The sequence below is a fragment of the Tachypleus tridentatus genome, chromosome 13 (assembly GCF_004210375.1).
Source record: "Tachypleus tridentatus isolate NWPU-2018 chromosome 13, ASM421037v1, whole genome shotgun sequence".
NCBI classification, from domain to species: Eukaryota; Metazoa; Arthropoda; class Merostomata; order Xiphosura; family Limulidae; genus Tachypleus; species Tachypleus tridentatus.
This window is the reverse complement of record NC_134837.1, coordinates 60,314,299-60,458,477: the sequence shown is the minus strand read 5'-3', so window position 1 is coordinate 60,458,477 and position 144,179 is coordinate 60,314,299. Positions and strand designations below refer to the sequence as shown.

The 144,179-nt window shown below is 33.5% G+C and overlaps 4 protein-coding genes and 1 long non-coding RNA gene across 8 annotated transcripts; 4 read left to right on the top strand and 1 right to left on the bottom strand.

Annotated features, from left to right (window-relative positions):
* The first annotated feature begins 8,258 nt into the window (after positions 1-8,258).
* On the top strand, positions 8,259-25,635 carry LOC143236221 (ras-like GTP-binding protein Rho1). Its single transcript, XM_076474500.1, is given in 3 exon segments — positions 8,259-8,560; positions 8,563-8,684; positions 24,836-25,635. Coding segments are annotated over 3 exon segments (576 nt in total). The 5' UTR covers positions 8,259-8,529; the 3' UTR covers positions 25,259-25,635.
* An 8,291-nt stretch (positions 25,636-33,926) lies between these two features.
* Positions 33,927-51,534, top strand: LOC143236981 (F-box only protein 44-like). Of its 3 annotated transcripts, none has more exons than XM_076475731.1 (5): positions 33,927-34,480; positions 41,503-41,595; positions 42,349-42,475; positions 47,169-47,304; positions 48,726-51,534. In XM_076475731.1, the coding sequence occupies exons 1-5, from the start codon at positions 34,144-34,146 to the stop codon at positions 48,864-48,866; spliced, it is 834 nt and encodes a 277-aa protein (XP_076331846.1). In that variant the 5' UTR covers positions 33,927-34,143; the 3' UTR covers positions 48,867-51,534. The 3 variants fall into 3 exon arrangements, with proteins under 3 accessions (XP_076331846.1, XP_076331847.1, XP_076331848.1); XM_076475733.1 differs by having other exon boundaries at positions 34,022-34,354; XM_076475732.1 differs by lacking the exon at positions 41,503-41,595 and having other exon boundaries at positions 34,019-34,480.
* A 1,766-nt stretch (positions 51,535-53,300) lies between these two features.
* LOC143236982 (transmembrane protein 272-like) lies at positions 53,301-82,555 on the top strand. 2 transcript variants are annotated; one of them, XM_076475735.1, is made up of 7 exons: positions 53,301-53,599; positions 59,238-59,331; positions 61,462-61,558; positions 65,917-66,027; positions 74,836-74,895; positions 80,450-80,659; positions 81,039-82,555. In XM_076475735.1, the coding sequence occupies exons 2-7, from the start codon at positions 59,290-59,292 to the stop codon at positions 81,212-81,214; spliced, it is 696 nt and encodes a 231-aa protein (XP_076331850.1). In that variant the 5' UTR covers positions 53,301-53,599; positions 59,238-59,289; the 3' UTR covers positions 81,215-82,555. The 2 variants fall into 2 exon arrangements, with proteins under 2 accessions (XP_076331850.1, XP_076331849.1); XM_076475734.1 differs by lacking the exon at positions 53,301-53,599 and adding an exon at positions 54,426-54,741.
* On the bottom strand, positions 78,904-141,169 carry LOC143236980 (cytohesin-1-like). Its single transcript, XM_076475730.1, has 14 exons — positions 140,607-141,169; positions 137,832-137,887; positions 131,417-131,483; positions 127,471-127,517; positions 123,306-123,372; positions 122,145-122,263; positions 120,196-120,276; positions 101,531-101,643; positions 101,134-101,282; positions 93,298-93,409; positions 91,042-91,118; positions 89,132-89,352; positions 85,910-85,978; positions 78,904-81,239 (listed from the first exon to the last, which is right to left on the bottom strand). Exons 1-14 carry the CDS (start codon positions 140,673-140,675, stop codon positions 81,236-81,238), a joined length of 1,251 nt encoding a protein of 416 aa, XP_076331845.1. The 5' UTR covers positions 140,676-141,169; the 3' UTR covers positions 78,904-81,235.
* On the top strand, positions 83,433-87,742 carry LOC143236984 (uncharacterized). The gene is made up of 2 exons (XR_013019829.1): positions 83,433-86,287; positions 86,336-87,742. It is a non-coding gene; the product is annotated as an uncharacterized LOC143236984 (long non-coding RNA).
* Positions 141,170-144,179: the final 3,010 nt, after the last annotated feature.

Below are 144,179 nucleotides of genomic sequence, written 5' to 3'. Positions count from 1 at the left end.
CCATAAAACACCAAACCAACCAATCCGTATATCGCTTCTGAATCGAATAATGCGGTGAAATTGTTTTATTATAACCGTGATGAACGGAACTATTTAATTTTAACTTAAATAAAATGTTGGAAAGTGAATGTTATGGTTCTGACTGTTTTGTATTGTTCATAACATTTCAAATTTACTTTCTCATTTTCTAAGAAGAAAAATTGTTCATGTTATTTATTACTCATACAAGTGAATTAAACGATGAGGTAAAAGATGACCTATTCGAAAGCCCCATCTGTTGACTATAAATTGAAGTGCAATATAATCCTTCAGACGTTGTTCCTTCACTGGGATGTTTAAATTCAACAAAAGAAGCAGGTGAAAATGTGAGTAGATGTATAGAATATTCCAGGGTAGTTAAGACACAGCATACTCCATTAGTCATTGAAGTGTAGCAAGTGTATTACGTAATATAAATCGTAACACAAAACTTTATTACAATGTATTAGCTTCTTTCTTTTTCGACTTGCCCTCTCCATGTCCACTCTTCAGATTACTGATCCAGGTAAAGTATCCAAAGAATATTTAATCCCTCACAGAAGGGAGACATCAGTCTTTGTGATTTCATTTACCTTGTTGGCCCATCCTCCTCATTGTTACTTCTTGGCTTCTATCTCCTTAGAAGTCCCAGCATCTGTTCTACAAGTAGGAATCAGCTGGCTAACTGACCTACTTGGAAGCTATCATATGAAATATTCACTTTTTTCAGTTTAAGTGATAAAAGTAAGAATTTTAATCTATGAGATTAATTAACTGCTAAATCTCCACAACTCTGGTCACACAGCTCCTGTAAGTGAAATTATAAAATGTTTTATATGACGATTTAACATCAGACTTTCTTCATCTTTCCTCAAAAGCAACTGCCCCTGATGATTTTCATTTATTACCTATAAGCTTCACATTTTCCAAACTTCAAACCTCAACAACTCTTCCAACCATTAATATCTCACAAAATTTTGATGCATGTGGTTTCATTAAGCCTCAGTAAATGGAAGTAAACTTATTCCTAATAGGTCCTGATATACATACTTGAAATATTAGTGGAACAATAATTTCTCACCTAGTTGTCACTAAAAGTTCCACCTCTTGTATAAAAAATTATTATATAGTGTACATCCATTCCTGTTTATAGACGGTGAAACTAGCCTAACCTTACATCCATTCCTGCTTATAGACAGTGAAACTCGTCTAGCCTTACAACCACTCCTGCTTATAGACAGTGAAACTAGTCTAGCCTTACAACCATTCCTGCTTATAGACGGTGAAACTAGTCTAACCTTACACCCATTCCTGCTTATTGACTGTAAAACTAGTCTAACCTTACATCCATTTCTGTTTATAGATGGTCAAACTAGTCTAACCTTACACATCATAAGATATAGAATAGCTCAGAAAGTGATGGTTACTCCAACTCTTATTTTGTTGAAACTTAATGTCCCTCTGTTGTTAACATCAGCTCATTTTCTTTATTCGTCTCCAGAGCCAATTTCCTCCATTTTTTACTGCGCTAATACAAATAATATTAGCTGAGGAACCAATGTCGATGAACACACTGCAAGATCTCCTATCAATAAATCCTTAAACTTGGACTGATTTTAAATAATATATTTTATCTCATGTGCTGCCAGTGGGACAGTAGCAGCTGCACTTTGCTCCATACGTCCACCGAATTCCTTTGTTTAACATTTAGTTAGTTCCTTGTTTCCCTCTGATTGGTGGATAAAACAGTTATCAGTGTTTTAGAATTGTTATGGCTCTGAACTAAAACATTCTTAGTGACATTAACGCCAGTCCTCTCAAATGGACAACTGGATAAACAGTTTGTTGTTAATTATTCCAACAGCTCACTTTGGAAACTATTTTGAGTTGAACCTATTATGTCTCCCATAGTGCCTGGGCATCACAGTCTATTGGTTTCTCGATTGGTCAATGTTGTTGAACCGGCCAGCTAAATACTGGAAATAAATTTGGTAGTGTCATTAGTAGAGTAGTCAAAGAAAGTTCTACAATTACAGATAGCACAGAAGTAATGATAACATGGGGAGCCAAATAAATTATCCCATTCCACAATTTATAATAAATGATATTTTATATTGGAGAAAGAGGTGTTAATAGTGTAATCTTTACACTTATCAATTCACTATCCATATGCTTTATCACTTTTCTACCTCACTAACAGTTACTATTAGTACTATTAGTTAACTAATAGTTAAGACATACAAGTCTTGAAATTTGCTAATAAAGTTTTTCTACACTTTATAGACGCCCTTTTGTATCGTTGGTGTCCTTTTGTACTTATACACTCTTAGTGTTTGATCCCTTTGCATATATTCAGTATCTTCATCGATCTTTTCTTCAATCAGATTTACTTTTCTTCATAATTCCTCTTTAAAATCTTTTGTTAAGTTCTCATTTCTTGATCTTTTATTATTCTATGTTATTTTTGTTATTCTTTTTTCTACTGTTTCATAATATCTAGCAAATGTTCGATTTCACTTATTATGTTGTCATCCTGAAATTTATTCTGAGTTGTTTTCTATTTCCTCACTCCTACTTTTGTTTGTTTGTTTTTTGAATTTTCGCGCAAAGCTACTCGAGGGTTATCTGTGCTAGCCGTCCTTAATTTAGCAGTGTAAGACTAGAGGGAAGACAGCTAGTCATCACCACCCACCGCCAACTCTTGGGCTACTCTTTACCAACGAATAGTGGGATTGACTGAACATTATAGCGCCCCCACGGCTGAAAGGGCGAGCATGTTTGGTGCGACCGGGATTCGAACCCGCAATCCTCGGATTACGAGTCGAACGCCTTAACACACTTGTCCATGTCGGGCCACCCCTCCTCATTCCTACGTAAGTAGCGTAGCATTTCCTACTATTAGACGGATTCTTTAAATTACTGGGTAAAATTTATCTGAAACCCAGTCAAATTAAATATAACGATTTCTTTTACATTTCTTTAACAATATTTGTTACAGACTACATTTACTAGTAAGCGTAATGTACTTACAAACGTGCTTGAAGAATTTACACATCGATTTATTGATAACACATACACTGACTAATTTACTGACTTGATCTCGGAGAAATAGATGTACTGACTTTCACTCTCACCTCAACAACTAACAAAAATTGTTAACTCACTAATATAATTAATTCGCCCAATCTTAAATTTTCAACGTGTACTCATTTTTACTTACTACAGATATTAAACCATCATTACATCAGGGTGGACTTTATTTAATAAATAAACATATAAATTAAAATGTCAAAATATAGATTTCAACAACGGCAGCACACATTTCAGTAGTGGTTATATAAGTTTCATAAATTACGTGAATTCATTATCCTGACCATTAATGCTTTACTTTATGCATGACAAAAGCCCCCATTGGCACAATGGTAAGTCTGCAGACTTATAACGCTATAAATTGAATTCTAATACCCGTTGTAGGCAGAGAACAGATAGTTCGTTGTGTAGCTTTATGCTTAACTACAAACAAACAGAACGCGGCAAGGAGAGCCCATGTTAGAATTTCTCTTGCTGCAGCTTTCAAATTAATCATGGCATTCCTTCCTAGTGTAAAGCTTATTTTTTTTACAGAACTAATACCAACCCGAAATAACGTGGAGGATACAGAAATTCATTGAATGGATAGTCTTCCTATTTGGTACGATACTCCATCCATATTTCCTTGCTGTAAACGTGAACAGTAATATACTATTTTGTCATACTCCTGCAATTCCATTATTTATTATATTATTAACCCTTTGCAATTTTTAAGTTTATTAACTACTTTAGTGACACTCAAACAGTGAACTTTCAACCATACAAATATTACTGAAAGTGTTTTAAGAAGACAACAACTGTACATAATTCTTTCTTCAATATACAATATTTGCATTCGAGAGCTAAGAGTGTATGATTACCATACGTGATTACATTTATACTCTGTTTCCAACTGTGATAACACTGCTTTAATTCAACTATCAGTTCATCATTTTTCTAGCAGAAAGCCACAGTCCAGTCGTTGATATGCCCACAGTGTATTTTCTAATAAATCACAATCCAAAGACTAAAATGCTGACTCATATTCCTTGCTCCACCTTCTCTACCTTAGTAAGGAAAAATAATGGTGAAGCAGTGTGATGTAAAACCAACGAAACTGTGATTTTTTTCACTTGGTCACAGGTTGAGTCCAATTTACAATTATATTATTATAGAAGGAGCCACGAAAGTTCCATCTCTACCAAAAATATGACTCAGAAATTTCACTTTAGTGCTAATGAATGCGCATGTTCTGTGTTTAAGTTTTAAACCTGGCATTTTTATCTTCTGGAATACCACTTTCCGGTTTTAGTCACATAATGAAATGTGTGACCATACTTCAGGATATATTTGACATAGATCACAACTTCTCTCAATGCAACTACCTTTTTTATGCAAGTGAGGTTTCCTATACATAATCAAAACATGGCCTTTCCATTCACATTTAATTTACTTTCACTTTACAGAAAAATGTTCATGTTAAATGAAACGATTAGTAGCTTTCCTTGGAATACCTGATATACTATGACTTTTACCAGTGTTCTGGCCATTTCTGTGTCAATCAACTTTGACAGGCACATACCAACACATGCCCAGCCTATAAAGAATTGGGGTTAAAGCCACACAATGTGATGCAAAGTGATTTTAACACTCCTGGTCTATCTTATGCCCTTCTTATTTCCTAGAAATAGAGTAGCAGTTGATGTTCTCCACTTGATGTTGACTCTACTGCACCTGTTGTACAATCAGTTAAAATCAATAATTTTATTTGCATAGCTGTTCAATAAAATAATAGTTTAATAAAAAATTACCCAATATCCCACATGCAAAGCAAGGTGATGTCTTGATAGATAAGCATAGGGTGTGAAATACAAATAATGTAGTGATAAAGTTATATCTGCATAGTTGCTTATCACTTTAAAAAAAATTCACTTAAAGTGACCTAATGTTCCAAATGCAAACTAGATGCTTTTTTTTTTACCTATCAGAACAATGTACCGATACATGCACCAATAGCATATTATGAAATGTTCACTGAACACCAATGCAATTGTACTGCAATGCCTAGAGTTGTGAGCAGTTGAGTAACCCTTATCTTTTATACGTTTCTTCTTCTCTTACAATCGCTCAGCAGATTGCCCGATGTGGCTTTGCTATAAGAAAACACACACATACTCTTACAACTAACTTATATGTTTACTTCATACTACATCATGACAGAAACTGTCTCAGTAAGAGTAAGGACATTTCTCGCACTCAAGTATTGCTATTTTCTCCTTTCTACGAACTTGTTAATTAACAAGAAAATAATCACAATATGTATCTCAGAACGGCTGTTGCGGGTATTAACACTATTATTAATAAGGAGAGAACAACGTTTCGACCTTCCTACGTCATCTTCTTTAAAAAAAGAGAATTTGAATGTAACCGTTGACGGACACATGTCTTATGTTCGAGAGTATAAACAGGTACGGGATTGTAGGGGGTGTTGCAGGTGGATGTTAGGTTATTAATTAGTATAGGTATAATGGTGTTTCTTTATCTTGATTTAATTTTGATTTTAGTTGTTGTATAAGTATGGCTTCTTTGATTTTGCATTTGTTTATATTTGTTTTCCTACAGGAACTAAAACTATACTAATTAATAATCTAACATACACCTGCAATGCCCCTACAATCCCGTACCCGTTTATACTCGTCCCTAAGACGTGTCCGTCAACGGTCACATTCCAATTCTCTTTCTTAACCTGAAGATGACCTAGGAAGGTCAAAACGTTGTTCTCTCCTTATCAATAACAGTGTTAATATTCATAACAGCCGTTATGAGATACATTTTATTACAAGTGGGTTTCTCGTCATCAATAATTCTCACAATCTGTTGACACCATTACAGGATAATTCCTGTAATTGAAATAGGAAAAATTACTCGTGTGAAATGTCAAGCTTTCCAAAACAGCCCACTTTTGTGTCTTGAATAACTGTGACAGGTTTCTTTGTTTTTCATCAAGATAAAATCTGCAACTCAATTTAGGAATGAATGTCTTCCAACCCCAGGGTTGCTTTTCATATAAGTGCACGATGGAGTCTAGATCCAAACTGTTTAGATTCAGAACCAGGTATTGTACAGCTTATTCCATAGTCCAGTAGTCATTCCAGGTGAAATCCTTCAAAAACGATCCAATTTCTCCCTCACTGTACCTTTAAGTCTCAGCAGGAACAAAAATCTGTTAAGCATGCTTACGAAAAACCATGGTTTTTGGTCAGACAATTTCCTTCTTAACTTCCCCACCTTCTTCTGACCAATATATTTTCAATATTGTGGGCACAGTATGGCAGGGAACTCTGATACTCTGGCAAGTGCTAAGCCACTTCTCTAAGGAAACAGAACAAGAAGGTGCTCTTAGTGGGTCATTCAGTGGCTCTGCTCAAACCCCAAGATCCTGCATAGTTCATGATTACATAACGCATAAAAAACAGTACATCTCCAGCTCGTGGAGTTCACAACTGTCCGTGATCCACTTATTTTGTCATTTAGCACTTAATGTCCAACCTACTTTTAAGGTAGCTCTGTTTGACAAATATTGTTCACCAACAATGCCTCCAGTCTCTCTGTAATGTTCCTGTTTCTGTCATAAATAGGGGTTGAATGGCTCTGATTGGTATAAATCTTGCAATCCTTTACAGACCGTCTCATCTGGTCGTATACTCACCAAATGACATATCACCACAAAAGTTTTAGATGTTTATGCTTTCCTTCAACCAAGTTCAGTCCCCCTACGAAGAACACGGTTAGCCATTCTTGGTGCACCAGAAGTCATCAGCGCTTTTCCCTTTATCGATAGTTCTAACTAGATAGAACTCGTGTACTTTTACAGCATTTACTAAATTTCTGTATCTAGGAGGGGACTTCTTTTAGAGTCAAAAAGGTACTCATGAAGGTTGGTGTTCAACTGTCCCTCTTCACGATGGTGTATTTGTTTCAGATCGTGACAGATTGACACTTTTACTGAAAACTCTCACTGACTTACTCTTCAAGGTTTTATTTAAGGATGTATAACTGCAACAGGAAACCTTGCATTTATCAAGTGGCTAGTCAATTTCATTAGAACTTAACCGAGGCCATAACCTTTAGACATCACCTGTACTAAAATGAACAAAGTTGCTGCCGACCTACTCACACAACGTGCAGTATTGAGCAATATTGCCTCACACCCAGTCTGAGAAAAGCAGTTATTAATCCTGGAATATGGAATGAAATCAATGTTTGTTTCGTGGTGACGAAAAGTCACCTGAAGCAAAATGTATCTCAAGACAGCTTGTATGGGCATTAAAACTTTTACTAAAATAAAGTAGAGTACAACGTTTTGGACCTTCCTAGGTCATCTTCAGATTGACAAAAAAAATACTTGAAGATGACCTAGGAAGGTCGAAATGTTGTACTATATTTAATAAAAGTTTTAATATCCATACCGGCCATATTGAAATACATTAATGTTTGTTTGCTGGAAGAAGCATGTTATGATAATCTAAGATCTAGAAATTTCATGAATGTTAAGGGCTATTTAATTATCCATAAATTTCTAGTTAAATATAAAAATGACTTCGTGAGTTAAATAAGTTAAATGAATATTTAGTGAATGATTTGAGTCAGTGACAGTTAGTAAGGTAAACAGCGATTCAATTAAACAATGAGTTATATAGTGTGATTGTTATTGGTTAATTAGTGGGAAATTCATACACCTAAGCGTATTTGTAAGTTATTTTCGAAATTTATGTTGAAAAAACGAGAATTATACTAGGCCTACTGGAAAACTTAAGATGTAGAAGAGTTACTGAAGTAATTAATCAATTCGTTATCACTATGTGGTCTCTACTTGATATTATTTTCACCAAATATTCCAAAAGAATTTGACCAACTATATAAAACTCTTCAAGAAAATTTATCGGGAAGAAGTATGTGTATTAATTGCAAGAAAGCAAGAAGATTAGACCATTCGTTAGCATTTAGCTCGTCACATACAAAGAGAAACGAAACCAAGTATTTTTAGCAGAATATAATATTTGAAAAAATTCCTGAACAAGCTATTTTGGCGTCCTTTAAATATAAAAATAATAAAATAAAAGTTAAATTCATTAAAGCTAAGGAGTGTCCACTACTAGATGGCAGTGTCATTGCATGATTCACCCAAAAAGAGTGAATTCGTAGTTTATGGTACTAAAATTTTAAAATTTCTGGGACTGACGTGATAGGTATTAAATATTTTGCAGATTATCCGATGACAACCACGTTTATTACTTTAGTTTCAGTATACATTTAGCCGAGAAAGTTTAATCAGTGATTTCACGTTTTGTGATTATAAGTCCCTTTATTAAGGCTTTAACTTAAGAGTTGTTTGTTTTTTCAAGACTTCGGCTCCAATACCAAAAAAGTAAGCTAAGTACTATGGCTGCCATTAGGAAGAAATTAGTTATCGTAGGGATGGTGCTTGTGGTAAAACGTGCTTGCTAATTGTCTTCAGTAAAGATCAGTTTCCAGAAGTCTATGTACCAACTGTTTTCGAAAACTACGTAGCTGACATCGAAGTCGATGGGAAACAGGTCGGTCTTCTCTAAAATAACGTAAAAATACAAGTTTAATTATTATGCATCAGACTTTCATTTACATCAATAATAATTGTTAGTGTGTTATCGTAAGCTTAAGATTACAAATAATATAGCTTCTTAAGGACAAGAAGGAACCATTTGGTCTTTTGAAGTTTATGGCTAACCCATTATTGAAAAAAGTAAAAATGAAAGTGGTAAATTTTCAAGAAACTGTAGTATAACTATTATATGTTTAGTAGTTTGTCTTCTGCTATGAGTAATCTGTTGTCAGAATATCATTTGGCAAATTGATGTTTAATTAATGATTCTCAGCATGGCTTTTGGAAGCAGTTAAAACTTTGAATTTATATCAGAATTTCTATTTCTACCACTTTGAACAAGGTCACCTTAATTAATGTTTCTTAACATTACAAATAATAAGAGACCATTTGATCTCTGTACACCTACAACTGAGAAAAACTCAAAATTTAAGTAGAGCCTTATTTGTCTATTTCAATGTAAAACTATTGTAAGTTCTGCATTTCAGTTCACAGCCAAGAGCAGCTTCCCTAGTTAATAAAGTTGCATCAGCTGGAGCCTACATTATATTTTTAATCCTAAAGTTGTGTCTTAGTATCTGTAGAATACAACACAAGGAAATCAAAGGCCTTTCCTCAGATAAACTTGTGAATTCAATGAGATCATCACTTATCCTTCTATTCTCAAGAGAAACAAGTTAAGGCTTCCTAATCTGATTTCATAAGACAGCCTTTCCATCTCTAGTATAATTCTGATATCCTTACTCCAAACACATTGAACAAAGCAATGCAACTTCTCAGCAAAGGTAACCAAAAATTGCAAATATTTCTAGTTAGGCCTAAGTAGTGATTCATATAAAGGAAATATTGTTTCTGTTGAATTATAATCAATATGTATTTAAATAAACCATTACATTCTCTTAGCTCTACTCCGACAAACAGAGCACAAACTGTAAAGATTGTCTAGGTGACATATTCATGATGAAACTTAGTTGCACAGGCAGCAACTATCTGTTGTAGAGGATGATGTTTTGAAAATCTTTGGTCTGAAATCTGAATACTGTACTGAGGTTTTTTTCTTTATGGCATGAGGTTGGTATTACTCTGCCAAGTGAAGATTGTCTATTAAACTTGAATAAAACAGTAAGACAGTAATATTGCAAGTTAATGTTTAAAGACAAGTACTCATCATTTTCTATAAACTATTTGTATGCACATGATGAATGTATCAAAACTATAGCAAGAGTTTTGTAAGTTTTACATAGTGAAAGTGAAATTTCATTGTGTTTATCAATATATGTGTCAAATTAAAGTTTCTGTTCACATTTCTCCTTATTTTCTAATAGTATGTTTCTGATGTCAATTCCTTAACATTCTTGTAGTCTGCGTCTTCTCGTTCCCTTTCAACATATTACTTCCTGTTTTAACTACAAACATTCATGTGCTATATTCACTGTTGTGATATATACTGTTTTATGTTGGTTAATTTAATAATTTTGTTTATACAGATGTTTTCAGAGTTTTCGTGTTAGGCTTTCATAGGTTCTTTGAAAGAAATGTTATAGAAAGCTACTTAATTGTATCTTACTTTTTTTGTTTTGCACAATCCTTATTTATAGTTCACATGTAGTCAACTGGTTCTACTTCATCTTTAACCCTTTCCATACAGGTCAAAGACCATATCAGATTTGTTCACTTGCTTCAAAGTTTCATTGAACTGCTATTTTATAAATTTATGTCAATAAGTTTGTATCAAACTATGTAATATAATTCAAATCTTTGTATTATAAATTATTTAATTTGTTTTAATGAGTCGTGTGGTATGTTTATACTAGATGTTTGTGATATCAGTCTATTGTTTTATAAAAATTAGGAACTTCAGCTAGATATCAACGAGCTAGAATCTGAAACAAGAAAATCCTATTTTTTCTATCGGCTCATATATTGATAATGTACTCAGTAAAACATGGTGACCCCACTCACTTGTTTTTTTCCAAACAGTTCCTTATATATACACTTGTATATATGACATGAATAACCAATCACAAGCTCAGAATGTCCTTAATGGTCTTATCAACCACTTTAAATATAACATCATCATTTTTTCTTTCAAGACAAATGCTTATGTAATTCTATAGTATTAGTACAATAATTTATGATTTTTGGTTATACAGATGTGTGTGTGTGTATATTTATGTATATAAAACCTAAAAAAAAAAATTAACACCCTCCATTTGTGAAATGTCTTAAGGCTTACTATCCTCCAACAAGCTGCAATTGAATACAGGTCATAACTAGAAGAGATAATTGTTTAATTCTGTTTTTCATTTACTGTTCTATGTTTTTAGAAAACAAGTTTCAAACTTCTTTGTAAATAGTAATAATGTATACCATATATTATGTATCATAACTAAATCATAACTGTCTTTTACAAAACACTAGTCTACTAAAACACGACTAAAGGCGGATTCCACTGGACCTGTAATGAAGGGGTTAAGTAATCATGGTTTGGTGGATTCCATTGGGCTCATAATGAAGGGGTTAAGTAATCATGGTTTGGTGGATTCCACTCAACTTGTAATGAATAGGCTAAGTAACCATGGTTTGGTGGATTCCACTCAACTTGTAATGAAGGGGTTAAGTAACCATGGTATGGTGGATTCCACTGGACCCATAATGAAGAGGCTAAGTAATCATGGTTTGGTGGATTCCACCCAACTTGTAATGAAGGGGTTAAGTAACCATGGTTTGGTGGATTCCACTCAACTTGTAATGAAGGGGTTAAGTAAGCATGGTTTGGTGGATTCCACTTGACCTGTAATGAAGGGGCTAACTCATCATGGTTTATTGGATTTTACTCAACCCATAATGAAGGAGCTAAGTAATCATGGTTTATAAATTCATGGCCCTTTATATCATATAAAAATATCAAAATAGTTCCTAAACATACTTGCCATTTGCTGACACTTATAGCTATTCCTCTACCATCAGGTTTTCAACTTTACTACTCTGAGCATTGGGTTTACTTGTTCCAGTCTTTTATACTCCACCTAACTGCCCCTTTGCAATATTTGTCAATGTACCCTCTATCATACTATATATAAGCACTTCACTCACATAATATAATACCTTTTTTCAAAAAATCATTTAGTCTTGTTTTTATTCTGATTATGTATTGTTCCTGGTTATATTATTGTTTGGGTATAATGCTCATGAAACTTGGGTGTTGCTGCAGTGTCCTTGTTTGGCATTGTAGTGCATCCCCTCTTAGGGCTCCCTGGTGGGTGGGGTCAGTGGGCCCTGAAATATTACTTCTTTATTATGGATACCCCAAATGAAAGTAAAATAATAAAAAAAAAAAGGCCATAGGTAAATCATGTCTTGAAGCTTCTGAACAGCAATCTTCAACACCTGTACCTCATTTTCTGACATTTCATTCTTTTTCAAACAAATCTTTAGAGCAGGTGTCTCCCTTTCTTATTCAGAAGAGACTAGAGGGGCTTGCTGGCTCTCCAAAGTCAGTCCAAAAGCTTTGTACTTGTGATATATTGGTGGAAACATCCACTCCAAAACATAGTGAACTGCTCTTGTGTTTGAATGCTATTGGAGATATGTCCATTGAGGTTACTTCCCATGTTACTTTGAATGTCAGAAGGAGTTACTGCTGAGAGGGATTTAAAGAACATCTCCAAGTCAAAAATCATTCATTTTTCCACCCAAAGAGTTTCTGTAGTGAGGCATATCTCCACTCACAAAGATGGAATTATGATGCTGACCAATGTCCTAATTTTGAGTTTCACATCACCTCATCCACCTGCCACCATCAAGGTAGGTTATTTAAATTGCAAAGTATGATCATATATTTCAAACTCTCTCAGATTTTTCCAACGTCAGCAGTTTTTTTGCTCAAAGACATCATGCCATGGTTCCTTGATGTGTGCTAGTTTTGGTAGCAGGCACTGTGATGCCTACAAGTGTGTAGTGTACATTGTAGTGGCTCTCACCCATCTTATTTACTGTCCACCCCTCTATCTCAGATGTATGCTGCTGCACTCCATTCCACTGCCACATTGGGAGTACAAACACATCTCTCCTTGCTGCAGACAGAGTCCTTTTCAAACCATGTGAGAAGTCTTCTGCCCTCAGTGGTCAAGAAAGTTGATGAATCAATGTCAAAACCCATCTCTATGCCCACCATTTTTCTAGCAGCTCCCTAGATCAATTCCTTTGATTTTGGGTTTAAGCATTTCCTTGGGTCCATCTTTATCTCTGGTCCCAAGATGCAGAGAGGTGTGGCTCTGCTGGTTGTCCAGCATGTGCCACTCAATACACCTTTGGAGGCCAGAGCCATCCATGTTTCCTTGGGTCATACCATCACTGCTTGCTCTCTTTACCTGTCTCCTATGATCAATCAGACCTTGATGTTCTGATTGAACAGTTACTGTCTCCCTTTTTAATCTTGGGATATGTTAATGAACATAATGCCCTCGGGGGAGGTGCTGATATTAATTGATTGAAGGGGCTGCTCCATAGAGAGTATGCTCTCATATCACAACCTTTTTCTCTTCAATACTGGTTCTCATTCTCACTTTTCATAGAGGGTTTACAGAAACTCGCAAGAGGGTGATCATTTTCAAAGGCACTGGCTATGGTTGATGTCACCTGACTCATGCCCCAGTGGAAGTTGGGCCAAGCTGACTGGCCCTTTTTCACTGCTCTTTCAAGACTTGGTGCTGTCATCAGTAGATGACTGTGTGGCAGCAGTAACTGACTGTATTATCTAAGCAACTGCTCAATCTATTCCTAAAATCTTGACACAGTTTCTATGGCATCCTCATCCATGGTGAAATCCTGCCTGCTACATGGCAAAGGCTCAAAAATGGGCCTGGGATACCTTTCATAGGTATCCACACTTTCCTGCCATGTTACATGTCAGCAGGCCTGTGCACATGCTTGGTAGGTAAGACATCATAGCTAGAAGGAATCTTGGATTAAATTCACAAACAGCACCTCTTCTACCACCAATTCCAAAGTCATATGGGACAAGATTCAGAAGGTCAGTAGGCAGTATACTTCTGTCCCTCTTTTGATCTTACTTTTCTGTGGTTGGTAAGTTGATACCCAGAGCATCTGGACAAAAGCTTTTGCAAGTATCAAGCATCCCCCACCTTTTTAGCCATCAAGACTCAGGCAAAGTGATTGCCTCTTTCCTTTCAGGCTGATCATTTCTACGACTGTAATCACCCTTTTACACTGAGTGAGCTCAAGCTTGCTCTTCATTGGTCTGACCTGATGATGTACACTACAAGATGCTGTCCCATTTCTCTCCTGTTTCTTTTGATATTCTTCTGGTTGATTTTAACCAGATCTAGCAGGAGAATACTTTTTATGATGCTTGGCACCATGTTATTGTTCTACCTTTCTCTAAGTCTGGGAAGGATCCCAAAATTCCTTCAAACTACCATCCAATTTTTTTGACAAACTTTTTCTGTAAGATCTTAAAAAGAATGGTTAATGGTCATCTTGTTTGGTTCTTCAATTAAAACAACCTCCTCTCACCCACCCAGTATGGGTTCCAACAATAGCTCTCCACCATGGACCACCTGATTCGATTTGAAACTCAAGCAACAATATCTTGTATTCGTGTTCTTGAACCTTGAGAAGGCTTACAATACTGTGTGTATGGCATTTTGTGAGACCTCCACTCATATGGGTTGCATGGCCATTTACTCAGTCATTCACTGAAGTGGACCACAGCAAATGTCTTTACCTTTTCTCTCTCTAAAACTGTTTGCATGCACTTTTGCTGCTAAAGGGTATTCCCCCCTCCAGAAACTCCATGTCGATGAAGTTGTGCTTCCTATGGTCCCTGAGACAAAGTTCTTGGGGATTACCTTTGACCGTAAGCTGACCTTTATACCACACATTAAGCAGCTATGAGTCAAGTTTACAAGGGCACTGAACATTCTCCATGTCCTCTCTTCCATCTCTTGGGGAGCAGATCAATGTTCTATGCTGAAGATCTGTCTTGCCATCATGAACCTCTGCCATTTGCAGCTGTCTTTACTGTAAGCTTTGAAACTTTGATCCATACTACATCATCCCACTTGGGGTTGTGTTTTCCTTCCTCAGTGGGTCATGCTTTTTCAAAACAGATGGTCTGCCATTGCTCCTTTTGGTCTTTGTATCCAGGTGCAGTTGGATGAATTGGGTCTGTCTTTTGGTGACATTGCTATATCCACAGGTCAGCCCATCTCAACATTGCTTATTACCATCCCCAAGTGTGACCTTTCTTTGAGTCATCTGAGAAGGTTGGATATTCCCGATTGGAAGTACTGTCTTCTGTTTACCGATCATCTTTCAAACCATCCTACCATTCCCATTTACACTGATGGTTCGAAATCAAGTGACTCTGGGCTCTGCCATGGTTTGTTGTGGTTAGGGAGTTGCACAAAAGATCCTCTCTACAATTTCTTTGTTCACTGCAAAATTGTATGCCATTTCTCTTGCTGTGGATCGTATAGAAGCTAAGTAGTACTCGAATTGCACTATTTATACTAATTCGCATAGCTCTCTAATGGCCCCTCATTGTGTATTCCTGTACATGGTGAGGTGACCTCCCAGGGAAGGTTCTGTTCTTTCAGTTTGCCTCCTCTGAGATCTAAACATCCACCCAAGTGTTTGCTGCACATGGTGATCCATGAAAGGGAGGAGGGGTCCAACCCTAACACACCACTTTTGTCTTGAATTCCTGTAGATGGGTGGCCCCCCTTGGATCAGTCGGCTGGTCCACTTGGGCTAGGGTCAACCAAGTACCAATGTTGGAAGTTCTCAACAGGAGTTGTGGACATTGTATCTAATGCTAGTGTTTGGGTATAGTGCTTATGAAACCCTGGTGTTGCTGCAGTGTCCTTGTTTGACATTGTAGTGCATCCCCTCATAGGATTCCATGGTGGGTGGTGGGGTCAGTGGGCACTGAAATTTCACTCTTTATTATGGATCCTCCAAATAAAAACTTAAATAAAATCATAAAAAACAGTCCATAGGTAAATGACCACGTCCTGCAGATCCTGAGCAGCAATTTTTAACATCTATACCATCTGTTGTACCTCATTTTTTATCCTATATTCTCTTTTAGAAAAAACATTAGGGCAAATGTCCCCCTTTTTTTATTCAGAAGAGACCGGAGGGATTTGCTGGCTCTCCAAAGTCAGTAAAGAAGCTTCAATCTGGTGACATATTGGTGGAAACATCCACATCTCAATACAGTGAACTCCTCTTGAATTCAAAGGCAATTGCAGATATACCTATTGGATGACATCAAAACACTGATTGCTTCCTACCATCCTGTATGTTTTTCCTTACAGGAAACATTTCTGAAACCTGCCAATACAGTCACCTTTTGGCAGTTTCTGTACAAAGAAGTGGCAAAAACAAGGTGTGCACATGCTGATCAACCAACAGTGCCATTCCTCCATGCACTCGTCCCACCCTTGGAAGCCATAGGCATCCATGTTTCCTTGGGTCATACCATCACTGTTTGTTCTCTCTACCTGTTGCTTGGAGAGACATATGATCAATCAGACCTTGATGCTCTCATTGAACAGTTGCTGTCTCCCTTTTTAATCCTGGGGGACTTTAATGGGCATCATCCACTCTGGGGAAGTGCTGTTATTAATAGGAGGGGCCACTCTGTGGTGCGTATGCTCTCTGATCACAACCTTTCTCTTTTCAATACTGGTCCTTGTACTTATTTTCATACACCTAGTTACTCCTTTACTGCTATTGATCTCTCAATTTGTTCCCCTTCATTATTCTCCCATTTTTCATGGATGGTTGACAATCTACAAAGCAATGATCATTTTTCTATAATTTTAGAGAGACTGGTTGTGGTCATTGCCACTTGACCCGTGTGCCCTGGTGGAAGCTGGATCAGTCAAACTGGCCCTCTTTTACTGCTCTTACAGAATTTGATCTTACCATCGTCTGTAAGCCATCAATAGACGACTGTGTAGTAGTAGCAACTGACTGTATTATACAAGCAGCTGCTCAGTGTATTCGTAAAACCTCGACACGTTTTCCACTATATCCTTGTCTGTGATGGAATCTTGTCTGCCACGTGGCATGGAAGGCTCCAAAATGGGCCTGGGATACTTTTTGTAGATATCTCACATTCTTGAACTGCATCGGTTTCCAGCGGCCCCATGCACATGCTTGGTGGGTAAAATGTCAAAGTCAGAAGGAATCATGGATTATGTTTACAACTGGCATATCTTCTACTACCAGTTCTAAAGTCATATGTGACAAGATTTGAAAGGTCAGTTGGCAATATAATTCTGTCCCCTTTTCGATCTTGCTCTCTGATGGCCAGGAAGTAGCTGCTACCTGGAGCATTGCCAATACTCTAGGTGAAAGCTTTTACCAGGTATCTAGCACTTCTGCTTCCTCCTGCACCTTCTTAGACATCAAGAATCGGGCAAAGCAATCACCTCTTTCCTTTTGAGCTGCTTGTCTCTGTGACTATAATCGTCCCTTTACACTGGTGTAACTCAAACTGGTCCTTCATCAGTCTGGCAGTTCATCGGTTGGACCTGATGATTTAAGCTATGATATGCTGCACCATCTATCTCCTGCTTCTTGCTATTCTTCTGATTATTTTTAACTGGATCTGACAGGAGAATGTTTTTCCCTGATGCCTGGCACCAGGCTACTATCCTACCTTTCTCTAAGCCTGGGAAAGATCCCAAGATTCCTTCAAACTACCATCCAATTGCTCTGACGATCTGTCTCTGTAAAACCTTGGAGATAATGGTTAATGCTCATCTTGTTTGGTTCCTTGAATCAAACAACCTCCTCTCACTCACCCAGTGTGAGTTCCAACAACAGCGCTCCACCATGGACCACCTGATTCTACTTGAAACGTCAGAGAAGTATTTCTCAAATGACAACGTCTTGTATCAATATTGTTTGACTTTGAAAAGGCTTATGATACAATATAGAGGTATGGCAGTTTGCGAGACCTCCATATATATGGGTTATGTGGACATTTGCCCATTTTTATTAATTTTTTAATTAACAGGAGTTTCCAAGTTCATGTGGGATTGACACTTTCCCTTTCTTTTCTACAGGAACTTGGAGTCCCTTAAGGCTGTGTTTTGAATGCCACACTTTTCAGTATAAAAATTAATGCCATCACTAAACAACTCCCTCTCACTGTTGCAAACAGGTTCTGTATCTACGACTTTCACACCTCATGTCAGTCTTCGAACCTGAGGTATATTGAGCAGCAGCTACAGACTGCCCTCAGTCATTTACTGAAATAGACCACAGCAAACGGCTTTACTTTCTCTCTCTCTCTAAAACTGTTTGCACGTACTTTGGCTGCCAATGGTATATTCACTTTGATCCTGAACTCTGTATTGGGGGAAGTTGTGCTGCCTATCGTCTCTGAAACAAAGTTCTTGGGGCTTATCTTTGACCTAAGCTGACCTTTATACCACACATGAAGCAGCTATGGGTCAAATGTAGAAGAGCACTGAACATCCCTCGTGTCCTCTCTACCACCACTTGGGGAACAAATCGATGTTCCATGCTAAAGATATATCATGCTCTTATTCGATCGAAACTTGACTATGGATCACTGGTATATGGCTGGACCTTAAAGATGCTGGACCCCTTTCGTCATCAAGGACTTCACCTCTGCACTGGGGCTTTCCACACTTCCTTAGTTCAGAGCTTATGCATAGAGTTTCATGAACCTTCTTTGCACTTCTGCTGTTTGCATGTCTTTACTATATGCTTCGAAACTTCGTTCCTTACCAAAGCATCTCACCTGGAGTTTTATTTTCCTTCCTCGGTAGGCCATACTTTTTCAGAACAGACAGTCTGCCATTGTTTCTTTTAGCCTTCATATCTAGGTGCAGTTGGATGAATTAGATCTGTTTTTTAGATAACATTGTTTTATCCACTGGTCAGCCCATCCTACCATGGCTTATTACAGTCTCCAAATATAACCTTTCTTTAAGTCATCTGAGAAAAGCAGATACTTCCAATTAGAAGTACCTTCTTTTATTTGCTGAACATTTCTTGAACCATCTTTGCATTCCTATTTATATGGATGGTTCAAAATCAGATGACTGTGGGCTCTGCCATGGTTTGTTGCAGTTTGGTGGTTGTGTGCAGAATACCCTCTACAGCTTCTTTGTTCACTGCTGAACTGTACACCATTTCTCTTGCTCTGGATCACATAGAAGCTAAGCAGTACTCAAACTGCACTATTTACACTGACTCACTTAGTTCTCTACTGGCCCTGGAATTGCTTTACGTTAGGTCACACCCTGTTCTCACCGATATTCAAAACCAACTGCCCATCTCTCTTTAACATTTACTTGTATCAGTTTTGTGGATATCAGGCCACATTCGTATTCACAGGAACGAGCTTGCCTACACCACAGCTAAATCGATCTGCTCTGACACTATCACCGGTGTGCCTGTTCCATACATGGACTATGGTCCTGTATTCAAAGCTCAGCTCCGTACCAGCTGGCAGTCGACTTTGAGTGAGCAATGCGAAAACAATCTTTTCCAAATAAAACCCTATATTGGACTTTGGCCATCTTGCTTCCATAAGGATCGGAAAGAGGAAGTTGTTCTAACTAGACTACGCATTGGTTACAGTTTGTAACTCATTGTTTTCTTTTATCTGGAACTAATGCACCAGTGTGTAGTCTGTGTAATACTCAGATCACAATAAGACACATTTTACTTTCTTGCCATCATTACAACTCTCAACAACTGCACCATTTTAAACATGTTCTGTTCCAAGATTTGTCCATAATGTTAGGCAGTGTTATTGGTGATGGTGACCATCCACCTTGGTAAAGTTTTCAGTTTTTTAAAGACCATTAATCTTTTTAATGCTGTTTAAGTTTTTTAATTTATACATTAAACCTTTTTTAATGTGGCTCCCTTTTAAGAATCACAATCCATCTAGTTCGATTTGAAATTAGAAAATGGCTGTAACGTTAAATAACTCAAAACCAGGACTGGAAAGGCAAACTTCAGGTTACTAACACTGCTGTTTGAACTACCTATCAGTCATCCTAGGGAGTTATTAAAATTTTCCTACATGTCTTTTAAAACTTTTTTTGCTCTACTTTTTTAAAATGGCCATAATGTCAAATAACTCGGAACCAGGACTGGAAAGGCCAACTTGAGGTGTCTGACGTGGTTTTTGTACCTACCTGTTAGTCTTCCTGGTGAGTTATGATAATTGCAATTATGCTACAGAAAGTTCTTTACGACTTCTAATACTGTAGTTTTTCTCTTAACATTGTAGACTAGATGTACACTTTGGCTTTATGCTATTTATGTTTCTTTTACCTTAATATCCTTTTATGAATTTTACTAAATTACTTTACTTTACCTTTTTACCATATGTTTGGTGCAGATAGCCTAGCTGCTTTGTGCCATAAAACACTAAATCAACCAACCAACTCTTTATTGGCTCTGGAATTGGTGCACATTAGTTCTTACCTTGTTCAAAACCAACCTTCCCATTTCTCTTTAACATCCCCTTCTATCTAGTTCTTCTGGATACAAGGCCACATTTGTATTTGCAGGAATAAGCATGCTGAGGCTGCAACTTAGTCTTCTCCTCTGGTGCTATCACTTCCATGCCTGTTCCATACATGAACTATAGTCCTGTATTCAAGACTCAACTCTTCACCAGCTGGCAGCAACTTTGAGTGAGCAGTATTATAACAAGCTTTTCCAGTTAAAACCCTGTATTGGACTTTGGCCATCTTCTTTCCATGAGGATTGGGAGGAAGTTGTCTTAACTAGACTATGCATTGGTGACAGTTTTTAACTCATTGTGTTCTCTTATCTGGGACTGATGCACCAAAGTATGGTCTCTGACACTCAAGTCACAATAGTCTACATTTTATTATTGTCATTGTTAGGACTCTGAACGAAGGCACTGTTTTAGACATATTTTATTCACAGTTTTACCCCTGATGCTGGACACTTCTCCTAACAAATGTTTATTTTTAAGGACCAATGACCTTTTTAACACTTTAAGTTTTTAATTCAAAAATTGGACTTTAACCATTTTTTAACTTAATTCCTTTTTAATTTTCAATTTTTTTACCAGTCTTTTGGTACAGGTAGCCTAGTTGCTTTGTGCCATAAAATACCAAACCAACCAACCAACCAGACCCACCCTGTTCCAGTTATAGTATCTAGCATCCCTCAACAGCTGGGGTGGGAGTCCCTCTTGGTTGAGGTTGCCCATGATTTGCTTCATTGTGAGATGAATACATAGATTTGGCCTAGGAATCTCTTCTTTGGGTTTTGAAGCTGCTTTTCTTGATGTTCCAAGACTTTCTGGGGGAATTTGGACTTGTTTCTCTGACAATTTCTTTTACTAAGTTAGCTCTTTACAAGGTCAGTTTGGATCAACCATCTCCTGCTCCTTTCTTCAATTTTCACTCAGGTGTGTAAGGTTTTGAGACTTTCTCAGTTGCCTTTGAGTTTACTCCTTCCTTGTAACAGAATTCTTGGGTTTATCATCCAGAAGGACATCTATTTAGATTCAAAAAGGCTAGATCTGTTTTTGGACATAAGGGATTCAGGACTGGAGACTGTATTAAGTTTGCACAGATCTGAATTTTTTTGCATTTTTCTGACCATTGCTCTTGTTCTGAGGTATTTGTCTTCTATCAGACTTTTGTCTGAAGCCTCTGAGCATTCCTTACACTAATTTGTGGGTGAATTGGGTTCTTTGCTAACTTCCACAATGGTCAGATTGTCAGCTTCCATTCTCTTTTTGGTTCTGGGCTCATACGTTGTTGTGACTTCATCCATCTCCTTTTCTCTGTCCATTGTTGCTTCCAAGTGTTTTATGGGCATTATTATCAAGGATTGATGTTGCCCATTTACTTTCTTCATTATCATCCTTGGCCTTTCAGCTATTTTTTGGGTACAGTGAGTAGTCTGGACACTTCTGTTCATCACTTGTCTCTACTTCTCAACTTGAGTACCTCTGTCTGTCTCTACACAATAAATTCCATCCTTATCCTTAGTTCAGGGTATTTTAACTTAAAGATAGCTTCTTTTAGAACAAGGGCATTGGGCAAACATTTCAGCTTACTGTTATTTTTTATACACATTATTGTTAAGTATGTGGCTTTATCATGAAAGTTTCATGAGAGATGGCACAACATATTACAAAATGTCATTAAAATAGATATGGCAATTTTGAAAGAGACTCTAAGTGGGCTATATGTACGGTGGATATGGAAAACTGGCATTACCAGCTATATGTAATGTGGGTATGGAAAACTGGCATTACCAGCTATATGTACAGTAGGTATGGAAAACTGACATTACTGGCTTTACATATAGTGAGTATGGAAAACTCACATTCCATACAGTGTTTTTTATTGTTTATGACTTAAATATCCTTCATAATTGCCAAATAAAAGATGAACAGTGTATTATTCTCAGAGAAACTAAGTAACTAAACCATTCCAAGTAGTGAACCAAGTACAAGAACAGTAGGTATAACAGACCTCAAGCTATTAATGTGTGTTTTTTAGGGAATGTTGTATGGCATTTGTCAGGATTCCTGATCTAAATGGTTTCTGAGAGTTTCGAACAAGGAAACACTCAATAAACCACATAAGGCAAGGAAGTGAAAAATGTGATGAATAAAATTCTTATGTACATGGACAATGATCTCTGTGACAAAGCATTATGTTATTTTGTTTTTGCTATTTACTTGCCATTATCATTCCGTTAATTATGTCATGGATGTCTAATAATGATAACACATGCTTTTTTTCAGGTTAGATAATAAAATCATTTTTCTCTAACCATAATGACACTAAGATACTACACAAAATTAACAGCAGTTTTAAACATCAGTTAACCCTTTCACGATGGGTCACAGGTCAAAGGTCATGTCATCACATTTGTTGACTTATTAAAATACTATTTTTCGAATTTATATCAGTAAGTTTGGAATCAAATTATATATTCTAATTCAAACTTTATATGAGTTAATTTCTTAATTTAAAAGTAAATATTAGAAGAACACGTTTAAATGTAGATTTTAATGAGTTGCATGATATATTGAATGCAGAACTGTTTAAAATTAGATGTTTATGATGTCAAAATACTAAGTCTATAATTTTATACAAATTAAGAACAAAAGTTACTGATATTATCAAAGTATAATATAACATAACAACTTCGTATCTTGTTTTTGCCAAGATGTGACTTGTGTATTGAATCAAACACGGTGGGCCTCATTCAACTCTTTCCATTTTTAGAAACAGTCCCTTGCATACACTTCAATATATAACATGTGAATAACCAATCAACAGCTTAGAATGTCCCCAGAGTGGTTTTCCCCACCAATTTTATCTTTGAAAAGACTACCACATTTTTCTATCCAAGTTTTCAAGAAGGTAGTTTGTAATTGTAGTCTGCTTGATGTTTCATACTTTTAAAAAATCTTATTTACTAAGCCTAGTAGATCATAATTCCATTCTATTGTATCAGTGTAGTTATTTATGAGTTTTTGTTTATTCAAATATATATAAAACTGTAAACAAAATTTTCATATCCTTCATGTGTGAAATTTTAAAGGGCTTAGCAACCTATGTCCAACAACAACCAGTTACAAAGGTTATAACAAGAAGAGATAATTGTTTGTTTTACTTCATTTATTGTTCTATATTTTAAGAAAAATAAGTTTTAATAACTTATTTGTAAATATATATATATATATATATATATATATATATATATAATGTATAATAATTGAAATATGTCTGTATATTACGAAATACCGGTCCACTAAAAAACGGCCACGACAGGGAACACTAAAGGTCAGTTTTACATTACTGTATATGTAACGTGAGTACACATGCACCATATCAATGTTATGTAATGTTAGCTAGGCAGGACTGGAATGCCAACATAAAAAATAAATAAATATATATGAATATATAGCGTTATGAGACTTAAGCTACTTAGACTAAACATTTGTATTTTCATGTGATAATATGTTGTTATTCTAGCATGAAAAAAGCATACTTTATATTTTTAAGTTTTTATAATGGTTACAAAGTTGGTCAAGTGACAGACCTCACATAGAGTATAGAAAATAACCCAAAATAAAGTCTTACTAAAAACAAACATTTGAAATGTATTTAGGAAGTTTTAGAGATCACTCAAATATTTGGGATTTTTGGGATGAAGAATAGTTTTTTTAATCATAACATCAAATCACTTTGCATTCAGACTAATAATAAAAAAGACTATATTCACAAACAAATCTTTAGTAAAAATATTTCATTAAAACATTTGATTTTTTGTACACAAAGTTCTTGTAATCTTTGCTAAAAGTCTACCAACTTTTATGAAGATACACATGCTGCATCAAAAGTTAGAGCAAATACTTAATGTGTGCAAATGGTGTAGTTGAACTTGTGTATATTATACTGAACCCATAATTAAATGGTTAATCATTCTACTCTGACCATAATAATGCTCTAAATATACTGTTTCTTTAACAAAATTAAACATCAGTTATTTCTTAAAATGCATTTTCCTTCCTGTAAACAGAAATTCATGGAATTAATAGTGCATAGTAATTGAGACAGTCTTATCTGCAAACAGATGAAACAAAGCAATGACCTATTACCATAATAAAATAGTGCTTTCCTATATTCACCTTAGATACACTCAACCTTGGTTAGGTGTATATGTGAAGCTTGCATATCTTTGACCTCACTAAGTAGTAGTCCATGTTTGCTTCTACCAGTATTCTTGGTGATTTGTGTTAATATTGACTGCTTGTTTTCTGTTTGTACACACACACACACACACACACACACACACACTTCTTCATTCTTCCTAACCTCTGTTTTAAGTTAATAGTTTATTATATGGAGATACATAAAGATGTATTAAAGAACATTCTTAAGAAAGGTGATGTGTTAAAGTATACATTTTATTGTTATTGTAAGAAAGTTCTATGTTTACTGTGAATTTCATGTTTGTTTGATGTTGTTTTTTTCATTTCCAGATGTTAAACTCTATTTTATTACACAACAGGTGGAGCTGGCTTTGTGGGACACTGCTGGCCAGGAAGACTATGACAGACTCCGTCCTCTGTCGTATCCTGACACAGATGTCATCTTGATGTGTTTTAGTATTGATAGCCCGGATAGCCTAGAGAACATCCAAGAAAAGTGGACACCAGAAGTCAAGCACTTTTGTCCCAATGTCCCTCTTGTTTTAGTAGGAAACAAGAAAGATTTGCGGAATGATCCAAACACCATCAAAGAGCTTGGCAAAATGAAACAAGAGCCAGTCAAGCCAGAAGAAGGCCGTACCATGGCCGAAAAAATCAATGCCTTTGGTTATTTGGAATGCTCTGCAAAAACCAAAGATGGTGTACGAGAGGTATTTGAAATGGCAACAAGAGCAGCACTGCAGGTGAAGAAAAAAAAGAAGAAGAAATGTGTCCTGATTTAAAGTTACTTCATTATCATCATCCAGCCGTTGCTTGTAGATTATAATTAGGAGAAAATCTGGTACATATTTGTAAGTCTACATCATGAGAGGGTTCAATTTCCTACATATGTGTGATGTGTATTTTTAAATGACCTGAATTAATATATTACCTAACAAATTATTTAATATTCTTAATAAATTTTGGATTTCTTGAAATTCCTGAGAAATACATGAATAAAGAGTGAACACCATTATACTAAACCCATAAAACATATACCTTTGGTTGGATAAATTTATTGCTGAACATGTTTATTTGGAATTTTTTTAGATCTTATGAAGTCTTCATTATCTATTTGTAATAATGTAGAAGCTATGAATTAAACCATGGTTGAAAAATGTGTATGTAATATTATTTTAAACATGTTAAGAATTGTAATATTCCAATATTTTTCTTTTGAAGTAAAGATGGATTAACTTAAATGTGTATGATTGCAAATTTACAAGAATAATCATTACATCAAATATATTGACCTCTGAAATACTGAAAACTGTTGAGTTTAATTGTGTGCTACTAACAAGATATGCAATTAAGTACTCTATTTCACACATTTACTCATAATACCCCACTCCTACCTTCATCCTAGAGGACTAATTTAGCTACCATATCCTTTTTTCTTTCTTTATTGAAGGTCGTTTTTATTCAGGCCTCATAATCTTCAGTGTCTACAGAGCTGGTTTTGTTTGCTACTGTGCTAGCCCTAAGTTTCATGATACTTCTTATGGTTACATTTTGTCTTCGATTTCCACAGAGCTGTTTTTATCACTTTATTCCTTCCTCCTCCTTATGATGTTTGGATTATGACACAAGCTCTATATTCTTTCTCATGATGTATTGGATATGTCACTAGCTCTGTATTCCTTCTCATGATGTATTGGTTATGTCACTAGCTCTGTATTCCTTCTCATGATATATTGGTTATGTCACTAGCTCTGTATTCCTTCTCATAATGTATTGGTTATGGCACTAGCTCTGTATTTCTTCTCATGATGTATTGGTTATGGCACTAGCTCTGTATTTCTTCTCATGATGTATTGGTTATGTCACTAGCTCTATATTCCTTCTCATGATGTATTGGTTATCACACTAGCTCTGTATTCCTTCTCATTATGTATTGGTTATGTCACTAGCTCTGTATTCCTTCTCATTATGTATTGGTTATGTCACTAGCTCTGTATTCCTTCTCTACCTTCTCATGTTACTGTGACAGTTTTCTGTCCTGCTGTAATTTGAGCCATTTTGATTATTCTATTTCTGCAACATTATTGGTCATTCTCATTCTTCTGACTCTTTTCCACAGGATCACACATATACATTTACATCATATTTCATATCAGTCTTATGCATGTTCTATAATATAGTTTGGTAATGTATAAATATTCATGTTCTATAATATAGTTTGGTAATGTGTAAATATTCTATTATATAGTTTGGTAATGTGTAGACCTTCACAACATGAGCAGCAAATATGTTTTGACATTTCATGTTAATGAAGCATGTTACTTTTGAAGCCATCATGTTTAACATGTTATTGAGATTTTCATCATATAACTCGTTAATTTGTCATAGGTAATACTCATACTGTTGTTACTTTCATACATGTTTGTCATTTAACAACACATAAACATATCGTGTCTTCGCTATCGTATCTACAAGCGGAGCGAATATGTCGACTGACAACAGAGTAGGTGTGGAAAAATGAACCAAGTCCAATCAGTTGATAAACTATAACCAAGGGGTGGAAAATCATCTCTGAGACACAAAATAGATTAAAACCATGTTCTAGAATGTTCGAATGACGTTTTTACATAATCACTCTATAAAAATATATTAAAGCGGTGACCTTTATTAGTAGTAGTTAATGGTAAATTGAGCTGTTAACAAAACATCTATTTATAGAGAGAGTATTTGTTTTATATCAAAGTAGCAACATTTAACCTGTAAACACGTTGATTGTTGGTTGACATGGAATGAAATGGCTCGGCATGGCCAGGTGGGTTAAGGCATTCGACTCGTAATCTGAGGGTTGTGGGTTCGAATTCCTGTCGCACCAAACATGCTCGCCCTTTCAGCCATGGAGGTGTTATAATGTTATGGTCAATCTCACTATTAGTTGGTAAAAGAGTAGCCCAAGAGTTAGCGGTGGGTAGTCATAACTAGCTGCTTTTCCTCTAGTCTTACACTGCTAAATTTGGGACGACTAGTGCAGATAGCCCTCTTTCCGCAAAATTCAAAAACAAAGAAACAATCCAATCTTATTCTTCTGGCTCTTTTACAGAGGATTGCAGGTAAACATTGATATCATATTACATTCCAATCTCTTTCTTCTGGTTCCTTTTACACAGGATCACATGTATACATTGGCATCATGATTTATACCAATCTCATTCTTCTGGTTCTTTTACACAGGATCACATGTATGCATTGACATCACAGTTTATACCAATATTTTTCTTCTGGTTCTCGCATACAGCATCACATGTATACATTGGCATCAGATTTTATACCAATCGTATTATTCTATGTAAAAGAACGAGAATAATATGGTTGGTATAAAATCTGATGTCAATGTGTACATGTGATCCTGTGTACACTGACTTAAAATTTTATACCAATCGTATTATTCTGGTTCTTGTACACAGGAACACGTGTACATTGACGTCAGATTTTATACCAATCTATTCTTTTGGTTTGGCATCATGATTTATACCAATCTCATTCTTCTGGTTCTTTTACACAGGATCACATGTATGCATTGACATCACAGTTTATACCAATATTTTTCTTCTGGTTCTCGCATACAGCATCACATGTATACATTGGCATCAGATTTTATACCAATCGTATTATTCTATGTAAAAGAACGAGAATAATATGGTTGGTATAAAATCTGATGTCAATGTGTACATGTGATCCTGTGTACACTGACTTAAAATTTTATACCAATCGTATTATTCTGGTTCTTGTACACAGGAACACGTGTACATTGACGTCAGATTTTATACCAATCTATTCTTTTGGTTTGGCATCATGATTTATACCAATCTCATTCTTCTGGTTCTTTTACACAGGGTCACATGTATACATTGACATCACGTTTTATACCTGTCATTTTCTTCTGGTTCTTGTACACAGCATCACATGTGTACATTGACATCAGATTTCATGCAAATCTCATCCTTCTGGTTCTTTTATGCAGTATCCCATGTAAACATTGACATCATTTTATACCAATCCGGTTCTTCTACACAGGATCACATGCATACATTGACATCACATTTTATACCAAACTTAGTCTTCTGGTTCTTTTACACAGGATGACGTAAACATTGACATCATTTTATACCAATCCGGTTCTTCTACACAGGATCACATGCATACATTGACATCACATTTTATACCAAACTTAGTCTTCTGGTTCTTTTACACAGGATGACGTATACATTGACATCATATTTTATACCAATGTTATTCTTCTGGTTCTTTTACACACAATCATATCTGTACATTGACATGAGATTTTATAGCAATCTTATTCTTGTGGTTCTTCTACACAGGATTACAGGTATACATTGACATCAGATTTTATACCACTATCTTTCTTTAGGTTCTTTTACACAAGATCACATGTAGACATTGGTATAAAATATGATCTCCGTCTTATTCTTGTGTTCTTTTACACAGCATCACATGTTTACATTGGTATAAAATATGATGTCAGTCTTATTCCTGTGGTTCTTTTACACTGGATTATATGTATACATCATATTTTTGTACCAGTATCACTGCTTTAATGATCACATTGCTCTTATGTTCTTTCGATACTTTTACTGATTAGTAATTATTGTGTGATGATTATTTTTAGCTATCTCCATATACGTATCTATCTGTAAGTATTTGTGAGTGTGCGATTTATGTAGATGTTTTTCAACAGATGAAATCTGGGCTTTTGCAAGTTTCACATACTTCGCTATCTGCAATGTAGTTCAGTAAGCTGTTTACATGATGTACGCCAGTATAGTCCCTTTGATGTATCCAACATCTTTATTTCTATCATTTCAACAGCTCGAACTCTTTTTAGGACAACCGAAGTATTGCTACATCTACCAACATACATCTCAGTATATCTGTGGTTGTTTTGTGTAATCTTATAAGGAGAGAGATATATGTATGTGTATATAAAAAAAAGAAAACATTGGGATTGACATAATACATTTTTGTATTATTCCTTGATAAACACCCACTTTTTACACCACTACTTTGAAATAATTTTACCACTGAGGTACAATCTCGTGGTTGATGATGCTTCATTTGATATATTTTCTACCTAAATTCTAAGATATTGGAGATTTCACTCAGTGTCTCTGCTAACACAAAATATTGATCTATGTTTTGTATTTTGTGTGCCTTTATTTTACCATAGCACTGTTGAGCTCATCCTTGAGCCTGCTAGGGTCTTTCTGGATTCTCCCTGGTTGCCCAACCATTTGCTTGGGATGGGTTTCTCCAGCCACTTATGGATGAACAGGTTCATTTACTTCAGAGTACATCTGTGTGTATCATGCGTCTATGAGAGCAGAATATCGTATTTACCTTACCCATTGCTGCAATATACTAATACAAGTTGCCAAACTGGCCTCTCTATTAACAAGGACATCGGAGACGAAGAGTAGCTATACGGAGAAAAAATGTCATCTGTTAGAGTGTTTCTTTCACTCCACTTATCTCAGCTTGGCTACAATTTATGTTATTGTTAGATAACTTGTATTTTTGCCATGTCATTGATTCATCATTTTTCGAATTGTGTATTCTGGCTTTCAGTGTTTTAGTGAAAACTGCTTACTTGGAATCCAATTTAATTCTAAGTATTGTTTACTTGGAGATCAGATATTGAAAAATTAACTCATCTGTAATTTATACATGTTGCTACTAGAAATGGTACTTCACTGAAGCCAAAGTTACAAAGAAGTTAATATTTTATATTTGAAAATCTGTACTTTATCTTTTTTTTTTTATTATTGGAGTACAACTCACCTTCTCCGATCGAATGGTAAGAATGGGGTGGGGCAAGAAGAAGCATAAGAAATTATAATGGGGTTAATTCGATCATAAATTTAACACGAGTGATTTTAAATTTCTTATGTATAAAAGCGCTTTTTTATTTCCTTTCCACTTTCATTATCAAATATGAAGTTAAAAGTTAACGGTAGTTCTTGAGTAACCTGATGTCACATATCAAAATCACTTGTAAGAAGAAACACATAAAAAGTAAACCAAAGCTCTCGGAGTAAAAAAACAACTGATAAATAGCTTATTAATTAAGACTACTCTACTAGAACCAGGAAAGATTTTTTGTATATGAGCTGTTTAAAAGATGTTCAACAAAACAGTATAAATAAAGTGTATTTTAACAGACACACCGGTCAGCGTGCTCGACTCGCTGTGGAAGCGTTACTATATGATGGTAAATCTCACTATTCATTGGTAAAAGAGGAGCCCGAGAGTTGATGGATGGTGATGACTAGCTGCCTTCTCTCTAGTCATACACTACTTAATTAGTAACGGCTAGCGCAGATAGCCCTCGTACAGCTTTGCACAAAATTAAAAAATAACAATACTTTATAATTAGCTAATGTAACTAGTTCTATCAATGATAAAAAATCTTTTGGCCTCCCTTTTGTTCATGTGCTTTAGGACGGATAATTTCATTCATACGACTTTTGCTAGAAATTTTACATCAAATTTTTGTGAAAATTGTTAAAGCGTTGCTTAAGGCTGTATACTTTATTATTCCTAAAAACTTTGTTACAAAAGACACACTGGCTTAGTATTTTCTTCGATCACTGCAAATTTCAACTCCCAACTTTCATTATGTTCTCGTTTCACGTTTTTCCAGTCATGCGCCATTCTCTTTTCGGAAGTGATGCCAGAATCAATTAAATTGTCTTTATTTTCTGAGTGTTCACCATCATCTGGATTCTTTCGTTTTCGAATTATCCACCTATCCAAAGTATGCAATTAAAAACAAAATATATTTAAACACTTGAAAGTTGCACGATAAAAATGTTTTGTTTGTTTGTTTATGAATTTCGCGCAAAGCTACTCAAGGGCTATCTGCGCTAGCTGTCCCTAATTTAGCAATGTAAGACTAGAGGGAAGGCAACTAGTCATCACTACCCACCGCCAACTCTTGGGCTACTCTTTTACCAATGAATAGTGGGATTGACATGCAACTTTAACGCCCCCACGGCTGAAAGGGCGAACATGTTTGGCGCGACGGGGATGAGAACCCGTGACTCTCAGATTACGAGTCGCACGCCTTAACCCACCTGGCCATGTTGAGCCTATAAAAATGTTTGCAAGCACATGCAAAACAATGCATACTCGATAATAAACATCTTAACCAGACTGACGTTACAAAATGGGCGAGTCTGTGGCAGTGATGAAGTGCATGACATTAGCGATGACGTGAAGCAGTGCAAAGTTGTTAATCAGCAATTGCACTGCCTCATGTCATCGCTAATGTCGCGTACTTCATTACTGCACAGACTCCAATGGCCATGGAGTTGCCCACCCCTGTGCTAGAAGAAATCAGTTTTAGAGCACTCCACAAATACACCTTGCTAAAAATATTGTATAACACTATATATTAAGGCTTGCCGTATTGCTACGACCTAAAAACGTAGATAACTGTCACGAGAGCAGAAAGTTATCATAAAAGCTTTTTGTGACTCTGACTCTCCTACAAATTACCGCAGACTTGAAATGTTCCCCCAAACACTGTCAAGTACATCATAGATCGTTAGACAGAGACAGGTAAATTTGAAAATAGGATAATAAGAGACAGAACACCTAAACTCAACGATACTGATGTTAAGTATCTTTGTTTATGTAGCCTTCAGGACAGAAGGAAGACTGGCACTGATTTAAAGCATGAGATAAACAATCACGTACCAAATGACAGAAAAGTGTTTAGATCTAGGGTATCTAGAAGACTCAACTAGATTGGGATACTTGGTCGTGTAGCAATTGAAAAAACTTTACTTTGATCTCTAAATATTGTCAAGAGACTGAAATTTGCTAAAAATTACAAAACTGTACTTTTAATTATTGAAAAAAAGTGTTATGGACTAATGAGTTCAAGTTTGGAATATTTATATTAAAGAATAAGTTGTATGCCTAATGGAAAAAAGGTGAAAGATACTTACTTCAATGTATAACACCTACCATAGTTTGAGGGTGTTTTTCTACCATGATTACAGGAGATATTTGCAAAATAGATAAATAATGAAACAGCTCAAGTACCATCAAATACTAGTATATCATGGTATGGGCCCAGCATGGCCAGGTGGTTAAGGTGCTTCACTCATAATCTAAGGGTCACAGATTGTAATCCCTATCACACCAATTATGCTTGCCCTTTCATCCGCGGGAACGTTATAATGTACAGTCAATCCAACTATTCTTTGGTAAAAGAGTAGCCTAAGAGTTGGCGGTGGGTGATGATGATTAACTACCTTTCCTCTAGTCTTACACTGCTAAATGAGAGACGTCTAGCGCGGATAGCTCTCGTGTAGCTTTACGCGAGATTCTGAACAAACGAACAAACCCTTATGGTATACCAAGTGGTTTGCGTATTATTGGTAAAGGATTATACTATCAAGAAGATAATGACCCCAAACAGTCATTCATTCAACCTACGCAGAAATTACTTAGTCAAGAAAGAAGCTGTTAGAGTCATTTAAATGATTCAATGTCCCCTACAGACCCCCTAATCTAAACCCAATTGAGCATATCTGAAATTTAATAGATCAAATTTTTGAAAAATGAAAAATTACTTTCAAAAAAACTTAGTGAAAGTGTATTAGAGACATTTGAAGTAAAATTTGAAAGGACGCTTTCATTAAATATAATAGAACAATGCCTCAAATAACTATAAAGTTATTAAAGCAAGAGTAAAAGATACACAATATTAAACGTTTACTGAATTCAAGAACTTCCACTGAGCTCTGTCGTATTAGCTATGAAGAACAATAAAGAATTGATGTTTCAATTAGCTATGAAGAACAATAAAGAATTGATGTTTCATCTGTGGTTTACCTTACTTTGTTCTTTGAAAGAAGCCTGAAATCTAATTTTTGACTTTGCCTTAACACTTTTGCACAATTCTGTGTATCCGTAGACTTTCATGCGCCATACAATAACTTGAATAAAAGAGCTAAATAATATAACATAAAATTAAATATGAAATTTTTCTTTATACAAACATGAACACTAAATTATTCTATATCGCGTACATTTGTTAACAAAAGCACTGTAGGATTCGCGTATCAAATTACATCTGGAGATTTTTTTTTACATAAGAAAAATCTGTCTACAGTATTAAAAGAACAAATAAAACACCTTTTCTTTTCTCTTTTTTATGTTAAAATAAGGATTTACCACTATTCAGTTGTAAAATGGTATTTATATTTATTTCTCCCTGTCTTAAAAGAGTTTCACTTGGGTTTATTTAGTTAATTAGTGATGTAGTATTAGTATTGACAGTGTGGCATGTATCGGTTTTGGTCTGAGATTCGAATTTGTTTATGTGATGATGCTAGGTAACCTAGGTGAAACGTTATAATTTTTATTTGTTTTCCTGTCGTGTATTTACTCAACAAATGCAATATATAACAAGTACGTTTTTCATGATAAACTGCACTATTTTTGAATTTCGATGTTTTATTTTTTCTTAATTATTATTTTTGGTATATCGACATATTGGTTATTGTGGGAGTGTTAAATATGCACTTCTATGCATAACCATTGATATTTCTATTTATTGTGCAATAGCATCGCATGAGCGATGGGTCAAAGTTATAGTAAAGAAAGTAACAATGGTGAAAGGGACGTATTTTTTAAGGAACAGCCGTTTGAAATGCCGTTGATTCCGGAGGAGTGTATAATTTGTGTTTTATCCAAGGTTCCAGTTTCTGATATTAAGAATTGTCGCTTGGTTTGTAAGATGTGGAAACAGTTGATTGATGGACATTCAGTTTGGAAGGAGAAATGCTTGAGTGAGAAAATTTTTTTTCCTTCTCGTGAAGCACTAAATATAAACGAATACCCAACGAACTTCTTCAGAAATATATATTTAAAAAAACCATTTAACAGAAACTTACTGAAGAACTCTACTGGACAAGGTAATGCTATTACAAGACATGTAATTACAAACTCACAAATTTATCAATATTAGACCTATGTTGTAAATATTTAATTTACAGTGGCACGTGAATATAGAATTAGACAGAGGAAATATGTATTTCAGTTAGTAACTTAAATATTAGGATATACAGCAAGTAACTATGAGTTGGACTTATGCTATTATATGTTTGTAATATTACTAATTCAAATAAAAATTTAAAAAGAAACTTGGTTGTAACAGCTGTCAAGTTTCAAATAATGATTAATTCATTTTTAAAATTGGAATGAAAAATAAATTGTTAAAAAAGAATGAATTTCAGCCCATCTGGAAATAACAGAAACCATTAAGTAATAATTTGACAAAGATTGGAAAAGAATGAATTTCAACCCATCTGGAAATAACAGACACCATTAGGTAATAATTTGACAAAGATTGGAATAGTGACATAAAATGTAAAATTGGACATGTATGATGTAGTAACATTATTAAGGAAAATTGTTAGATGAATGCTTAAGAATAAATGAATGGAATGATTCATTGGTCACTTTAAATCTAGAATATTGGTTTGTAAATTATGCTGTTAAATTAGTGACAACAATGTAATTACCTTATATATAGATGTAATAACTTTATTTTAAAATAAATTATTTCTGAGGATCTACAAAAGGAATTATTTGTGTTAACAGTTATATGAAACCCACAAGAGACTTTGAAGATTGTTCTTGTACAGCCATCTGTGAGAAACATGAAAATTTAAACCTATCTTTTAATTTTCAGTAAATCAATGATTCCCTTATTAAACTTCCATAAAGTTCCAGACTTCACTACTGCTGACAGTATGTTGTTCCACAGATTAGTTGTCACCATGTAAATTTACTTTAAACAGAACCTAACCTGCCTTTTTGAAATGTTATACTAAGATATTTTTATTACCTCTTAAATTAAGGGAATAACAGTCTGGAATGATTGTGTTGAAGTTTACTGGATTATCTGCGACAGTGAGTGTCTAAAGACCTGTAGTTTCTTTATGCTCTATTCTGAATAAAATCGTATGAAAAGACAGTAGTTGAATGTGGATTTGGAAAATTCAGACTAGGATTCAGTTGAGACAGCTTTATTCTTCTAACAAGGTGATTAACTTATGAAATGAGTTGTTATCAGTAGTAATGAAAGATCAAACTGTACATGGTATTCCAGTTAAAGTTTATATTTGTGTGTTATGTAAGTTATCTAATTACATAATATCATACTATATATATGAAACTAATATATAACTAACAGTAACAGTTAAACCAATGATAGATAGAACTAATAGTAATTAATTCACACATAGTTCAGTGTTTTCTTAGAAACTGAAGAGTAGATGTGATACGCTAAGAAGAGGTTATGTTATTCTGTAATGATTTTAAATCCACATTTAATAGAAAGAACATTGTAGAAGTGTGTCCAAATATGAATGAACTTGGTGTTCAAATACTGATAGAAAAATCTTTGGGAAGAATGGAATGAGCTTATGAGGCAGGCCTCTTCACAAAGTCTTATAATGTTGAACAAATTCTACTGTATCCAATAAACTTTAAATTGTAACACAATTTATTTGTAAATGCAAACTTTATTAATTCAAAATTGTAAACATCCATTTCATTTTCAAAACTTTCAACTTGAATGTTTGGCTAATGATTCTTGTATCTAATCCAGATACTGTGATTTGTTTATAGAGTTCTTCCAGAATGAATTCCAGTGAAGAGACTTTTTTTTTTTTTTTAGTTGTCTTAAGATAGCCTTAATAGTTAGGTTTAAAAACAGTATATCTACAAACATTACTAATATACAAAGATTTAGTACTTCTTTTTTGTAATGGTTGTTATTTGTGAAGATATTACAGCCCTTATTAATACAATTTATTATTTATAAATCTCTTATACTCTTTATTATTACAGTTTATTATTTACAAAGATGTTATACTCTTTATTGATATGGTTTATTAGTTATAAAGACATTACACTCTTTATTAATACAATTTATTATTTACAAAGATGTCATAGTCTTTATTAAGACAGTTTATTATTTATGAAGATGTTATAGGCTTTATTATGACAGTTTATTATTTATGAAGATGTTATAGGCTTTATTATGACAGTTTATTATTTACAAAGATGTTATAGTCTTTATTAATACAGTTTATTATTTACAAAGATATTAGTCTTTATCCATAAGATTTCTTGTTTATGAAAATATTGGTGTCTTTGTTAATAAGGTATGTGTGGAGATGCTTGAGTCATTATTAGTAAGATGTGTATGATAATGTGGGTGGTAATCACACATTAAAGAAATTTAAATTGACGGATATGATGGGAAATGTAGAAGATTATGCAGTATCAAGAAAATTGGTGAAACAGGAAATTAGAACATTGAAAGGGATGATAAGAAAAGGTTAACTGAAAATGTAAAAATGACCAGTAAGGATTTCTTTACATATGTTACAGGTAAACAAAATATTAGGATGAGGGTATGACCTTTGAAGAATGGTAAAGAATGGCTTGTATCTGATGATTATGAGATGGGTAGGTTATTGAAATTTGCTTTTGCTTTGGTTTTTACTGATGGAGATGTAAGAAGTATTATACATCTTGAACAGTTAGTAAATGGAAACAAGATCAAACAAGGTGACTATTTTAATTGTGAGCTGGTTAAGAAACATATGGGAAATCTATAAAATGGCAAGTTTTATAAGCTGGATAATATTTCCTAGAAGGTTTTGAAGGATGTTAAATTCTGGATGTGCAACTCACTCACTACTATATTTTGTCAGTGCCTGAACAGTGGTCAGGTACCAGAGGATTGGAAGTTACCTAAGGTAAGTCCTCTTTTTAAAGTAGGTGAGAAAAATTGTCCCAAAAATTACATATCTTTGTCTTGCATCAGTTTTGGGGAAAATTTTGAAAAGTCTGTTAAAGATGCTTTCCAGTGTGATGTAAGAACATTTATAATCTGATTGAATAGTCAACATATTTTAACTAAAGGAAAATCTTTGTTTACAGATCTTTTGACATTCTTTGAAAAAAGGTTATACTTATGTAGATGAGGGTAAGTGTAGATTTGGTGTATCTGGATTTTCAGAAAGCATTTTACCAGTTGTCACATAAGTTGTCTCTAAGATGTGCCTAACAATGGTCAGTTACAAACTCTCTTTGTTAACCTGAAGACGACCTAAGAAGGTCAAAACATTGTTTTGTACATCATTCTAATTAAACTTCTAATACCCATATCAGTGATCTTGAGAATATGTTGATACATAAAAGATTTGTAAAAATATTATCTTTATAGTTGTGTCTGATAAGTTAGCTAATTGTGTAGAACAGTAACTGGATTGAAGAAACCAGAGGGATGTTACAAATGATGTCCAGTCAAATTGGATTAATATCACAAATGAGATACCTCAGGGTTCAGTGTTAGAACCTTCACTGTTTTTGATCTACATCAATAATAAATATGAAAGAATGTTCAATAAATTACTTGCAGATGATATTAAGGTCTTGGATGTTGCTAGTTGTGAAGAGAATGTTGCTGATTCACATAATTCAGGTCATTAATGAGTTGGATAAATATATGGTAGATGGGCTTTAATTATAAAAAAAAATGTAAGATAATGTAAGAGTGTTATCATAATTTGAACTTTAGTTTGGGTGGTAATAACCTTAACAGTGTTATGAAAAAAAATGGATCTTGGTGTAATAGTCAATCAATGGCTTAAGCCATCCAATCAGTGTGGTGTTGATAATGGTTTGGTAAATAGAAGTTTAGGTTTTATCCACAGAAATATTGAATACAGTTTTAAAGAGGTTATAATTTTATTGCATATGCCTTTGGTTAGGGCATATGTGAAATATTGTTTTAGGAAGGAGATTAAATTGTTGAAAGGGGTTCAGAGGAAGGTTTCTAGAATGCTGTTTGGGAAGGAGGATTTGTCATATGGGGGAGTTTAAGACAGTGGTGCACAAAGTCCAGCCCTCAACGAGTCGCCAAGTAGCCTGCGATGTCCAATGGGAATGTCAAACGTAGAGAGTTCACGTGCTTAGAGTTCCTGCCTGCACGAAGATTAAGCTCTATAGAAGAATATACATTAGATTAGAAACTAGATGGTTTCATATTTTTGTCGAGCAATAAAGAAAATTTAATAAGCAAATCTCATTAATGCATAGGCATTTAATCATTGGTGCAATGATGTAATATTTCCGTAATTATGAAATCTCATGTGTTCCAATTGTTCTTTGAGACTTACTTATGAGCTCTATTTTGACATTATTTTGTAACAAAAATGGCAGCTAATTGTAAAAGAAAAGTTGATGATGAAAACTGGCAGTTTCATGATGATTGGACTGTGCAATACTGTTTTGTTCAACAACAGAAGAATATGATTTTTTTGCTGTCATTAGACAGTAGCAGTGGTGAAGTTATATAATATAAAGCATCATTATGAGTCGAAGCATAAAGATTTCCACAACGTTGTCGGTGATGAACGAACAGCTCGAATTGAATCTCTGCGGTGGTTGCTGAATCACCAGCAGAACATTTTATCAAAACAGTTGGCAGATTTAGGTGCAGCATGTGAGGTCAGTTACGATATTTCGTTGATGATAGCGAAATCTGGCCAACCGTTCACTGATGGTGATTTTGTCAAGCAATTTATGATTACTGCATCGGAAAAGTTGTGTCCGGAAGCAGTTCACAAGCTACAGATGGTGGCTTTGAATTGTATGACAGTTCAACGAAGAATTTCACACCTCTCAGCAAACGTGACAAGGCACGTTTACAAATAAAGCAGCCAACTTTGTCTACTTCTCTTTGGCGGCAGACGAGTCGACTAACATCAGTTCAACTGCACAGCTACTAGTTTTTGTTCCTGGTGTGTCTTCATCATTTGATATCACAGAGGAACTAATTGGCATGGGTTCCATGAAAGGTCAGACAACTGGGTCTGCTCTATTCGAGAAGACAGTACGACTGTGTAGTAGTGTTTCATTGGATTTCACTGATGGAGCACCAGCCATGACCAGAGAAAGTAGTGTGCTGGTAGCACTGTTGATGAAGCATCAAGGTTAGCAGAACAGACAGTTGGTGAGCTTGCACTGTATTATTCACCAACAGAACCTGTGCAGTAAAGAACTTTGTTTTCAGGCACTGATGGCATTAGTGACGAAAACCATTAATTTCATCAAATCACGAGGCTCAATCACCATCAGTTTCGAAGTCTTCTTGAAGAAATTGATTCAGACTATGGTGACCTTGTGTATCACTGTGAAGTACACTGGCTGAGTCGAGGAAAGATGCTCAGAATATTCTGGGAGTTGATTGATGAGGTGATAGAATTCCTCAGAAGCAAGAACAAAGACGCAGAAGTGATTTCCATGACTGATACAGCATGGCAAGCTGATTTGACCTTTCTGGTCAACATGACACAACACTTGAATGATCTGAATTTGAAGTTGCAAGGCAAAAATCAGCTTGTCTGTCAGCATGCAAATCACGTCTCAGCTTTCAGGACAAGTTGCAGTTTTTCCGGCAGCAAGCAGCATCAGGCAACTTTGTGCACTTTCCCACTTTTCAGTCACAGCTACAGAAGAATCAGGACATTGACACACAAGTTTATGTTGGGAAACAAGATATCTTGATTCAATCCTTCAACTCATGGTTTCATGACTTTGACCAATGCAGATTGTTGATGAAACTTTTTGCTGATCCATTCAGTGTGTCAGTGGATGACTTGTCAGCAGAATATCAGCTCGAACTTACTGATCTCCAGGCATCTGATGAACTGCATGCTATTTACCAAGAAAACAGTTTGCTTGACTTCTACAAAATGTTGCCTGATACATTTGCTAATCTGAAAGAGAACGCACTTGTCCACACCAGCATGTTTGGCAGCACATACTGCTGCAAACAGGCTTTCTCGCATATGAAACTGAACAAAAACAACACTCGCAATCAGCTGACTGATGATCACCTGGAAGCAGTCTTGCGTCTTTCAAAGCTCATAGATGACATGCAGCACCATCCATCGCACTGACTTTGTGAAAGTTGACATATCGTAACATTTTGTAGAATAATGTGCAAACTCTTTGATGTAATCATTATTTGTGTGTTCTTAAATGTGATGTCCATCTTGTGTGAAACAACTGTGGGACGATTTTAATCTTCACATTTTTGTGGCCCCCAACGGTTACGAGAAGTCTGTTTGTGGCCCCTGACTCAAAAAGTTTGTGCACCACTGGATTAAGATTTTTCTGAAATTGTTTAATATTGAAAAATGAAGAGTTAGAGGGGATCTGATTGAGGTGTTTAACATTGTAAAGGGAAGTGATAGTGTTGATGTAACATCTTGTTTCATATCTTATGATAAGAATATTAGGACTAGGGGACACAAGTATAAATTTTGTCAAAGTAGGAGTCGCCTTTAGCTAAGACAGTTTTATTCTTTAAATAGGATTGTTGGCTTTTGGAAAGGATGGCTCTTGGATGTGTTGATGTAATAAATTTAAGTAAGTTGGTAATGGAGAAAGTTATGACACAGACCTATATTAACTTGTGGAAAAAGTCAGGACACAGAAAGTTGATACATACTGTAGATCTCATAATTTTTTATTTATATTGGAGGAAATGAAGTAATAATTAGTTTTGGGTTTCATAAAAACTAATAACACAAACCTAAATATATAAGCATATCAATATTAACACACCAACCATAGCCTCCTAAGACATCTACTTAGCCATTAATCCAAAATTTAATTGATCACAGCATTATGGAACCTAAACAGGAATTCCATAAGATCTAAAGAGGAGAACCTGGATTTTTCTCTTACATAAAATTGTGGAGTTAGAATGGTTTGAAAGTCACATTAGTTATTTTTTTGTAACATGTGACTATAATGACTCATTCAGTAGTTTAGTTCCCAAGCATTTTGTTAGAAATTCATCAGAGCATTTCCTTCAATTAATATCATCTGATTTCTATACTCCCAGAAAATTTAAGCCAGTGGACAATAATAGAGAATGGAGGTGATAAGTGGCTTGTTGAAAATGAAGCTGTTGGAGTTGATCCATTTCCAGAAGATGGTAATAACTAGTAATAACAAGCTATTAACCTAGTTAACATTAGAAGGTTAAAATTGTTAATACAGGTTTGATGTATTTACTAAATCAGTTTTGCAAACAACTGATATTTAATTTTTTAAGCCTGATACATTTTTTTTCAGTGAACTAGTTTTTCTTGAATGTTGCATCACTGTTACAAGTACTAGGTCTCAAAGTGTTTTTACTATAAGGTTTTACTTTGACATAAAATAATCGATTAATTGAAAGTTGTACTAAATTAATTAATGTCAGATATACAATCAACTAATTGAAATTAGAGTTTTTGGTTATTCCATTTGTGACTTTCTACTTTTACCTTTAATTAATTCATGTATGTTCACCTTCATAATTATAATGCCATTACATAAGAAAATAAAAAGCTATTTAAAACTAGGGTTTTTGATTACTACTACTGTTGGTTATTTCAACTGTAGAACCTGTTAAGTTCTTTATGTTATATTTGTTTCTTGTTAAGAACAATGCTCTCCAATGGGGTATCTGTACTCATCTCACCAAGGGTACCAAAACCCAATATGTAGGTTACAAATAATTTTTTAGCTATCTCATGAGAATATATGATTATTGATTGTATGAATGTAATCTTTGAATAAGTCTGATTCACCAGTTAACAAATTCCACTAAATTCAGCTGTTGTAAAATAAATAATTAGTAGCTTCTAAAGAATATTATTTCATAATGTGTTTCACTAAAGTTTTAATTTTTCTCCTTGAACAGATATAAAATCATGTTTTGCAACTTCCTATATGAATTGTTCAAAATTCCAGTTGATTAACCTCTTCCAGCAAGGTGTACTTCAAGAGGTGATGGACAATGCTCGTCCCAAAATTGAAGTGTCTGAGTGGTAAGTTGCCTTTTCCTCATGTTTAATATACTTAGAACTTGAAGTTCTAAAAACAAACTAAACCAAAACCATGAACCTCCTCTATACCTTTGCCATTTGTAACTATCTTTACTGTACTCTTCAAAACTTCAGTCCTTACCACAGCATCTGACTTGGCATTGTGTTTTCCTTCCTCAGTGGGCCATGGTTTTACAGAACAGACAGTCTGCCATTGTTCCTTTTGGCCTTCATATTCAGGATGAATTGGATCTGTCCTTGGATGACATAGCTGTATCCACTGATCAGCCCATCCCAACATGACTTATTATCATCCCAAATGTAACCTTTCTTTGTGTCATGCAAAAAAGGCATATACTCCTGATTGGAGGTATTGCCTTCTATTTACTGAACATCTTTTGAACCATCCTTCCATTTTCATTTACATGGATGATTCGAAATCACCTGACTCTGTAGGCTTTGCCATAATTAATTGCAATTTGGTTGTTGCACACAGAATTCTCTCTACACTTTTTGTGTTCACTGCTGAACTGTATGCCATTTATCTTGCTCTATATCAATAAAAACTATGCAGTACACAAACTGTACTATTTATACTGACTCACTTAGCTCTCTGTTAGCCCTGGAATTGCTTCATGTTAGTTGTCACCCTGTTCAAAACTGTCTCAGTCTCACAATCTAGGATGTACTTGACAGTGTTTGGGGAGAATTTCAAACCTGCATCACGTAAAGCTTTTATGTAACTTATGTGAACTTTGTGCTCTACTGACAATTATCTATTGATTTTTGGGCCATAACAGGACATCAAAACTTAATATATAGTGTTAAACATTGTTTTTATCAAGGTTTATTTGTGTTGTGGTGTTCAGTTCATTTCTTCTAGTATATACCAATACCATATGCTAGCTTCTTTCTACATAGTTAAGACATTGCATGTGGTCCCATGACAGTTATTTCAGACCATAACTTTCATCACTATGTTCCTTCAAGCTGAACTCTTATAACATGGTATTGGTACAAGTATATTTTAAAGCCTTTTAAACTGGCTCATTCAGTCGTCAACATGAATCAGTGAAACATTACCAGAGTGTTGAAATTTACTTTCTGAGGTGACATAGAAGAATTAGCCACAGGAAAAGGAATGAATGACAAAATATTCTATTGTCCTAATAGTTTTGCTCAATACTGTATATGATTAGATGTATATATTCATGTATCAACACAAACGTTATTTTGTTTAACATGTGATAGATGTAAAAGGGTAAAATATATATATAATTAGATTTATGTATTCATGTATTCACCCAAACATTATTTTATCTTTCTCATGGCATAGATGTGCCAGAGTGAAGTATATATAGTTAGATCTGTGTATTCACCCAAACAGTATTCTGTTCTTAACATGGGATAGGAGTACAAGAGTCAAGTGTACATAAATACATTAGTGTCTTGATATGCATGTAGACACATATCTGTATGTTAGTATAAATACAAGAGTGTCTTGGTGTGCATGTAGACACATATCTGTATATTAATATAAATACATTAGTGAAGTGGTTCTTAACCTGTGTTCCATTCACCACACTCGTATGATTCGTGACGTCATGCTCCACTTGGCCATCATTGGCTGCAGCTGATCACGTCACATCATTTGGCCTTAATATCTGTGTTGCAGGGAACTTTGTGCGCATAACAGTCGACTTGTGACTGTAGTAATTGTGCATCATTTGTGATTTTTTTCCTAATCTTTCAATCCCTTCATACTAACTATGTCAAGCAAAAACAGAAAGTGGTTGGACAAATACGTACAATATGGATTCACATATATAACGGAACATGATGGGAGTCAGCATCCTTAATGCATGATTTGCAATGTCAAGTTGAGCAATTCTAGTCTAGCACTAGCAAAACTAAGAGAACAGTCCCTAAAGCTGCATGGAGATGGGAAATACAAGAACACAACGCTTGCTGAATTCAAGGTAAAGAGAGCCAGGTTCGATGAAAAGGCTACTTTGCCTGTTCTTGGCTTTGTACCCATCGATAAACTGATCCTCACAGCATCGTACGAAGTTGCGTACTAGATTGCTAAGCAGGGCAAACCACACACAATTGGTGAAGCACTTGTAAAACCAGCTGTGTTGAAGATGGCGAATATCATGCTGGGAAAAGCTGGTGAAAATAAGTTATCCCAAATTCCTCTTTCAAATGACACCATCAGCAGCAGAATAGATGACATGAGCAATGACATCTTGGCTCAAGTAGTTGCAGATCTGATTTTAAGCCTAGCAAAATTCTGCCTTCAACTCAATGAGACCACCGATGTTTCCAAGCTAAGCCAGCTTGTTGTATTTGTGCGCTATGTGAAGAACGACAAGATAAAAAAAGGTTTTTTATTTTGTAAGCTTCTTACAACAACAACTAAGGCAGCCGACATGAAGAAACTTATGGATGACTTCTTCAGAGACAATGATCTTTCGTGGGATATGGTTTCTGCAGTTTGTTCAGATGGAGCTCCAGTCATGCTGGAACAAAACTCTGGTTTTGGTGCGCTGGTGAAAGCCGATGCACCACACATCATTGTAGCACACTGTGTTCTTCACAGGCATGCATTAACAACAAAAACCTTGCCTTCAAAACTGGCAGAAGTATTAAACATTGTAGTGGAATGTGTGAACTTTGTGCAAAATAGTGCCCTGAGGCACCGCATCTTCAAAGAGCTGTGTAATGAAATGGGCTCTGAATTCGAGGTATTTCTATACCATTCTAACGTTCGGTGGTTATCCCGGGGAAAGGTGCTGAATTGTATTTTTGCCATGCGTGTGGAATTAGCCCTGTTTTTGCAAGAGCACCAACATTGTTATGCAGATTGCTTCGAAAAATCTGAGTTCATTCTCATTTTCGTGTACATGGCCAATTTCTTCAATGTTCTCAATCAACAGATGCAGGGCAGTGGAGTCAACGTCATCAAAGTGGAAGAAAACCTGAAGGCTTTTCATAAAAGCTACCGTTATGGAAACGACGAACAGAGAATGATAACTTCACAAACTTTCCTCTGCTGGACGTCTGTGTAAGTAAGATCAAAGATGTGTCTGAAATTGGAGACATTTCTATACCCGGGGAACTGAAGCAAGCAATTGTCATGTACTTAGATGAGCTCGCAAAGTCTCTTGACGGATACTTTCTACCAGAGAGTCATATCCAGCATGGGTGAAACAGCCGTTCGCATTTAGTGTTGCGACAGCAGATGTCAATGATGAATATCTCAACGAAATCATTGAACTTCAGCAGAGCCAGGTTCAACAGCAACGTTTCAGAACAACAACACTCTCAACGTTTGGTGTCACCAAATCGTAGCGTACCCTCTTATTGCTAAGAAAGCCCTTGAGATACTCATACCGTTTGTTACAACATATCTTTGGGAGCAATCATTTTCGAGGATGGTAGACATAAAAACGAAGAAAAGGAACAAACTTTGTTGCGAACATGGTATGAGAGTGGCACTTGTCAAGGTGAAACCACACATTTCTGAACTTGTCTCTGAAAGGCAACAGTAAAAGTCACATTGATTTGCAGTAAATATTCATTGAGTTATGTTTTTGTTTTTGTGTGCAATTCATGTTTTGTTGGTTTTGTTCTTTGAGCACAGTGATATTGTGTACAACTGATGCATGGTTCATTTTGTGCACTAATAAGATATCTACTTATGTTTTGATTTTGAAAAAATCATATTTTATTTTTCCAATTACAAAGGGTTCAGTGAATACAAGTACGAAACTTCCGGGCTTCAGTACCTCCAACAAGGTTAAGAACCACTACATTAATGTCTTGGTGTGCATGTAGACACATTTCTCCATGTTAGTATAAATACATTAGTGTCTTGGTATGCATATGTATCTGTATATTAGTATAAATACAAGAGTGTCTTGGTGTGCATGTAGACGTATATTAGTATAAGTACAAGAATGTTTTGGTGTGCATGTAGACATATATTGGTATTTTAGTATAAATACAGGAATGTTTTAGTGTGCATGAAGACATATATTTGTATATTTAGTATAAGTACAGGAATGTTTTGATGTGCATGTAGATGTGTATCAGTGTGCTAGTTTAAATACAGGAGCATCTTGGTGCACACTTAGGCACATGCACCTGTATGTTAGTGTGAATACAGGAGCATCTTGGTGCACACATAGGCACATGCACCTGTATGTTAGTGTGAATACAGGAGCATCTTGGTGCACACATACCTGTATGTTAGTGTGAATACAGGAGCGTCTTGGTGCACACGTAGGCACATGCACCTGTATGTTAGTGTGAATACAGGAGCATCTTGGTGTGCACGTAGGCACACGTAGCTGTATATTAGATAAAAACCATAATTTGTAAACATCATGTTCTAGCCTCAAGAGAATGAAATATTAATGTATTTATGTGTGTGTGTACATTTCTTCATGTGATTGACTTCCTTAATTTTTTAAGATTTAATCACTAACCTCCACCTTCAAGTTCTGAAATACAGCTGGTTTTTGAGATATAGTTATATTTTGACAAAAATACAATAGAATAAAGTGCTCTAAATGATTTGAATTAAATTTAATATGTTAGGATAAATATAATTAAGAATAATGGGACATTTGGATCACATTCTAGTTTGTGTGCTTATCATTCTATTCTTAAGATATGTTATATTTCTCAGGCATGCAGCAAGATTTGACTGTGGAAGTGTATATGAATTAAAAGTGCACTTGCTAGATGAAAATTATGAACCACAAGATGAATTTCATTATGGGCCTTATGAAGTAGCACAGTGGCAAGGTCGGCAGTGGATTCAGGCAAGGCGTTCTACTATGTTTTTATAAAATCATGATGTAATAATGCCTACATGTATGTCATTATTTAGTTTAGGTGTCATATATGTGTATACCTTTATAGATATAAACTGATATTTTGCTAAGTGATAAATATAAGCAAATATTAAGAAATCCCAAAACTAGGTAATTATTGTAGACGTCTTAAGATTAGCATCCTGTATACAAGAAGAACTAGGTATATTTTAGGTCAAGTCCTAATTGGAGTGTTATTTCAAAGCATTCTGAATATTTTAATAAAAAATTCTAGATTTTCTATAAAATCTGAACACAGTTTTTTAAATGAACTCTATAATAGGTTTAATGTTGTAGAACTATTTGTGTGTGTGTGTGTGTGTGTGTGTGTGTGTGAATTCCAGCTAAACCATGGACTAAAGTGGTCGAGGCTTATTAAACTATATTCTCAACAATTTAGGTGTATTAGTTCAATAGAAGTTTCCAAAACCAAACTATTTGCATTGGAAATTTTATTTTTCTCCCCAGCTAATCATTTTATCTGTTTTGAGTGAAATACACATTTAATGTGTGAGGATAATGCTATGTTAGTATCTTCAACCATAAAAGGTGGCTTTGACTTGCTCTTGATATTGTTGTATTATACTTGATTGACCCTTCAAAAAAATACATCTGAATTCACAATACTCAATTCACTTTGCAAGTTTGTAAGGAAATCTCTGTTGCCTACAAAAATATCTTTGTGAAAAAGCTCTTTGTAATTTGATATATAATAAAAATAGAAAAACTTTTCATAACTTGATATCAAATAAACTATGTTATGTAAATGTGTCCATCCAGAGTTTCTCCAGTGTCTGAATATAAAATACATGAAACTGTATAACTAAATAATACCATATTATGTGGCCAAAATCCTCTACCAGTAGGAAGTGTGATGCACCACCCTGTGCAGCTGCTTTCTCTACATTCACACACACAAAATCTTCATTCTCTTTTTGTGACACAGACTTACTAAGACATATCTCGCAGTTTTAGAACATTTAATCTTGTGTTTGTCTGAAGATCCACCATCTTTTACTTACAAACATTATTTTGTCTTGGTATAGCATTGAAGTCATAAAAAAAACTGATAGACCACACTAAACTTTACATGGGTTTTTCACATTTTTTAAATTTCCTTATGGATAATTTCAAATTAGAAATCTGTAAAACAATCATTTGATGTCTTTTTTTTTTTTTCTGCAGATTTCAAGTTCCTTTTTTAAACAGGAGACTTCGTGGACAGATGAAAGATAATGTTAGTTTTACTAAATTGAAATGGTCTTTGGACTAATTGAAAGTAAAGTTCTATATTAACAGTAATTTGTATTGTAATTATTAGCTTTGTTAACTTTATCTTTCTTTTTTAACTTGTGTATTTTCCCTTGCAGACAAAACATTTATTTGAACACTATCCACCTGGTGTGAGATATATTCAGTTTAGACACAGTGGTAAAGACATGCAGTTTTGGGCTGGACATTATGGAAGTAAAATGTGTGGAGCCAGAGTGACTTTTGTGTTTAACAAGTGAATAAATAGTTACATTTCTCAATCAACTAAAGTATTGAACAACAAAGATATAGCTAAAACAAACCATTTTAGTAAAGTGATTAAGACAAAAAATTCCCATTTAAATAAATGAGAAAATATAAATACAGAATGTAATTTGTTCTTCTGTAATTATCTCAGTTATTTTGTTAGTTGTTTATTTCATTGGTTAATCACTTGAAAGTAAAATATAATTACCAGCCTTTCTTGGTTCATTTGTTTATGTAAGTAAATTGTTTAAAGTTATGAATAAACTGATGACAGAAAAAACATTTGTCATAAGTTGCAAAACAAAAAATTGTGAGTGCATAGTGTAGAAACTTAATAATTACTTGATTATATTAAATACACACCTTTCTATATCCTCCCTAATTATAATATTCATTAAACACCTTTCTATATTCTGCCAGGTTATAATATTCAATAAACACTTTCCTTCATACTTTGTATCTACATTGTTATACCATAGGGTACAGTAAGATATTAGTTGTAGTAACTACATATCTTGTATCTACTTTGTTCTATCATATGGTAAACTAAGATATTAGTATCAGTGACTACCCAACACTACGTTTAACATATATTCTAATATCTTATCCATATACCCTTTATCTGCTATCTTTCTACACAAGACTACATTATCTAATGTCTTATCCCTATATCCTTTATTTGCTACCTTTCTACACAGGACTACATTATCTAACATGTAATCTAATGTCTTATCCATATATCCTTTATATTCTATCTTTCTACACAGGACTACATTATCTTATGTGTAATCTAATGTCTTATCCCTGTAATACTTCATTTTTGATGACATTTACCATCTAATCTTTCTTTTGTTCCCTAATAACAGTCTAAATCCAATCCTAGAATATCTCATAATTATCATGTTTCTCACTATGATTATGAAATTTCATTAACTAATTCATTAATTACTTGTTTTTCATGTTCTATATTTTCAGAGTTTATTGTGATTGATGTTTCTATATTCTAATGTTTTCTAACACGTGTGCATAAATTTAAAATCATAGTTTTGAAGTATCTAATTTAGATGGTGGCTCCTTTATTGCCATTTGGTATCTCGAGTGTGTATGATACGTGATTATTGTAAATCTTCTACCATATTGACAACATGAAAGTTTTAACATCACATACTGCAGCTAAACATTCTGGTTCTGTTATGGAGTAATTTATTTCAGCTTTCTCTAGCTAATAAGCTATAGAATCTTTCCTTTTTTTTTTCTAATTGCACCTTTAGAAAAATATGAAGCATCTATATTAAAAATGAGTTTTAATAAAGCCTTAACAACTGATGCTTCTTATAGTGAGTCTAGAATACTTTTTGTCTTTTATTTGCCCATCAAAATATTACATCTTTCTTATTTAATTCTGCTAAGAATTTTTCTAGACTTGCAAATCGTGTGATAAATCTTCTATATAATCCCACAAAACACAGATATCTTTTACTGTTTTTAGTACTGAATAATATTTATTAACTTCTATGTTCTTTGGATTATGAAACTTTGTAGAATGGATGGCAACTGCCTGTTGTGGAGACACAAGTGTAGAGGATGATGTTTCAAAAATCTTCTGCCTTTCGTCTTCAAGTCAAGTTTTGTCTGTCTTTATAGTGTACTAGTGGATTTTGGAGAGCATGTTGTGATTGGTTGGATTAGCACTGTTTCTGATTGCAGGAGAAATTTCCTTTATATTCAACCAATGGCAGCCACAGGATACTCACCTATAATCCAAAATCTCTGTTCAGTGAAGGTTTAATTATTGCTAATATGAAATGGTTCTTTGATATTTTTTGTCTTCCAGAATTTCTCTGTGTCAATAATTTTAGTTTTCTCCAAGTTTATTCTGTGTTCAGTTGACGTGGCATGCTCTGCAGTGGTTGAATTTTGTGCTTTCTTGAGTCTTGTACTATCTTTATGTTCTTTTATTCTTGTTGCAAGTTTTCTTCCCATTTCTCCAATGTATGTATCGTTGCAGGAACACGGAATTTCATAGATGACATTTTTGAGATTCTCTTTGGTAGGTTGCTATTTGTTTTTTACCAGAATGGACCTTAAGGTATTGTAGAATTTCCACTGGATTTCTATGTTGAATTTTTTGCCTATGTGTTTGAGTTCTTCACTGAAATATTGTAGGTATGGTAGGTAAAGGATGGTAGTTGTGGTAACTTTCTGATTTTTTTCTTTCTGTCATGGTCTTCTTCAAGGAGTTTTTTATGAAGGAGGAGGTGTAACCATTCTGTTTAAAACTTTCTTTGATCTTTTGGCATTCTGCTTCAATGAATGTCTTATCGCAAATGTTTTCTGCTCTCAGGTAGTAATAGTATCTAGACAACGAACAACCATATCTGTACTTACTTTTACTGTCACATAACACTACTTATACTAATTATTTTATCTTATTCTTCTCTATTCTTTATTTCTCACAACTTGTTGTTATTGTGTCCCAAATATCCTGTTAACTACACCAGATGTAATGGGCACATGGGTTTATTCATTATGTTTGACTTTGCACTCATTATAACTAAATTCATTTGGATTTTGAGTCTTACTTTTGTCAGCAGAGCTCACAAGCCATGAACTCGAAGAAATGTACATGTGAAATAAAGAACTCACATAGATATGGCTGAATATAGATCAAATAGTTTCTTTATTTATACACTGTTGAACATTTCATCCATATCAAAACTCTCCAAGATAGAAACAACACTAACTCTAAATCATTGAATTCTCTGTTTTAAAGTTCTAGGTTTTAACTAATAGAGCTTTCTATTATGTTCAGTAACAGAGATGAAACAATGCTTAATGTTTGTCCTTTTTAATCTGGACACCCTTTGTACAAACACAAAAATGAGTAGTAATGGGTAACGACAGAACAGTAGTCAAGTTTGCAGTAATATTCAAGCATAGACCATAAACTAAAGCTCTTTATACATGTACAAATACAACAGGTAGTGTGGACTGGATACATCATGTCATGAAAAAGATGCAGTGCAACTGATTTACAGCTTCCTAAACAACTTCCACTAGTCAGTGAAGTTCACACTGCAAGTATAAACCACCCAAACAAATCCTGAATGTTCAAGACAGACTGTGTATGAAAAATTGTAAAAGGCTGATACTTCCCCATCATAGATCACCCCACCTTTACCAATTCAAAAGGGGCAATAACAGGAGAATAAAAAAGTTTGTTTGTTTGAAAGTAAGCACAAATGGGCTATGTTGTACCCTTGTTTGTTTGAAAGTGAGCACAAATGGGCTATGTTGTACCCTTGTTTGTTTGAAAGTGAGCACAAATGGGCTACGTTGTACCCTTGTTTGTTTGAAAGTGAGCACAAATGGGTTACGTTGTACCCTTATTTGTTTGAAAGTGAGCACAAATGGGCTATGTTGTACCCACCATGGGTATCGAAATCTGATTTCTAGTATTGTAAGTCCTTAGACATACAGTTGTGCCATTGAAGGTAGATAATAAGAGAATAACTCGAAACTACTCCATGTTTAGTGTAATTAACACTGCTATTACAAAACTGATACCCCGAATATCACACTGATAATGTTTTCAAATATTACAAAAACAAAATAACAGCAACAGACCTAAAAAACAAACAATCAAAAGCCCTACCATGAACAATCACAATAAAAATTTGTAAAGTTATTAAACAGTCACAACTGATAATTAACATAAATGCAGAAAACACTTAAAGAACAATTAGTTTACTGTAGTGTGTGTGTACTTCTTATAGCAAAAACCCACATCAGGCTATCTGCTGCGTCCATCGATGAAAATCGAACCCGTGAGTTTGACGTTGTAAATTCATAGACTTACCGCTGTGTCAGCGGGGGCTAGTTTACCCTAGATAGTCACAAACAAAATGTATCAAAAAGCAATGATAGCTCAGAGAAAATAGAACATGACAAATGTACCACATCAAAAACGCAGTGTATCAAATTACGTGAACAGAAAAGAAACCGACAGACCTTCACCCTAAAACATCTTTGAAAATATTAATGGTTATAAACACAAACCTCTCCAGTAGGGCACTTCCTACACAAACGTAGACTAGGAAACCCTATTTACAGTTTAAGCTTACAGAAAGAAAATTAAAAAACAAAATATGTACTAATCAACGAATAAATATAAAAATAAACTGAGGCAAAATCACATACAAGGGTGTGCAAAAACGAAAAACTTTCAAATCTAATAAATACTCTCATTTTGATTTATATGGTGATCATCTCTTGGTCTACAGTCATCTTTAAGAAGAAACTGATCGAAAGTACTTTTTTTTTTTTTAGTGCATGTTAAATAAAATTCCCGACATTCCAAACTACAGCCACCTATTAAAACGCTCGTTGTCACTTGTGCAATGCGGAAATCACGTGAAACACAGCACCACCGAATATGCTAAATCTGTTAAGAGTATCGAACGCTATAATTACAGCCTAGGCCAAAAAAGTAACTTCTATCCCACTGTGACTAACCTTAATAATGAAAAATATATATATGTATTAGAAATATAATGATAATAATGAATTCCTGTGGTTCCTATGTAATTATATTTCAAAATGTTATTACTGAGAGAACAGACAAAACATACTCTAACCTCCCCTAAAAATATTCATGGGCTTTGATCTTCATCACATCCGCGATTTCGATGCTTATGATATTCTACAGACTATCCTATATATAATGGTAAGTAAAGTTTGTATCATTTGAACTGGGTCATCTTAGAAGTAGAAATGAAGACCTTAAAACATGAACATTTGTTATTTTTGTTTAACTGGACACTCAACGTTTACCTTTATAGCGTATTCAGGAGCGCTCCAATAAAATCAAACCGTAACTGACAGTGCAAAACTTCAAATATTTTGAAGTTCCAGTCAAATCTATATGAGAATTTTGACATAATTAAAAATACGGGAATAATAGGTCTCAAGAATGATTACAATTATACCTCTAAATGTTATTGTCGTAGGTGCAGTACTGGTTTAGCGCATGGGTAATCTAGGGCCTCGCCAGCCACCTAAGTAAATAAATAAAAATGTTTCATAAAACTAGCAAAATAAAGGTCCAATGACAATAATAACTAATTATATCATATTTCGACAGCCTGGAAAAAGTGTTCAAAATAAATAGTAATTGTTGTTGAAACAAACTACCGATAAAAAGTATGTTTATAAATAATCGTAATGCGTAAGTGTTATGCACAAATTAATGACACAAGTGCTTTGTTTAGCTGTAATCTGTAATTAGTGTGGACTGATATCATTGTTTGAATACTTTTATTATTAGGTAACGATTGAGAAACATGCGGGATTCTATTTTTAATGAATTAAGCAATAGTAAACAGATTAGAGCAGCAACCATAAAATATGGATCCCAGGGAACACATGTTGTATTCGTAATTATATGATATTCTAAAGCTTACTTCAAAATGGATAAAGTTATTTTAATATTATATTAAATCAATTATGTTACGGCCCGAGGGAATAATTTCGAGCATAAACATCACGTGATCACTGCACGTGCTGGATGTAGAGGAGGTTGGAAGCGGGTCTGTAACACCTGCGCATACGTACAAGATAACATTCAACTGTTGTTAGAAAAATGTTTTGTAGTTTTGTAATTGGATCTACTAGCGAATACTACATCAACTTTGTTTGGTGTGGTACGTGTATATTACGTTAATTACTATTTACGGCGTTAAAAGCGGTTGACATCACTGACGTGAAAGAGTCGTATTATAAATGTGGATGTATCTTTCCATTTAGGACATTGTTTGCCCCCGTGATAGTGGCAGTATTTGAAATTATAAGAGTTTACTTGTGCGAAAGGTATGTCTGGTTTGATATAGTACTTTACATTTCCATGTTGTGAGAAGTGTTTACTGATTATGACTAGATTGATGTATATTTTATTTGATTAGTTAAGTAAACAGTTTAATAAATCTCAGATCAATGAGCATTATTCCAGAACATTACTCATTAGTAAGAAATTTATAAATGTATGATAATTCGCCACTTGCATTTAATGATTTAACTCACGTGTATATCTCGTTAATAAATATTGGATGCTATTGTCGATAGCAACATAAAAATAACTAAAACTATTTTTGTAGTTGTAATCAATAGTAACACAAAGATAACTAGAACCAGTGTTTTAGTCAAGACTGCTGAACTCAATAGTAATAGAAAGGTAACTAGAACCAGTGTTGAAGTCAAGACTCTATTGTAGTCAGTAATAACACAAAGATAACTAGAACTATTGTTATAGTCAATAGCAACAGAAAGTTAACTAGAACCATTGTTGTAGTCAATAGCAACAGAAAGGTAATTGGAACCAGTGTTGTAGTCAATAGCAACACAATGATAACTAAAACGAGTGTTGTTGTGAATAGTAACACAAAGATAACTAGAACCAGTGTTTTAGTCAAGACTGCTGAACTCAATAGTAACAGAAAGGTAACTAGAACCAGTGTTGTAGACCATAGCAACACAAAGATAACTAGAACTGTTGTTATAATCAATAGCAATAGAAAAGTAACTTGAACCAGTGTTGTTGTCAACACTCTACTGTAGTCATTAGCAACACAATGATAACTTGAACCAGTGTTGTAGCCAACACTACCACAGAGATAACTAGAACAAGTACTGTAATCAAGACTCTGCTGTAGACAATAGCAACACAAAGATAAGTAGAACCAGTGTTGTGGTAAAGACTCTGCTATAGTCAGTAGTAACACAAAGATACCTAGAACCATTGTTGTAGTGAATAGTAACACAATGATAAGTAGAACCAGTGTTGTAGTAAAGACTCTGCTATAGTCAGTAGTAACACAAAGATACCTAGAACCATTGTTATAGTGAATAGTAACACAATGATAAGTAGAACCAGTGTTGTAGTAAAGACTCTGCTATAGTCAGTAGTAACACAAAGATACCTAGAACCATTGTTGTAGTGAATAGTAACACAATGATAACTAGAACCAGTGTTGTAATCAAGACTCTGCTGTAGTCAGTAGCAACACAATGATAATTAGAACTATTGTTATAGTCAATAGCAACAGAAAGGTAATTAGAACCAGTGTTGTAGCCAATACTAACACAAAGATAACTAGAACAAGTTCTGTAATCAAGACTCTGCTGTAAACAATAGCAACACAAAGATAAGTAGAACCATTGTTGTAGTGAATAGTAACACAATGATAACTAGAACCAGTGTTGTAATCAAGACTCTGCTGTAGTCAGTAGCAACACAATGATAATTAGAACTATTGTTATAGTCAATAGCAACAGAAAGGTAATTAGAACCAGTGTTGTAGCCAATACTAACACAAAGATAACTAGAACAAGTTCTGTAATCAAGACTCTGCTGTAAACAATAGCAACACAAAGATAAGTAGAACCACTGTTGTAGCCAATAGTAACACAAAGATAACTAGAACCAGTGTTTTAGTCAAGACTCTGTTGTAGTCAGTAATAACACAAAGATAACTAGAACTATTGTTACAATCAATAGCAACAGAAAGTTAACTAGAACCATTGTTGTAGTCAGTGGCAACGCAAAGATAACTAGAACCATTTTTGTAGTCAATAGCAAAAGAAAGGTAACTAGAACCAGTGTTGTAGCAATAGCAAAACAAAGATAAGTAGAACCAGTGTCTCTGCTGTTGACAAGAGTAACACAAAAATATAACTAAAACCAGTGTTGTAGTAAAGACTGCTATAGTCAGTAGTAACACAAAGATAACTAGAACCAGTGTTGTAGTCAGTAATAACACAAAGATAACTAGAAGTATTGTTATAGTCAGTAGCAACAGAAAGTTAACTAGAACTATTTTTGTAGTCAATAGTAACACAAAGATAACTGGAACCAGTTTTTTATTCAAGACTGCTGAACTCAATAGTAACAGAAAGGTAACTAGAACCAGTGTTGTAGTTGAGGCTGTTGTAGTCAGTAATAACACAAAGATAACTAGAACTATTGTTATAATCAATAGCAACAGAAAGATAACTAGAACAAGTGTTGTAGTCAATAGCAACACAAAATAACTAAAACCAGTGTTGTAGTGAATAGTAACACAAAGATAACTAGAACCAGTGTTGTAGTCAAGATTCTGCTGTAGTCAGTAGCAACGCAATGATAACTTGAGCCAGTGTTGTAGCCAATACTAACACAAAGATAACTAGAATGAGTTCTCTAATCAAGACTCTGCTGTTGACAACAGTAACACAAAAATAACTAGAACTAGTTTTGTAGTCAAGACTGTTTTAATCAATAGTAACACAAAGATAACTAGAACTATTGTTATAGTTAATAGCAACAGAAAGTTAACTAGAACCAGTGTTGTAGTCAATAGCAACACAAAGATAACTAGAACCATTGTTTTAGTCAAGACTGCTGAACTCAATAGTAACAGAAAGGTAACTAGAACCATTTTTGTAGTTAATAGTAACAGAGAGATAACTAGAACCAGTGTTGTAGTCATGGCTCTGCTGTAGTCCATAATAACACAAAGATAACCAAAAAACAGTGTTGGAGTCATGACTCTGCTGTAGTCAGTAATAACACAAAGGTAGGCAATAGTAACACAAAGATAACTGGAACCAGTGCTGTTGTCAATAGTAACACAAAGGTAACTCAAACCAGTGTTGGAGTCATGACTCTGCTGTAGTCAGTAATAACACAAAGGTAGGCAATAGTAACACAAAGATAACTGGAACCAGTGCTGTTGTCAATAGTAACACAAAGGTAACTCAAACCAGTGTTGTAGTCAATAGTAATACAAAGGTAACTGGAACCAATGTTGTAGTCAAGGCTGCTGTAGTCAATAGTAACTCAAAGGTAACTAGAACCAGTGTGACAGTCATGACTCTGCTGTTGTCAATAGCAACTCAAAGATAACTAGAACTGGTGTTGTTGTCAATAGTAACTCATAGATATTTTTAGAACCAGTGTTGTTGTCAGTAGCAAACCAAAGATAACTAGAACTGGTGTTGTAGTCAGTATTAACACAAAGATAACTAGAACCAGTGTTGTATCCAATAGCAACACAAAGATAAGTAGAAGCAGTGTTGTAAAGACCCACAGTTTTTGTTTTAATATCTCCTCCCATGAAAAGAAAACAATAAAAACTTAAAAGGTTAGGAAATAAATCAAATCCAGAATTGATGTTGTTTTTCCAGAGTTTATGATGTCTGTGAAATCTTTATTATGTTTGAAGTTAAAGGGGGTGAGAACAGATCTACTAGACCTGTTAAATATCAGGGTTAATCACTTGTAGTAAGCTATAGTGTAAAAGAGTACCTGTTATAACTGCAGATTATATAATTTGCTGCTGTTCTACACCTCATAGGAACTGCTTTATAATTGATGTTTGGTAATTAATAATCCTGGATAAGTCTAAATACTGGTCAGTATGTTAAATATAACCGTTCTTGATCTCAGTGATTTGAGCCCAGGATCATCCAAAGGGTGGTCTTGAGAACTACAGCACTGACTCAAACAAATCTTAAACTGTTATCTGTAGTGTGTGTTTTTGTCAAAACAACATAGAAATGGTAAATGAAATAATTTCCCATGTCATTGAGGATTGTTGAAGAAACCTGTGTCTCAATATCACATCTATTGCTAGTAGTAAATTCAGAGAATTTTAACATACATTTATAGAGATTGATTGCAGATGAAAGAGGTAACTACCTCTCTACAAATTACTTATTATTATGCTATATATATTGGTCTACTGATTTAAGAAAGGATATTAACTCATTGGGAAAGGTTCAGAGGAAGGCTACTAAGATATTTGTGTGAATAAAATGGTTATGTTTTAGAGGTAGTAAAGATAGATTAATACCTTTTAACCTATTTTCTCTTGGAAAAAGTAGGGTAAAAGGTGATCTTACAATGTTTTGCAGGGTACAAGAAGAAAAAAGACACCTGACATGTGTAATAAACTGAAAGAAAAGAGGACTCAAATTTAAGATTGGGAGAACTCATCCCTGTTTGAGTTAAAGCTGTATTGCTTTAAGAGTATGAGGGAATTATATAATGAGTGTCTGTTGTTAGTAATATAAGCTGACATTTAACAAGAGCTTAACATAGTAAATAAAGTGTTGGTTTGAATTTTATTTTCTCAGATGGGTTTCCTTGGAGAACCAAATGGTCACTTATTGTCTATATGTTGTGTTAAAGTGAGACATACTAAAACAATAGAATATATTTAAAACATAACACATACCAGTTATACATATAGATTGTATTCACCCAAATGTGTTAATATTGTACACCTACTTTTAGTGTGCATTATTTCATTTTGTTTTTCATGTTGCAGTTATAACCAACTTTGTTTCCTACAACTGTATCATCTTTGAAAATCAAAAGTAATGAAGGAAAGTACAGAAGACTTGATAAAAAATGAAAATAAGGTTTGTGTTTACCAATACAGTTTTTAATTTTAAGTCTTTTAGAGTAATAATGTATAGGAGTGTTCTTGGTTATCACAAGTTATCATTAATGAGTAAAGTAGAACATAATATATATAATTGTATATCTAATGATTTATATTTAGACTGGTTTGTTGAAACTGTTTATGTGATGTTATTTATTGTGTTAACTAAGTAATTATATCAGTTTGTCTGAGTAAGGGAGGGAAGGCATTGACCAAGTAATTATATCAGTTTGTCTGAGTAAGGGAGTGGAGGTGTTGACAAAGTAATTATATCAGTTTGTCTGAGTAGGGGAGGGGCATTGACTAAGTAATTATATCAGTTTGTTTGAGTGAGGGAGGGGGATGTGTTGACTGAATAATTATATCAGTTTGTCTGAATAAGGGAGGGGGCATTGACTAAGTAATTATATCAGTTTGTTTGAGTGAGGGAGGGGGATGTGTTGACTGAATAATTATATCAGTTTGTCTGAATAAGGGAGGGGGCATTGACTAAGTAATTATATCGGTTTGTCTGAGTAAGGGAGGGGGAGGTGTTGACCGAGTAATTATATCAGTTTGTTTGAGTAAGGGAGGGGGAGGTGTTGACTGAATAATTATATCAATTTGTCTGGATAAGGGAGGGGGAGGTGTTGACCGAGTAATTATATCAGTTTATCTAAGTAAGAGAGGAGTAGGAGGTGTTGACTAAGTAATGATATCATTTTGTCTAAGTAAGGGATGAGAGGGAGGTGTTTACTAAGTAATTATATCAGTTTGTCTGAGTAAGGGAGGGGTGTTGAGTAAGTAATTATATCAGTTTATCTAAGTAACAGAGGGGGTAGGAGGTGTTGACTAAGTAATCATATCATTTTGTCTAAGTAAGGGATGGGAGGGAAGTGTTGACTAAGTAATTATATCAGTTTGTCAAAGTAATTTGATATACTGTATTTCGTCAAAACTCTGTTGGTGAAATCAGTTTAAACTTTTAAATTAAATCATAGCCTGCAAGTACATAAGATAAAAGAATCATGTGTTACAGACCCAGCATTGAATGGCATGTAACCCTGATAGTGTAAATCCTAATGAAGTACACCTGGTGTCAAGTGTATATCTTAATGAACAGTGTTCACATGATGTTTAAAGTAAGGGTTAATTAATAATATCTTTAAGTAAACTGTAGCAAAGGACTTGTATTCAATATTTGTTGTAAAGCCTAATGAATGCTTGAAGTAAAGTTTAATGAAGGGTGTGTCTTTCCAATTACATTTTTCAGTTATCAGTGTTCTACTTATACATTATGTTTCTATCAAATTTGTAAGGTAGTAAAAGTGAAAAACATAGGATGCTGAGAAACTGTTGAATGTAGTATTTGAAATAAATGTCACAATCAAGGCTTCACTTAAATAGTTAATACATTTTCTCTTTCCAAAATCTTTCTTGTGGACAATCATATTCACAAACACACTGTTGTATTTGATAAATTATGATACGTATGAATTAATATTTTATTATGCTAAGTAGTCAATTACTTCATTTTAATACAGATGAAATATTTTAAAAAATACCAATATTAATCAGTAACTAAATTAAGCCATGAGAAAGTATTTAATATTCACTTGAGACAGTAATGCTCATATGACCATCACTTGTTGTTTCATTGTTATATATATGCTGTTTTGTTTACCTTATATGGATATTACATTTTTAATTGTCATGTGTTTTGATTTAAATAATTTGTTGGCACTTGTTAGATGAATATCAAATTAAGCTGAAATTTTACCTACTTTGTGTGATTTATTAAGTAATTAAAACTTGTTAATTCATTTCATGTATTATTTAAGCATTAACTTGTATTATAGAGGAGGTAGGTATAGAAGGAAATTCTCACACTTATGTCATAAATATTTGATTTTTGTGTGTTCTTGTATTTTGGCAAGCAGGCTTAGTAAAATTCAGTGAAACATTGAAGTATGTTGCTAAATATGTATATCGTTTGGCAAGTAGTTAAACCAAGCTTTGAATAATGACTATACACTATCCCAACTCTCTCTGTTTAGCTAGGAATGTAGTTAAAGGAGGTACTGTTTTGTTGGTTTTGGATATAGTGAACTTGTTTTCTACAAAACAGCCTCTAGAAGGTGAACACCCTGTCTCAACAGCATCTGCCTCTGCAGACTATGGAAGTATGGATAATGCTCCACCAACTTATGAAGAATCTCCAAAAGGTATTAATTTGAAAAGTGAAAGAAACATATGCATATGTTTAGAATGTTTTTGAATACAAATAGATACACAAAGACAAGTAAGTATATATGAATTTAATAAAGATACACACAGACATGTAAGTATGTATGAATTTAATAAGGATACACACAGACATATAAGTATGTATGAATTTAATAAAGATACAGACATGTAAGCATGTACAAATTTAATAAAGATACACACAGACATGTAAGTATGTATGAATTTAAGAAGGATACACACAGACATATAAGTATGTATGAATTTAATAAAGATACAGACAAACATTTAGATAGAACACATTGTTTTCATGCTGCCATATAGTTTATATGCATGGTTGTTCTAACTGCCTGTAATACTCTCCACTATACAGCTTTTTTGTTTGTTCACACTTTAATTTTCATTTTTTTAAATTAACCAATACAGAATATTCATATCTAGGACTCTGTTCAAACCAATCCATGTTTTTCAGTATTTCACTCTCAAGGTGGATTCTTTGATGTGGATTCCCAGCGAAGGTTGTGTATTTTCAGTTCAAGTCCTCTTGGATCTAAACAGCCATCCACATATTTGCCATGCAAATTTTGACCTTCTTCAGTCACCATCAGAAGGTCAAAACATTGTTCGCTCCTCTACATAAAAAATTTCCTTACTCTGTCATATTCATATCCACAATAGCCAACTTAGGCCATTCCTCATTAAACCACATCTTCTGGAAATGTTCACTTTAATGTAGTTTTAGAGGTGTCTGTCATGCAGAAATCTCCCTTTCTTCTCAGTCTTGCTAAGATTGGGGATAAGGAGGGATGTTGGACCATTTCCTTATCAGAGCTATGTGATGGTTCATGTTTGTATTTGGGATTATTTTGCCTGTTACAAGAGGTAAAGTATTAACTTTCTTTACTTGTTGTGGTTTGTAAGAGCATCAATTCCAAATGTAATTGTTTATGTGTAACTTCTGATATGTCTACTGAAGTTCCATGTTTTGTTAATGTAATCAAACATACTGAAAAGTGTGCCAGCAGAGCTTTGTAACTATGATGCCAGTATTGTGTTGGAACCATTAATGGATGCCAGTATTGTTGGATACCATTAGTTAAATATTTTGTGTTTAATGTTCACGTCAATAATCTGTGGGTCATAACTGGCATTTGGAGTTATTGCTTTTGTCATGATGCTTCCACAGTATTCACCACCATACCTTTCATTTATTTGCTCCATAGAGTGCTTGCCACCATGCACTTTGCTCCCATATTTCCAGAGTCTTGATTAAACTTTTCTTGTATTATTTTTCAAAAAATGCTTTGACACAGATCAATAATATTTCTAATGACAAAACTCTTCTACACCATGCATCTCAGAATGGCTGGTATGGGTATTAAGATGACCACGGAAGGATGAAATGTTGTTCTCTCCTTATCAGTAAAGGTGTTAATTACCCATACCAGCTGTTCTGAGATACATTTTTATTTTAAGTGGGTTTCTTGTCATAAAAAATGTTCTATGTCATATTTACACGTTCTACATTTAAGATTTTGTTTTTCCTGCAACAGGTCAGTTGTTCATCCTGTATGATGATCAGCCACTGAGTTTGGAAACTAGGGCTGTACAGTTTTCATCATGACTTGTACATAAGTTCCAGTGTTAATGTTCTTTTAGAAGGAAAATCATACATTCATGGACAAATAATATCACGTTGAGCATGCTATGACGTGGTTAGGTGTGGCATTGTGTGTATATATGACATACACCTTACTTCACCACTTTGTTGTGTGTGAGACTGTGTGTATACATGGCATACACCTCACCTTATCACTTTGTTATGTGTGTGTTTGTGTGTATATGTCTCCCTGTAGTTACTTTTGATTAATAATGTTGTGTTTCCAAATGTTGTCAGTTGTGAATGAAATGTTCAAACTTGATTCACCTGTTAAGATCAGGCATCTCTGCTGTTTGTGCAGTTGATGTCAGTGTCAACTATTGTGATTCATGGAATACTCCCAGATTTTACATTGACTGAGACAACTGCATGCTAATATTTTTTGCTGTCAATGTAACATTAACACATATACTTAGAGCAAGATTGTTAAGCAGTATCTACATTAGTATGATTGCTTATACTGTTACAGTTTGTAGGATATTTGCTATACTAGAAATTTAAGAACCTAAAATACGTTGAAATATTTACTGTAATGAAAGAAGAAAGATTTGGTGTTGAAGGAAATGTTAATACTACACGCTTGTGTAAAAGTGTTACGAAAAAGTCAAAATTATATTTCAGGCCACTTACTGAAAATGAGCAATGGAAGGTAAACAACAGGTGAAACATGAAAACTTGTTAATCTTCATATTTAGTACAACAAAAACTCAGAGAAAGTGATTGAGTTCAGCAAACAGTTAATACTTTATGTGTCCCTCTTATGCTTTAATAACTATAGACAGTCTTTCCAAATGTCTATAATACACTTCTATAAAGTTTCTTTGGAAGTAACTTTTCATTTTTCAAGTTTTTGATTTACTCAGTTGGGTTCAGATCATGTCTCTGTGGAGGACAGAGCATCATTTGAATGACTCTAGAAACTTGTTTCTCAGCTAAGTAATTTCAGTGTAAGTTGGATGAATGGTCATTATCTTCATGGTAGTAGAATTTTTGAACCATGTATTTCAGAGTTGGACTCATCCATCCATAACACATTTTGTCCAATCATTAAAACTCCAGTTCTTTACTTTTTTTGCAAATTTCAGTTTCTTTAGAATAGTTGGAGACCAGAGTAAAGGTTTTATTAAAACTGCTACACAACCAGATATTTTAGTTTAGTTAAGTCTTTTTGATACTGTAGATCTGAACATTTTTATGTAATTTGGTACATGGTAGTTTATTTCATGCTTTAAATCAGTGCCAGTCTTCCTTCTGTCCTGAAGGTTGTATAAACAAAGACAAATAACATCAGTATCATTGAGTTCTGTCTTTAACTTTCCTATTTTCAAATTTCCCTGTCTCTGTCTCATGATCTAGGATGTACTTGACAGTGTTTGGAGAGTTTTTCAAGTCTTCACTAGTTTCTCAGAGAGTCCAATCAGCATCGCGTAAATCTTTTATGCAAACTCTCTGCTCTACTGACAATTCTCCATTTGTTTTTGGCTGTGGCATGACAACAACACTTAATATATAATGTTAAATGTTGTTATCAAGGTTTATTTGTGGTGTATTGTTCAATTGGTTTCTTCTAGCATATACAGTACCATATGCTAGCTTCTTTGTATATATAGTTAATACACTGTATGTGATACCATGACAGTTAATTCAGACCCTAACTTTCATCACTATGTTCCTTCAAGCTGAACCCTTATGACATGCTCTTGGTACAAGTATATTTTAAAGAATGATAAATATTCTCATCCTGGTTCATTCAGTTGTCAACATGAATCAGTGAAATATTACCATAGTACTGAAATTTAAATTCTGTAATGACATGGAAGAATTAGCCATACAGAATGAAAATAATTACAGAATATTCTCTTGTCCTAACACTTGTGTACACTAGTGTAGTTAACAGAGTGAAACAGACAGGTAGAATTTGTTGTATATTTATTTAAAGTTAATATATCTGAAGGAAATATTCTTTAGTAAAAACGTAAATTATGTTAAATTTCTGTAAGTGGAAGTTCACGTTTCTCTTAAAAAAATGATTCCAAACATAAGGAAAACTTTGCAGTGTGTTGAGGGATTTTCAAAAATTAGAAACAAACCTGTTTAAAATTACCTAATTCAACTTCTCTCTGTAGCTGACCAATGAGAGAACTGGGTTACAAGGATCCACTGCATTCTGGATGAAGAAGGATATAGTACACCTGTTCCAGGAACAGTAGAGTGATAAGACCTCGATAATAAATTCACTGCAGTTTTACTGTGTTACATATTAGAATGTAGAAAAATGTCAACTGGAGGGTGACATGAGTAATATTTGTTTTGCCCCATAACTATCATCAGAAAAAAAAAGATGTGTTAATCTAAATGACATCATAGAATGAATCCTTGTATATGATGTTTTTTCAAGATCTAAATGTATGATAAATGAATGTTGTTTAAAAAACAGATAGTCTTGTGGAATAAAGATTAACTCACCCAAACACAAGTAAAAAATCATTTACATTTCTTTCCATATGTATTTGAGTCTGAATTTAAGAAAAGTACTTTCAGAGGTTACAATTGTATTATAATGTTTTCTCTTGTTATGTTAGATATTACTGCACTCTTTCTATAGTTATTTACTTTGAGTTTAAAGTCGATTTGATTATAAGGTAAGGTTTTATAACAAGTTATCTTATTTCCATCCAGGCAATCCTCCATCTTACAACACCATTATTGGAAAAATCAGGAGAGCAAAACAAGAGGCAACAGGACCCTTAGAGTTTGTTAAAATGACATTTGCTATCATCTTTGGATCCAGTAAGTGCTTGCTCAGATACTGTAATTACAACTGTTTCTGTCTCTTACAGTTACTGTAACTAAGTCATTCTAATTCTAATTATTATTGTTTATTTTATGCTGTTATAGTTAATTTAATCATGTCATTCTAATGAAGATAATGTATTTCTTGCTCTTACAATTGATCTAAACCACCTTAGTTCAGATTACATATTCTAAAACTGACACTTATAGTTAGTTATTCCACCTCCAGGATTTCAACTTTGCCCATCTAAGCATTGGTCTGTTTTTTTTCTCACTTTCTCCAGTTTTTTATGCCCCACTCACACACCCTTGGGCCACTCTTCATCTACATCAATGCACCCTCTAACCTTTTACTGTATATAATGACTTCATTTAGATAATTTTATCACTTTTTCTTTACAAATTCTGTAGACATGGTTTCACGACACAATTGCTGAGATAATTAATGTACATGGTTGAAATTTTTCCTTTGCATAGGTATTTTTTTTAAATTGTATTTAATAATTATGATTTAGAAAGAAAAGAAAGGAAAAATTGTAATATGCCATTTTCAAACATGAAATCACAAGTTATTGTTTCCAACCAGGAAACTTATCAGCTCTTTTCTATTCCATCTCTCAGAGATGGGGAGGACTTTCAGTTAAGGCCCTTCATACTTTTCTTCATTGTGAGATGGAGACATCTATTGGTCTTGGGGCTTCTCTCCATAGAGTTGTGAGACTGCTTTTGTTGATGAGCCAGGACAGCCTGGAGAAAAGTTGGTCTCTCTTTGTCTGGTGCCTTTCTTTACTAGTACAGCTTCTCATGAGGTAGTTTGGATCAACCACCACCTGCACCATTTCCTCTTTAGTCAGGCAGGTTTGTGAGATTTGAGGGCTTTCTCCAGTTGCTTTGAATCTACTCCTTCTTTGAAAGATCCGAGTGTGATAGTTTTTTTTTTCTTCTTGCACCTGGTATTAATGGGTGATTTAATACTCTATTATATGATATGGTACGTATATCTTTCCCTCTTTGTTTGTTTGAGTAGAATGCTTTGCTTACTACTGCCAGGTGGATGTATATTTTAATTCCACAGACTAAATCCTCTTATTGATATGTGGGGTTCTAGAATGAACACTTTGATCTCTTTGAAAAGATTCATTTGACCCTAACTCCTGTTTTGAGATTTTTTTCTTCCCTTCATGCTACAGATTTTATTGAAAGCATCTCAGTCATCTCCACATCAATTTGATGATGACTTGAGTCCTTTGCTGACATCTAATTTGATAAGATTGTTAGCTTCTGCTCTTTCTATGATTTTGTGACTTGTATTTTGTTGGGGCTTATTGATTAAAGATGCCTTGTTGGAGGAAGTTCGTCTTCCTACTGTAGGCCTTTATTTTACATGAGTCTCCCTTTCTTCATCTCTTGATATTTTCAGACATCCCAGAGATGTTAGAATTTTGAATTCATGTCACCCATTTGTTGTTTTCCTTGTTGTTAATTTCTATACTTTTTTGTTTTCTGATGAAACTCATGGCACAACAGCTCACCATGTGTCCCAACCTCTGGCTTTTGTTTCTTGCTCTGTTGATCCTCAGAATAGATTCTGTCTTTAGTTTCAAGGTTCCTCCACTTGGGCAGACTATCACCAGTGGTGTCAGTGATTACTCTGCTGAGTAGGGATCTGTGGGTGTGAGGTTACAACAATTGGAAGATACCCAAAATTCATTTACCACATATCCATGGGTTCTTCAGGCTTTGGCATTAAGGTTGATCATTCCCTGTTCAAAGTGGAGTCTTTTTTCAACCTACTTTGGCATTCTTCACCAGGTGTTTGAATAACCAAAGTTGATATTGGTGATATATATATCTCCACATTCTCATAACAAAATTATTCTTTCACTATTTACATTTTGTGCACAGGGGTTAGGTTTTGCAGTTGAGAGATTTGTCCTTTGACCTAGCATTTGTACCATATGTCTTACACTGAGGCATCCTAGGTTTTCTTGTCATCTTCGTACTTGGACCTGTGCTCCCTCCATTATCTAGACAGTTGGTTACTTCTGGCACCATCTCATCAGTTGACAGAACAACACAAATTCTCTCAGAAATCACCAAGGCTAGTTTTCTTACCAGAGCCAAGAAGTCCATTCTGTTGCAGACTTACAATATTTCCATCTTTTTTCACCATATTTTATGCCTGGCTCAGCCACCTCCCAACCAACTTCAGGTTGTGGAACAAACAGCTAAGTTCTTATTTACTTCTCTCACTTTTGGGGATGTGGACATCTCTCAAATCTTTGATTTTATTTGGGACAAGCACATGAAGTCCATCAGGAATTTTGATCCACTGAATCATTCATTCTCTTTCTTCAGAAACAATATTTTTGTTCTCAAGTGGTGTCTGGATCAGATCAACCCATCAGTGTTCTTGTACCATCCTCTTGTCACGAGTTTCATCTCATCACAGATATTTGATCTCAGAGATAGAGTGTGTATATTGACAGTTGGGAATATCAGGGCCTGTGGATGTAAGGCGAATCTCTCTTATATAGCAACCACTTAGAAGTTCTTGCTGTCTATCAAGCACTGGTTTCATGTCTGTATCTCTTGCAGGGGAAAATCATTATGATTCATTCCACAGTGATCTCTTTACATTTCCCATCCTGGAACACATACTCTTGGGATCTTTGTTTTCAATCCTTGGATATTCTCTACTGGGCTTACTTCTATTATATCAGTCTTCCAGCTTGCCATGTTCCAGGAGTGATGAATTTCACAACTGATCAAATGGATGCTTCACTGCAAAGTATTGTGGTGTATTTGCTCTCACTTTAGGACTCTATTGATCAATTCATTTGCCACTCATTGAAAGTCAACTACAGGTGTTTTTAGTTCCTGGTATCTCATCTCTGGATTTTGTCAATAGATGCATTTGGTCAACATTGGATGGGATTGCACCTCTATGTCTTTACCTCAATATATCAGTTATCCAGAATTTTGGCAATGATTCAGTTCTCTACTTGAAAGCTGCTGATAGCCCCCCCCACAACTATGGTTTCCTACTCTTCAAGATGGTCAATTTCTCCATCTTCTACTCTGATTATCTTTATTTGGGCTACTTCTATTCAACATTCTATGCCCAAACTTTCTTAAGATAAAACTTAATGTATGGATTTTTCTACAGTCCTTTGTATGGCATTGGGGTTTAACTTCTAAAGTTGCCTTGTATATGTGTTTCATTGTAAACAAGGGCTGTTAAAAAAATACGCAGACTGTTTGAATTGCGTGGCTATTCCAACAGGTTTTCAGCTGATTGCCCAGATACATTTGTGTTTCTTAGGACCATATTGTATCATGTGCCGCCCAGCGTTCCTATTTACCTCACCATCACGCTCCACTACACTCTATCGGTGTTTAAAACTTAATGTTTTCAGCTGGCTGTTGTACTTTAAGATAATGGCTAAGGCCAGATACAAACTGTTACTCTGCCTTGTGGGACCATCGGCACTGAGTCCGAGGGAACTTTATCACTTGGCGCCAAACGTCGTTGGTGCGCTTGATTGTGTTTTGTATAATTATTGTTTATTTGTATTTTTTGAATCCTCTAAATTTTTGTATTTTCGTTTTCAGTATTTGTTTTACATTCAACACTGGCACATATTGTATATTACATGTACTGTTCATTTATAGTTTTGTTGTAACTAATTTAAATTACTCTTTGAATTTTAATTTTTCTTTAAGTTTGTATATCGAATTTCCTTTTGTAATTATAGTTATTCATTTGTAACTGGAAACTATAGTTTTATAATTTCATATTTGTAATTGTAGTTTGTATATAACTTGTATATTTGGGGATTTAATTACTAATGCATACCTCTATATGTTGTTGTATTTTCATGTAAAGAATTATTTGTACTGTGTTGCTGTTTATGGTTGTTGTTATAAATTCAAAATTTGTGTTTATTAACCCTGTTTATGACAGATCTAGCTTTCACTGTTGGTATATATACTTACTGCGTTTTAGTTTCTATTTTATATATGTTTGTTGTATTTTCCATCTGAATTTTCAGTTTATGTTTCCAAAACTCAATGTTTTATTCACATAATTGTATATTTTGTATATATGCATATATGAGACTGTTTGAATTATGCGGCTGCCCAGTTGGTTCCAGTGGAATCTGCTTGGTGTCGCTAGGTTTGCACAGATCAGCTGATTATGACGCCATTTCCGATTGCAGATATCTTCATTTGTGTATTAGCTATGCGGTTTTAAGTGAAGTGCGATTTTTTCGTTTGGCGGATTTCAGAATGAAAGACCTGAAGGAGCAACGACTTGCTGTGAAATTTTGTGTTAAACTTGGAAAATCTGCGACTGAAACTTTTGCTATGCTTAACACGGCTTACGGTGGTGTTCCTATGAAGAGTACGGCATGTTTCAAGTGGCATGAACGTTTTAAGGATGGTCGACAGTCCATTGAAGATGATGAGCGTCCTGGACGTCCTTCCACGTCAACTGTCGACAAAATCGACACCCTGGTGTGGGCAAATCGACGTCTGACTGTCAGGGAGCTTGCTGAAGAGTGTGGGATATCAGTTGGATCTTGTTACGAGATTTTGACCAAAAATTGAAGATGCACCGTTGCTGCAAAATTCAGCCCTCAGAACTCATGAGTTTTGGCCAAACACTCGATCACTGTTCTTCCCCACCCCCCTACTCACCTGACCTTGCTCTTTGCGATTTTTTCTTGTTCCCCAAACTCAAAAGACCCTTGAAAGAAAGAAGATTTGAGACGATTCCCAAGATTAAGGCGAAGGAGCTGGAGGACATTACAAAAGAAGCGTACCAGGACTGTTTCAACAAGTGGAAACACTGTTGGGATAAGTGTGTGCATTGGGGAGGAGAGTACTTTGAAGGGGTCCCAGACCTGTAACTTCTAAATAAAGTACATTTTGTTTTATGACGTCAGTCCGCGTATTTTTTTAATAGACCTCGTAAGTAGACCCACAATGGCCATTTATCAATGGAAACACACACTTAAACAGCCAGTGGTACCTCATGAAGAAATTGAACCAACTTCATCCAAATGTGCCCACCACATATAATTTTTTGACCTGGTTTATTAACTACATGTTGTTATTTTAAATAACAGAAAGTTTTCGACTCTCCAGTGCTATCCAACACTCTCCAATCATTTAGAGTCCTTCTTTCCAAACAGTCTTTTCACTTACCTATTTGTGGTACTAGTATGGTATTAAGTGCTTTGTCTCAACATTCATTCAAGCCTTTAGCCTCGTGTACCATGAATCACCTTTTCTTTAACCCTTTTGTGTTGGATCATGGGCCAGAGGCTATGTCAACTCGTTTATTGACTTGCATTCAAAATATTACCAATCTGCTATTTTATGAATTTATCAGTACGTTTGAAATTAAATTATAGATTCTAATTCAAATATTAATGTTATATATGAGTTAACTTCATAATTTAAAAGTATTGAAAGAACATACCTAAATATAGATTTTAATGAGTCACATGATATGTTGTATGCAGCAGTGGTTCAAGTTAGATGTTTGTGATGTCAAAATACTAAGTCTATAATTTTGTACAAATTAGGAACTCAAGTTACTGATATTATTAAGCTAGAATGTAAAATAATAACTTTATATCTTTTTATTTCGCTGCAATATGGCTTACAAACTGAATCAAATAAAGTGGCCCTGTTCACCTCTTTCCATTTTTGAAAACAGTCCCTTATATACACTCACTTCAATATATGACTTGTAAATAACCAAACAACTTAGATATCCCCATAGTGGTTTTTCTCAGCCATTTTAATCTGTAGAAAGGCTACCATGTTCTTTGAAACCAAGACTTCAAGAAGGTAGGTTGTGTCTTTAGTCTGCTCGAAGTTTCATATTTTTTTAAACTTATATGTATCTTAGTTACTAAGCTTCATAAATTATAGTAGAATTCAGTGGTATCAGTCTAATTATTTATGATTTTTGATTATTCAACTGTATATATAAAACCTTAAAAAAATTATTTGATATCCTCCATGTGCAAAATTTTGAAAGGCTTAGCAACCTATGTCCAGCAACAACCATGTCATAGTAAGAAGAGAATTATGAAGAGAAATATAGTCTTACTGAAAACAAACATTTGAAATGTAGTTTAGGAGATCTTAGAGATTACTCAAATAATATTTGAAATTTTTGGGATGAAATCACTTTGGACTTAGACTAGTAACAAAAAAGACTCTTTTCAGAAACAAATCTTTGGTAAAAATATTTCATTAAAAAATCTGATGATTTTTACACAAAATATTTGTAATATCTACTAAACATCTACCAAATGTTGTTAAGATATACATGCTATATCAAAAGTTAAATGCAAACACTCAATATGTGCAACCATGTAGACGAAGACATGTACATTATACCGAGCACATCTTGAAAGGGTTAAAGGACATTTTGGTTGTTCCTAGCATATGAATGTTGTAGGTCAGAGTTTTTTGCATTACATGTGCACAGGACTCTATATCACTTCACTATCTACTGTACTTTGATAGCTTTTTTTTTTCATCTAAGACTGTGGCAGCCAGGGAATAAATTCTTTTGCCAATTACATCTTTTCTTACAACCTATTGGACACTGATCATTTGATCTGTCAGAGCCTTTAGGTGTAGGTGATTCACACTAACTTCTTTTGAGATGGCAGAATTCAGCTCTTTATTCATTGGGATCCTTTGTTTCCCAAGATCTATCCCTAATTACTTTGAAGAGTTGGCTTCACAAATTGATATATATGGTTTATTCTGGACTTTCTCAATAGGTGAGGAAGCTTGTGAAAGTCACATCTCACTACATTTCCATCTTTAATTGCCATCTAAATTACAGGATATCATACAGGCTAGTACATGGCCATCACTCAGTTCTTTCCTTTCACAATCAAGCAATTTCTTTATCTGAGGATTTTCAACTACACTAGCAACCAGTTTGACTGTACTTGCTGCCAGCTGCAACAAGCTCTGTTAAAATGAAGTGCTTCATAAAACCAACTATGAGCTCACCAGATAATATGATCATATTATAATATACCACTGCTCATAAGTGAAGGTAAAGGGGACCCTGTCCATTCCTACAGATCATCAGATTGAATAAATTGGGGTCAGTTGGCTTTTAAAAATTTATGGAAATTTATTCACCCTTTGCACTGATTCCAAAGCACTGTTCCTCAAAACTCCCCATCAGGCACTACTCATCAGATTCTAGCAGTGTCTTTATCACCACCTAGTTTCCTGTGACTAGGGTGGTTGACAGATACTTTTCCTCCAGAGTGTTAGAATGTTTCCCTCCACTCTTGGAAGAGAGGGAGAAGTTGGGTTCCTAGATGTCCTCATTAGTCTTCTCACAGAGTGGTCACATCCTGAGTCCTTGGTTAATAACAATGTTCCATGACTTCTCTATAACTCTGGGGACAACTGGAATACTCTTTGCCTGCTTGATGAATGATGATGAATGTTCATAATTCCAGACCAGATGAGTTTTGTTCCTTTCTTTAAGTATTGCATGCATGATTCCATCATTCCAAGCCTGGGGTGTTAAAATTTGGACTTCTTCAAGTTTATACACCTCGGTGTTGCTTACTTTCTCGTGATTCTGTTGGTGTGAAACACATCACTCTGTGGCTACAGATTGGGATACAGTCAAAATTAAATTATATATAAAATGTTGATGTCCAATTGCCTTAGTCACCAATGTGGGGATATAGGGACCAAAACCCCTTAAATTTCAACCATGAATTGTTAATGTTAAACCTTGACTATTTGGTTGGGAATGGTCTACAATAATAATTATTTGTGCATTGTTTCACCCTTGATATAGGAACTAGGTTCAGGATGAAAAGCATACCTGTTCTGGATGTAGTGTGGTTCCCCTCCTTCCTGCTTAAGAACCATTCTTATCTTGGTATATCAATGATCTGTACAGATGCTTTCTGTATGGATAATGTCCTCACTAGCCCCTCAGCCTTCTAGCTATAAGTGTGAGTAGAGGTAAGTATGTTTTAGAAGTTTAACTATTCCCTAAATTAAAATATATTTCCAATAAGACTTACCTCCTCTGGCACTCTCACACCCTTCCATCCCATTAAGAGGTGGTGTTAAAGATTGAGATTGTGTCAGTCTCAAAAACATTGATAAATTTATCTGAATGAGGTGCTTATGTACAATATAGAGAGTGTATTGACAGAGTGACAAGGATGATTGAATGGGATATAAGATACTGGAGCAAATGAAGAATATCAGACCAATGTTTAGATGGGCAAGGCTGAAATCCTGGAGATTGAGGAATACCTACAAGTGTTAGCATATATAAGTACAGGGTGTTCGGAAAGTCACTGTGCACTTGTATATTTATTAACAGAAATGTTTCAATATAGAATACAGGAGGTAAATATGAATGACAATTATAAACAATGTTGAAAGTGACTGCCATTGGCATCAATACAGGCCTGGATCCTTCTTAATTTGTTTCTAAACACTGCTATCAGTTGCTGGCTTGAAATAGACTGAATAAAATACGATTACAAAACTGCACTGTAAGTGGAATATGGTGTCTTTCTTGCTTTTAAATTTAATGTAAGTCATTCTAATTATATTTATTTATTCCACTTACAATTGATCTAAACCACATTAATTATAATTATGTATTTATTCCACTTATAGTTAATCTAAACCACATTAATTATAATTATGTATTTATTCCACTTACAGTTAATCTAAACCATATTAATTATTATTATGTATTTTTTTCTCTTACAGTCGTATGGCTTACAATATTGATTCTTACTCTGTGCATCCCCATTGCTATGGTAGTTATTGGTAAGTGAAAAGGCAACACTTTACATCTGTGAATTAAACATAAGAATAATTTCACCTTTTCTAAGTGTTGTTTTAAAATATTTAGATAAGCCAAAGTAACATTTATGTTTTAGTATATAACCTTAGAGTTAAATATGATAAAATGGAGTTGATTCAAGCATAACTTCATTAGAATAATGTATAGGAATGTTAAAATTATGATATGTAAGCATACCAAGTGTTTTCTAACTTTTATATTAATTTACAGGTTTTAAAATTTCTTTGTTTCTCATCCTCTGTAGTGTTCAGAGTTACTTTGATCTATGTAACTTTGTTGTACTCTGGCATATAGTAGCAACTTTGCTTGCAGGAATATTGCAGCAACATACCAAGTTGTGTGAGCAGGTCAGCAACAGAATATCCTTCATTACTGAGTATATGATATATTTAGATATTGCAGTCTTAATTATGTTGTATGAGAATCGCTGATCACATGGGTGATGCTATTCATTACATGTAAATCCAGACTTCCCTGTTAAGTAGTGTGTTGCATTAACCTATTAATTCTCTTATCTTGTGAAATCAAATCTGCTTATTAATTCATTGCCCCAGCAGAAAGCAATGATTTTTTAGACTACGCAAATACACTTTTTTTTAAACTTGATTTTTGATAATAAATATAGCTTTACATATGATGTAAATCTGAAATTGATCCTGTACAAATCTTCCATTATAAAGTGAATCTCTCTGAAGAAATTGGTTAATTTGAAAATACCATGGACTAGGTTGGAAGAGACAAGCAAAGGTCATCTTCTAGCAGGTGAAATAATGGACATTCATGGGTAAAGACAGTAAAGGTTGTGATACTAAGGATTTTATAACTAACCAGGAGGTATTCCACAGTAACATCCTTAGCTTATGATAAATTATAGACTCTTTCAGAACTGGATTTTGACTTTGCACATTTGTCATTCCCTGGATCAGGAGCTGATCACTATCCAATTGCCAGACCCCTCAAAGTGGATTCCTGTACGTGGTGAAGGGATCTCCAAGAGAAGGTTCCGTTCTTTCAGTTTACCTCTTCTGGGACTTGAACATCTACCTACGTGTTTGTAGGTTTATGGAGGCATGAACTTAAACTCCTTTAACTTTAACTCCTCCCATGAAGGGGAGGAGAGAATCTTGGTGGTTGAGAGGTCCAGCACTAACACACCACTTTGGCCTTGAATTCCCAGTGTCATTTGGCTGGTTCACTTTAGCTAGGGTCAACAGAATACCAGTGTTGGACGTTCTCAATAGGTGTTGTGGACACTGTGTTTGATGCTATTGTTTGTGTATAGTGCTTGAAAAACCCTGGCATTGCTGAAAAGTTCTTATTTTGTATTGTAGTGTGTCCCCTCTTAGGGCTACATGGTGAGAGAGTACAACAAGTACTGAAATGTATTCTGTTTATTATGGATACCACCTATGAAAAAAAACGTGAAAAAATTGAAAAAAACAACAGATTATCGGAAAATGACCACGCATGGATGACTGTCACACAGTGTGATTCCATGCATCAGTTTCTTATTATGCATTCATTATCTGAGAAATTGTTAAAGCAGATGTCTCCCTTTTCATTCAAAAGGGATTAGAGGGACTTGCTTGCTCCCCCAAGTCAATAAGGAAGCTTCATTCAGGAAACATTTTGGTGGAAACATCCTCACCACAATACATAAAACTCCACTTGAAATTGAAGGCCATGGGGAATATACCCATTGAGGTCTCCCCATGCTACTTTGGATTCCTCAAGAGAAGTTATAGTTGATAAAGATCTAAAGAACATTCCTGAGGTGGAGATTTTCATTAATTTCTCCAGCCAAGACATTTCTGAGGTGTGTTGAATCTCCTTTGCAAAGATGGAATTATGTTCTGATTTTGACATTTACATCACCACATCCACCTGCCACTGTCAAGGCAGTTTATCTGAACTGTAAGATATGGCTATATATTCCCAACCCTCTCAGATGTTTCTAGTGCCAGCTATTCGGTCACTCAAAGACGTTTTGTTGTGGATCTTAAATATGTCTGTTATAGTGGCAATAACCACTACAATTACAGTGTGAACTAGAACTACACTGTGTTAACTGTAATGTCTCACATCCCTTGTACTTTCAATCTTGCCCTAAATGGATGGAGGAGAGAAAGGTGAAACATGAAGACTGTGAACAGTCCATCTCAGACATCTGCTTCTGTTCCACTGCAAAAGTGAGAGCACTGACAGAGTCATTTTCAAACCATGTGAGGCTTTTTGTTTTCTGTGGTTAAGTGAGTTGATGAGCCAAAGCCCATCTTTGTCCCCATGTACCAATGGTTCCCCTGATTCACTTCCTTTAGCTTTGGCTGAGATGCAAAACAATTATTTGTTCACACCCTCAGTAGCTAGAATCTTCTTCAACTAACAGAGACCTGCCCACTCAATCCAGGGCAGGATCATGGAGGTCAATAGACCTCCTCCTAATAAAGAGAAACAATGGTCATAAACCAAAGGGTTCTTCACCTAATTGAAAATAACCAGATTGATACAATGGAACTGTCGAGATTTCCATTCGAAAATAGATGACATTAAGGATTTGATTGATTCTTATCCTGTGTGTCTCTTTTTACAGAAAATGTTTTTTAAACCAACTGATACAGTCCCTTTTCAGCAGTTTTGTTTATACCACAATGATAGTTTGTGTGACAGATGAGTGCATGGAGGCGTGACACTGCTGGTCGACTAGCACGTGCCCACTGTCTTTGCCACTCAATACATCCTTGGAAGCCATAGCTATCTGTGTTTCCTTGGATACAACCATCACTGCTTATTCTACCTGTCTCCTATAATCAATCAAACCTTGATGCTCTCATTGAACAATTGTTGTCTCCCTTTTCAATCCTGGGGAACTTTAATGGCCATAACCCCCTCTGGGGTAGTGCTGACATTGATGGAGTCATTCCATAGAGTGTATACTTTCAGATAACAACTTTTCTCTCTTTAATACTGGTTCTTATACCTATTTTTATACACCTAATCAGTCTTATACTGCTGTTGATCTCTGTCTGCTCCCCTGCACTTTTTCTCACTTCTCTTGGGGGAGTTGACAGTGACCTATAATTTTGTAATTCTTATGTAGTGCTCTACTAAAATTTATTTTATATCATATGTAACCTATTGAAAGTCAAGATTTTCATCTATCAAATGGCATATTGTATAACTTTGTGTTCTGTATACAAAATGGTCGATTTCACTTTTAATTCAACTTTGGTTATCATAGGAATCATAATAGCTAGCTTGGATACATTTGTAATAGATCTTGTCACATATTTCAAAAGCCAGAAAAATTATGATTGTTAGAGGAAATTGTATGCTTTTTACATGTTATTAATCTGTTCTTTGGTTCATTATTTAATTAAATAAAAATTGTTAAAGTACTACTACCAATACTTTGAAAAAAGTACAGTTACCAGCTTTAATAGTTGAAGGTAATACTTCTGAATACAGAAGTAAGTATTTTATCTATTATTATAACAGTTACTAAAATGTAAAAGTAAAGATCTCCTTAAGATAGTTAAGTTTAGACTAGGTAAAGAAATGATGATAATAAAAATATTTAATGAGGCAAGCATATGAGAAGCAGCTCATGGGTAATGTAATCTGATAGGATAACATGAACTGCACATTCCCCAAGTGATTCATAACTGCTAAAGGTGTGAATGATGATTAGGTTGACACAGTTCAAGGGGCAGCAGAACAATAAAATTTAATTACAAATGGATGTACACTGCTACAGGTTTAAAGCTACTTAGGATAAATGGATGAAGTTTCATACTACATTTGAAATCATTCTAGAAAGAAAAGGAAGGTAATTTAGATTTATTTCAATTGGGGGGGGAGATCAGTAAAATTGGCCAACCTTATGTTGTTAGGGTGAAGAAAATGATGGATAAAATATAAAGTTTTATTGAAATGTATTTAGGTTTTTGAGGCTACACAGAGGAAATTTGAGATTTTTGAGATAATGAAAAGTATTTTTAATCTTTATATGAAAACCACTTTGTACACAACCAATCAAAACAAATACTCAATGTGTTTATTAAAAATACTTCTTTTAAAATATGATTTTTTGTATGTAGAAGACTTGTGATGTTAAATGAAAGATTGCCAGATTTTGTGAAAAAAGATGTACACACTATATTGAAAGTTAGAAGTATTAAACCTATAAACAGGTCATATGGTTTGGCATATTGACCGAGGCTGTGTGGAGAGAGTACAACATGAATTTATATAACTTCCATCAAAGAAATGGGTATTCCAACTAGTTTATTATATGATGTAAACTCATAATTAACTTAGAAAGTATTATTTGAAAATACATTGCATAATTTTCTTCATTCATGCTAGTAAGGGAGTGTGTCAATTTTTATGTTGAAATATTTGGCAAGTACTGATTTTTTGTGCAATAAATAAAGTATCAAAATGACTAGCATTAGATCTGAAAGAAAATGCAGTTTTACCTGAAATTTCTTGTAAGGAATAGTGCAAAAAATATCTCAAATTGGATCAAATTGAGATATTTGTTAATTTTACCTCAGGTTTAGAATAACAACATTTTTCCTGGTGTTTCTAATGAGCATGATGCAGAAAGTATTTCAACTTGATAACAAATGAAATATTAATGAGTGAGTAAAAGTACAATACATGGACTTCAGAGAGAAGTTTAGATATAACAGACATGAACATAATGTATCCACTGTTTTACTTAGTTGTGATAGAATATTGTCAGTCATACAGATTAAAATATTTTAATAATCACACACTATGCTGAGTAGTTTCTTAATGTTTCATTGAAAATATTTAAAAATGCAGGTTGTAAGTGACGTCTAAAGTAACACAGCGGAAAAGTTTACACCAACAATGTAACTGAAAGAAGGTGTGTAAGGAAAGATAATGATCAAAGTTATAGTTAACTTCACCCGAGTTAAGTAAAAACCTGTTGTAGGCATAACCCTCATTCTATCCTACTGATACTGGTCATTTATATGACAATTAAATGTACTCTTCGTACATTCTTAGTTATAAAGATTGGAATCCATTGTACAATCTATTAATGATGTACTTGGCTTGCTGAAGAGAGTTAAGTTATTTCTAACTACATATATTTATCTAACAGTGTATAAAAATAATAAAATTAACTATATTAAGTATTAAACTGCAAAAAGTACTTTTTTTTTTGTTAACATGTTGACCTCAAAACTGGTTCAACTTGGTAACTAGTAAGTTAAGTACAAGCACCCTTAAACTTATATCTTATGTTAATTTTCTCACAATAGTTTTTGTCTTATTTCCAGATCAGTTTGTCTCGTGTTCTATGGTTAAGTATTTGACTTTGGTTTTGTCTCACATTTCCCATAATTTATGTAAATTCTTGTGACAATTATGTACTGATATTAAGTATGGCTTGGAGGTTATTACACAAACTGAATTAACCGTACATTCCCTTATTATTTTAAAATCCTTTGCTGATTTTTTTATACAATTTTATGTGTTTTCTAGGATCCACATACATTCACAGTTGTCCTCGGCAACCATTCATTCCAATCTTGTTGGTTGTGGGTGGAGCCGTTGTGATTCTTAGTAACTTACTGAATATTCTGGACAAGTGCAGTCGCATGAGAAGTGACACTACATCTGTCCGTAGAACAAGGGTCATAGCGTGCATCACAACTCTTCTCAACTGTTTTACTCTTGCTTGGTTCATAGCAGGTATGTAAACAAAACTAATTTGAACTAAAGATTTCTTGTTATCAAATTATCATATTTTCATAATACCACATAGCTTCAGTGTAACAGAAACATACAAGACAGTCATCTGACACCCAGCTTCAGTGTAACAGAAAAGTACGCGACAGTCGTTTTCCACCTAGCTTCAGTGTAACAGAAACATACATGACGGTTGTCTTCCACCCAGCTTTAGTGTAACAGAAACGTACGAGACAGTCGTCTTCTACCACGGATAAAAAATAATCCACTCTTTAAAAGTGCTCAAGTTTTTCGTTTTAATTTTTAATGAATTAAGAAAATGTTGACTGGAATATATTAAGAGTTACCAAGTTACAGTTTGTTTTTTCTTTGTTTCTTCTAGGTTGTGTTTGGGTGTATGGAATCTACCAGCCCTCTTATGATCCCAACAACAAAGATCTCTATTGCAACAAGACTCTGTATTTATTTTCATTTTGGCTTCTCAATGCCAACTTTATCTTTATGGGTTTGCTGCTTTTGATGGGATTCATTGGCCTTTGTTGTGGATTTCTTCTTTGATACTTCAGAATAGACTTCTTATCATCTTAAGAATGTGAAAACCAAAAATATATCTTTAAATGTGTAATTTCTTTTTAAATCAAAAGTATTGTATTCAGAGCTTACAGTAATCAAATACTTGTCTATCCTGAAGAGATTACTGGAAAAAAATGTGGTTGTCTTCCGTAAGTTACTGAAAAACATAACTTGAGAAACTTGATTGTTTCTTCATTGAAAATCTTAAATATACAGAGCACTGACAAGTTTTGTTATATTAATTTGATGTTAAACCTGTGAACTTCTAGTCTTAATTAAGAACATTATTCTTGTGGTAAGTCTGTGTGCTTCTAACGTTAATTGTATAATTCCTGTTTCTTCAAGTTCATATTTCATGTAATTTTTTTTTATTCCAAGTTTTTCACAACTTATTTAAGTAAACATCAGCACCTCTAAAACTAAGGAACTATAAATGTATAAACCACACAGTAATTTAATTGTAAGAATAACATAATTTATACAAGTTGTAAAAGCATGCTGTGTCTGAAGATAAAGCACTTACTATAACGCTATGTTACAGAATTTTTACTTTTCTTGTTCTTGGGCAGAAAGTGTTATTTTCCAATTGCATATGCCTAAAGTAAGTGGAAAAGACCTATTTTTCTCTTCAAACTTTGCTTTTTTGACCTGGGAGCATATAGAACGAAAGCATGATGGGAGACTGTATTTGGGGGTTGATACGTAAAGCCCCCCAGTGGCTCAATGGTATGTCTGCGGACTTACAACGCTAAAAACCAGGTTTCGATACACATGGTGGGCAGAGCACAGATAGCCCATTGTGTAGCTTTGTGCTTAATTCAAAACAACAACAACCTTGATACGTGAAAGTGATTTACATTCCAGTTGCAAATTTCAAAAAACTACTCACTCCTAAACATTTTTGTTCATTTTTCTATAACTTTAGCATAAATGCATGTAAATCTTGATTCATATGTTGTTTTATCCACACCTCATGTAAATGAAAATGTGCAAATTTGTCCATTTTTACAAAGAAAATGGGTTAATTTCTAAATTTCATTGTCCAGGTCACAAAAGCTAAGTTTGAAGGGAATAATGGCCATTTTCTGTACTTTTACAACATAAGCAATTAAGAAATAACACATACTATCCAGGAACACAATTTGTGTTACATAGTGTTATTTGTTGCTTCATAAAATATACAGTTCATTATATATACTGTATCTAAATATAAAGCACTTTTATAAATTAAAGTGTTGTGTATCTCTTTTAAAAAATATATAGTTCATGTATCTAATATTAAAACACATTAATAGAATAAATACAAATTTTCTCTGCCTCTCTAAATAATTTATAGTTCATTATGTATACTGTATTTGAAGATAGAGCACTTTATTGAAATACTAAATCAAATCTTATCTGTCTTTAAAAAATATATATTCATGATATGTACAGTATCTAAACGTATCACAATTTATGTATCTTGGGATGGTTGGTATGGGTATTAACATTTTTACCAAAATGGAGAACAACGTTTTGACCTCCATAGGTCATCTTCAGATTAACAAAGAGAGTTTGCAACTGACCATTGTCAGGCACATCTCAGGGATAAAAGTGTAAATGGGTATGGGATTGTAGGTGGCGTTGCAGTTAGATATCAGGTTATTAATTAGAATAAGTATAAAGGTGTTCCTTTATATTGGTTTAATTTTGGTTTGAGTTGCTACATAAGTAAGGTTTATTTCTTTATATTTGTTTCTCTACTAAGTTTCTGTTTGTTTTCTATGGTTATATTGTATTTAATTGATTTGCAGTGTTTGAAAACTACAAAACCTTACACAGCTACATACCATATTTTCCCAACATTAGTGAAAAAAATAACTAACATTTGGAAAAAACTTAAAAAAACAACATTCCAGTAAACACCAAATTTATTCAAAAACCAGGTACACAACTAAAGTCCATACTATGTAAAAACTACACTAACAAACGCAATACCTACATTATTTATAAAATACAATGTGATAACTGCCACGACTTCTATATTGGAGAAACAAGCAGAAAAATGGAAACTAGATTTAAATAACAAAAAGAAACCACCTTCACACGTTTTTGAACACTGCAAACCCAATAAACACTATAACCATAGTAAACTCCCTGATACTAAATAGAGAAACAAATATAAACAAACAAGCCCTACTTATATAGCAACTAAAACCAAAATTAAATCAATATAAAGGAACACCTTTATACCTATACTAATTAATAATCTAACACCTAACTGCAATGCCCCCTACAATCCCATACTGGTTTACACACTCATCCCTAAGATGGAACAAACAATGGTCAGTTGCAAGTTTTCTCTTTGTTAACCTGAAGATGACCCAAGAAGGTCAAAATGTTGTTCTCTGCTTTATTAGTAAAAGTATTAATACCCCTACCAGCTATACTAAGATACACCAACACAATTTGTATTAAGGGATGTAGGAAAAGCCACAATGTGAGGAGTACACCACTGAAGTCAAAGCCACTGGAAAATAATAGAGACCACTCATCAGATAACTATTGTCTGGACAGAAATCTGAACCATAATAAAATTGAAAGCATCTAGAACATTGAGTGTGTGGGCCCAAAAAAGATCCATTATATGAATACTGAGGGATGGAGAACGAGTGCCACCCTGGTGACTGAGATAAGCAACTAGTGTTGAAAAAGTCAGAGTGGATCATTACCAGACAATTTCTGGCCAGATAGAGAAAATGGACCAAACTACAACTTACAATGAGAGGCTTCAAGACGTTTATTAGGATTAGACAACTCAGCTGCAGACCCAAAACCCCAACTGATTGAATAACTCACCCCACCCCCCATCCCCAAACAATACATCTATAAAATGTAGAAAACCAGATGAGGACAAGGAAGTTGGACACTCATCTACATGTGAATCATATCGAACTACCACTGTTGATTGAGAAAAAGGGTAGAAGGAGGGGTAATAGGAGTTGATAAAAGCTCCCTAAATAATTCCATTGGTCATGAAAAGCCCATGAAAGAGCACACATATGAGCCTTACACAAGGTGATAAGTATACCATAGAATATCACATCTCCAAAAGTACTTTGAACTATGCAAGCTGTAACTAAACTAAAAAACCCATTGAACAAAGTCTAAGAGAAGAAGGGAAGACACATCTGAGATGTGTATAGAATAATATAAACACTCAACAGTATATTAGTTAGCTTCCAGTAAAGACTTCTTCAACTTGATTAAGAACCCATTATGTCAACCTCCAGGAGCGGCTGATAAGGATAACAAGGAAACTACTGTTGGAAATGAACAAACATTAGCCAGTCAAACAAAGAAAGAGGAAAATGTAACCAAAAAGCATTTTAGCAATGAATGAATGAATGCTCTGAACAACTGACGAAACACAGAGGACTGAAGCAAGTCTGAAGAGCAGTGTACAGAACAGAGAAACCACCCCATGTAGAATAAACAAAACAGAGGATTGTGAATGATGAAATAACAAGACATACAAATAATCATCTGTGACATTCTTGTTTGTCCTCAATAACCCAGGAGAAAAAGTCCATCTAAAGGTAAAGTGGGCATATTAAAAAATTAGAATGAAGTGGGACATACAGGTCATCAGTCTCCAGTATGGTGTGAGTACAACAAGCAACCTGGAGAAAGATGAACAGGTAAAACAACGTTTAAAGACAGAAAATTTTCCTCCTCCTCGAGTGGATGCAGTCTGGTGGCCAAAACCCAAGAAATGGGGAAGGAAAAGGGTACCAGGGAGAAAGGAGATAGGAAAAGAAAGAGTAGGACAAGTCCTTCTGGTAAAACCTAAAGAACCCATGAAACTAGTGAAAGGTTGCCAAAGTTTAACAATGTAATATAGTCAAGCTTCCTCTAGTTTCAACATATCCATTAACACAGAATAAAACAACAAGATGAGAAACACCTGGAAAGGGACAATGAAAGATCAGGATAACATAGAAATAGGGGTGTGGCATAGCTCCAACTGTAACAAACATGTAACAAAACAGAAAAAGGACAAGTATTAACATGCTCTACATATGAGTGATGGAAAATTCTAAAGAATAGATTATTCATTATCTATACTGTGTCTAAACATAAAGCACTTTACTAAACTAAAAATTAAATATTGTCTATTTGTGAAGAATACAGTTGTAAGACTTAAAATGTAGACATTTCTAAAACAATTTTTTAAATTAAAAAGCAGATGCATGAATAATAGATGCTTCTTCCTGTGTTTAACACACATTCAATCAATATTTTATCCTATGTTTAGCACACATTTGATCAACACTTGTATGAAGAGAACAACCATGACTAAAGCTAAAACTATAAATATTTTTAACTGTTCCATCATGACTCATTCCATATCTTTACTGAAACACTAAGGATAAAACTAAATATTTTAGCTACTTCATCATGACTCAAACCATCTCTCTATTGAAACACTAAGGATAAATCTATAAATATTTTAACTCTTCCATCATGGCTCCTACCATCTCTCTGCTGACACACTAAGGATAAAACTATAAATATTTTAACTGTTTCATCACGATAGATATTTCTTTAAACATCACCAGTAATAGGTAGTGTTGATGTTAAATATTCATAAGTAGTTGTTTTATATTAAAATTTTGAGATCCAAGAAACGGGACTTACTCGAAATGCTGAACTTTTTTTTTCCTTGCAGTCACCATGTCATAGAATGGGTTATGACTGATACTTTGTCTATAACAGAATAAAGAAAGAAAGGTTAATATTAACAATGTGACAAGGAAGATACGTAGGTAATGGTGTAGCTATTTAATAACAGTTATGTGTATTACAGTCAATGGTGTAGTTATTAAATAAACAGTTATGTGCATTACAACAGGTGATGTAATGATAGTTCAATAAATTGTGTATTACAGCAGATGATGTAATGATAGCCAAATAAAGTGTGTATTACAGCAAGTGATGTAATGATAGCTGAATAAATACTGTGTATTATAGCAGGTGATGTGAGGATAGTTCAAAAAATAGTGTGTATTACAGCAGGTCAACAGGTAATGTAACAATAGTTGAATAAATACTGTATTACAGCAGGTGATCTAAGAATAGTTGACTAAATACTGTACATTACAGCAGATGAGGTAAGAATAGTTGAAAAAATAGTGTATATTACAGCAGGTGACGTAACAACATCAGAATAAATAGTGTGTATTACAACATAGTGTCTAACGACAGCTGAATAAATAGTGTATTACAGCAGGCGATGTAATGATAATTCAATAAATAGTGTGTATTATAATAAAGGATGTAATGGTAGCTGAATAAGTAGAATGTATTACAGTGCATGATGTAAACATACTTGATTTAATAGTGTGTATTAGAGCAGGCAAAGTAATGATAGTTCATTAAATAGTGTGTATTATTGCAAGTGATGTAACAATAACTGAATAAATAGTGTGTATTACAGCACGTCATGTGGTGATAGTTGAGTAAATAGTGTATTATATCAGGTGATGTAATGATCCTTGAGTAAATAGTGTGTATTACAGCAGGTGATGGAACGATTGTTGAAAACAATGTGTATTACAGCAGAGAATGTAATGATAGTTGAATATTGTGTATTACAGCAGTTAATGTAACTATAGTTGATTAAATAGCGTGTATTACAGCAGGTGTTATAATGACAGTATAATAAATTGTGTATTACAAGAGATGATGTAATGACAGCTGAATAAATAGGGTGTATTACAAAAGATGATGTAATGGCAGCTGAATGACTAGTGTATATTACAATATGTAATGTCAGAATACTTGATTAAATAGTGTATTACAGCACATGATGTAAAGATAGTTGAGTAAATAGTGTGTACTGAAGCAGGTGATGTAACAATAGTTCAACAGATAGTATGTATTACAGCATAGGATGTAATTATAGCTGAATAAATAGTGTGTATTAAAGTATAAGATATAATGACAACTGAATAGTGTGTATTTCAGCAGGTGATGTGACCACATTTGAATAAATAGTGTGTATTACAGCATGTGATGTAACCACAGCTGAATTAATAGTGTGCATTATAGCAGGTGGTGTGAGGATAGTTGAATAAATAGTGTGTATTACAGCAGGTGATGTAATAATAGTTTAATAAATAGTGTGTATCACAGCATGTGATGTAACAACAGCTGAATAAATATTTTGTATTACAGCCAGTGATGTAATGACAGTTCAGTAAATATTGTGTATTGCAGCAGGTGATATAACAATAGTTCAATAAATAGTATGTATTACAGTAGATGATGTAATGACAGATGAATAAATAGTGTGTATTACAGTACATGATATAAGAATACATGATTAAATAGTGTGTATTACCGCAGATGATGTAAAGACAGCTGATTAAATAGTTTTTAGTACAATATGTGATGGAAGAATACTTGATTAAATAGTGTATAATACAGCAGATGATGTAATGACAGCTGAATAAATGGTGTTTATTACAGCAGGTGATGTAACAATAGTTGATTAAATAGTGTATATAACAGCACATGATGTAAAGATATTTAAGTAAATAGTATGTATTACAGCAGAAGATGTAATGATAGCTGTATAAATAGTGTGTATTTCAACAGGTGATATAATGATAGTTGAATATATAGTGTGTATTACAGCAGGTGATGTAATGATAGCTATAAGAGTAAACAATATAACATAAATGTCATTAACTTCATTAAGTAACTTGATACAAATGACAGTAAACAATATAACATAAACATATGTGTCATTATCTTCGTTAAGTAACAACAGATTCTTTCATGTATACCTCATGAATTGACCAAACTTTTTAGAACCTGGCATGCTGTGCAGGTGGAGGCTGAAAAGAAGAAACAAGAAAACAAGAAAGTCCCATAACTGACCAAAAGGGAATTGGGTTAGTGTTACTGGACCTGGACACACAGATTGAGCTAATGGTGAAGTGTGATAATGCAACCAAATTCTGAAATATTGAAGGAAGTCTTGAGATAAACTGGGATGCTATACATATAAAGCATCATTGGCATTGCTGTGTCCAAAGAACTCCTATTGGACCTTAAAAATTGAAGGTGCAATTTTTGTGCCAGACTGTATCCAAGTCCACAACATGTCTCCAAGATGAACTTCCTCCAGCTGATAGAACAGTCTAGTTAAGGGAACTGTATTCCCAGAACAAAGATTGGTGATGAGAGCTGGGTCTGGTCAGGATGAAGTCTGAAGTGGGTGTGGTTCTCTACTGGGACAAGTCATTGCTAGCCTTCAACAACTCAGTGAAGCCTGAAAGAGCCTTGGAACCTTCCCTTGAAAGCCCTTATCTGCATGGTATGCCTGGTTCTCATACGGCTCAACCATTCTGGCTGGAAACTAACATCCAACTTAGATCTGACGTGGAGCAGGAAAATCTGACAGTCTCATTAAGACAAAGTATTGTCATTGGATGACCTTGATGTGATATGATTAGCTGATTAAGTTATGAGAAAATGATAAATGACAAGTCACTTTACTGTATCAGATTATGTAATGAGATGTGACATGCATGACAAGTCACTTCATTGATACAGTATCTCAATAAAATGCCCCAAATTACCTTTATATTCTTAAACTACAATCTGCTACCTTTTCATCAATAATAAAAGTTGGATGATTTTCTTACAATATATTTTGTAGTCTTACTTATTGATATTTTACAGCTATTTAGACTTATCAGTTTTTCACTTGGCATTTCTATTGATTAATGACATTATATACTTTATTTTGATATAACTTACCTAACTACAAATATTAAAACACAATCATACAAGTAGTATTTTAACAGAGAATATATGCTTTTCATGTTTCTGTATTATCTGTAAAACTACCTTATACACTTCATCCAATCTTCCATTTCTTCCAATGTGGAAGCCGACATTCTGTATACTTTGTGCTTTCCTTCCACAACCTTTCCTTCAAAGTCTGTCTTACAGGCCTTGATCACTGTATCTCCAGTAGAAAAGAGATCAAAGCAATTGGCTTTGGTCCTGTCCTGGGCTACATGAAGTTCTATATTCTCTAATGGAATTATACCTCGAGGTTCTTTGTCCTGTAAAAACAATTGAACATAATGGTAAGAGAGAATCTTAGAACTCTTCCTTAATTAGCATCTGAAATGAAGATTTGAGGAGTTATGAAAGTTCTTCCATACTGATGTCAGGACAGTTCAGACAAACAAAATAAGTACCTTTATCTTTACACTATCTACTCAGAAGTTTGTATGATTTCAACTCTTTTATACACAAAATGTATACAGTAACAAAAACACATAGTAGACACAGATAATGAATAACAGCAAGTAGCTAGAATCTCATTAATGGTACAAAACCATATCACAGAAAATGTGAAATAAACACAATAGTACAAGTAAATCAGTCACTTTCATGTCATTTTCTTGTTGACTTACAGTGTGTAACACATGAATGGTCATATCATAATGTTATGGAGGTTGTTAGTGCCACATTTGGTTTTATTATGCAGGTGGTGAGTATCACATGTGGTTTTACCATCAAGATTTTATGTCACACTACATTTGCTTTATATTCTACATCAGTCATTTTCAATCTAACTCACTGCCCAATGAGTCATACAGGAATAGCATACTGAACCAAAATCACCTGGAGCAGGATCAATCTCACAAGTATTAGACATCTAGCTTTCTGGACCATTATGACTGCACCAAACCTTAATCTTTCCATATCTTTCTCAAACGTTCTGGATATCTACCTTCACAATACATTATAATAAGTATTGAACTACTAGTTTCCTGGATATTTATGAAAAGTACCAGATATCTAGCTTCTTGTTTTTTGTTACATGTAACAAACTTCTAGATTCCTGGATCATTATCATAAGTACCAGACTGCTAGTTTCCTGGTCACTATCACATCTCCAGCTTCCTGGTTCATTATATCAAGAACTTCCTGGCTCATTATTACAAATACCAAACATTTAGATTCCTAGATCAAGTACTCAACATTTAACTTCCAGATGAAATACCACAAGTAACAATCCTTTAGCTTTATAATTAATTATCAAACATTCCAGACCTCAACCTTCCTGATTCATTATTACAACTACCAAACCTCCAATGCCCCAAATCATTGTAATGATCACCAAACTTCTACCTTCATGGTTCAATATCAAGAGTCCAGACATTTAGCTACCAGGTTCATTATCACAAGCACCACACTTTAAGCTTTGTAATTAATTAATACAAATACCACACCTAAAGCATCATGATTAATTATCACAAATACCACATCTTAAGCTTCATGATTAATTAACACAAATACCACACCTAAAGCATCGTGATTAATTATCACAAATACCACATCTTAAGCTTCATGATTAATTAACATAAATACCACATCTTAAACTTCATGATTAATTAAAATAAGTACCACACCTTAAGCTTCATGATTAATTAACACAAATAACACACCTTAAGCTTCTTGATTAATTAATACAAGTACCAAACCTTAGCTTCCTGATTCATTACCACAAGTACCAGACATTTAGCTCCCTGGTTCATTAATACAAGTACAAGTAAAAAACAAGATACAAAACTAGCTAGTCCTTAAAAAACATTAAATAACTCTAACTAGTCCTAATAAAGAACTAGACATAAAGCAAATTAGTCCTTATAAAAAACAATCTTTATTAAGAAGACATAAAACTAACTGGTCATTGTAAAGAACAAGATAGGAACAAAGTAATTCTAATTAACAAAACATACCGTTGTATATTCGAAGTAATAGAGGCAATTGTCATTCAAAATAAACCATCTTCTTTTCCAGCTTTTATATCGTCCACCTGAAAAAAATCTCAGATACACATAATTGTATCCACAAGTTTTCCTGTTGAGAAAGTATGAAAGGGGTTTTAAATTCACTAAAATATATGTGATAAAGATAAATAAAATCAGTCTTTTAAGACACCATGTGTTCAGTTCTTGGGTTTACATAATAACATATAAGAACTTTCAAAAAGCATGATTTATTCAAACGTGGAAAGAAAGCTCTGGTTTCTTACACAAGATGTGTGCCTTGTATTAAGAGGGAGACTCATTTATAAAATCACTTGGTTCATGTTCATTCAGAACATGACCCCAAACCACCCACCCTCATCCTGACTGCTTCTATCACCACAACAGTCAGTGTGGCCTGACTGGAAAATACACATACTTCAAACATATGCAACAGAATGTATTTTACCAGTATTTATTGACTCTGACATGAACACATAAATGTTTATCTTATACTCATATTACATTTACAGATTTAATACATGGTTGTTTAGACTGTACTCAAAATATGTTTACATGAAAACATGATCAACCAAAGGTTGTTTCATACATAATAAACACACATGTAAATGTTAAACCAAGAGTTGTTTTATACATACTAAATATACATGTATATGTTAAACCAAGGGTTGTTTTATACATACTAAATATACATGTGCATGTTAAACCAAGGGTTGTTTTATACATATTAAATATACATGTACTGTTAAAGCAAGGGTTGTTTATACACACTGAATATACATGTACCTGTTAAACCAGGAGCTGTTTATATATACTAAATATACACGTACACGTTAGACCAGGGGTTGTTTTATATGTACTGAATATACATGTACACATTAGACCAGGGGTTGTTTATATATAATAAACATACATGTACATGTTAAACCAAGGGTTCTTTTATATATACTAAATATATATGTACATGTTAAACCAAGGGTTCTTTTATGTATGCTAAATATACATGTACATGTAAAACGAAGGGTTGTTTTATATGCACTAAATATACATGTACATGTTAAACCATGTTATGTATGAATCTGATCCATAACAAAACACTAACTGTTGGTAGATACATTATCAATAACATTATCTCGCTCCTCAGGTATGAATATGATCCATAATGGAACAATAATTTTTTTATAGATACATTATCAATAACATTATCTAGGTATTAATATATGAATCTGATCTATGTAAAGAGAGATAACTACCATTTATTCAGTTTTTATCCACTGGTTAAACCTTAACAATCTGACCAGTTTCATGAGAAAAAGTAGAAAAACTTGCCACTGATGAAGGAAAATCATTGTGATCAGGACAGTTTTCTTTGGTAGCAGTATTTTAATTGGTTGATAAATAGAGCTTAATGAATCCTTTTTAACTTGTATAACATTTCATTATTTCAACTACTTAGAGGTTTTCTCTCTTCTGTCTAAACTGATATTTAGTTTGTAATTTATCACAATGCTGCAAAAGAAGAAATCTGTGCTTTACCCATCTTGGGTGCCAAAACCAAATATTTACCATTGTATGTCTGCTGAGTTATCACTGAGATATTTTAGGAAAATAATCGAGTTTGGATATCCTTTTTATAATGAACCTATGATCGATGGTACAGATTGTTTTGAAAACTGTAATGGAATGAACTACAAACCATGGATTAAAAGCCTGGGAATTCATGAGAACATAGTGAAGCTAATGAGATAACATGGTGCAAATGATGTAAAAGGTGAGATTACACTATTAAAAATGTGTGTCAGGTACACTGCTTTGTTTTATTCATATTACATGATCTGTAATACATTAAATCAATTTCATTTGTGATACTACAATTTTGTGTGTATTAATTTTACTGAGCATGAATTGAAATAAAAAATACATTTTGCTAAGTTAATGAGTTTGACTATTCCTTCTGTGTATTAACGATAATTTAGAAGTGTTAACACCTTAGCTTTATTATTTAGAAACTCTAATTTTCAATTATATGAGTCAAGAAACAACTGTAAACACAAGGAAAAGTTAATTAAAGTAGAAATTTAGCATACATTGTTCACAAGGCTGTGTTTACTATAGAAAATAAAAATTCATAAAACTTTACTCACTTTTCATAAACTGAGATGATATCATTAATTTTACTTTTTCTATTATATTACAATGAGCTAACTAATCAAATATTTCACCAACCTTGTTTCCAAAGCCAACCCTCTTTCTTAGGATTGAAAAATGTGTACATAAGATCATTACCATCATCTTCTGGGATTTTGAAAGGTTCCTGTTTAATATTCTCGTAAAGGCTCTAAAATAAGTTTTGTTGTTCATACCATTAGTCAATAGTTGATATTCTTATTATCATATTTTATGTAAAGTTATGTAAATAGAGTTCATGGCTAAAAATAAAAGTTTGCAATGATTTTTACCTTGATTATTGTGGCCAGATTAGTGTCCAACAAACTACAATTAACTAGTTAATTAAATAACATACATAATACAACTGAGTATTTAATTACAATACTATATCAACTTGGATTTCATCTTCAACGCTTCTTTCAATAGAAGGATACCACTTCATTGAAAACATCAAATGTGGTTTATCAGTTCATCTGTCCTTTTATAAACAAGGTCACATCAGTTCCACATCTGATCAGAGGGGTGTAACAAAACAAAATTTAAATAAATCAAGTGTAACCATCCATTCACATTATTTTAAAATGTTAGAAACCCTCCACATAAATTTACTCATTCATAATTTGAGGCGACATCTCAGTCAGGTTATTTCAATACATATGTCAATCAGGAATGGCATGTATATACATACCGTGTATCCCCCAACACTAGGAAAGAAACACCACTATAAAACCAAATTTCTACAACTCGTTAGGCCCGGCATGGCCAAGCGTGTTAAGGCGTGCGACTCGTAATCTGAGGGACGCGGGTTCGCATCCCGGTCGCGCCAAACATGCTCGCCCTTTCAGCCGTGGAGGCGTTATAATGTGACGGTCAATCCCACTATTCGTTGGTAAAAGAGTAGCCCAAGAGTTGGCGGTGAGTGGTGATGACTAGCTGCCTTCCCTCTAGTCTTACCCTGCTAAATTAGGGACGGCTAGCACAGATAGCCCTCGAGTAGCTTTGTGCGAAATTCCAAAACAAACAAACAAATAAACAAATACAACTCGTTAGGCTACACATTTAACATTAATATTCAACACAGCTAAATTCTCGTCACGTTCACATATCCATATTACGATGACATTGAAAGCTACATACCAACATTAAATTTCCACACAACTAAATACTATAACATAGCATTACCTTTTGGAACAATATGGAACCTATCAGTCCATCACCTAAGCTAAACCCGTTAGTAAATTTATTTTTTTAATGTCCTCTAATTTCCACCCTCAAGATCTTTATTATATTTGAAGTTAACAATAAATCTAAAACATCGATGTCTGATATCAATATCACCTATAATAATAGCTTTATTAACAGCTTAAATAGTAGTCTCATTGTAAAGTTTCACTAATTTAATTTAGTGATCAGATTAGTTGGTTGCGTTTTCTGACACAAAGGAACTAGGCTATCTGCACCAAAGAGCTGGTAAAAACGATAAATAAAAGTGGATAAAAGTTTGAAATAAATCAAGTTACAAAAGCAGATTAAACAATAATTGAATTAAAATGGCCAAGAACTTGGATAAATGAAAAAAAGCAATTATGTTGGACAGTGTCACCACTGCTAATGTTCTATTGTACAACGTTAGGGTTAAACCTGCAGAAAAACACAACCCTAAAATGGTGTTGCCAGTCACGGTCGTAACAACAGTATAATTGGCTAATGTGACTTGAGTGTCAAATAGGCCTCACATTGGTGAATCTGACACAGATAAAATAAACCAACGAGTTAATAAACTGTGGCCAAAGCATAGCCTAACCAGAGCAACTTCCTCCTTCCAATACTGACAGAAACAAGACAGCTAAAGAACAAAATGATTTGATCTGGATAATCTTGTTATTACATTGCTCAAATAAAAATCAACTACCAACCAGCATGAAGCCAAGCCTTGGATATAGGGCCGTATATGATAGGCATGGCCGTGATGGTATCAGAGCAGATGGACTTAGCTGAAGTGTCAGCGAGCTCCTTACTACGAATATAGACCTAGCCAGGTGTTCAGAAAACTAGATATTAATGATAGATGAAGAAAAACGAGCCAGTCGACATTGAATATAGACGAGAACTGGGTGAGAACTAATGTTAAGCGATTCCAGGACCAGTAGAGAGCTAACTGAGTCAGATTAAATAGTAAAATCAGTGTACTGTACAGTTTATATATAACCCAGGGCAGGAGAAATGACGTACAACTCGGCAGTGAGCACAAAAACTGTAGACGGGATCCTATGAGCAACCTATGACTCACACAACAAACCATGGCAGATCCGACCGAGTCACCTGATTTTTGAATCAGTCATATAAATGTGAATGGAAGAATGGTTCAAAAGATGCTCAGCAAGGAGAAGATGGTAGTTCTATTCAGAAGTTTCTGCCTTCTTCAGTTGACTCAAAGAAAAATCACATATGGGGGGTGGTAATAACTCATTGTGAGATGGGCTGATCACTGAATACAGCTACGTCTTCCAGTGGCAGACCCTATTCAACCAAATGCATCTCGGTACAAAGGCCAAAAGGAAGAATGGTAGACTGTCTGTTCTGAAAGAGCATAGCCTATTGAGGAAAAAAGATGCAACCCCAGGTGGGGTGCTATGGTAAGGATTAAAGTTTAGTTGCATGCTGCAAAGTGAGTTTCAAACAGCAATGGTGAAGAGAAGGTTTGCAGAACTCAGTCTACAAGCTCTGGAATAGAGAATGGCAAAAAGCCAGAGCCAAAGCTTTAGGTGTTGAATGGGGTTCGGCATCTTTAAGGGGCACAGCAGTATGTCTGCGGACTCACACTGCTAGAAACCGGGTTTCAATACCTGTGGTGGGCATAGCTCAGATAGTCCATTGTGTAGCTTTGTGTTTAATTCCACACATAAACTTTAAGATCTTGGCAGAACTATAGAAGAGAGACCCACTATCAAGTTTGGATCAGGTGAGGGCAGGATAGATCTTAAGCACAGAACATTGATTCCCTCCCCAAAAAGTGGAAGAGAGAACAGTGAGGATTTTCAGTGCCTTCGTACAATTGATAAGTAGCTGCTTGATATTAAGAATGAAAGTAAGCTTATGATCACAGATAATCCCTAAGATATTTCATTAGAAAAAATAGTTTTGCATCAAACATCAGAAAAAAATGTTCTCCTGCCAGATCGAATTAAAAAACAACTAGAAGAAGAGCAAAGGAGACAGAAGAGAGATGGTGCAGCATCTTTTAGTGAACATCACCAGGTCTGACTGATGTACTTCCAAACCATTGAGGAGCAACGTTGAGCTCCACCAGTTTAAAGGGGCAATTATCGTCATAGAGATGAGTGGTCCAAAAGAAAAGAGGTGATCACTCTGCTCAAGACATGATGACCAAGAAAGCAGGGATGGAAACAGGAGTGCTGGAAATATGAGAAAAGCTTTCGCCAATAGTATTGGATATGCTCTGTACTTCAGCCACTTCCTGGATATTGTAGAGCAAGATGGAAAGAGGATGGGAAGCATGTATCCACGCACACAATTCTGGCAGTTGTTTAGGAATAAGATCAGTATTTCTAAGGAAATATTAACCCCCAAGGGTGCTCGAAGACTAAACAATCCACCTTCAATCCCGCACTTGGTAGAAGTTAAGAATTTTGACAACATGATTATTGATAATTTTGGGTGAAAACGACTGGTAAGTTTAACACGGATCTGGTCAATGCGAGTCTGGCAGGCGTGGCAGCTGACAAAGTGAAGGAGAAGTCAACACCCGTTGAAGAAGTAAGAAGCAGGTCGGCAAATGAAATATCAAACTCTAATGGACCAATTCAGGGCTGGGCATGGATCAATGGATCAAATTGCCCTAGCTGAGATCAACAGATCCAATGCCTAAGATTTAGGTGAGGGGAAAACGGGAGTACCCCGAGAAAACCCAATTTCACGGCCTAGGCGCTGGGCATATATCCCAGCAACCTTCTAAATCTTGTCCCATATGACTTTGGAATTGGTAGAAGAAGTGATGCTAGTTCTTCGTGTCTGTGTGAGTATGGGCACTGGTGCATTAGAAAGCATTGTGGTTCAAAATAGTAGTATATCTGTGAAAGTGCACTTTTGAACCTTCCATGCCCACTGACAGGATGAAAAACCACCATGGATGAGGATAGATACAGAATGAACAATCTCCTGAACAATGCAATCAGTTAGTGCTCACATGCAATCATTAATAGATGGAAGACTAATAACAACAGCAAGATGAGTTTTAAGAAAACCTGTCCACCTTCCACCATAGCACTCTTGTAGTTTGCATCAACCACGGCCAAACTTCCCCAAAATTGTAGGAAAATGAAAACGTGGTTTATCGTCATCCCTCCACGAAAAAGAAAAGTGAAGGGGAACATATAGATAGATTAGTAACAGTGAAATATTGATTAGGTGCATGAAAATATGTAAAGGAACCAGTACTGAAGAGAGACAGGCTATGTTCTGAGAGCAGACGTTACACATAACGACCTCTCCCATCAATATTAGAACCAGTCCAGAGGAATTATGTATATTAAAGTCTCCCAATATGAAGAAGGAAGACGGCAATTGTTCTATGAAAGCATCAAGGTTTCTCTGATCATAAATATCTCCAGGAGAAAGGTAAGAACAAACAGTGATGGTACAACCCAAGGAGAAACAGATGGCTGTAGTCTCCAATGGTGTATCAAGTGGTACAAACAAGGTAGGTATGTATTGATCGACCAGCAGTGCCACCCCATCATGAATTTGTCCATCACACAACCTGTAATTCCAGTATAAAGTAAATTGTTAAAAGGTGACAGTCACAGCAGGTTTCGGAAAAGCTTCCTGTATGGAGAGACACATGGGATAACAGAAAACAACCAATAGCTTAATATCATATAGATTATAAAGCAAATCTTCATAGTTCCACTGTATCAAAGTATACGTTTTTCTTAGGTAAAAAAAGTTTGTTTAGAATCATGCTATTTTTCTTTACTAGAAGAAGTTCTGTGACAATCCATGAATACTGCCCCAGGTCAGATGGGCAGATCTCCATCAGGTGAAGTAGATTTCAGTAACTTCAGGCGTGAATAGAAAACTGTTCAGCACCTTGGGGCCAATGAAGATGAACCAGAACAGTCACCAGAAGCTCAAACCAAGAGCGATGCATCTGGGTCATTATTGAAAGTAGCAGTGGGTACAAAAAGAGAAGTTGGTGTTTACTTCTCAACTAGTTTATCCATGGAGGGCAAAAGACGTTTCACTTGGTATGAAATTTACACAGAAATATATGACTGCACATCTTCTGTAGCAGTAGAGCATAGTACAGTGGCATATGTTTGAGATACAGCATGGAACAATAACTTTTGAGCCTTTAAGTATTAAATGTTATTGAAAGTTTTCAACTGTTGTTCCTCTTTCTTCTCAATCCACTTACAAAAAGAACAAAGGTAAGAGGGATAGGAACCATTGCAGTTAACACGGTGAGGCTCCATAATGAAAGGAAAATGGTGCAGTGCCTACGGACCCCAACCACCATGGAGTCCTGAGGTGATGCAATACAATGCCAAAAAAAAAAAAAACATTGCAGCAATATCAGGGCTTTATACGAACTATACCCAAATACCAGCATCAAGCACAGTGTCCACAACATCCTTTGAGAATGCCCAACACTGCTGCCCAGTTGATCTTAGCCCAGAAGAACCAGATGATTAACCTTGGGGAGGCTATCTAAAAGCTACCCGCTTACAAAAATTCATGGCCAATGTGAAGTGTTACAGCGCCCAAAACATACTTCAGCTAACAGGATCCTCTATTTCTACTTACGGGTCACCATGAGCAAACAGGTGGGTGGATGTTAATATTAGAGATGAGATAAACTAAAAGTACAGAAACTTCTCGGTATGACAAGGTAGGCTACATAGCAACATTAACCTTCCTAACAACATAACAAATATACATGCATGTCACTATGAAAGTGTTGGTTATATATCAAGATAAAGCTTCGAAACATTTAAACGTAATTAGTATACATCCACGTCACTTTGAGAGTGTAAGTTACATAGAAACATTAAACTTCCGTACATCTAAGCATAACTAATATATATCTACGTCACTATGAAATTGTTGGTTACATAGCAACATTAACTTTCATATATCTAAACATAATTAGTATACATCCACGTCACTATGAAAGTGAAGGTTACGTAGCAACATTAACCTTCGATACATCTAAACATAGTTATTATACATCTACGTCACTATGAAATTGTCGGTTACATCCCAACTTTAACCTTCCAAACATCTAAACATAATAAGTGTACATGCTCGTCATTATGAAAGTTTAAGTTACATTGCAACATTATCCTTCCATACATCTAAACACCATAACTAATACAGATGCACGTCACTGTTGGTCATATAGTAACATTAACTTTCGATACAACTAAATACCTTAACGAATATACATACTTGTTACCATGAATGTGTTGGTTACATAGGAATATTAACCTTACATACATCTCAACATAATTACAATACATCAACGTTAGTATGTTATTTTTGGTTACACAACAACATTAACATTTCACACACGTCTAAACATAATTAGTATAGATCTACTTCATTATGAAATTGTTTGTTACATAGCAACATTAATCATCCATACATCTAAATATAATTTGTATACATCTACGTCACTCTGAAAGTGTCGGTTATATAGTAACATTAACCTTCGATACAACTAAATACCTTAACGAATATACATCTCGTTACTATGAAAGTGTTGGTTACGTAGCAATATTAACCTTCCATACATCTAAACATAATTACAACACATCAACGTCACTATGAAATTTTTGGTTACATAACAACATTAACCATCCATACATCTAAACATAATTAGTATAGATCTACATCATTATGAAATTGTTTGTTACATTCGAAAGTTAACCTTCCACACATCTAAACTTAATTTGTATACATCTACGTCACTATGAAATTGTTGGTTACATAGCAACATTAACCTTCCAGATACATCTAAACATAATTTGTATACATCCACGTCACTATGAAAGAGTTGGTTACGTAGCAACATTAACCTTCCATACATCTAAACATAATTTGTATACATCCATGTCACTATGAGGAGGTAGGTTACATAGAAACATTAACCTTCAATAAACTAAACTACATAACTAACATACATGGACGTCACTATAAAACTGTTGGATACATAGCAACATTAACCTTCCAAACATCTAAACATAAGAAGTGTACATGCTCGTCATAATGTGAGTTTAAGTTACATTGCAACATTTACCTTCCATACAACTAAAGACCATGATTAATATAGATACACGTCACTATAGAAGTGTTGGTTACATAGCAACATTAACCTTCCATACATCTAAACGTAATTAGTATACATCCACGTCACTATGAGAGTGTTGGTTACATAGCAACATTAACCTTCCATACATCTAAACGTAATTAGTATACATCCACGTCACTATGAGAGTGTAGGTTACATAGCAACAATAATCTTCCATGCAACTAAACACCGTACTAATATATATGCACGTCACTATGAAAGAATAGGTAACATACCAACGTTAACATTCCATAAAATTAAATACCATAACCAATATATATATTTTTCACTAGTAACATTAGCATTCCATACAACTAAATGTCATCACTAATATATATGCACGTCAATATGAAAGTGTTGGCTACATAACAACGTTAACCTTTCATACAACTCGTCACTATAGTTTAAATACATCCATGTCTTTTTCACACTTACTGTTACCTAGCAATATTGATTTCTGACACAACTCATTAGTATGGGTTGTAGATCGTTACGTCACCGTGATAAGTACTGATACTTACCACCAATAACTCTTCAGGCATATCACCACCATCATTAATTCCCCTGTTCATCTTGATAAAGTGTTCCACTGATGGCTTTTCCTTGACACTTGGATTGTGAAGTGACGTATTTAACATAATAACAGCAAACGACAGCACGTAACACGTGTCTAAGACAGACAATAGTATTCAAGAAAAGCAATCACAGAATATGACCACACTAAATATTAACAAATGAAAACTTAGGCTTTTATATAAATAAAATCTAAGCTGTAGATTTGCTGCACCATTCAAGACAAATAACATAGAAAATGCTATTAGGCAAAAGGACTGGTTTGGGTAATATTTATTATTTACTGATATAGTTGTAAGATAAGTTATTTTAAAGTTTAATGTGTTATTAGTTATTTCTACTGACCTGGGTTATGGAAAACTCCTTCATTTGATTGGAAATAATGCTGAGCAAACTTTTCCATCATTCTATCAATTTTCTGAGCTTCTCCCGGTAGGTGAAAGCTCCATAGAAACTGCCTAAAAACAAAACATATAATAATACAGTGATATTCCGACACACGCATATTCGATAAACGAAATTTCTGTATAATAGACTTATAATTTTTACAATTATTTTACACCAAACCTAAAACTTAAGTAAAATAACAAATAAATATACTGAAATAAATAAATAGTTAATACATTTACTAACCCATAGTACAATATAAATAATAAAATATTGAAATGGTTATATCATATATAATGTTTGTTAACACTCATCGAGTATTAGGTTCTGTTTGCTGGGGAGAATTCTTTATGATAGCACAAGAAGGCAGAATAGTCCGAACTACATTCTTTCCTCAATAAACAATGTTCCTCTTTACAAATGGAGGCACCATCAAAGGACCCTGTTAGCCCTTCCCACAACTAACTTCACATCCCTTATCCAGCTGAAGCCATTTAAGGAGATATGGTGACAGCATTATATTTTTTTTATATATATGAGTTTTTATCATAATACTGTTTGATATTACGTTCGAATAAACTGACTATGTTTACAATATGAGTGGTAAGTAATGAAGTGATTATCATGAAATGGTAAGTTATCAAGTGTTTATATTATGAAATGGTAAGTTATGAAGTGATTATCATGAAATGGTAAGTTATGAAGTGTTTATTATGAAATGGTAAGTTGTGAAGTGATTATCATGAAATGGTAAGTTATAAAGTGTTTATTATGAAATGATAAGTTATGAAGTGCTTATAAAGGGTGTCCCAAAAACATGTATACACACTTTGAATGATTATAACTCACTCAAACTTTCTTTTTTTACAGGTGCAACTTATTTGAAGTAATAGCAGAAACAAGACTAAGCTTTGAGAAAAGGAAATTTATCTTAAAGTGTTACTGGAAGTGTGAGAACGTAGTTGAAGTGCAAAGACGATTTAGAAGGGAGTTTCAAACAGATCCACCAACGCGACTCACCATTACTCACATTAGAGATGTGATGAAACAAATGGAATTGTTTAAGACGTCCATAAAGGGCGTTCTGGAAGACCGTAGTCTTCCACCAGTACCACACGAGAAGCAGAGCTGTTGGAAAATCTCCAGTGATCTCCAAGAAAATCTGTTCGGCAAACAGCCCTTTAGACAGGAATCCCAAAATCGAGCGTCCAAAGTTTTATTCTGACACTAGTCCACGCCCTCAATGAAGAAGATCCTGACCGGAGAGTTGGATTTTGTGAGTGGTACCTGGCAAAATCTCCAGAGGATGCACTATTTCCAAACAAGATTGTCTGGAGCAATGAGGCCACATTTAAGTTAAATGGCTCAGTTAATCGCCACAATTACAATTACTGGGCGCCTCAGAACCCGCATGTCAACTTACCAGGAGTGACAGTGTGATGTGGATTATCAGCGTTGAGCGTAATTTGACCATTCTTTTTCGAAAGCACAATCACTGGTCTCGGTTATCTAAACTTGCTGCAAGAATCTATCGTGTCACGCATTCGAGAGCAATTCGGAGATGAAGAGTTTTATTTCCAGCAAGATGGAGCACCTCCCCACTAGCATCGTAATGAGAGCGCCTATCTTGACGAAAATTTGCCGAACAGATGGATTGGGCGAAGAGGTAGCAATAACTTTCCCTCACGTTCACCAGACCTCACACCTCTAGACTATTTTTTATGGGGATACGTCAAAGATAAGATTCACAGCACAAAACCTGCAACAATCAATGAGCTGAGAGCAGCAATTGAGAGAGAATGCACCCAAATACCAAATGAAATGATTCGTGAAATTTGCAATTCCATCTGTCCGCGTTATCAGTAGTGCCTGGATCAGAACGGTCATCAGTTCGAACACCTGCGATAACTCAAAAGATTCTACATTTGTCTTCTAAAACTTGGATTATAAAACCTAGATATATCTTAATAAACACTGTAATTATAATCATTCAAAGTGTGTATGCATTTTTTGGGACACCCTGTATTATGAAATGGTAAGTTATAAAGTGTTTATATTATGAAATAGTAAGTTATAAAGTGTTTATATTATGAAATGGTAAGTTATAAAGTGTTTATATCATGAAATGGTACACAAAATGACCCTTCTCATGCCTGTTCATAGATGTATTTTAGAGTTTTCTGACAAATTTTGTTCACATGAACAGTTACATAAATATCCATTAAAAACACGTGGCACTTATCCCATTTTCATAACAATAAAACCTTTTAAAATAAAATTAATACAACATCTAGCTACTGGTTTGCCTAGTAGTAAGCGGCCATAAATTACGTTAGCAGTTTACTAGATTTAGTGGTAAGAGGTACTTTGGTTTGTTACCATTATTTATGATAAAGTTTGTTGTTTGTTTGTTTTTTTTGCATTTGTAATGACTTATTTGTAATTATTTTGTTAAAGTAATCTATTCTGTTTTATAATTTTGTAACATACAGTGTTTATGTATATTGTTTACGTGTGAGTTATTTCATTTAAACACATTTGACAGGTATACTCTGCCATGGGCCGTATGCACATTCAACGTATTATGAGTTGGTTTTCTGTTGTTGGGCCCCTGTTGTTGCTAGTCAGACGTTGGACATAATTCACTCTCTGCCATATTTTATTTTTAATTTCATTTACGTGTTTAGTCCAATTGTGTATAGACCAAAGACGTGGCTACTTGGAGAAGAATAACATAGAAGTATAATTTAGGGGGCTGTTTACTCTTGTTTGATTAAATGAGTAACATGATTTGTGTTTTAGAGAGTTTATTTTAATTCTCCATACAATAGTTTTCTTTTCCGTTTAATTAACGGTAGTTGAAGACTTGTCGCTGTTGGAGTATATGAACTTTTCCACACAGCCACATCGTCAAGAAACTGGGAACAGAAACAGACATTTAGATCAGACAGCGTGGTATCTCAATCACATACGTCATGAATAGGCCTAACTTCAACTCCTTGCGATACATTTGTTTCTAGAGTAAAATACTCTATTCTTATATGACGCTATTACTGTACTCAGTTTTTGTCTGTTCTGAAAATATATGCGCACCTTACTATCTAAATGCGTTTGAGAGAGTTTACTTCAACTGATGTAAACAAAAGGACTGCCGTCGGGTCATAGAATAACGTCTTACGCGTATTTACTGACAGTGTTAAGTACAGTAAAGTTAGTCCTAACTACAGTAAAGAAAAAACGTACGCAAGTTACAGTGTTAATTTATGTCTTTATCAAATAAAGAAAGGTCGTATTTTATACGCACTTTAAATTTACGCCTAAGACAATTGGACTCAACAAATTTCGATATCCAGAATTAGAATTATTTCATATTATTATAAAAATCCTCCATTTAAAGAAGTACTGTTGCAATAAATATACTAACCTAACTGCAAATATTTTGCGGGTCTCTGTTATTTTTAACTCATTCTCAGTCTAAATCATATCAGTAATCCCTGAAAATTGTAAAATATATTTTTAGAAAAAGCTTGAAACTTAAATATTTCAAGAGTGCAAACAGAAACAAGAATAAAATGAAGAACATTGTTTTAAGTTCCAGGTACTGTTGGAAACTACGTCTTTATGTGTCGGCTGAGACAACATTGTGGGTATTTCATAGTGTAATGTTTGGTTACTTTCGCGTTATTTCTAGAACTTCTCTAACAAGGCTTAGTTTAAAAGTTACTGTGCTACTTTGCACAAGTGAATAGATTGGTTGTACCTTAATCCAAGCACTATTGTTAAAGTCATAGGCATTGTCAGGTGGTTAAGGCATTCGACTCGTAATCTGAGGGTTGCGGGTTCGAATGCCCGTCACACCAAACATGGTCGCCCTTTCAACCTTGCGGGCGTTATAATGTGACGTTCAATCCCACTATTCGTTGGTACAAGAGTTGGCGGTTGGTGTTGATGACTAGCTGTCTTCCCTTCAACATTACACTGCAAAATTAGGAACGGCTAGCGCAGATAGCCCTCGTATAGCTTTGTACGAAATTCAAAGCAAACGAAACAAACCAAAGATATAAATATCACTGGCCAGTCATTACTCTTTATCATTGCTTTGAATTTCGAACTAGTAGACAAGGTAATAATGACTGAGAGTGTCTAATTCATGATCCGAAATAATGAAGGAAACACAGTACTATGCCCTTAACTGTTACACATACCACAGCTAAGTTGAATGCGGAGAGTGTTACATTATAAAAATAAGTAAAACCTTTTTTTTCCCAAAATATTAAGTAACCATAGACAAGATGGCCGCCACATCGAACTGTTTATACTTTGTTTCAAATATATACCCGAATTCATTTGTAAATCATTTCACCTACAAAAACCGGCAATAACAATTTGACAACTTTTGATCTCAAATGCTGGCAATATTAAGTAATCACGTAAGTTGAAATAGTCATCCTGTTATATTTATATAGATAAGTAGTTACATGGACAGACAACAAACATTTCTATTATATTTATATAGATATGTAGTTACATGGAGATATAATAGACATGAGAGATTACATTTTTCCAGGCGGCTTCTTTCCAGTCGAAAATCCTTCAGCTTTCAGTATCATTATGATAAATAATCAGTTTACAGTACAAGTGGTCCAAAATATTTTGTGTTACTTGGAGAATAAGCCAACACATGTAACTGTGATATATATATATATATAGAATAGTGCTTGTAGTTCAGTGAGCCTAGTTTTATTATAGTATATATATGTACATGTCTTTATATTTTGTGTTAAGGTTTTACTCAATTACGACGGTGTCCTTGCATGTTTACATGAAACCAAAGTATTGCTGGAATGATTCTCCATGAAATAGCAGAATCTGGCTTGCAACTATTATGAATTGTACATTTAATAGTGAAAACTGTTAAGTATACCACAGATAAATATATTGCAGCAGTGTTAGTGAAACTATTCCACTGTACTGTACTCTGTTGATAACGTTAGGTCTATGTCCTCCGTATTTAAATATTTCTCTATTTAATTACGTTTGTGAGATTTGTGAAATTACGTTAACCACGTCGCCGTTTTCTGAAGAAAAAATGACTTATATTTCAATTTTTTATTTGTTATTATAAATATTGGTAGATTGTAAATGTATACAAGTTGAAAAAAGACCATTATAGACGGTATTGGATTGTCCATTATGGAAAAATGTACTAGTCATGAAAATTTAGGTATGTTTTAGAATAAGACGTTCAGGTACGTACAGCAAATATTGGACATATATTATGATATGTATATTAGAGAAGACCAGACTAAGTAAATAGTAATGAAAATGACGTGTCTCATTTGTTTTTAATTGTTTCACTATATACCTATAAATATGACCTACTTAGAACTTAAAAGTTTTTTCCACATGAAAGTTTATACAATTTATAATTGATAACATGTCATATTTTTCCGAAGTCAACACCAGTTAAACATATCAGATCAAATGTAAACACTATTTTCATGCTTTAATTTACCCATATCTTGTACTCTATCGGTAAGATATAATTTTCGTGTAATCTGACTTTGTTATGACGACATTTAAGGGTGAATCATACTATGGGTATTGTCAGGGTTTTGTGTACGAGTAGGCAAAGGATTCTTCTACAGTAGGTGTCTGTGATTTGCTAGCGATAAATGGTCAGCACATAATCTATTTCTTTTAAAATAAGATAATCGAAAACAAGTCAAACGTACGTACACAAATTCTTTACCCTACAAGATATCATAGTTCTATTTAAAGCTATAAAAAATTACTTTTCTTGTTAAAAGTCCACACACTTTGACTGAATTACTTCAAAATTATTTATCTTTATCAGCTTTCCTCACAATACATAATTAGTGAGTAATTCATTTACGTTAAAATATTAATGAGGAGAATGGTAGTATATCGTCAAAAATTTTTGTTCTAATTAAAAAAAATCGTAAAATATCTTAAACTCAGATTCACCAGTGTAACACATTCACATTATAATGATGAATTTCTTACTTTTATTAAATACAATAAAATATTGCTTATATACACCAGTAGGGCGGCAGTAAAAAGTGCAGAATTGTGGCAAAGTCTTTTTTTTTACACATCAAGACCTAGCAAAAACCATTTCGAGTTTGGATTTGTTTTGGTTTATTTTAAATTTCGCGCAAAGCTACACGAGGGCTATCTGCGCTAGCCGTCTCTAATTTAGCAGTGTAAGACTAAGGAAGGCAGCTAATCATCACAACCCACTCACAACACTTGCACTACTATTTTACCAATGAATAGTGGGATTGTCAGATACCTTATATTGTCCAAACGGCTGAAAGGGCGAGCATGTTTCGTTTCGCGTCACGGAAATTCTAACCCACGACCCTCAGATTAAGAGTTGTGCGCGCTAACCACCTAGCCATGATGGGTCCCATTTAGAGTTAAAAGAATTACACCCGAGAAGATCTTGTATTGGATGAATGGAAGGTGTCAGAAAACAGCCATTGAATCCACCACTCAATAAAAATAGGTACACGTAATATTTAAAATAGTACCATTACTAAACTTACTGCGTTTAGATTTTATACAAAAAATGTAATAGATCATATACTGTACAAGTAGTCTTCAAAATACTAACATTACTAGATTTATTGGGTTTAGATTTTGTACAGTATAGATAATATATCATATACTGTACAGATACTACTTAAAATAGTAACATCGTTAGATTTATTCTGCTTAGATTTTGTACAGCATATGTAATGGATCATATACTGTACAGGTAGTATTTAAAATAGTAACATTGCTAGACCCATTGTGTTTAGGTCTTCTACGGTATATGTAATGGATCGAATACTGAACTCGTGGTCTTTAAAGTTGTAACATCGCCAGATTTATTGTGTTTAGATCTTGTAAAGAAAATGTACCATAATGGACCATATCCTGTAAAATTAGTCTTTAAAATATTAAAATCGGTAGATTTATTATCTTTAGATCTTGTACAGTAATGGCTCATATACTGTACAAGTATTCTTTAAAATAGCAACATCGCTAGATTTATTGTGTTTATATCTTCTCCAGTATATATAATGGATCACAAAGTATACAGGTGTTATGTAAAATAGTAATATCACTGGATTTATTGTGTTCATATATTGCATAGTGTATGTAATGGATCATATACTCTACACGTGGTATTTAAAATAGTAACATCGCCATATTTATTGTGTTTAGATCTTGTACAATATATGTGATGTCTCTTATGCTGTACAGGTAGTCTTCAAAACAGTGACATCGCTAAATTCATTATGTTTATATCCTGTACAGTATATGTACTGGATCATATACCATACAGGTAGTATTTAAAATAGTAACATCGCTAGATTTATTGTGTTTTAAACTTGTAAAGCATATGTAACGGATCACAAACTTTACAGGTAGTATTTAAAATAGTAACATCGCTAAATTTATTGTGTTAACATCTTCTACAGTATATGTAATGGATCGATGCTACACTCATCGTCTATGAAGTAGTAAAATCGCTAGACTTGTACAGTAAATGTAATGAACCATGTACTCTACATGTAGTATTTAAGAGAGTAACATCGTTAGATTTATTGTGTATTGGTCTTTTCTAGTATATGTAGTGCATCATACTCTATACAAGTAGTCTTTAAAATAGTAACATCGCTAGATTTATTGCGTTTATATCTTCTAGAGTAAATGTAATGGATCATATACTGTAAAGGTAGTATTTAAAATAGTAAAATCGGTATATTTATTGTGTTGAGATCTTGTACAGTAATTAGTCATATAGTGTAGAAGCATTCTTTAAAATAGTAATATTCCTAGATTTATTATGTTTAGATCATGTACAGTGTATATAATGGATCATATACTGCACAAATAATCTTTAAAATAGTAATATCGCTAGATTTACTGTATTTAGTTCTTGTACACTATATATTATGGGTCATATACTGTACAAGTAGGCTTTAAAATAGTAAAATCGGAAGATTTATTGTGTTGAGATCTTGTACAGTAATTAGTCATATAGTGTACAAGCATTCTTTAAAATAGTAACATTCCTAGATTTACTGTGTTTAGATCTTCTATAGTGTACGTAATGGATCATATGTTGTACAAGTAGTCTATAAAATAGTAACATCACTAGATTAATTGTATTTAGATCTTGTACAGTACATGTACTGGATCATATGTTCTACACGTAGTTTTGAAAATAGTAACATCGCTAGATTTATTGTGATTAGATATTCTAAAGTATATGTAATGGTTCATATATTGTGCACGTAGTTTTTGAAATAGTAACATTACTAGATGTTTAGAGATTGTACAATATATGTAAAGTCTCATAAACTGTACAGGTAGTCTTTAAAATAGTACCATCGCTAGATTTATTGCCTTTAGATTTTCTAGATTACATGTAATGTATCATATACTGTGCTGGTAGTATTTGAAATAGTAAGATCGCTTCATCTATTGTGTTTAAATCTTGTACAGTATATGTAATGGATCATATACTGTACAAGTACTCTTTAAAAGAGTAACATCGCTGGAATAATTGTATTTAGATCTTGTTTACTATATGTAATGGATCATATACAGTACAGGTAGTATTTAAAATAGCAACAACGTCAGACTTATTGTGTTTAGATCTTGTACAGGATATGTAATGGATCATATTCTGTACAAGTGGACTTTAAAATAGTAGCATTGTAATATTTATTGTGTTTACATTATGAACCCTACATGTAAAGGGTCATATAATTTACAGGTAGTATTTAAATAGTAGCATCGCTCTATTTATTGTGTTTAGATATTGTACAGTATATGTAATGGATCATGCACTGTACAGGTGTTATTCAAAATAGTAATATCGTTAGATCATTTGTATTTCGATCTTTACAGTATATGTAATGGATCATATACAGTACAGGTAGTATTTAAAATAGTAACATCGCCAGACGTATTGTGTGTAGTTCTTGTATAGGATATGTAATGGATCATAAATTATACAAGTAGTCTTTAAAATAGTAAAATCACTAGATTTATTGGGTTTAGATCTTCTACAGTAATCGCTCATATATTATACTTGTAGTATTTAAAATAGTAACACCGTTGGATTTGTTGTATTTTGATCTTGTACAATACATGTTACGAACCATAAACTGCGAAGGTACTGATAAAAGAGTAGCATCCGAAAATTTATTGTGTTTAGATGTTGTATAGTATATGTAATGGATTATACACTGTACAGGTACTATTCAAAATAGTATCATCGCTAGATTTATTGTGTTTAGTTCTTCTACAGTATAATCAATGGATCATATACTGTACAGGTTCTATTTGAAATTGTACCATCTCTAGATTTATTGTGTTGAGATCTTCTACAGTATATGTAATGGATCATACTCCGTAGAAGTAGTCTTTAAAATAGTAAAATCGCTAGATTTATTGTGTTGAGATCTTGTACAGTAATTGGTCATATAGTGTACAAGCATTCTTTAAAATAGTATCATTCCTCGATTTGTTGTGTTCAGGTAATGTACACTATGTATAATGGATCATGTACTGTACAAGTTGTCTTTAAAATAGTAGCCTCGCTAGATTAATTGTATTTAGATGTTCTACAGTATATGTAAGGGATTATATACTGTGCAAGCACTCTTTTAAAATAGTAACATTACAAGATTTATTGTGTTTACATCTTGGACAATATATATGTAATGGGTCATATACTGTACAAGTAGTATTTAAAATGGTAACATCCTAATATTTATTGAGTTTAGATATTGTAAACTATATGTAATGGTTCATATATTGTGCACGTAGTTTTTGAAATAGTAACAATACTAGATGTATAATGTTTAGAGATTATACAATATATCTAAAATCTCATATACTGTACAGGTAGTCTTTAAAATAGTAACATCGTTAAATTTATTGTGTTTAGTTCTTCTAAAGTATATGTAATGGATCATGTAAGGTACACATAGATCTGGTAGTAGATAATATACTGTACAAGTTGCCTTTAAAGTAGTAACATTGTTAGATTTATTGTGTTTAGCTCTTCTGCAATATATTAAGTGCATTATACTCTTGACAAATAGTCTTGTCAAACAGTAACACCTCTAGATTAATGATGTTTAGATATTGTGCCGTGAATGTAATGTAACTTTTACTGTACAGGTAATATTTAAAATAGTAACATCGCTAGATTTATGGTGTTTAGATCTTGTAAGTTATATGTAGTGGGTCATATATTATGCACCTAGGCTTGAAAATAGTAACATTACTGGATGTATTGTATTTAGATCTTGTACAGTATATGTAATTGATCACTTACTTTACAGGTAGTCTTTAAAATAGTAGCATCGCTACATTTATTGTGTTTAGATCTTGCAGTGTATATTTTATGGATCATATACTGTATAGACACTATTTAAAATAGTAATATCGCTAAATTTGTTGCGTTTAGATTTTCTACAGCATATGTAATGAATTAAATACTCTACAGGCATTATTTAAAGTATTAACATCGCTAAATGTATTGAGTTTAGATTTCGTTTAATATATGTAAAGGATCATATACTGTACAGGTAGTATTCAAAATTGAACATCGCTAGATTTTTTGAGTTTAGATCTTGTAAACTATATGTAATGGATCATAAATTGTACACGTAGTCTTCAATGTAGTATCATTACTAGGTGTATTATCTTTATATCTTGTACAGTATATATAACGTCTCATACACTGTGCAGGTAGTGATTAAAATAGTAACATCGGTATATTTATTGTGTTGAGATCTTGTACAGTTATTGGTCATATAGTGTACAAACATTCTTTAAAATAGTATCATTCCTAGATTTGCTGTGTGTAGGTAATGTACAGTGAATATAATGGATCATATACTGTAAAAGTTGTCTTTAAAATAGTAACATCGCTAGGTTAATTGTATTTAGATGTTCTACAGTATATGCAAGGGATCATATACTGTACTTTCAAAATAGTAGCATTTATTGTGTTTATATCTTGGACAATATATGTAATGGATAATGTCCTGTACAAGTAGTATTTAAATAATATCATCGCTAGATTTATGGTGTTTAGATTTCTAGAGTTCATGTAATGGATCATATATTGTACAGGTACTATTTGAAATAGTAAGATCGCTTCATTTATTGTGTTTTGATTTTGTACAGTGTATGTAATGGGTCATATGCAGTATAGGCACCATTTAAAATAGTAACATTTCTAGATTTATTGTGTTTAGATCTTCTACAGTGTATGTAATGGATCATATACTGTACAAGTAGTCTAGAAAATAGTAACATCACTAGATTAATTGTATTTAGGTCTTGTGCAGTACATGTACTGGATCAGATACTGTACAAGTAGTCTTTAATATAGTAACATTAAAAGATTTATTGTGTTTGCATCTTTTACACAATATGTAATGGATCATATACTGTACAGGTAGTATTTAAAATAGTAACATCGCTATACTTATTGTATTTAGATCTTGTAAAGTATATGTAATGGATCATATGTTCTACACGTAGTTTTGAAAATAGTAACGTCGCTAGATTTATTGTGATTAGATATTCTAATGTATATGTAATGGTTCATATATTGTGCACGTAGTTTTTGAAATAGTAACATTACTAGATGTTTAGAGATTGTACAATATATGTAAAGTCTCATATACTGTACAGGTAGTCTTTGAAATAGTAACATCGTTAGATTTATTGTGTGTAAATCTTCTAAAGTATATCTGATGGATCATATATTGTACACATTGTCTTGATAATTATAAAATCGGTAGATTTATTGTTTTTAGATCTTGTACAGTAATGAGTCATATACTGCCCATGTATTCTTTAAAACAATAACATTTCTAGATTAATTGTATTTAGATCTTGTACACTGTATATAATGTATCATATACTGCAAATGCAGTTTTTCAAATAGGAACATCGCAGGATTAATTGTATTTAGATATTGTACAGTATACGTGATGGATCATATATTGTGCACGTAGTCTTGAAAAATAGTAACATTACTAGATGTATTATGTTCAGATCTTATGCACTATATGTACAGAGATGCCAACCATTACAATTTGAGCGTAATCATTACGATTTTGGTGTATACTTTACGACTATACGCTCATACAGACAAATATTACGACTTGTTGCAACTCCCAAATTATTATATATTATATAGGCCTATACAATAAAGTGATAAACTGTTCCCCCAGGGCTTGAAAGGGGTGAAAAGAAAATTTCTAGTGAGATACAAATAAATGTTGATAATGAATAAAAGACATACTCCAAATGACTGCTTGCGATAATCATGTTTGTGCGTGAAATAATAAAAAATATTTGTATCTCCGACGTCTACCAATAGTTTGAGTGCGGTGCTTCTCCATACTGGGTGCGTGGGGGAATCCATAGTTATGCCATCTGTGCTTGTCAGCCAATCAGCGCTCACGTAAATGGGTATTTCTCGTTTTCTAACCAGCATAGAAACACCAATGCGATCGTTCACAAGATGGAAAAAAAAAAGAGGCCTCGTTCACCAGATTGTCTTGTTTCTGGCAAATCTAAAAGGACTAAAACTGTGAACCAAAAATTTAGGAAAGAGTGTAGTGCAAAATATCCGGTCATTGCATCAAAAGTCAGTGACAGACATGCGTTTTGTACAGTTTGTCACATAGATTTTTCTGAGGCGCATGGCGGGATAAACGCTTGTTCCAGACATACAAAATCGGCATCTCACTAACAAAAGGTTGAGGCGAAGACAAAAACGAAGTAGATAACGACATTTATGAGTAAGAATTCAGAATATGAAACCATAAATGCAGAAGTGATGTTCACGCAATTCGTCATTGCTCATAATTTACCCCTAGCTGTAGCCGATCATTTCAGAAAAATGTTCCCAGAGTCTGATATAGCGAAAACATATGGCTGTGCTAGAACCAAAACTACTGTATCTTGACTCTTTGCTTGGAAAAATTGTTTGTTCTCTTTTGACAATGGTGGAATGGAAAGAAGCTTCAACGGGAGAGAATATTTTCAAGCTTTTGGACCACGAACTGACAAAGAGGAAAATTCCATGGGAAAACTGTCTTAGATTTTCTTCAGACAATGCCTCAGTTATGTCTGGTATAGGTAAAGGTGTGATGGGACACATCTCAATACGACAGTCTGGCATTTACTTTATGGGCTGTGCCTGTCACCTCATGAATATTGCTGCCCAGAAGGCTTCCAGAGAATTGCCCTGCCCAGTTTCTGATATATTGATAAATATCTACTATTTTCTGGACAAAAGTGCTAGCAGAAAACAACATTTCAAAGAGCATCAAGGATTGTATGACAAAGAAACAAGAAACATTCTACAACTTAACACAAGAAGGCTATCACTTGGGGTGTGCCTCAACAGAATATTGGACATGTGGAAGCCATTAAAGAAGTATTTTCACTGTGAAAAGGAAAAACTAGATTCAAAAGGATCTAAAGTGCAGCTCAGTCAGGTAGCAAGACTTTAACAGTCAGGATATCCTCTCAGCCACACAGGGACACAGTAAAGACACCCTCTCAGCCACACAGGGACACAGTCAAGACATCCTCTCAGCCACACAGGGACACAAGACAACAGTCTTCAAAAGCAGACAAAGGAACATTTTATACAACTCAATATATGTTTCGGCAGTCTGACCTTGAACTAAAAAAGAGACAATTAATGAAAAAAGAGAAGAAAACGAAAGCTAGCAAGAAAGTAACCAAGAAAACTTATGCGCAGAGTAAGTTAGATAAGTTAACAGTTTTCTTGGACAACAAAATGAACTTGTTATTTTGTCTTCTTCTTTAGTCTGCAATTCCTCTATTTGAGCAAGCCAATTTGATATTGCAAAGAGAAGAATCTTGCATACACATTATGCATGGAACTCTGATTACACAAGTTAAAAATATACCTGTTAGAATCATCAAGCCAGAATATATTGAAGACAACATCACTGAACTTGACTACAACAATGAATCCTTACACAAATCTGATGAGGCAGTTTCTATTGGAAATGCTACCAAGGAATACATTGTTAAATATGAAAAGGACCTGGACCTGATCGGCTTCTACACCAGTGTCAAGAAATACTATATTGCAGCTACAAATTACATGATGAAACATTTCCCTCTAAATGATGAACTTCTGATTCACGCAGAGGTTGCTGCTCCAAAACTGAAAGTCAGCAAAGATTTATCTTCTCTACGCTTCTTCTCAGACAGGTATCCTTTCCTTGTCAATACACATGAGCACGACACTATTGACAAGTTGGAAGGGCAATATTTGAACTATCAAATTGATACTTTTTCAGAAACTGTTCTTCAGTTGAATGTTGACAAGTTTTGGGTTCAGCTGTTTACAGTTAAGGATGGAAATGGCAACCAGAAGTATGACATTCTGTGTAGGGTTATGCTTGGAATTCTTATAATCTTCCATTCTAATGCTGACAGTGAAAGGATATTTAGTTTAATGACTAAAAACAAAAGCAAGTTCAGACCAAACTTGAGCACCCCAGTTTTGAGCAGTATTATAACACACAAGATGTGTATGCAGTCAAATGAACAATGTTGTTATAACTCCCAACCATCCAGAAACATTCTCATGAAAGCAAAGGCTGCAACAGCTGCAAAACTATTACAATAAGTGTCATAAACATGATATAAACTGGTCCTTACACAAAGTTTTTTTTCTGCTTACTGTTTGTGCATGTTCAATGTTGTTTTATCAGTATGTTTGTTACTCTGAACTAAATAAAAGACATAATTTCAAAAGCATTTTTTAAAAATTTATTTATTAAATACACAAAACACAGTCATAAATGAGCAATCTATAGCAGTACTAAATAATAATAGTTACAATAATAAGATAATAATAAACAGCTTAGAGACATTGGTCAGGCCAAGTAGCCAAGAGCTCTGTCTGCAATCATTACACTCAGTCATTTGAAATAGTTGGCATCTCTGTATGTAATGTTTCACATGCTGTACAGATAGTCTTTAGAGTAGTAAAATCGCTAGATTAATGGTATATAGATTTTCTTCAGTATATGTAATGGATCATGTATTGTACAGGTAGTATTCAAAATAGCAAAATCGCTAGGTTTTTGTGTGTTTAGATCTTGCACACTGTATGTAATGAGTAATATACTGTGTAGGTAGAATTCAAATAGTAACATTGCTACATTTATTGTATTTAGATCTTTTAGGGTATATGGAATGGATCATATACTGTAGAGGTAGTATTTGAAATTTGTTTAAATCTTGCACACTATATGTAACGGACCATATACTGCGCAGGTACAATTTAAAATAGTAACATCGCAAGACTTATTCTGTTTATATCTCGTAAAGTATATGTAATGGATCTTATATTGTGCACCTAGTCTTCAAAATAGTAACAACACTAGATTTATTATCCTTAGATTTTGTACAGTACGTGTAATGTCTCATACCTTGTAGAGTATATGACTCATTACAGTATATGTAATGTCTCATATATTGTTATGAGTCATATACTGTACAAGATCCATGATTTATTTCAGATTCATTCTATTTAGAACTTGTACATTATATGTAATGGATAATATACTGTACAAGTTGTCTTTAAAGTAGTAACATTGTTAGATTTATTGTGTTTAGCTCCTCTGCAGTATATGAAGTGCATTATACTCTTTACAAATAGTCTTTAAAATAGTAAACCGCTAGATTTATGATCTTTAGATTTTGTACCATGAATGTAATGGAACTTATACTGTACATTAGTATTTAAAATAGTAACATTACTGGATGTATTGTATTTAGATCTTGTACAGTATATGTAATGGATCACTTACTTTACAGGCAGTCTTTAAAATAGTAGCATCGCTACATTTATTGTGTTTAGATCTTGCAGTGTATATTTTATGGATCATATACCGTACAGACACTATTTAAAATAATAACATCGCTAAATTTGTTGCGTTTAGATTTTCTACAGTATATGTAATGGATTATATACTCTACAGGTATTCTTTGAAATATTAACATCGTTGAATTTATTGAGTTTAGATTCGTTTAGTATATGTAAAGGATCATATACTGTACAGTTAGTATTCAAAATTGAACATCGCTAAATTTATTGAGTTTAGATCTTGTAAAGTATATATAATGGATCATAAATTGTACAAGTAGTCTTGAATATAGTATCATTATTAGATGTATTATGTTTAGATCTTGTACAGTACATGTAATATCTTGTATACTGTACAGGTAGTCTTTAAAATAGGAACGTCGCTAGATTTTTTGTGCTTATATTTTGTACAGTGTGTGTAATAAATCATATGCTGTACACGTAGTCTTTACATTAGTAACTTCGCTACATTTATTGTGTTTAGATTTTGCGGAGTATATGTACAGGTATTATTTAAAGTAGTAACTCTGCTAGATTTATTATGTTTAGATTTTCTGCAGTACATGTTATGGATCATATACTTTACAGGTTGCCTTTATAATAGTCACACCACTAGATTTATTATGTTTAGATCTTGTACACTATATGTAATGGATGATCTACTCTACAGGTAGTATTTTAAATAGTAACATCGTTAAATTTATTGTGTTTAGATGTTGCACAGTATATATAATGGATCATATACTGTGTAGGTAGTCTTTAAAATAGTAAAATCTCTATATTTATTGTCCTTAGATCTTGTTTAATATATGTAATGGATCATATACTGTACAGGTGGTATTTAAAATAGTAACATCGTCAGACTTATTGTGTTTAGATCTTGTACAGGATATGTAGTAAGTCATAAACTGTACAAGTAGTCTTTAAAATAATATCATCGCTAGATTTATTGTGTTTAGATATCGTACTGTATATGTAATGGATCATATACTGTACAACTAGAATTTAATTTAATAAAATCGCTAGATTTTTGTGTTTAGATCTTGTACAGTTATAGCTGATATACTGTACTAGTATTCTTTAAAATAGTAACATCGGTAGATTTATTGTGTTGAGATCTTGTACAATATATGTAACAGACCATAAACTGAACAGTTACTATAAGAAAGTAACATAGCAAGATTTACTGTGTTTAGATTTTGTACTGTATATGTAATGGATCATGTAATGTACAAGTAGTCTTTAAAATTGTAACATCGGTAGATTTATTGTGTTGAGATCTTGTACAGTAATTGGTGATATACTGTATAAGTATTCTTTAGAATGGTAACATTTTTATATTTATTTTTTTAGACCTTGTACAGTGTATGTAAGGGATCACATACTGTACAAGTAGTCTTTAGTATAATAACATCGCTAGATTAATTGTATTTAGCTCTTGTGCAGTATATGTAATGAGTCAACTACTGTAGAAGTAGTCTTTAAAATTGTAACATCAGAAGATTTATTGTGTTTATATCTTGTACATTTTTTGTAATGGGTCATATACTGTACAAGTAGTATTCAGATAGTATCATCGCTAGATTTATTGTGTTTAGATCTTCTAGAGTACACGTAATGGATTACTTGCAGTACAAATACTATTTAAAATAGGAACATTGCTAAATTTATTGTGTTTAGATCTTCTACAGTACATGTAATGGATCATATACTGTACAGGAAGTGATTAAAATAGTAACATCGGAGACTTATTGTGTTTAATATAATGTGCAGTATACGTAATGGATCATGCTCTGTACAAGTAGTCTTTAAAATAGTAAAATCGGTAGATTTATTGTGTTGAGGTCTTGTACTGTAATTTTCATATACTATAAAAATATTCTCTAGAATAGTGTAATGGATTATTTTACAAGTATATTTACAAGATTGTGTTTAGATCATCACTGTACAGTGTATTTATGTAATGGTTTATTGTGTTTAGATATACTGTACAATGGTAGTACAAGTAGTCTTAAAAACAGTAACATTACAAGATTTATGGTGTTTACATCTTGTACAGTATATGTAATGGATCATACACTGTACAGGTAGTATTTAAAATAGTAACATCGCTAAGTTTATTGTGTTTAGATCTTTTAAAGTATATGTAATGGATCATATATTGTACGCGTACTCTTGAAAATAGTAACATTACTAGATGTATTATGTTTAGGTCTTGCTTAATATATGTAATGGATCACACACTGTACAGGTAGTATTTAAAATAGTAACATCAATAGATTTACTGTGCTTCATATCTGCCTTTAATGATGATTTTCTTTTTGTTAAATTATTTCATCAATGCTTTAAATTTTATACAAGAATTATAAAATAAATCTATTATATGAATGCAGTTTACTTTACTATTAAGAGCAAAACTCATACCATCCATGTTTTGTTTTGAATACTCGCGTTGTGAGTATTGAATATACAGTGCTGCTGCTGGAAGGTTGTCACATTTTAGAGCGAAATAAACGCTTACCTTAAAGTTATCATGAGATATATTTCCCCTTGCTAACCCTAGAGATCTGCAATAATAACAACATAGATTCTTTAAAAAAAAATTCATCTGTAATTTGTAAAAATAATAACAAATAACTACAATTACCTGAGTGCTTGTACAAGAATCAAATTTGCGAAATCATGTAGTTCAATAAATGCATCCAGCACTTTAATATTGAAGTCGTCCCTGGAAAACGAAAATATAAAAAAGACTTATATCTTCTTCAGGTAAAATGTTATTTTACAGATAAGTATATCTGAGAATGCATTTTTAATTTTAAAACTTTATCAAATAACTCAGTTTAAAACGAATACCACGGAAAGGTTTGTTTGTTTGTGAATTTTGCGAAAAGCTGCATGAGGGCTATTTGCGCTAGCCGTCCTTAATTTAGCAGTTTAAGACAAGAGGGAAAGGCAGGTAGTTATCACCCCCACTCATAACGCTTTTACCCACGGATAATGGGATTGACCGTCACATTATAACGGACCCACGGTTGAAAGGGCGAGCATATTTAGTGCGACGGGGATTTGAAATCGCGACACTCAGATTACGAGTCTAACGCCTTAACCCACCTGCCCATGCCGGCCCTTATGAAAATTTATTTTGCTTTGTCTGTTTGTTTATTTGTTTTGAATTTCGCGCATAGCTACTCAAGAGGTATCTGCGCTAGCCGTCCCTAATCTAGCAGTGTGAGACTAGAGGGAAGGCAACTAGTCATCACCACCCACTGCCAACTCTTGAACTAATCTTTTACCAACGAATAATGGGATTGACCGTCACATTATGACGCCCCCAAGCTGAACGGGCGAGCATGTTTGGTGCGACGGGGATTCGAACCCCTCGACCCTCAGATTACGAGTCGAAAGCCTTAATCTATCTGGCCATGCCGGGCCAGGTGTTTTGCAAATATTCATATTACAAAAATATTTGTCGAAAAATGAGTGTGATTCTAACTGTTCACTGTGACTGAGGAGTAGTTGAATAGCTTATTTTGTTTATAATATTATAAGCCAAGGAAATTTACCTCACTCATATAACAGCGAAAAAATAATAAATTATATAACAAGTAAATATACAACACACACTCTTGTGATATAAGAGACATTTTAGAATAGATATTTTTAATTTGTTAATTTTTAATTAAATATATTTTATTATTTAGTTTTGTTCATAACAAGAAAGTTAAAAACAAAAATTGTAAATTAAATGTTATGACCATTATAGTTACTTAACTCGGAAAGAGTCCTACTTTGCGTTTATAACTCATTGGTTTAGAGATTAGAGAGCGTTGTGTGAAATTTATTGATATCGACGACATATAATGAGCAGATGATTTAGGAACAAGTTTATAAATAGCGTGAGATGGTTGGGAAATAGGAAACAGACGGAGCAGACAAAGTATAGTTACGTAGAATTTGAAACAGACAAGATAGGCTTAAAGATTAATATAAGTCAAGAGGCTGATATAAATTATCGTGAGACTGATGGTGTTGAAATGGGTAAGAAGAAGAATTCTCAAGTAACCGAACCCGACTTTGTGGAATTAGACGAAGGAGCAGACGATATTAGAAGTATGGGTTACAACCGTAGTATCTGTGCTCGGATTGTTTTGCGATAGTAATAGAAAAAATAGTTCGGCTTATCAGTTTAAATTCTAAAGCAATTAAATAAGCCTAAGTGGACTTTTGACAAGAAGAGGAGAACTATATGGTGTTTATGGTGTACCTATGATCTCAATAGTGTAAAGAATGTATTGTACATACCTTTAACTAGTTCCGAACGTGTATATTGTTTTGAAAACAACTGACGTGAGTGCTCTTCTTTTTTTCTTTTTTTAATTTATCGCTAATATGTCACACACACCTACAGTAGAGGAATCACAACCCCAACAACAATACAGTATGTATATCAATACGATTAAGAAGTAAAAACCTTTTTATGCCGAACATAACGAAATATCTAAAAAAACATCTCCAATAATATACAATAAAGTTTACATCCATTATTGTCAAAATGAGAATATATACAAATGAACAGTTAGGGCTCATAATCACCTCTCTCCTAAATATTCTCCTATTGCAGTTTTGCTTAAACCTTCTCCTTTGTAGAGAAACCGAGCTATATCTTCAGGAGAATTGTCAAGTTGACCTTGAGCTATTAAATAATCAATTCCCTGGGGAAAGAGTTTGGTAAACGTATTATCAAGTGTATTAAAGTATGTGTACAACTAATTAGAAACACTCCTAGATCTTCCAAGTGGTAATTAAAAAAAACCATTGAAATGCTACACTTCAAAACAAAATACATATTTTTGTTTGATTACATATATATATATATATATGTTTGTGAATGCACATTCTAACACTGAAACTTTTAACTAACACTTTTAAAGTATTTTTCAATAATTTCCTTATATATGTTTCTTAAACTTATATATGACAGTGTAGTAATGAACTTTTGTAATTGTAACCTTGTTTATCTACGTTTATCTAAATATTGCAGATGAGTGTTGATTATTGAAAGCCCACAGGAAGTACCCAAACATTCCTATAAAATAAAATGTAAACAACAAAACTGTTTCTCACATCAGTTACAATTGTTATGAATAACAGAACACAGATTACATCATTTACACCTACTGTTACTAACACAACACAGATGAAGTAACTTGTACATTTTGGTGTATCCATTACACCTATTACTAATGACACCATTGCATATTACATTCTTCTCACATCTTGCTACAAATCTTACACTCGTTATGAATAACAAAACACATATTACATTCTTCTCACATCTTGCTACAAATCTTACACTCGTTATGAATAACAAAACACATATTACATTCTTCTCACATCTTGCTACAAATCTTACACTCATTATGAATAACAGAATACAGATTACATCATTTACACCTACTGTTACTAACACAACACAGATGAAGTAACTTGTACATTTTGGTGTATCCATTACACCTATTACTAATGACACCATTGCATATTACATTCTTCTCACATCTTGCTACAAATCTTACACTCATTATGAATAACAAAACACAGATTATATTCTCACATGCTGCATCTGTTACACATGTTCTTAATAACATAACAGATTAACTGACTTATACATCACAGTCATCACACTTGCTACTATTGACATAATACAAATTACATCAGTTTTACAGTATGGTTATATACCTATTATATACATTTTACCTTTTTAGGATCCATGTTGAATTTCTTTTTCCCAATTGATAAGTGTTTTTCTTTGGTAGTTGTTTTGCTGTAAGTAATGGAAAAAAGAAATTTAAATAAAAAAAAAAAAACAAGTTGAGTGTAAATGAAGTCATAGTAAACATAGTAGTTCACTTTCTTCTAAACAAAACACTGATTGTTTAAAAATGTGAAACTCCTAACTCTTCACATTCACAAATATGAAAGGTTAAATTATTGAATAGATGTTTATATCACTCAGGATATCATAATGTGTAATAGTATACATCAAAATGTCTCAAGAAGACAGTAATTATTAAGTTTTAATATCAGAGTTCAGCATTTAACACAAGTACATTTCACTACTAAATATTTGGCTTACAAAACTCATCAGTCAAATAGCTTAGCTGTCATGAACAAAACAGGTTCAATGTCACAGTCCCAAAGAGTTTAATTGTGTGTTATGTAGATATAGCATGTATTTCTACATTCTTTTTTTAATGTAATAACCTTAAAAAATTAAAATTATTACTTCTGATTATGTACACTTTTTAAATGGTCAAGAAAGTCAGTAGGTGTATTTTATTCTAACTGCCTTTGTCACTTTCTTAAATATTACCTGTTTTGCCTATGGTAGGTTTGCTATAATACTGCAAGTTGTGTAAAAATATAGACAGCTGTGTCCAACAAGTCAGGTGATATCTCAAAGTTATAACTTTCCTTATATTTTAATGGGAATGACAAATGGTGATGGACACATCATCAGAGTGCAGTAATGAACAATTTCAGATGTAATACTATAATATATTAATTATCTCTCCCTCTTAAGCACAAGTCAACAGTTCAGAAACTGAAGATTGAACCCTTTCTTTAAAAAAAAAAAAATTAAAGTTTAACCATTAACTAAATGTTATTAAACATATTAATAGTTCTTGAGAGAGTCTCAAGAGATAACTATATAGTACAGGTCTGTCCTTCATCCTGTAAACATTGTATTCAACATATTCAGTAAATGTTATTTCATCATGTTTTGTGCAATGTTATTCACAGATTCACTAATACTTTCACACAAACGTCTTGTTGAATTGGACCCATCCCACAGCTCTAAGATGAACTCACTTTTATTCAATATGTCACACAATGGATAGGAAGGAGAGAAATTGGTGCTATAACCACATGATATTTTTCTTCTTCTTTTTTACTGGTATATGTACTGTATGAATAAAATACATGAGTCATCATTCTTGTCACACAAATATAACAGTGTGTTACAATTATATTTTAAATATGTAATACTTGTTAATATGTATTACTACAATTACATATAATATATTTGATAATTCATAGCCAGTAACAATAGCAATAGGGAAGACCCATGTTTGTATAACACCTTGTAGTTATCTCTATAGATATAAAGATAAATAATGCATACTTAACTTAAGTATCAACAGGTTCAAAGATAAACAATAGATATGTAATTTCATGATATGCACATCTCAAGATAAACAATGAATATGTGATTTCATCATCCACATATTAAGTATATGGTACATACATACATACAATACTCACCAAAATTTTATTGATATATGTTAGTCAAGTATACCACACATACATACAATACTCATCACAGTCTCATGGATATATGTTAATCAAGTATATGACACATATGTATGATACGCACCACATTCTCATCAATATATGTTAATAAAATATATGACACATGCATACAATACTTACCACAGTCTCGTAGACATGTTAACCAGGTATACCACACATACATACAATACTCATCACAGTTTCATAGATTTATATTAATCAATTATATTCCATGTACATACAATACCCATCACAGTCTCATGCATATATGTTAATCATGATGTGACACACATACAATACTCACCACAGTCTCGTTGAGATATGTTAATAGTGTATGCCACACATACATATAATACTTACCACAGTCCCATAAATATATGTTAGTTAATTACACAACACATCCATACAATACTCACCACAGTTCCACAGATATATGTTAATCAAGTATACCGCACATACATATACTACTCACCACACTTTCATAGATATATGTTAATAGTGTATGCCACATATACATATAATGCTCACCACAGTCTGCTAAACATATGTTAATCAAGTATACAACACATACATATAATACTCAAAACAGTCTCATAGTTATATGTTAATACTGTACACCACACATTTATATAATACTCACTACAGTTGTATAGACGTTAATTAATCAATTATAACACACGTATAAACAATACTCGCCATAGTCTCATGGATATATGTTAATCAAGTACACCACTCATGCATACAATATTCACAACAGTCTCATGGATATATGTTAATCAAGTATACCACACATACATACAATACTCACAATGCTATCATGGATATATGTTAATCAAGATTATTACACAAACATACAATAGTAACCACAGTCTCATGGATATATGTTAATCAAGTATACCGTAGTCTCATCGAAATACGTTAATCAAGTATATGACACATACATTTAATACTCACCACAGTTTGATGGATATATCTTAATCGACGATAAGACACGCATATATAATACTCACCACAGTATCATGAATATCTCTTAATGAAGTTTTTAATCATACATTTAATACTCCCACAGTTTCATGGATATGTGTAAATCAAGTATGTGAAACACATATAAAACTCACCACAGTCTCAATGAGACATATATTAATCAAGAATACCATAGTCTCATAGATATATGTTAATCAAGTATACCACAGTCTTATAGATATATTTTAACCAAGTATAGAACACATACATACAATAGTCACCACAGTCTCATAGATATCTTAATGAAGTAAATGACATACATACAATACTGATCACAGTCTCATACATATTTCTTAATCAAGTATACCACACATACATACCATACTCACCATGGTCACATAGATGTATGTTAATCATGCATTCCACACACACATACCTTACCACAGTCTCATAGATATATGTTAATCAAGGATACGACACACATATATAATACCACAGTCTCATGAATATATGTTAATCAAGTTTTTGACGCATACATTTAATACTCCCCACAGTTTCATGGATATATGTAAATCAAGTATATGAAACACACATACAATACTCAACACAGTCTCAATGAGATATGTATTAATCAAGTATACCACAGTCTCGTAGATATATTTCAATGAAGCATACCACACATAAATACAATAATCACCACAGTCTCAGGGATATAAGTTAACCAAGTATATGACACATACATACAATACTCACAACAGTTTCATAGATATATGGTATTCAAGTGCATGACACATTCATAAAATACCACAGTCTAAAGGATGTAAGTTAATCAAGTATATGACACATACATACAACATTCACAACAGTCTCATTGATATATATTAATCATGTATACCACATATACATACCATACTCGTCAGAGTCTAATAGATATATCTTAATCAATTGTATGACACATACATTTAACACTCACCACAGTTTTATGGATATATCTTAATTAAGTACATGTCACACATATATGATACTCACCAGAGTCTTATGGATATATATTAATCAAGTATTTGACACATACATTTAATACACCCTAGAGTTTCATGGATATATGTAAATCAAGTACATGAAACACACATACAAAACTTACATTCTCAATGAGATATATATTAATAAAGTATACCACAGTCTCATAGATATATATTAGTGAAGTAAACTGCTCATTTATACAGTACTCACCACAGTCTCATAGATATATGTTGATCAAGTATACTACACATACATACAGTACTCACTACAGTCTCATCAATATATATTAATTAAGTGTAGAACACATACATTTAATACTCCCTGCAGTATCATGGATATACGTTAATCAAGAATGTGACAGATACATACAATATTTACCACAGTCTCATGGAGATATGTTAATCATGTATAACACAGAGACATGGAATATGTGTCAGAGTGGCAGTCAATTCTACTAGTCGTTATTTAAAGAGTAGCCTAACAGTTGTCATTGGGTGGTGATGACAACCTGTCTTTTCTCCTGTCTTACATTATCAAATTTGGAACATCTAACACTTGATGAGAAATTCAAAAGCAAAAAACAAACCTTTCCTGTTGTATCCCCATTTTCTCTACAACTTCATCTCTAATTTCCTGAAATAACATAATGATATGGTGTATATTAAAGTTTATCTTTTTATGGTCTATATTGAAGTTTACCTTTCTATGGTCACTATTAAAGTTTATCTTTCTATGTTCTATTACAATATTCACCTTTATAAGGTCCATATTAATGTTACTTTTCGAGGGTACATATTAAAGCTTATGTTTTGATAGTCCATATTAAAGCTTATATTTTAACAATCCATTTTAAAGCTTATGTTTTAAATTTCATAATAAAGCTTATGTTTTAATCATCCATATGAAAGCTTATACTTTAATGGTCCACATCAAATCTTATATTTTAATGATCCATATGAAAGCTTATGTTTCAGTGGTCCATATTAAAGCTCATGTTTTAATGACCCATTCAAAGCTTATGTATTAATGGTTAATATTGAAACTCATATTTTAATGAACCATATTAAAGCTCATGTTTTAGTGGTCCATATTAAAGCTCAAGTTTTAATAGTTCATATTTATGTGTTAATGGTCTGTATTAAAACTTATTTTCTAATGTTCCATTTTAAGGCTTATGTTTTAATGGTCCATTTTAAGGCTTATGTTTTAATAATACATATTAAACTTATGCTTTAATGATCCATATTAAAGCTTATTTTTTATTGTTCCATTTTAAGGCTTATGTTTTAATGATCCATATTAAAGCTTACGTTTTAATGATCCATATCAAACTTTCTGTTTTAATGGTCCATATTAAATCTTATGTTTTCAAGGTCCATATTAAAGCTTATATTTTAATGGTGCATATTTAATTGTATGTTTTAGTGATCCATATTAAAGCTTTTGTTTTGATGATCAATATCAACAGTTATGTTTTAATGGTTTATATTAAAGCTTGTTTTCTAATGGTCAATATTAAAGGTAATGTTTTAATGGTCCATATTAAAGCTTATGTTTTAATAATCCGTATTAATGCTTACATTTTAAAAACCCATATGGAAGCTTATGTTTTAATGATTTATATTAAAGCTTATGCTTTAATAGTCCATACCAAAGATTATGTTTCAATAGTTCATATTAAAGGTTATGTTTTAATGATGCATATTGAAGCTTATGTCTTTAATGACCCTTAATACATCTTATGTTTCAATGATTGATATAAAGCTTATGTTTTAATGATCAATATTGAACATGATGATTAATGGCCCATATTAAAGCTTTTGTTCTTATGGTCTATATTAAAGCTTATGTTTTAAAGGTGCAAATTGAAGCTTATGTTTTAATTATACATATTACATCTTATGTTTTAATTATCCATTTAAAGCTTATGTTTTTATATTTAATATTGAACCTGATGTTTTAATGAACCATATGAAAACTTATGTTTTAATTGTGCATATTAAAGCTTATGCATTAATGGTCCATAATAAAGCCTATGTTTTAATTGTCCATATTACATCTTATGTTTCAATGATCAATTTAAAGCTTATATTTTAATGGCCTATATTAAAGCTGATGTTTTAATGGTCCATATTAAAGTTTATGTTTTAATGTTCCATATTGAACCTCATGTTTTAATGAACGATATTAAAGATTATGTTTTAATGGTCCATATTACATCTTATGTTTTAATGATCCATTTAAAGCTTTGTTTTATTGGTCCATACTAAAGTGTATGTTTTAATGGTGCATATTAAATCATATGTTTTAGTGCTCTTTATTTAAGCATTTGTGTTGATGCTCCATATTAACAGATATATTTTAATGGTCTGTATTACAGGTAATGTTTTAATGGTCTGTATTACAGATAATGTTTAATGGTCTATATTAAAGCTTTTGTTTTAATGGTCCATATTAAAGCTTGTGCTTTAATGATCCCTATTAAAGCTCATGTTTTAATGATCCATATTAAAGCTCATGTTTTAGTGGTCCATATTAAAGCTTATGTTTCAATAGTCCATCCTAGAGCTTATGTTTTAATGGTCCATATTAAAGCTTCTGTTTTAATGATCCATATTAAAGCTTACATTTTAATGATCCATATCAAACTTTCTGTTTTAATGGTCCATATTAAATCATATGTTTTCAAGGTCCATATTAAAGCTTATATTTTAATGGTGCATATTTAATCGTATGTTTTAGTGATCCACATTAAAGCTTTTGTTTTGATGATCAATATCAACAGTTATGTTTTAATGGTTCATATTAAAGCTTGTTTTCTAATGGTCTGTATTACAGCTGATGTTTTAATGGTCGATATTAAAGGTAATGTTTTAATGGTCCATATTAAAGCTTATGTTTTAATAGTCCATACCAAAGATTATGTTTCAATAGTTCATATTAAAGGTTATGCTTTAATGATGCATATTGAAGCTTATGTTTTTAATGACCCATAATACATCTTATGTTTCAATGATTGATATAAAGCTTATGTTTTAATGGTCAATATTGAACATGATGTTTTAATGGCCCATATTAAAGCTTTTGTTTCAATGATCTGTATTAAAGATTACATTTTAATAATTCATATGAGAGCTTTTGTTTTAATGGTCCATATTAAATCTTATGTTTCAATATATTGAAGCTTATGTTTTAATCATACATATTACATCTTATGTTTTAATGACCCATAATACATCTTATGTTTTAATGATTGATATAAAGCTTATGTTTTAATGGTCAATATTGAACATGATGTTTTAATGGCCCATATTAAAGCTTTTGTTCTTATGGTCTATATGCATTAAAGCTTATGTTTTAAAGGTGCAAATTGAAGCTTATGTTTTAATTATACATATTACATCTTATGTTTTAATTATTCATTTAAAGCTTATGTTTTAATGTTTAATATTGAACCTGATATTTTAATGAATCATATGAAAACTTATGTTTTAATTGTGCATATTGCATCTTATGATTCAATGATTCATTTAAAGCTTATATTTTAATGGCTTATATTAAAGCTGATGTTTTAATGGTCCATGTTAAAGTTTATGTTTTAATGTTCCATATTGAACCTCATGTTTTAATGAATGATATTAAAGATTATGTTTTAATGATCCATGTTACATCTTATGTTTCAATGATCCATTTAAAGCTTTGTTTTAATGGTCCATACTAAAGTGTATGTTTTAATGGTGCATATTAAATCATATGTTTTAGTGCTCTTTATTAAACATTTGTTTTGATGCTCCATATTAACAGATATATTTTAATGGTCTGTATTACAGATAATGTTTTAATGGTCGATATTAAAGATTTTGTTTTGTTGATCCATATTAACAGTTATGTTTCAATGGTCCATATTAAAGCTTGTTTTCTAATGGTCTGTATTACAGCTGATGTTTTAATGGTCCTTATTAAAGCTTATGTTTTAATGATCTGTACTAAAGATTACATATTAATGATCCATATGAGAGCTTATGTTTTAATGGCCCATATTAAATCTTATGTTTGAATGGTCCACATTAAAGCTTATGTTTTAATAATCCATATTTAAGCTTATGCTGTAATGTTCCATACTAAAGATTATGTGTTAATAGTCCATATTAAAGCTCATCTTTTAATAGTCCATATTGAACGTGATGTTTTAACGATCCATATGAAAACTTATGTTTTAATAATCCATATGAGAACTTATATTTTGAGGGTCCTTATTTAAGCTTATGATTTAATGATCCATATTAAAGCTTACGTTTTAATAGTCCATATTAAAGCTTATGGTTTAGTGGTCCATATTAAAGCTTATGTTTTAATGGTCCATATTAAATCTTGTTTTCCAATGGTCTGTATTAAAGCTTATTTTTGATGATCCATATTAAGCTTATGTTTTAATGATCCATATTAAGCATATTTTAATGATCCATATGACAGCTTATGTTTTAATGGTCCATATCAAAGCTTATGTTTTAATGGTCCATATTAATGTTTACCTTTTGAGGGTCCATATTATAGTTCTTTTTCCCAGTCCATGAATACAATTCGATATTTGTATTATCACTGAAAGAATTCAAACAAAGAAATTTAACACATAGAAGAAAACATAAAAAACTTGTGTTTAAAATAAATGCAGTTCTGTGGAGTGACCAGACCTCCCAGATGTGTAAGGACAGTCCTGTTTTTTGGTAGTTTGTCATGTTCCTGATTCAGTGTTACTGACATTTTGATGATTCATAAGAACAAAAAGTCTGAGTAAAGTTATTTCTGTGTGTGATGAGAAACCAAACTCTGCACAGTTCTGGATATGGAAACATTTATGGCAGTGCATATTGTCAAAACACACTTTCTACAGTCACGTACTGAACTGTATGACTACATAATAAGCAAATACAACAGAATTTTTGTGTTGCATTCATTTTACACAATAATATATCCAAAATGTTTCAAAGTAATATTAAAACCTTAATAAATGTGGTATGTTTGAAAATGTTATGAATTCTTAAATAAATCCAAGTATAAAGTAACCTATTCTAAATTGCCTAAAGTGAATTATTATAGATCTCTTGCTTGTATAACTTGAATATTCTTGCTTATTTGTTTTTTGTCTATCATCAGAAAACTAGTTTAGATTATTTGAAAACAATTCTGATGTTAATACATTTAGAAATATTATGGAACTGTTTAATAAAAGTAAAGTGAATAAAGGTTAAATTATTTCAAATTTCTAATAATCCTTTTGAAATTAAGAGGAAGGTCTGGACTGCCCAGAGTTTTCAGTTTGGAAATGTGGTCACTCTGTGCAGTAGTTAAAGTTTTTACAAACAAACAGACACTAATTTAGACATGTATTAGTGAGTATAAAATGTACTTTTACCTCCAAATAAACCTGAAGTATTGTTAAGTAAATATCATCAACACAATGATAGGTTTGAAATCATAGACTTATCTCTTATCAGCACAATGATAGATTTGACATCACAACCTTATTTCTTGACAATATTAGCAATAAAAAGCAGAACATGCTCATAACAAACATATTCAGTACCACAATTCTGTTTTACTAAAAACTCAGCAGTTAACACAAAGATATCTTCTATATTTTATATTATTTGAAAAGTTCATCAGTAATGACAAGTCAACACCACAGTCATGTGTTCCAAAGCAGTGTAAGTCACCACAATGATATATTCACTCCCACAGTCATGTGTTCCAAAGCAGTGTAAGTCACCACAATGATATATTCACTCCCACAGTCATTTGTTCCAAAGCAGTGTAAGTCACCACAATGATATATTCACTCCCACAGTCATTTGTTCCAAAGAGGTTTCAATCACCACAAGGAGATATTTAACATCACATTCTTATGATCCAAAGAAATAGTCAGTTACTACAATTAAATGTTTGATATTTGGTACTTGGTAATGAATTTTTCTCTGTAACAAAAAATGAAAAAAGCGGGTATCTTGAAAATTGATAAGAAAAATGTCTATGTCAATACAAAGATAAATCATCTACAAGTCTCAAGATAAATGTTAGGATGTTGAGCTTTCACGTATAAACCCTGAGATAAACATTGTCAAAGATGTGTTTGATCATACACACATTTCAACATTAACATTGGAAACATTAAGTTTCATCATGTACAATTCCTGAGATAAACAATGAAGATCTTGTGCTTCATCATATATATTAATTCTAAGGTATACATTAGAGAGGATTGTTTTCACGTTCAACAAATCTCTCAGAAACAGCTTAAGATAGTTCTTCAAAATAAAAGAATCTAAACAAACATGGCCACTTTCACAAAAATATTTTTAAAAATTGGATAACACTGGACAACAAACAATTTGCTACTGAAGAATTCTCATGATTTGAGCTAACATGATGATGATTTTTTCAAATTAGTCACAATTTGTTCATCACCTCTAGATTTTGAGTCATTATAATATCTCACTATTTTATCAGCACTATTTGAATTACCATGCAATCAACTCAGTACAATAGATTTATGGTATGTAATTAAATTTACTTGGATAATTTAATGGGTAAAATACACACATTTTTGATAACTTCAAGCATTGACTATATTACATTGATGTAAAGTTCAAATATATTGATGATATATAGTATTTGCTCTTAACATAACTGCAGCAAACTGCGCCACTTTTGTTTCATTCCAATACTCACTTGTATGCCCAGGAATTACAAAACTCTCAAGTGCTCTGTTCGCTAAAACATTTGAGAAGTCCCTGGACTGAGGCAGACACCTTTCTCTCATGGTTGCATCTCATTCACTTGGTCGTTTTTGCATCACTCCATGCACAGTCAAGACAAAGTCTGATGTTTTTCCTTGCATCATTGTCCATTTATTGTTCGAAATTAATGCCAACAAATTACAGAAACCTACTGTAAGAGAATCCCTATCTCACATTTACATAAAACCCTGCCATTTGTGCAACCAGTCAGGATTATACAATTGTAAAGTTCAGTAGATGAAGACACTGAAAATAAGTACACCGACAGAGGTACAACTATAGTGGTAGCAAAAATTGTATGGAGATTACAATCACACTATATAATCATGTCAGTTGATTTTGATAAATGGGTTGAAAGAGGTGAGAGTCTGTTAAAGAACAACAATAATTAGAGAGACAAGAACAGCAACAGGAGAGAGAGAGAGAGGTGGAGAAGATAGGAAGACTTAAAAAAGAAAAAAATTGAGAAAGAAGAAGAGGAGAAATTAGAAATAGAAAGAATAAAAGAACAAACTGATATTACAGAGTTCATCCAACAGAAATAAAAAGGACAATAGGGACAGGTGACCCAAGCTGCCCAAATATAATGAACAGAAAGATGACATGGACACTTTCCTGGAGAGGCATGAAAGATTTAGTCAAAGAAAGAACAGGGACATAAGCAACTACACAGTCTGTCTCAGCCCATTTCTCACATGTATATGCATGCATGACATCCAAAGATGCAATTGATAACGACAAATTAAAAGTGACATTGCTGAAAATGATATGATCCTAAAGAAAGTTTTAATAATGAAGTTTAGAAAAGCCACACCTGACTATAGAGAAACTATATTTTTGTTTGTGGTACATTTGAGGGACTGGCAGATGTACAAATATGTGAACAGTTCATGTTCTTAAGTTCAACTGACATGCAACTTTTCCTAAAGAAGAGAGCACCAAAAGACATGAAAGAAATCTTCAAGCTGTCAAAATAGTAAATGAAAGCACATGGAAGGAATAAAATGGGCAAGTCCAAGAATATCCAGTTTAAATCAAAATCAGTGGTGGTTGACCAGGAATAGAAGAAGTCTACAAAAGGTGATAAGAGGTTAACAGACAAATGTGAAAAAGAGATATTATATTTGTTATAAAATAGGGAACATTGCAAAGAAATACAAGTATTTTAACAGCAAACAATAACAAAAATCTCAACTGGAGCTACTTACAAAGATGGTAAGAAAAAGGAAAAGAATGACTTTCACTACAGATGATGCTGACAGAAAAAACGGAATGTAAACAACTCATGAGAATCACCACAGGAAGGAAGTGCTATTTGCATGATTGATCAGTGAACCACTAATGGTCAGCTGAACTTAGCCAATGAATCTATAGAGCCAGTAGCAATTGAAGCATGTTACAAATATCGAGAATTGCCAACAAATCAGAATATTCCAATATGTGAAGCCTATGCTGAAGATAAGAAGATAAAGGTTCTATGAGAACTTGATGTAGGAATGTAGCAGCAAAAACCAGTCTTGTATCAGATAACCATATGGCAAGTAAGGCATACCTGTGTGTACAATTAGAAAGCTTTCTATACAAAATAAAGGTGGATACTCTCTACTGTAAGGGAGGCTTAGAGGTCATTTTTAGGAAGGCATCAATGTACAACTTGGTGATTAGAAACACACCAAGTAGTAGAAATTTGGAGAAACCAGACAGAAAAGAGACTGATAAGGCATCTTCAGTCACCATGAGGGCTCATCGATAAAAGAGTAAGCAATATGTTAAAGCCTTGAAAGGTAAATGTAGATTCATGGAAGTGGGAAAAATTGCAGAAGAAAGATTCATTACTGCAGAAGCTTTGGGACAGCGCACTAGAGAAAGTCACCTACGGGACAGAGAAAAAAAGAGATTTACATAACATAGACCACTTCTATAACACGAAGGCCAAGGGTCAAAGTTTCAAGGTCGAATACAAAGTATTAGTTCTGCTATTCACAGCTGACAACAAACTCACCTGCCCAGAGGGGCTTGAGCCCCCCCCAACGAGCCAAGCCCCCTCAGCCCCATATATTGTTACCTACATATATTCATAAAATATGGAAAACACAATCGTCGTTGTTGCTTAACAATTAACATCAAAGAGACATAGATCTGTAGAACTCAACGTCTTCATTAAGACGGAAGTATGTGTCATGCGTCCCACAGCAACGTACTGAATGCACTGAAACTCATGCGCTGTATTGCCGCTCCCTGTGTAATGCCATTCTATCTTGAGCTTTGACGAAGATTAGACAACCACATTGATTTCAAGTTACAACAGATCATCAGGGATTTTAGTTGATAAACCAAAGGTTTCACAGGTATTTACCCATTAATTTCATTTATCTTCTATTAAAAAAGTAAAACATAGCATGCAGTGTATTGTGTATAGGTCAAAACTATGAAGCATTTAGCCGGTGTTGTGTCCTCTGTGAGATCATTTTGCATTGTGTATCAGCCATCCAAAATTGTACTGATGATTCTGGCATAATTTAAAATTGTGACTTACAATCCAATTAATGTTATGATTAGATAACATATTATTTCTAATTTGTAATGATGAATTATTAATCAGAGTATGAGTTTCCAATGAAAACTGCATTGAAAACGCAGTTCAAAACAGCACACCTTTCTGAAATGTACCTTGGTATTTACATTATTATAATTTACCATCTATACTTCATATTGATGGCATTTTGAGAAGCCCCTCCACAGTTTACATAAGTACCCCCCCCCCCCCAACGAAAATATCCTGGCGCCGTCACTGCACCTGCCAGCAGAAAGGAAGTTACCAAAAAATGTAGTGTTCAGTGAAAATGAATGGGAAGACCAAGGTCTACCATGCAAATCTGTTGAAAAGGTACTTCAAGAGAGAATAAGGCCGAATTGATGCAGCTATTAATGTACAAATGAAAATGGTAAGTGTGTCTGTTATAGATGCAAACTAGAAGGCAGTGCCTTTGTTATAGAAGATAGAGATTTACTAGGCCTAAAACCACTAGGTAGTGATGAGACGCACGAGAATATCAACATAAAGTGAAGAACGGACTGACTAGAAAAAAGAAAGAGAAACAAGATCTACTGTGTCAGTATACAGATAGATTTGGAAAGACAGACAACACAAGATTAACATGAATACAAAGGATGCTGTCAAGGTAAGCCTTACCAGAGGCCCGACGTGAGAAGAGACAGTCAAAGGAACTGTAAATGTTTGTATAAACTATTTGAGGGCACTTAGTGTGTGAATTATGAACAGTTTTTGTATATAATGTACAAAATATTGTCAATATGTTTCCTGAAAACAGGGATGCTGATGAACGTACAAGACTGTTTAATTATTATATAATATATATTATATATTATTATATGATTTATTTTATAAATTTAATAATCGCTTACTTTTCATGGCAGCAGTATGAAAGAATGTTTTAAAAGTGTTAGTTGTGACATTTGTTACATGACTCTGTACATTATGTTTACAATGACATTGTTGTCTAGGCTCTACTAATATTGATGACGACATGTTACTCGTATCTTCAGTATTTTTCTCGTTATCTTAAATGAGTGTTGTTAAATCAAGGCGTTCGCGTACTTTACAGAAAGTTTGAGACCTCATTAATCATAATTATAAACGAACGAGCGAATGCTAGTCAAGTGCCGTTCAGTCAATAAATTAGTCAGCAAAAGAAAACGTGAAGTTAGCTGACGTGTGAGTTATTAACCATAACGGGCGATATCTTAAAGTTAGTTTCCCATTTTAATAGAGATAAGGAGAAAAATTTGTCATGCCAAGGTGTCTTATAAAGTTCATATATACCAGTAAATACAAACATCCTTACAGACAGTGCCTACAATGATATCCTTCATTTTATATTCAGTTCAGTAACAAACCGTTAGGGTTATAGTATTAGTTACAATGGAAAGTTATACACACTTAAAATTCTTGATTTTGAGATACACTTATAATGTGCACCTGTCAGTACATCTCAAGGAATATTCTGTATGGTTACACATAGAGCTGATGACAAACAGATTTAACGTTTTAAATTTAAAAACAGGACAAATTTCATACACTTATTAAACAGAGAGATCACCTGCAAATAAAAAATAAGTTATTCTCTCAAACCTTTCGTCTTGAATGTTTGTTTTCTCAACAGCTTCTGCGATTTCATCTTTAAGTTCCTAAAACAATATAATAATAGTTTACTAAAGTTTTAGCCACTACATATACATTTTTAAATTCTAAAACGTGAACAAGAAAACTTTTAATAATGAGTTACACCTGGTTGTACATATAAAATAGTTTACAAAAAAAAATGAATGATGTAATATTTTGGCGTCTGAAGTTATGTTAGTAGAAAAATAAACATATGTAGTTAGGGTCTTTCGGGCCCGGCATGGCCAGGTGGGTTAAGGCGTTCGACTCGTAATCTGAGAATCGCGGGTACGAATCCCGGTTGCGTCAAACATGCTCACCCTTTCAGCCGTGGGGCGTTATAATGTGACGGTTAATCCCACTTTTCGTTGGTAACAGATAGCCCTTGGGTAGCTTTGCGCAAAATTTACTGCAATGACAGTTGTCTTTGTTTTCGACTTACACTTGTCAATACCAGGGGCGTCAAGAGGCAGGCCGAACCCCGGGGACAGTTATGTCCCCGGGTCCCTTTGAAGTCTTCATAAATTCATGAGCGTATGAAGAATTTTTCTGGTGGACAGAAGCCAAATGTGTTAATAATTTACATTTTTTGGATAAAAAGGTATTTTCTTAGGCAAAGAGAGTTCACGCAGTACTGCGATTTTTCCTTAAGTATATTATGAAAATGAGAGAACATTATTCTTTATCCCATATTTCTCCAGGCCCCGTGACTGTAGTCCCTCTGACTCCCCTCTCGTCAGGCCTGGTCAGTACCTATTCTTCAAGTGTAATGTTGAAAACCATCTTTACCTGAATAAAACACTAAAAGCACAACCAATATTGGGTATTGGGTTCTTTCTTTTGACTTCATAAACCTTCTGGTAATACGCACAAAACATCGTGGATTTAATAGGACATAATAATTGTTTTACATAGTTTATACTTCTGCGGAAGCCTCAGCCTGATTAGCAAATAGAAGCGTTTGTTTAGCTGGTTGTTCATAAGTGAATCTTCAGTATCAATATCATGAAGTATTCTGTTTCTCAAACCTAAGTTAGAAGACACATCATAGAAGATATCTCGATAATCCACAAGTAAGTCATATAATCTAAGCCATGGTCAATTGTAAAACATCTATTGTTTAAGTCAGAAAGCTTTAACTTAAGTGGTAAGTTCACTTTATGTAACTATTTTATATCAGACGTCCTTCATTTTGTTTTTTGATGTGGAAGTACTACTTCACAAATTCTTATATTTCACTTCAGTGAAGACATTTTGAATTTTTTGATGCACGAGAGTTCTTCCAACCAATAATCTGTCAGGAATGTTTTCTTCAACTAGGTTATTTTCAGTACGTGTAAAATTGTTCCTAACAAGTTTATATACGAGTACTTCAGTTCTTGATGATGTAATAACTACCTTCTTTTTTGTCACCTTCAAGATAAACCTCTGATGTTATAATTATCGTGTAGTGCATATGTATTTCTTATTTATTTAAAGCATGCACATCTTAACATCCCATGAAGTCAATTTTGAATATTCACACATCATTAGTGAAGAAAAAATCATACTGAAGGTAACTTCCTGTGGTTTACCTCTGTCTTCGTCATTTTCGAGTTCTAAACATTCTTCAGAGGAAGTTGATTTTACACACTGCGTGACTTAACGAGACAATAATTTTTCATTTCTTAGTTCAATCACTAAATGGACTACTACTTTTTTGCCACTTGTCAACAAATCATCATTTCAAAGAGAGCATAAAGATCTTTTATCTTGGCATTGATGTACATTGTTGAGCTTGTCATATCCTCTCTTAAATTCTTGTTTATTTTTTCTTTATCATCTTTTAACTGTTTTATAATTTCTGCTCAGTTTTTATCTTAGTTTAGAACATATAATTCATAATTTTGAGGTTTATTCTAAATTTTAATTTTACCAAAATAATTCCATTCCTGGCACCACTATACTAATGATTTAAATTAATGGATAGGTTCTTTTGGTATATTTGGTAAATATATTAATGCAAATTCCAAATTAAGTTTACAAATATTTCTGATGTGCTTAAGTTCACTGTAGACAGTAATTCAACGTTTTCTCTTATTTGGAAACTTTCTTCACACGTAACACACTTTATCGTATCTATACAAAAGAACACGAAATAAATGTTTATAAAACTAACACCTTGAGAGTAACAGACAAACCATAAAAAAATTATAAAAATTAATAATTACTTTTTGTATAGTTCAAAGTGTTTAGTAATGTTTCTAAAGAAAATTCCAGACGTTCAACCACGCGGAGATGACGCAACCAACATTAATACGAACGTTTGAATTTCAAAAAATAGATATTTAACAACATTATTCTGAATTTTACATTTTATTGATTGTGCTTGGTAGTCTTTTTATTTATTGCAACTAAACATGTAACTTTGGTACTTTCAATACAGAATTATCAGTTTATTTTCACTTAATTGGTTTGACTGATGTTAAGCAAAAGATACATAACAATCTATTTGTGTCCTGCCCACAACGAGTATCGAAACCTATATTTAGGTTGGAAAGCCTATAGAATTAACGATGAGCTATTGAGGGGCGTTAATTATTATTTTTATTGTTGTTTGTGATGTGTACCAACAAGTAGTTTATTTTCAATTATTTCGTTATTGGTGTTGGCGTGTTTCAACTAACTGGCTAACAGTAGTATTAAATTATATAAAAAGAATAACACATGAAACCTGTGATCTACTGTCATACAGATTTCACCTACCTGCTTTTCATCATCAGGCAGTGTCCACGTCCTTCTTCTGAAACCCATCTTTAGGCAACATGCGTACATTTTACCAAAGTCTGCAAACTTAAGATTATATATTCTATGTTATAGGGCCGTCAAGCTACGAACTTAAAAGAGAGTATCCGACACTGTTGTTATATATAGTAGATTTTGTTACTGTCAGTAAAAGATCCGAGAAGATACCTTAGCACTGTAGAGTTTCTAATAAATCTTTCATTTTCGATTACTCTAGTGGAAAGTCAGATAAATGATACCTGCTGCCTTACACTTTTGTTTGTGGAGATTGGTACAGGTTAGTTTGTACTTTCCGTCAAACTATCACGTTAAACAAACCATTTACATGGTAAGAAATAGCTTCTTCTGTTTCCATCAGAAACTGCAACAATGTGGTAGGTAAAACTATTCCAAGGAGTTAACGACAGTAATTGTTATGACTCCGTTTCACATAAAGAAAGTAGTCACGTGTGGGTTAGGAAGTTAATTCAATAAACTCTTTCCTTAGAAGGCGGAAACAAATTTGCCAAACAATTAAATACAAAGCTACTGGTAGCTAGCGAATACTAACCAAAACACATGAACAACGCAGACAGTAGAGGGCGCTATCATCTAAACCATTGAAAGGAGAAGAGTGGATCGGTGTTCTCGTATATATTTCAAACAAGCATTAGGGTACAAAAGTGAAAAACAACGTTTCACTTCATTACTACATCACCTTAAAAACAATAACTTTATACCCCATTACTACATCGCCTTAAAAACAATAACATTATACCCCGTTACTACATCGAATAAAAAACCAAAATGTTCCACTCCATTACACACATTGCCTTAAAAAACGTGTTATACCCCATTAGTACAGCACCTTAAAAACAACGTTATACACCATTACTACATCGCCTTAAAAACAACAATGTTAAACTCCATTACAACATTGCCTTAAAAACGCCTATGTTTTACATTACTACATATCCTTAAAAACAACAGTGTCATACTCCATTACTACATACCCTAAAAACAACAATGTTATGCTACATTACTACATGTGCTTAAAAACAACAATGTTATACTACATTACTACATTGTCTTAAAAACAACGTTATACTTCATTACTACATTGTCTTAAAAACAACGTTATACTTCACTACTACATTGTCGTAAAACCAAGTGTTTTACTACACTACTAAATCCCCTTAAAAACACCAATGTTATACTCCATTACTGCATATCCTTAAAAACATTACTTATAAACAACAATGTTATACTCCATTACAACATTGCCTTAAAAACACCAATGTTACACAACATTACTACCTCGCCTTTAAAACAACATTATACTTCATTACAACATTGCCTTAAAAACAGCAATACCCCTTTATTTAATCGCCTTAAAAACATTAATGTTATATTCCATTACTACATTGCCTTAAAAACAACAATGTTATACTACATATTCTTAAAACAACAATGTTATACTACGTTACTACATCGCCTTGAAAACGACAATACAATTTTATGAGATACCTTATTGTGAGGATAGAAAATCCATTGTATTATTTGAATAAAAGTCCAGAGATATAGCTTTTGAGTGTATTATTTATTTATATTTCGTAATAAAAGTTTAAACACAATTTAAAAACAATGTTATAATATTGGTTTGTTTTGAATTTCGTGCGAAGATACACGAGGGCTATCTGCGCTAGCCGTCCCTAATTTAGCAGTGTAAGACTAGAGGAAAAGCAGCTTGTCATCATTACCCATCGCCCTCTCTTGGGCTACTCTTTTACGAACCAAAAGTGGGATTCACCGTCACATATAATGCCCCCACGACTAAAAGGGTGAGCAGGTGTGGTGTGACAGAATTCGAACTCGCGACCCTCAGATTAAGAATCGAGTCTCTAAACCACCTGGCCATACTGGACCGAGTTATAATAATACGACAGCAATTTATAAACAACGTCGGCTGTGTTACCAAATTAGTTTTAAACCAAAGGTAATTTTATTACATCGATTTAAGAGAGATTTGTTTACAACGATGGTTTAAAAATATATGTTTATAATGTGAATGACTATCTAACCAAGTATATATAAAAATGCATTTTCCTTTCTACATCCATACGAATATTTTCTTCTGCTGAAATAAGTTACATCATTCTACTGTAAATAAATTTGACGGTAATTTATTGTTTTCAAGTAAAAAACAATATGGTACTAGTTCTTCTGGCCCATTTAATATTTTACTACTAAGCACAATAATGAAAAAGTATAATTAAAATAATACAGCAAGTTCCCAAATTAAAATAATTATAATACCTCAGAAACGTAAATTATTATAATTAACAATATAAGTTTCTTCTTTTTAAGTAATACGTTCAAAAATGCCAATACAATGTTTGCTGGCTATAAATATTAGGCTTGATGATCACAACATTGAATAAAAGATACATCTGCAGTATTCCTTGAGTAGAGCAGTAAGGCTTGAGGCACAAGATATCCGATAAAAACTTCATATTTTCTGAATATTTACATTGATAAGTAATAAACAATTATTCGCCGAACATAATTAATATGGTGTTCTTAGTTCTTTATACAAAAATACAAAAACTTTGTAAATGCTTCATCCTGTAACATGTTATCAATCTTTAAGTGTTCTTCTTCTATTTCCAAATTAATATTCGTTCGAGAATAAAATGCTTCAACCATTTTCTTATTATTGATATATTTTCAATAAAATTTCATACATATTCTAATAAAATAATATATTGTAATTTCATATCTTCTTTTTACTTTTTCATTCAAGTAATTATATATATATGTATATATATACGTAAAATTAATAGAAATCTACAGATGGCAGATGAGTACATCTTCTGTTTTCATCCCTTATTCGAAGAAGTTGAACTAGATCAAGGTAAAGTATTACCGTGTTTCTCCGATAATAAGACCTACCCATAAAATAAGACCTAGTGTGATTTTTGGGGATAGTTTTAATATAAGCCCTACCCTTAAAATAAGCCCTAGTTAAGAGTGGCAGGAAGAGGAAAGAAATAAAAAAATTAATTTATTAATTAGTTTAATAGTTAGTTAATTAGTTTGTTTAAGTATTAATCAGTTAGTTTAATAGTTTAATAATAGTTTATTTTAAATGGTTAGTTTAATATTTTTACTTTGTAACTTCATTTTTTTTAATATATCAAAATAAGACATCCCCCGAAAATAAGCCCTAGTGTCATATTTTGGAGTGAAAATTAATATAAGCCCTGTCTTATTTTCGGAGAAACACAGTATTACTATTATGATAATAGTGATTTATATTGTTTAGGGATTATTGTTAAAATTAATTTGATTACAAGATGAAGTTGTAAAAATTGGAAGATCAATGATATTTGATGTTAAACCTTATTCTGTTAAATGTCTCTTTGCTAAACAGAATCTTACTTCAATGTCACACTTGAAGTTCTATCGTTTATTTATAATAACACTGTAAAATATAATACACATTTATTTCTAACGATTTGTGAAAGAGAGAGGGAAAATGTTTTCTAATTTTGA

Coding starts and splice junctions, on each gene's coding strand:
- LOC143236980 (XM_076475730.1), bottom strand. CDS start 140,675: ATGTACGCATGTTGCCTAAAGATGGGTTTCAGAAGAAGGACGTGGACA. Junction 122,264..123,305: donor TCAACATGGATCCTAAAAAG/GTAAAATGTATA, acceptor CTCTTTCCCCAG/GGAATTGATTATTTAATAGC. Junction 93,410..101,133: donor TGCCTGAAGAGTTATTGGTG/GTAAGTATCAGT, acceptor AACTTATTTTAG/AGCCTTTACGAGAATATTAA.
- LOC143236982 (XM_076475735.1), top strand. CDS start 59,290: ATGAAGGAAAGTACAGAAGACTTGATAAAAAATGAAAATAAG. Junction 66,028..74,835: donor TGCTATCATCTTTGGATCCA/GTAAGTGCTTGC, acceptor TTTCTCTTACAG/TCGTATGGCTTACAATATTG. Junction 74,896..80,449: donor CATTGCTATGGTAGTTATTG/GTAAGTGAAAAG, acceptor TGTGTTTTCTAG/GATCCACATACATTCACAGT.
- LOC143236981 (XM_076475731.1), top strand. CDS start 34,144: ATGGGTCAAAGTTATAGTAAAGAAAGTAACAATGGTGAAAGGGACGTA. Junction 34,481..41,502: donor GAAGAACTCTACTGGACAAG/GTAATGCTATTA, acceptor CTATACTCCCAG/AAAATTTAAGCCAGTGGACA. Junction 42,476..47,168: donor AAAATTGAAGTGTCTGAGTG/GTAAGTTGCCTT, acceptor TATATTTCTCAG/GCATGCAGCAAGATTTGACT.